Here is a 144,179-nt window from a genome sequence, read left to right on the forward strand (position 1 = left end):
AATCTCAGTTTTCCTTTCCCCGCGAAGCCGTCATCCCCGTACACTCATAACAAAGCAAAGGTTGGCTTTCTTTTGAATGTGCTGGAGATGACGGCTGCGTAGGGGAGTGGAAACAGAGATTACCCAAATTGGCTTCCTTGCTTACTGTGGACTAGATAGGCTCACTTCCAGTCCTGGCTATTAAACCTCCTTGCAGCACCTTGAGTGTATGGCAATGACGGCTGCGTAGGGGAGTGGAAACAGAGCTTAACCAAATTGGCTTCCTTGCTTACTGTGGATTAGATAGGCTCACTTCCAGTCCTGGCTATTAAACCTCCTTGCAGCACCTTGAGTGTATGGCGATGACGGCTGTGTAGGGGAGTGGAAACAAAGCTTAACCAAATTGGCTTCCTTGCTTACTGTGGACTAGATAGGCTCACTTCCAGTCCTGGCTATTAAACCTCCTTGCAGCACCTTGAGTGTACGGCGATGACGGCTGCGTAGGGGAGTGGAAACAGAGCTTAACCAAATTGGCTTCCTTGCTTACTGTGGACTAGATAGGCTCACTTCCATTCCTGGCTATTAAACCTCCTTGCAGTACCTTGAGTGTACGGCGATGACGGCTGCGTAGGGGAGTAGAAACAGAGCTTAACCAAATTGGCTTCCTTGCTTACTGTGGACTAGATAGGCTCACTTCCACTCCTGGCTATTAAACCTCCTTGCAGCACCTTGAGTGTATGGCGATGACGGCTGCGTAGGGGAGTGGAAACAGAGCTTAACCAAATTGGCTTCCTTGCTTACTGTGGACTAGATAGGCTCACTTCCAGTCCTGGCTATTAAACCTCCTTGCAGCACCTTGAGTGTATGGCGATGACGGCTGCGTAGGGGAGTGGAAACAGAGATTACCCAAATTGGCTTCCTTGCTTACTGTGGACTAGATAGGCTCACTTCCAGTCCTGGCTATTAAACCTCCTTGCAGCACCTTGAGTGTATGGCGATGACGGCTGCGTAGGGGAGTGGAAACAGAGCTTAACCAAATTGGCTTCCTTGCTTACTGTGGACTAGATAGGCTCACTTCCAGTCCTGGCTATTAAACCTCCTTGCAGCACCTTGAGTGTATGGCGATGACGGCTGCGTAGGGGAGTGGAAACAGAGCTTAACCAAATTGGCTTCCTTGCTTACTGTGGACTAGATAGGCTCACTTCCACTTTTGGCTATTAAACCTCCTTGCAGCACCTTGAGTGTATGGCGATGACGGCTGCGTAGGGGAGTATAAACAGAGATGAACCAAATTGGCTTCCTTGCTTACTGTGGACTAGATAGGCTCACTTCCACTTTTGGCTATTAAACCTCCTTGCAGCACCTTGAGTGTATGGCGATGACGGCTGCGTAGGGGAGTGGAAACAGAGATGAACCAAATTGGATTCCTTGCTTACTGTGGACTAGATAGGCTCACTTCCACTCCTGGCTATTAAACCTCCTTGCAGCAGCTCATAGGTTTGCTTGCTTTTTTTGTGTATGGTAATGACGTCTGCGAGGGGAAGTGGAAACAGAGATTAACCAAATGTATAATTGTAGCAACAATAAAAGTACTACAGGGAAAGCGTCAGTTTGGTGAATGTATATCTAGGAGACCGAGAGACCTTCCCCCAGCCCCATGAAGGGTTTATTGTAAGCTCTGTGGAGCAGGGACTGTCTCTTCATGTTCAAGTGTAGAGCGCTGCGTACCTCTGGTAGCGCTTGTTCTGTCCTCTGACAGCCTCGCACTAGTTTATAACGTGATCCTAAAATGTGTGTGATGCTTTTACTGTTATTCTCAGTTCTAAGGACTATCATTGCTGCAGTTTCTCACTGCAGAGATACATGAGCAATGCACTGTGGGTAATGTAGTTCACAGGCAGTGCAACCACACTTGCTTGGTTGTGTAAGAACTGTTACCACTGGTTGTGAGGCTGCCCAGACCTCCTCTCTGCCAAGCTTGACTCTTTCGTCTTCCTGCTATCATTTCCTGGTCATTCTCACTATCTCTGTCCTGGGAGGTCAGCCAGGTATGACCTTTCCCTCCAATCAAGAACTGTCCTCTAGGACCACCCCTTGCTACCCGATGGCAGGCTCTGTCCCCATTGGTCTCTATCTGCTCCTCCCTGAACCCACGTGAAGCCTCATCACCTCTTTGTCCCTTGAGCCATGAGGCATTCCCACCACCTAGCCAGAGTGAGACATGGAGCATGTACCATCCTATTCCTGACAGCTCTGCCCTGCTGAAACGCCCTGTAACGAAGCTGGTTTTTTTTATCTTGAAAATATCCTATCTAATGAGATATTGCACATTCCAGTCACCCAGCTATGGACCATTTCTACCTGTTCAACTATCCTTCCCCCCCTGCAATATATCTACTTCTCTTCAGATCTCCACCCCCAACAGCTCTCAGATTAAGGAGTCTCTGTGTCCTGGAGCAGCTCCTCTGAACATCTATCTGTGAGTAAATTATCTGTGATTTAGTCAATAAAAGAGACTTCATAAAAATAATAGAGACTTCGGGTGATTGGTGTGCCAAGTTTATACTCCAAGATATTGGGGCCTCTAGTTATCAAGCCTCAAGGGTCTTGACAACGCTATAGAAATGATAAGTAGTAGTCGTTTTCACCAAGGAGGTTTAATATACAGGAGACAAAGTGATGTCAAAACGTTGAAACCCATTAGGTCAAATCTCAGTTTTCCTTTCCCCGCGCAGCCGTCATCCCCGTACACTCATAACAAAGCAAAGGTTGGCTTTGTTTTGAATGTGCTGGAGATGACGGCTGCGTGAGGGGAGTGGAAACAGAGATTACCCAAATTGGCTTCCTTGCTTACTGTGGACTAGATAGGCTCACTTCCAGTCCTGGCTATTAAACCTCCTTGCAGCACCTTGAGTGTATGGCGATGACGGCTGCGTAGGGGAGTGGAAACAGAGCTTAACCAAATTGGCTTCCTTGCTTACTGTGGACTAGATAGGCTCACTTCCAGTCCTGGCTATTAAACCTCCTTGCAGCACCTTGAGTGTATGGCGATGACGGCTGCGTAGGAGAGTGGAAACAGAGCTTAACCAAATTGGCTTCCTTGCTTACTGTGGACTAGATAGGCTCACTTCCAGTCCTGGCTATTAAACCTCCTTGCAGCACCTTGAGTGTATGGCGATGACGGCTGCGTAGGGAGTGGAAACAGAGATGAACCAAATTGGCTTCCTTGCTTACAGTGGACTAGATATGCTCACTTCCACTCCTGGCTATTAAACCTCCTTGCAGCACCTTGAGTGTATGGTAATGACGTCTGCGAGGGGAAGTGGAAACAGAGATTAACCAAATGTATAATTTGTAGCAACAGTAAAAGTACTACAGGGAAAGCGTCAGTTTGGTGAATGTATATCTAGGAGACCGAGAGACCTTCCCCCAGCCCTGTGAAGGGTTTATTGTAAGCTCTGTGGAGCAGGGACTGTCTCTTCATGTTCAAGTGTACAGCGCTGCGTACGTCTGGTAGCGCTATAGAAATGATAAGTCGTAGTCGTTTTCACCAAGGAGGTTTAATAGACAGGAGCCAAAGTGAAGTCAAAACGTTGAAACCCATTAGGTCAAATCTCAGTTTTCCTTTCCCCGCGCAGCCGTCATCCCCGTACACTCATAACAAAGCAAAGGTTGGCTTTGTTTTGAATGTGCTGGAGATGACGGCTGCGTGAGGGGAGTGGAAACAGAGATTACCCAAATTGGCTGCCTTGCTTACTGTGGACTAGATAGGCTCACTTCCAGTCCTGGCTATTAAACCTCCTTGCAGCACCTTGAGTGTATGGCGATGACGGCTGCGTAGGGGAGTAGAAACAGAGCTTAACCAAATTGGCTTCCTTGCTTACTGTGGACTAGATAGGCTCACTTCCAGTCCTGGCTATTAAACCTCCTTGCAGCACCTTGAGTGTATGGCGATGACGGCTGCGCAGGGGAGTGGAAACAGAGCTTAACCAAATTGGCTTCCTTGCTTACTGTGGACTAGATAGGCTCACTTCCAGTCCTGGCTATTAAACCTCCTTGCCACAGTAAAAGTACTACAGGGAAAGCGTCAGTTTGGTGAATGTATATCTAGGAGACCGAGAGACCTTCCCCCAGCCCTGTGAAGGGTTTATTGTAAGCTCTGTGGAGCAGGGACTGTCTCTTCATGTTCAAGTGTACAGCGCTGCGTACGTCTGGTAGCGCTATAGAAATGATAAGTAGTAGTCGTTTTCACCAAGGAGGTTTAATAGACAGGAGCCAAAGTGAAGTCAAAACGTTGAAACCCATTAAGTCAATCTCAGTTTCCCCTTCCCCATGCAGCCGTCATCCCCATACACTAATAACAAAGCCCCTACCAATCTGGCAACAAAAGTTGGCAATGTTCATCCTTTCCCAAAACCTGAGTCATTCTATCCTGTCCCTGCAATTTACTGGGGATATTTGTGTATACTTTTGAGGCAAGAGCAACCTCACTCTGTTCACAGCCCCATTGCATTGAAGCAAAGGTAGTTATGATCACTGGACAGGACTCTTTGGAGTAGGGAGAAGGGCATCCCCAAACCTCAGGATCATGGCAGTAAGAAGCAATGAAACACAGAAAAAATGAAGGCAGATAAAGATCCTGTGGCCTAACCAGTTACAACGTCTTCCAGATTGCACAGAAGTAGGCTGCTCTCATTGAACAAGGGGATAACCCAGGATAAAGTTGTTTCCTTGAAGAGCAGAGAAATGAATCCTCAGAAACCACTGGAAACACTTTATAGGGAACCTCTAATGCAGAGCTGCCAAGTTACCTAGTTCCAGGAGGGAGACATTTGGCCAATCCTGGGTTTGGAATTTAAACCCTAAAGCATTGTGGGATATATAGTCCATGATTCTACCCATTAAAATCCAGGCTGCAGACCCTGTAATATATTAGCAAGTAATTTAAAAGTAGAAACCAGTTTCATACCCACAGTCAGAGAGAGGAGAAATATTGGGCTTAACCACTGCCCAAAGGGTTTCACCATAAAAGAGAGGGTAAGGATTTTCACAACTATACCCTCTGTGAAGAAGGGTGAAAGATGCTTGAGAATGAGGTGGAGATTGTTTATGTACAGCCTCTGGGGTATTCCTCAGTCCTGTCAGTCTGAGATACTTGCTACAAATATTAACCTCATTGTATATAGACAACAATAAGACAATCACTGAATGATGCTGCAAAGGTTTTATTTACTCTAATAGAAAGTAACCAGAGCTCCAGTAATGTCACCAGGAGTCCCTGGAGGGCTGTGGGAGTAGAGGGTACAGGGGTGGTGTCCTCAGGCTGGAGAAAGACTCTTCTGAATTTCAACAGTGAGGCTGGTCCAAAATCAGGTACAAGTCCGGTTCACTAGAGGAGGAGAGATGAGACAGCATGAGCAGAACCGGGGGAATATCTCGCCCCCCCACCTCACAACATCATATAGAACACAAACACTCCTACCTAGACCCTGAAACTCAGAACAGTGGAAGGAGTTCCTGATATGTTCTCAGCTAAGTAGAGTCACAGAGCTCAAAACAGGAGTTATTAAAACAAACTTGGCTACAGTCCCAGTAAAAAGCCCTCAGAGGAGTCTCAAGTCACAGAAGAGAACATTTTGAAGAGTGACAACCTTATTAATTTTTGAAATATGACCTATTAGATCCCACGACTGCCCCATGAATAAGTCCTGTGACTCTAAAAAGGGCTTCAGTTTATCCTTTATTGAAGGGGAGTGTTCTGGATCTTACTCAGGTTGAGAGCTATCGTCCTATTTCATCTTTGACATCATAAATATTGGTGGCGGAGCCGGTGGTGGGAGGCGGGGCTGGTGGTTGGGAGGCGGGGGATAGTGCTGGCCAGAATTATTATGGTCTGTGCCAGAGCCGGTGGTGGGAGGCGGGGCTGGTGGTTGGGAGGCGGGGATAGTGCTGGTCAGAATTATTATGGTCTGTGCCAGAGCCGGTGGTGGGAGGCGGGGCTGGTGGTTGGGAGGCGGGGATAGTGCTGGGCAGACTTGTACGGTCTGTGCCCTGAAAATGACAGTTACAAATCAAGGTAAGATATACATAAAAAGTAGCACATATGAGTTTGTCTTGTTGGGCAGACTGGATGGACCGTGCAGATCTTTTTCTGCCGTCATCTACTACGTATGTTACTATTTATAAATATTGCTTAACATGTTGTATTCCTTAGGTATTCAGGGTAGTGTGTTGGTTCTGCTCTATTCTATAGAGCCTTTTAAGGATGGTCTGTTATCACAACAGGTGTCTCTCATGGTTCCACCATTTCTGCGATATTTAATATTTAATGCCAATCTGTTGTGTATTGCCATGATCGGAAGTCCATTATCATCTTGTAGCATGATACCAGAGTTGTTTAAATATTTTGTTAGGTCAGATACAAAGATAAAAGGTACTGAAGCAAAGAGATTTCAAGTTCCTCTTCTCCTCCCACCTGGAAGACTGAACAAAAGCTTGGCTGGGTGTGAATCAGCATAATAAAAGCTCAAAGATGGAACAGCAGACACAGAGACTGGGGGTTTGTGAAACCCCCAGACAAAGAAACATATACAGAAAGCCATTTGCCAGCAGGAAGCAAAGTTGCCAGGTGGGCGGTTTTACCGCCCAGTTGGGCGGGTTTTCGCCAGCGGCGGCTGGAAAATTTCACCGGCCACGGGATGTGGTTTTTGGGCGGTTTTCCCGTCGCCACTATGCGAGTTCGGCGTTTTTTTCCGGGGCTTCTGTTGGTCCAGTTCGGTCCAATAGAAGCTTTTCCGGGGCTTCTATTGGTCCCTTTCAGGGCCGGAGTTGACATCAGGGATGACGGGGGCGGGGCTAGTGGTGGGAGGCGGGGTTAGTGATGCGGGGGCGGGGTTGGTGACGCGGGACGTGGTTCGGTGACGCGGGAGACTGGGATTGGCTAGGAACGCCACTGATTGTAAATAAATGGTCTTTTATGTTCTGAGCACATGTTCTTAAACCTTGCAGTGCAGATTAATGTAATTCAACAAATATAATATTTAATTCCCCCTTATTCTTGCAATTGCACTTAGGGAATAGAAATCCACGGGAGATGTATGTGTTAGGCTGTGAGAGTCTGATAGGTACGGACAGGGAGAGGGATCTTGGGGTGATAGTATCTGAGGATTTGAAGGCGACGAAACAGTGTGACAAGGCGTTGGCCATAGCTAGAAGGTTGTTAGGCTGTATAGAGAGAGGTGTGACCAGCAGAAGAAAAGAGGTTTTAATGCCCCTGTATTGGTGGTTGTTGAGGCCCCACCTGGAGTATTGTATTCAGTTTTGGAGGCTGTATCTTGCTAAGGATGTAAAAAGAATTGAAGCGGTGCAAAGAAAAGCTACGAGAATGGTATGGGATTTGTGTTACAAGAAGTGTGAGGAGAGACTTGCGGACCTAAACATGTATACCCTGGAGGAAAAGAGAAACAGGGGTGATATGATACAGACGTTCAAATATCTGAAAGGTGTTAATCCGCAAATGAACCTTTTCCGGAGATGGGAAGGCGGTAGAACTAAAGGACATGAAATGAGATTGAAGGGGGGCAGACTCAAGAAAAATGTCAGGAAGTGTTTTTTCACGGAGAGGGTGGTGGATGCTTGGAATGCCCTTCCGCGGGAGGTGGTGGAGATGAAAACAGTAACGGAATTCAAACATGCGTGGGATAAACATAAAGGAATCCTGCTCGGAAGAAAGGGATCCCCAGAAGCTTAACCAAGATTGGGAGGCAGAGCCGGTGGTGGGAGGCGGGGCTGGTGGTTGGGAGGCGGGGCTAATGATGGGCAGACTTATACGGTCTGTGCCCTGACAATGGCAGATACAAATCAAGGTAAGGTATACAGAAAAAGTAGCACACGTGAAATTATCTTGTTGGGCAGACTGGATGGACCGTGCAGGTCTTTTTCTGCCGTCATCTACTATGTTAATTGGATTTCTCCTTCTACCTATATTTTCAAAATTAAATCTCAGTTCACTTGTGTGGTAACAGGAGTTTCAGAAAAAGTGTGAATTGTCTCTCTCTCTTCCTCAATTTCCTGTATTAAGTTGTTTCCTTCTTCAAGAGATCTCTCCTTTAGAAGTTGTCTTTCATCGATTTGACTACCTACAGCAGGAACCTGGACTGTGCCAAGCTAAAGAAACTTCCTACCCTCTAATTTTCCTGACTCAAATTATTAAACTGAAAATTTATAGCCCTATCTATGTAGATGGAGAGCACTTCTTCCCTTTTGAAGCTCCTAAAATGAATGAAACTCTCTCACTCACACACTCATAGATGCATTCCCCTCTCTACTCAGTAAGTTTACTAATCTGGCTAATTCAAAATGTGAGCAAAGTCTTTTTTGAACTTACAGGATTTAAACACTCTTAAACTGAAATTCTCCCTTTTCTATTTTTCATAAGCTTCAAGTAATCCTGAAATATTCAGATCCTTTTCTCAGAAGAAACCTCAAACTTGTAAATCTCCACCAATCTCTTTTCACACATATAAGGCACTCTTTTATAATTTCAGTCAACTTAGATCAAACAACAATTCTTTCTTTCAATTCTTACACACACGGAGCTCACAGCTGCATGTCTGTCTTGGCCAAATCGTCAGTTGCTCTCCCCTCTCTGTTCCTGGGCAGCAAGGTTGCCAGGTGGAAAATTTTTTCCCCACCCAAACCAGCCCAAAACCAGCCCAAAACCTGCCCAAAGTTAAACCCCGCCCCTGACACCCCCACCCCCACCGTCATCAACCCCGCCCCTGCCGTCATCGGCCCCGCCTCACCATCATCGGCCCCGCCCAAAACGTCACTAACCCCGCCCAAAACGCCACTAGCCCCGCCCCCACGGCCCGAAAAACCGCTGAAAAAACTGCCGAAAGACCCCAAAACAAGCCCAAAAAAACGCAACCCGCCGCGGGCAAAAATTTCCCGCGGCGGGTCGCGGAAAACCGCCCAATTGGGTGGGAAAACCGCCCACCTGGCAACACTGCTGGGCAGATTTCTAACAGGAGCTGATCATCCAATCAGAAAGCTCTATTTGATTGCAGATTAACATACAGACACTCTAATGGGAATTTTTAGTGAAAAACACTAGATAAACCCTTCGTTTTTGTATCAAACTTCACATTTTGGATCAGAGCCATGCCCTAACATTAAGGCTGTAAACATTCCCATCAATGTTTACCCACAAATATGCAAATGGGAACCTCCCAAAAACGGACTAATTTGCATAAGGCTTGAGCCAATTCGAGTACATAGCATACCAATCCCATTTCCTAGCACCTAAATTCTGCAATTAGATTTAATGCAAATATTTTTAAAACTTCTTTTAGCACTTTTAAAATCTCAGGTGTCAGTGCAGGTCTCCTTGGAATGAATTGCTCATGTGCAGGAATTCATCCTAATTAAACATCTCCCTGGCAACCCAGGACACCTCCATCCGACCCCCCCTGCTCTCCCAGCAGTAAGGTAAACAAATTAAACCAATTCCTACAACTATGGAATTTATTAATTTCATTTATCTGAGAGAACTAAGCAGGACTGTGAGATTTTCATGTACATACTACCTAGTTGTATATATGGTAATGGAGTTACACTAATTCACATTCTATTGGTCTGGTGTCCTTTTCCTGCTTCCCTGGGTTTCCATCTCAGTCAGATTTAGCCTCCTTTGGGCTGTGGTGTCAGGAACCTTCATTCAGGTGTTGCTCCCTGAGGTTTAATCCCCCTCACTGGTAACCCCATTTCCATCCCACCCACCCATTTCAGCTCCAAAACTCTGCCTGGGAGGCACAGATGCAGGTCCAGGGATACCCTGAATTATTTTCTTTCTACAGAGCTCAATACTCACATTTTCTCTCATGGTAGACTAGAAGATTCTCCCATATACATTGCACAACAACAATCCAGAGCTTCTATAAATGGTAATTGAGACTCATGTTTAGCTCTGTAAATATAAGACACAGAGATTGAGGTTTGTACACAGAACACACACCAACCCTCGCCGATGACAGAACATGGGGCCAAAATTAGGAATGTTTTGCGCAATAACAATGATGGGCCCTGACGCAGCTTTATGAAACATGTCATGTTGGCTCAAGTCCAAAATATATAATCAACAAGCTTTAAGATATGTGAAGTATGAATTTTAAAATAATTATGACAAGATAAGTTTTGATATTTTGGATTTCTGTGATAAATTTGGGACCGAAGATGAGACAAGTGAGTTGTCGTTATCAAGAATATTTTGCCTGTTCTGGAGTCTATACAGGAGAGAATGTTTCCTCTTACAGCTTACTAAAAAAATTATTCAGATCCTGGTATCACCTCAGTGGCAGCAACACACAGTCCCTCCACTGCCAACTACTTGTCAAGCAAACCACAACCCTGCAAGGAAGGTTATTCCGAGTCTGTAAACCTTCCAAACCAGATTCATACCATCTCCATGTCATGTCCCACTCTTCTACAACTTGTCTCAATTTCCCCAGGCATCTAATCACACTTGCAGATGCGACAGGGGTGGTCACACAAGGCCCCATGCTCCTTGGGGCCTTGCATCTCTGCTACGTCTGTCCTCCTGTCTCGGAACACCTTCCTTCTCCGTACCTTAATGTGCATCTACATTTCCTTTTGATGTCACTTCCTGTTTCTGCAAGGGTAAGATGCAGTAATGAAGAGACTCTGTGCTCATCAGCTGATTGGATATGAAAATCGCTGCTGCTGTATGCCACTCTCTACTGAAATGTGGTGGATGCACATCAAAATATGGGTAGAGGTGGTGATAATAGCTTATGGTGGTGGGCGCTAGCAGGGGTAGGCGCCCCTCTGAAGTGGTCTGCATAGGGCACCCCAATTGCTAAGACCGGTCATGAATGCGTACTTCCTGTTGCCTTGTGAGCAGGACCTGAGAGGAAACTTGCCGTGCACTTAAATGTGAGACCTGGCAGCACAACACTGTACTTTTCACTGCTGAGGGAGTGTTAAGAAAAGGAGATGCTGGGCTGAGGGGGACAGAGAGGGGAGATGCTGAGCCAACAGAGGAAAGATGCTGGATAGAGGGAAGGAGAGAGAAAAGGAAACTGATGATTGCATTTGATAGGGTGGTAGAGGGTCTGATGCTAGGGTTGAGGATGGGAGAAAAGGGCCGATGGTGGCAGATCTAATCTAATGCCAAGTTTATATACCACACAAATCCCAACATGATATTCTAGGCAGTTTACAATACAAGAAGTTGCACAGAAGCAGGAAAGAACAGAACAGTAGGATTAACAAAAGGTCTTCAATTTCTTATACAACTATTCATAGTTACATAACTTTGGTAAAGAATTCCATTCAGTAATAGCATCAACCTGATGTTTAAATCTTATATTTCCAAAAACCGGTACCCCAGTACTAAATTTTCCTGCATTCTGACAGAATTATTTAAAAAAAAGAACTGACTTAACAGTTCATAATTCCCATACAGCACTTGATAGACCAAACAAAGCACTTTAAAAATGATTCGTGCAGGAGTGGAAGTTAGTCGGATCTGATGTGGGGTCTGGGAGAAAGGGGAGATAACTGCAGACCTGAGGATTGGATAAGGGGGCTGAAGTGGGAGATTGCAGAGAGATGAGAGAAGAGGTGAGTAGAGAGGAGAGATAATTGGAAGGAATAAAGGTGCAGAAAAGAAAGGAGAGAAAGGGTGGTGAAGAAACAGAATCAAGAAAGAGGTTAGGGTAGGGACAATAGAAGTGTCTGACAGATGTACTTACTTTCTAACGGTAGATACTCTACATTCATTGTCCAAGATTTCCACGGGAAAGTTACATTTAGGGTTCTCATTTGCAAACTGAAAAAAACTGAAGAGAGATATGATACAAGTCTTTATACTGAGTGGAGTGGAATGGGTAGAGGTGAATCATTTGTTTACTCTTTCCAAAAATACTAGGACTAGGGGGCATGCATTTCTCTGTTATATTTTATTCTATTTCTATTGACTGGCTTTAGAAATGGACTAACAGGCTACCACATCTCTTTCCTAAAAGAAGAATCCATATGCCATTATTAAGATGGACTTGGGAAAATCCAATGCATATTCTAGGATAAGCAGAATAAAATCTGTTTTGATCTTCTGAGATCTTGCCAGGTACTTGTGACCTGGATTGGCCACAGGATACTGGTCTTGATGGACCTTCATTATGTTCTTATGTATTTATATTCTTATATTCTTACCCAGGTATACCACATAAATAGTCCAAATTCTGTAAGTCTACACAAAAAGTCTGTAAAGAATAAAAAGAAGAGTCAAAGGTCATAGGAATCCTCACATAGATGATGCCTGGGAGGGTTTGAGAATGTGGAGTGAGTAATAATTCGAGTGTTGGGGGTGTGAAGATGGGGAGATTTAGTATCAGAGGAGTCCTTAGACGTATGGGGTTATCTAAATTTATATCTACCTCGGGAGTCACTGCACAGACACTCAGACTCTCTAAACCTAGAAAGAAGGAAAGAGGAAAAAGAAAAATATTTAAATATCATAATTTGCTTGAATAACACTGGAAGCTACAACTCTGACAGTCTGTACCTCTCTTCCTAAAGTATTACAACATCCTTCTTGTCTCCTCCTTCTGAGGACCAGGTCTAGTTTAATGCTATATTGGCCCTAGGCAAACATATTTTTCTGAGCCCCAGACCATGTCCCCTGCCATGATCTTTATTTATGATTTCTTCCCCCACCCCAATATTTAATAAATGTCTATATGCAAATACCACATTTAAACGAGTGGTAATGTTGAATAGCTTGCCACAGTTCCAACAGGATTCGTCCAACAGCGAGTTAACATAATTGGAGAGCAGTTTGGAAAGCCGCGTGATAGAGCTGGCAATCGTATACGGACATGGACTGAACCCAGTGTGGACGTGGCATCTCTGACCATATAACGTTAAGTGCCTGGATTTATTATATTATAGAAAACAGTGAAAGAGTATGGTTCATTGCTTAGATTAAGAGTGTTTCGAGGTAGTTGGAGTAAGTGATAGGATTGACCCACTAGTTCTTTAGTTTTGAGGAAGGTGAACATTTATTTCATTTTATTATTTGAAATTAATTAAGAGCACAGGTGTACATTTGCTTATATAAATTGAAAAGATTCAAAGAGAAGTTCTATGATCGAGACGCTTGTCCACCCTAAGAGACGTAAATCACTTCGGTGTAGCCTCGCTTGGGTAAGTTTATACTCTGAGAACTTCCTTATGATTTCCATATATTAACACAAAAATATATTTCAGTACACTTTTGGGCCAATCCTTTCACTGGTATTATCTCCATGATATTATACCCTGGTTTGTATAATTAACTAATAAAAGTACGTCATAAAGAACTCAAGAGGAAATTGGAAAGTCATGGGATAGGAGGTAGTTCCTATTATAGATTAAAAACTGGTTAAAAGATAGAAATAGAGAGTAGAGTTAAATGATCTGTATTCTCAATGTGCTGTGTCCGCTGGTTTTTTAACTGGTAGACTTGCCATCCAAATGGCAGATGACCGATGCATATGTGAAAAAGGAACCCGAACTATAGCAAATAGAATGATAGGTATTATTAGGAAAGGAATGAAAAACAAAAATGAGGATGTTATAATACCTTTGTTTCACTCCACGGTGCAACCGCACCTCGAATATTGTGTGCAATTCTGGTCAACACATCTCAAAAAAGATGGAGGGGCATAATCGAACGCGGGACGTTCCGGCAAAGGGGCGGGGTGAACCGTATTATCAAAAAAGATGGGCGTCCATCTTTTGTTTCGATAATACGGTTTGTGCCTGGCAAATGCATCGGATTTGGGGGAATTTGAGATGGGCTGTATCGGTTTTCAGCCGCCCAGCTCAAAAACAAACAACTCCAAGGCATTTGGTCATGGGAGGGGCCAGGATTCATAGTTCACTGGTCCCCCTCACATGCCAGGACACCAACCAGGCACCCTAGGGGGCACTTTTAAAAATAAAAAAAAATCCATTAAAATACCTCCCAGATGCATAGCTCCTTTACCTTGGGTGCTGAGCCCCCCAAATCCCCCCAAAACCCACTCCCCACAACTCTACACCATTACCATAGCACTTATGTGTGAAGGGGGCACCTACATGTGGGTACAGGGGGTTTGGAGGGCTCCCATTTACCACCACAAGTGTAACAGGTAGGAGGGATGGGCCTGGGTCCACCTGCATGAAGTGCACTGCACCCACTAAACACTGCTCCAGGGACTTGCATACTGCTGTCATAGAGCTGGGTGTGACATGTGGTTTTGGTGGGAGGGGGTTAGTGATCACTGAGGGAGTCAGGAGTCATCCCTGATTCCCTCCAGTGGGCATCTGGACAGTTGGGGCACTTTTTGGGGACTTGGACCTAAAAAAAAAAGGGTCCAGAAAAAACGACAAATTCTCGCTACAGGTGCCCTTCTTTTTTCCATTATGGCCTTAATCCACTTATCTGTTAACCACTCCTATGCTTGCCCCTGTCCCACCTTCGCTTCTGTGCCGACATGCACCCGTGCGCTTTGTTCGTCTCCGCGACAGAGTGCAGTTGAAAGCGCCCAAAATCATCTTTCGATTATACTGATTTAGGCACCCTTGGTAGAAGGACGCCCATCTCCCAAAGATGGATGCCCTTCTCATTTCGAAAATGAGCTGGATAGTGGAATTAGAAAAGGTACAGAGAAGAGCGATGAAAATGATAAAGGTGTTGGAAAGACTTCCCTAATGTCTAAAGTGGCTAGAATTCTTCAAGGTCTATAAAATAATGAGTGGAGTGGAAAGGGTAGATGTGAATCACTTGTTTACTCTTTCCAAAAAATACTGGACTAGGAGGCACACAAAAAAAGCTACAAAGTAGTACATTTAAAATGAATCAGAGAAAAAGTTTCTTCACTCAACGTGTAATTAAACTCTGGAATTCGTTGCGAGAGAATGTAGTAACAGCACTTAGCATGGTTTTACAAAGGTTTGGGTGGCTTCCTAAAAGAAGTTCATAGATCATTATTAAAATGGACTTGGGGAAATCCACTGCTTATTTCTAGGATAAGCAGCATAAAATATATTGTACTGTTTTGGGATCTTGCCAGGTACTTGTGACCTGGATTGGCCACTGTTGGAAACAGAATGCTGGGCTTGATGGACCTTCGGTAAGCCAGTATGGTATCACTTTTGTACTTATGTCTTATTTCATCTCTACAATTTGTCAGTGTGCATTCAGTTTGTTTGGGCTCTTTCACATGTTTTGATGTTTTTTTCTGATTAGTTCATATGTTGTTAATAAAATAAAATACAACACATGCAGCCTTTTAACATACATTAATCAGTTTCCTGTGTAGGAACCCATAGGTAAGTACACATTACACTGATTTAACGCACACTATACAGTACTTTTGAAGAACTGTTAACTAAGCAACTACATAATGATGCATAGGGATAAAATTACTCCTAATTGTAGAATGTAGAAAAAAATGCAAAATATTATATGTGGAAACTGTATATCTTCAGTACTGACTGCATGTCTGATTGTCCCATCTCAGAATTTATCGAAACAGAAAGACTAGATCTGTGATAAAGGACTATAAAACCAATAGTGGATTTGATTGAACTTTGATCTAATCCACATCTTATGAAAGAGAAGAGAAATCGGAATCAACACATTGCTCTGATAACCTTTCCTCTATACAGAGATCCTACATTTCTTGATTTTTTCAGATTTTATCCACTTTTAAGAGGTGACTATACCTGAGAGGCTGGAAAGTGTCAGGGTGATCAGCAGAAAAGTGACAGCTCCCTCCATGATCTAGCTCAGGAAGTCTTTCTCTCTTGTCTCTGAGTCATCAGATTCTGCTCTGGATCTGCGGACTGCGCTCTATATATCCTGGAAGAGTCACTCCACCCAGGGGAAGACAGAGATTGGAAAGTTATGACTACATTATTTTTGGAGATTAAAATATTGCTGAAGAATTACACATGGGTCCAGTCATAGAGATGAAATAGAGTTATCGCCCCATCTTTTGGTATCATGGCAACTTGGAAGTAACCTGAGGTTAGATCTAAGGATGAAAAAAGGCTGCACTTTCCCAGGACATCTTAACAGCCGAATCAAATTGAAAACAGGGGTAAATGTGGACAAATGCGAAGTGATGTACATTGGGAAGAACAATCCAGATCATAGTTACTTAATGCTAGGGTCCATCTTGATCAGAACCAAAGAAAAGATCTAGGTGTCATTGTAGATAGTACACTGATTCTTCTGCCCAGTGTGTGCAGGCGTCCAAAAAAGCAAACAAAATGCTAGGAATTATTAAGAAAGGGATGGTAAAAAAGTCTGAGAGTACTGTAATGCCTCTATATTGCTCCAAGGTGTGACCTTACCTAGAGTTTTGCATTCAGTTCTGATCACTGTATTTTAAAAAATGATATAGCAGGATTAGAAAAGGTTCAATGAAGTACATAAGTATTGCCATACCCAGTTATTGCATGGCCCTTGCATTCATTTCAATTTTGGCGTACATCTGCTACACACGTCTGAAAAATATTTTTTATTTTCTGGCACACGTAGCGGACACACACCAAGTGGCATATGATGCATGTAGGTCATTACCACCCAAATTCTTTACCGCTAGGTCTGTGGCTAGTGGTAAGGTCTCAGACCCAAAATGGACATGCAACAATTTTGATTTTGTCGCACATCCATTTTCGGCAAAAAAAGAGGCATTTTTTGCAGGCGCACTGAAAAATGGATCTGCCTCTGGACAGTGGCGTTCCTAGGGGGCTAACACCCGGGCCAGATTGCCGATGCGCCCCGCCCCCCAGGTGCAGCGCTCCCCTCCCCCGGATGCAGCATGACCCCGCCGGCGAAAGGACCCCCGCGAAAGAACCCCCCCTGGTGCATGCCGCTGGGGGGGGGGGTATGCACGCACCTGTCCTTCGTTTGTTCCATGCTCCCTCTGCCCCGGAACAGGAAGTAACCTGTTCCGGGGCAGAGGGAGCTTGGAATGAACGAAAGACAGGCGCGCACGGCACCCCCCAGCAGCATGCACCCGGGGTGGACCGCACCCACCGCCCCTCCCCCTAGGAACGCCACTGCCTGTGAACAAAACCCATGCCTACACTTCCCCTAAATATTTAGTTATAAGTTTACCTGACAGAAGTGCCTGTATGAATTTGTCCTTGAGAAAGACCACCATTTTTAAAAGGACTCTGTCACCTGCTGTCCAATCAAGGACCTTTAAGAAAATTACCTTATCATAGAGAGACCGGAAGTAGTGGTGCTAAAAAACTGTGTAGAAGAATAGCAAAGATATAGGCAGCCCTTATTTTTAATCCTGGTAAATTATCAAAATACCTTTCAATCTATTCTATTATTTAATCCTTTTGGGAGCAATTTGCGACCCCTGTCCCCTCCTCTAATTCTAGCTGCTACTGGTGCTTCCAATTTTTGATGAAGTAGGTTAATGGATGATGGCTTTGATAGTGTAGAAATGAATTACTACTACTACTACTACTACTTAACATTTCTAGAGCACTACTAGGGTTACGCAGCGCTGTACAATTTAACAAAGAGAGACAGTCCCTGCTCAAAGAGCTTACAATCTAATAGATAAGAGTGAGACAAATATAGGACAATCAAGCCATTGTGACATCACTGATGAGGTTGGCTCTTAGGCATTGGTGGAATGAGGCATTATGACATCACAATCTCAGCTCTGGTTAAATCACTGCTATGAGCCAAGTATAGGACAGTCGAGCCATTGTGACATCACTGATGAGGTTGGCTCTTAGGCATTGGTGGACTGAGGCATTATGACATCACAATGTCAGCTCTGGTTAAATCACTGCTATGAGCCAAGTATAGGACAGTCAAGCCATTGTGACATCACTGATGAGGTTGGCTCTTAGGCATTGGTGGAATGAGGCATTATGACATCACAATCTCAGCTCTGGTTAAATCACTGCTATATGTAATACTACTACTACTACTTAACATTTCTAGAGCACTACTAGGGTTACGCAGCGCTGTACAGATTAACATAAATTGACATAAAGGACAGTCCCTGCTCCAAGGAGCTTACAATCTAAAGGGGGAAAGGTCAAGTAAGGGCAGTCCAGGTTTCCTGAATAGAGGTAGTTTTTGTGAGAAAAACCTCCAAATGCTGCTTTACACCACTTTTTAGACATTTTTCTGTTTAGAAAATGAGCCCAAAAGCCAACATAGATTGAGGGGTCCTTTTACTATGGTGCGCTGAAAAACAGCCTGCGGTAGCGTAGGCGTGGGTTTGGGACACCTGCAGAATCATTTTTCAACGCACCTGCAAAATTATGAATAAAGTATGTTAAATGGACAACAGACATCATTCATTCCTCTCAGTAGAACTTTCCAGGTGGCATCCTGATCGGATTCTATGTAAATACCCAGCATTCATAGCTCCTCTAGAAAAGCCAGAAGATCTAGTCCTGCCAACTCATCTTTAAGTAAACTTGCAAAACCAATTGGAAAAGGACACGAAGAGTCAGTTCATTTCTGTCAAGGTCACTGGCCCAGTGCCGAAATTCTATTGCAGAGTCTATCACTGTTTGTCAGCCCTAACACAAGCCAACCGGGCTCAGTCCAGTTCCCAAAGGGCAGCCGGGATTGTCTGGAGTGTAAATTTTAAGGGGCTTCGACATTTGCTTCAGAACTTTTAGTACAGGAACAGTGCTGGGCAGACTTCTATGGTCTGTGCCGTTAGAAAGGCAAGGACAAATCAAACTCTGGTATACATATAAAGTATCACATACCATGTAAAATGAGTTTATCTTGTTGGGCAGACTGGATGGGACATACATAAGTACATAAGTAATGCCATACTGGGAAAAGACCAAGGGTCCATCAAGCCCAGCATCTTGTCCACGACAGCGGCCAATCCAGACCAAGGGCACCTGGCAAGCTTTCCAAACGTACAAACATTCTATACATGTTATTCCTGGGATTTTGGATTTTTCCAAGTCCGTTTAGTAGCGGTTTATGGACTTGTCCTTTAGAAAACCGTCCAACCCCTTTTTAAACTCTGCTAAGCTAACTGCCTTCACCACATTTTCCGGCAATGAATTCCAGAGTTTAATTACACGTTGGGTGAAGAAAAATTTTCTCCGATTTGTTTTAAATTTACTACACTGTAGTTTCATCGCATGCCCCCTAGTCCTAGTATTTTTGGAAAGCGTGAACAGACGCTTCACATCCACCTGTTCCACTCCACTCATTATTTTATACTAGTAAAAAAGGCCCGTTTCTGACACAAATGAAACGGGCGCTAGCAAGGTTTTCCTCGGAGTGTGTATGTTTGGGAGAGTGTATGTGAGAGTGACTGTGTGAGAGTCAGAGTGAAAGTGTGAGTGTGTGTGTGTGAGAGAGAGAGTGAGAGTGAGTCTGGGTGTGAGTGTGTTTGTGAGAGAGTGTGTGTGTGAGAATGAGAGTGTGTGCAAGTGTGTATGTGAGACACAGTGTGAGAGAGAGAGTGTGTGTGTGTGTGTGTGTGTGTGTGTGTGTGTGTGTGTGTGCGAGAGAGAGTGTGTGTGAGACACAGATTCTCTGTGAGAGTGAGTGTATGAGACCAAGCGAGTGTGTGAGTGACTGTGTGGCACATAGAGAGTGAATGTGATACAGTGTGAGACAGAGTGTGTGAGAGTGAGAGTCAGAAAGACATTGTATATGAGAGAGAGAGTGTGAGCCTTGCCCTCCCAATCCATTCCCATCTGTCCCCTGCCCCCTCCATTCATCCTTTTCCAGCAATTCCCCTCTCTCCCTGAGCCCTGCCATCCCAATCCATGCCCATCCATGCTCCTCTGTCCCCTGCCCCCTCCATTCATCCCTTTCCAGCAATTCCCCTCTCTCCCTGAGCCCTGCCCTGCAATCCATATCCATCCATGCCCATCTGTCCCCTCCATTCATCCTGATCCAGCAATTCCCCTCTCTCCCTGAGCCCTGCCCTCCCAATCCATTCCCATCCATGCTCCTCTGTCCCCTGCCCTCTCCATTCATCCTTTTCCAGCAATTCCCCTCTCTCCCTTCCATGACCCCCCCTCGCATCCATGCTCCTCTCTCCCATGTCCCAGCCTGGCCCGCCCTCTTCTTCCCCCCCCCTTCGCATCCATGCCCCCCCCTTCGCATCCATGCTGTCGTTTCTCCCCTGCCCTCTGCTCCCATTGTTCAACTTTACTGCCCACCCTCTTCTCTCTCCCCAACATCCCTTTTTTTTTTCTTTTTAAATTTACCTCGGTGGCGTCAAGGATGACGTCAGAAGAAGGCGGAACACAGCGAAGGGAAGGCTAGAGACGTCGGGAGCGCCACCTCCTTCCCTGACGCTGCGCTTTGTTTGTTTTTTTTTCCGCCCTTGATGTCATGACGTTTGCCCTCGACGTCATGATGTTTGACGCGAGGGCGGGGCAGAGATGGCTGGCAGCCTGGCTGGCTTCACACCATGAATCCACGAACCCTACAGGGAGTGTTTGAGTGGCTTCAGAACGTTGTCTTCAGAACGTTCACGGTGCGTTTTATTATATTAGATACCTCTATCATGTCTCCCCTCAGCCATCTCTTCTCCAAGCTGAATAGCCCTAGCCTCCTTAGTCTTTCTTCATAGGGAAGTCGTCCCATCCCCGCTATCATTTTAGTCGCCCTTCGCTGCACCTTTTCCAATTCTACTATATCTTTCTTGAGATGCGGCGACCAGAATTGAACACAATACACAAGGTGCGGTATTAAATTTACTACTTTGTAGATTCTTTGCGAGCCCCCAAGTCCTAGTATTTTTGGAAAGAGTGAACAAGCAATTCACGTCTACCCCTTCCACTCCACTCAGTATTTTATATCATAAGTCCCCTTAGGCGTCTTTTCTCCAAGCTGATGAGCCCAAGCCATTTCAACCTTTCCTCATACGGAAGTCATCCCATCCCCTCTATCATTTTCGTCACCCTTCTCTGTACCTTTCCTAATTCCACTATATCTTTTTTGAGATGCGGTGACCAGAATTACACACAGTATTCACTGACTCATCCTTATTAATGTGTTTAATAACATCTCTACTTGCTGGATGTGCCCCATTTATTCACATCTATCTATATGGCCAGTCCTTTTGTTTTTCAGAATATCTTAAGAACATAAGTATAGCAATACTCTATCAGACCAATGGTCAATCTAGTTCAGTATCCTGCTTCCAACAGTGACCAATCCAGGTCACAAGTGTATGAGATGAGTTCCATCCCCTTTATGCATTTAGTAATAGCAGAAGGATCTTGGGTAACATGATGACGAAAAAACATGATAATTGTAAGCAAGCAAATATTGTAAGGCAGTTCTGAATATGTGTACAGAAGTTCATATTTGTTCATCCTTGTTAAAGAGATGGGTTTTCAGTAGAATTCGGAAGTTGGCTAGTTCATACATCGTTTTAAAGTTCCACGGCATCACATTCCAGAGTTGTGTACTCAGATAGGAAAAGGTTGACACATGCGTTAGTTTGTATTTAAGACCTCCAGTCCTGCCTCCCACCACCGGCTCTGGCACAGACCGTATAAGTCTGCCCAGCACTATCCCCGCCTCCCAACCTCCAGCCCCGCCTCCCACTACTGGCTCTGCTATCCAATCTCGGTTAAGCTCCTGAGGATCCATTCCTTCTAAACAGGATTCCTTTATGTTTATCCCACGCATGTTTGAATTCCGTTACCGTTTTCATCTCCACCACCTCCCGGGGGAGGGCATTCCAAGCATCCACCACTCTCTCCGTGAAGAAATACTTCCTGACATTTTTCTTGAGTCTGCCCCCCTTCAATCTCATTTCATCTTGTTTAAATGGGATGTACATCGTTACGTCATCTGCGTATATGTATGGGTTAAGGTTTTGGTTTGATAGTAGTTTCGCCAAAGGTATCATCATTAAGTTGAATAGAGTCGGTGAGAGGGGGGATCCTTGTGGAACTCCACATTCAGGTATCCATGTAGCTGATGTAGTCGAATTAGATGTCACTTGGTATGATCGTGTAGTTAGGAACCCCTTGAACCAATTGAGAACATTTCCTCCAATTCTGAAATACTCGAGGATATTTAATAGTATTCCATGATCAACCATATCGAAGGCGCTAGACATATCAAATTGAAGCAGTAGTATGTTCTTGCCAGTTGCAATCATTTGTTTAAATTTGTTCATGAGAGGAACTAGTACCGTTTCCGTGCTGTGGTTAGACCAAAATCCTGACTGGGAGTCATGTAGTATTGAGAATTTGTTTAAATAGTTTGTGAGTTGTTTGGTTACCATCCCTTCCATTAGTTTGGTTATTAAAGGTATGGATGCTACTGGTCTGTAGTTGGTTAGTTCACTGGCACTCTTTGCGTCTTTGGGTATAGAAGTGAGTAGAATGTTTCCTTTCTCCTTCGGGAAGAGTCCAATTTGTAGCATATAGTTTACGTGATTCGTGAGGTCTGTTATAAATTGATGAGGGGCAAATGTCATAAGGTTGTTTGGGCATATATCTAATTTGCCGTGAGATTTGGAAAATCTTTTGAGCATTTGGGATATAAGATCCTTTGATAATATCTCAAATTTGGTCCAGGTTCTGTCTGCAGGGTATACACCAGGGCCTGGATCTAGACAGTCAAGGAGTTCGGCGTAATCGTTGGTGCTGATTGGTATTTTAGGTCGTAGTTGTACGATTTTCTCATTGAAGTATCTTGCGAGATTGTCTGCTCCTGGTGTGTCTTTGTTGCTGGTTGTGATTGGTGTGGTATCTAGTAGTTTATTCACAAGTTGGAAGAGTTTGTGTGTGTCTTTGTAGTTCGGTACGATTTCATTTTTATAAAATAATCTTTTAGTTTGCCTTATGGTATATTTATATTTTCTTTGAAGTTGTTTCCAGGCGTTAAGTGTTGGGTCGTCTTTCTTTTTTTTTCCACGCACGTTCTAACCTTCTAACTTGTGTTTTGAATTGTTTCAGTTCTTCAGTGAACCATGGTGTTGAGTTCTTCCTGTATGCGGTTCTGGTTTGTGTTGGGGCAATGTTGTCTAATATTGTTCTGCATCTATCGTCCCATTCTAGGAGGAATTGGGTTGTGTCTGCCTTTGTTGTCCATCCGTTATAGTAGATTTGTTGCCAGAATATTACTGGGTCTATTTTTCCTCTCGTGGTGTAGGTTGTTCGTTCTTGTTTTTTAATTGTGGTTTTTGTTTGCCATTGAAGGGAGATGTATGCTTTATAATGGTCTGACCATGGTGCGGGCATCCATCTTGTATCTGTTAGTAGAAGGTTTGAGTCTGGATCGAATTTGTGTGTGATGATATCTAGTGTGTGTCCTTTTATGTGTGTTGGTTGTGTATTTGGTGCATGAAGATCCCATAGTTGTAGGAACTCTTTGCATTCTTGGGTGCTTGTTAAGGTAGGTGTCACGTTTTCAAAGCTGGAAACTGGGTTTGTGAGCCCTTGGGCCGCTGCCGAGGAGAGCAGCAGCAGGCAAAACCACCCCCAAACCAGGGACAGGACAGAACAGGACTGGAACCCCGGACTGGAGTTGCAGCTGAGGCAAGCAGGCTAGATCAGGCAAAGTAGGAACCCTAGTCTTCACCTGCGCTTAGCCGCTGTCCCCCAGAAGTTAAGCCTCTGGGTTCAAGCGACCGGCAGGACTTTGCAGGGCAGGGCAGGGCAGGAGCTGGATACCCACAGGCTGAACAAGGACTAAGGGTCAGAGGGGAAAGGAATCCACAGGGACAGCAAGGCAGAAGCCTGGGCTAGAACTCACAGAAAAACAATACAACACAAGGCAGGGAATAGACAAGCCAGGGGACAGAAACTGGAAGCTGCAAGCAGCCTCTAAACAGGGGGAAAAACACTGACTAACAAGACACAGAACTAAAAGCTGCAGAGCAGCCACTAAGACACAAGCAGACAAAGACTAAACACAAAACTAAAGCCCAGAGACAAGACTAGCAAACTAACAACAACCTAAACTAACTACACACTGATTGGCTAGAACAGACAAGAATCAAGGCAAGGATTCAAACTAGGCAGCAGAGCAACAAGCACTAACATACCAGGGCCTTAGACGCAATGCAAAGGCAAAGCAGCAAGGTTTCAGAATGGCTAATAAGCCCAGCAGCACCTGGAGCTCAGCTGCAACCATCACCGGGAAACTACGGGTGCTGTGTAGGTTCAATCCAAGCAAGCAAGTCTGGCAGCCTGGAAGATCCGGACCGGACTAGGCTGAAATCGTTTCCACCACCTCCTGCGGGAGGGCATTCCAAGCATCCACTACTCTCTCTGTGTGAAAAAATACTTCCTGACATTTTTCTTGAGTCTGCCCCCCTTCAATCTCATTTCATGTCCTCTCGTTCTATCGCCTTCCCATCTCTGGAAAAGGTTTGTCTGTGGATTAATACCTTTCAAATATTTGAACGTCTGTATCATATCACCCCTGTTCCTCCTTTCCTCCAGGGTATACATGTTCAGGTCCACAAGTCTCTCCTCATACGTCTTGTAACGCAAATCCCATACCATCCTCGTAGCTTTTCTTTGCACCGCTTCAATCCTTTTTACATCCTTAGCAAGATACGGCCTCCAAAACTGAACACAATACTTCAAGTGTGGCCTCACCAACGACTTATACAGGGGCATCAACACCTTTAAGGACCTTTAAGAAAATTACCTTATGATTTTATTTATCCCTCTCTAGACCCCTGCAGGACCCTTGCCCACGGAGGTGTACAGCTTCCTTAGCAATGGAACAAAATTATTTTGCTTATGAAGAGAGGATTTTTCAACAAATATCGGGGGGTCGCCATGGGTGCAACCATGGCTCCCTCGATAGCTAATTTATTTATGAGAGAATTTGAAGACCTGCATGTATATGATTGTATGTTTAAAGAGAAGATTAAAATCTGGGTACGTTTTATAGATGACGTGTTTCTAATATGGCAAGGTGATCAAGAACTGCTAGATCAGTTTGTGATTTATTTAAATAATTGTCATTCCAACATTAAATTCACTATGAATGTACATTCTGATCAAATTACATTTTTAGATGTGAAAGTACGGAAGCAATCTGATCATTTTGACACCTCAATATTTAAGAAGAAGACAGATCGGAACACGTTGTTGTATTATACTAGTTGCCACCCAAAGCCTTTGAAGAACAATCTACCATTTGCACAATTTTTGAGATATCGAAGGATTTGCTCAAATAAAAACGATTTTTGCCATCAAGCACGAAAACTACAGGAATGCCTTATGGAAAGGGGGTACCCTAAAAACGTTTGATGGTCACTGTTTCCCAGGTGCCCAGCCACTCGGACATTACATTTGTACCTCGCGCTTTCCCACTCATAGCAGGCTCAATGCGGCGGGCAATGGAGGGTTAAGTGACCAAAGTCCACCACCCTAACCACTAGGCCACTCCTCTATCCCCATTCGTGAGCACCAGATCCAATGTGGCTCCCTCCCTCGTGGGTTCGTTCACCATTTGTCTGAGCATCCACAATCTCTCTACTTCTTTCCGATTTTGCAGACGGAACCTTCCAATCTACATCCGGCAGATTAAAATCTCCCAACAACAGCACCTCTCTTTTCTTCCCCAACTTTTGAATATCAGCGATCAGATCTTTATCTAGTTCTTCCAATTGTGTCGGGGGTCTATAGACAACACCCACGTGGACCAAGGTTCTATCCTCTCTTTTTAAGGTGATCCATATCGCTTCTTCCTTTCCCCAGTTCCCTGTCATTTCAGTCGCTGGGATATCATTTCTCACATACAGAGCTACTCCTCCACCTATACGTCCCTCTCTATCCTTCCTAAAAAGATTATAGCCTGGTATGTTTACATCCCATTCATGGGAACCATTGAGCCATGTCTCTGTGACTGCAACTATGTCCAAGTCAGACTCCAAAATCAGGGCTTGAAGGTCATGAATTTTATTGCTTAGACTGCGAGCATTTGTGGTCATTGCTTTCCATGTACATTTCCTAGTATGTGTTTTGGTTTTAGTGACTTGTGAGGGTGTTTTCTCTTTGGGTACCTTCTCATATTTTTGTTCCCCCTTCCTTGCTTTTTCTTTTTTTTCCGCATCAGTTTTATTTTCAGGAACATCACAGTGCTGTAGTGGAGCAAAAGAATTTTGTAGTGGCAACACTTGTGCGGGCGGATGCTTCTGTGTCACATGATGAAGTCTGCCTGAGCCTACTGTGAGCCATCTGTTCTTATGTGGTTTTATTCTTTGAGGCAGTGGTGAGAAGTTATGATTCTGCACAGTCCTATAAGTTGCTTTAATTGCATCTAATTCTTGCATTACTTTACAGAGCTCTTGTTTTAAAGTAGATAGCTGAAGACAGATAGGACAAGCTTTAAGTCTCCAGATGATTGGCCTTGAAACTAAAGCATCACAATTATTGCAGAGAATAAAAGTCATCCTGATTGGTTGAAATGGGTATGAACAGGTGTACTATGTTGGAGTAACAGCCTGCAAGACTGCCTGTGTATGATTGAGTAAAGTTAATGAGGTTTGCTTTGTCTATAAATGAGTGGACAACCCTGGGGTGGGTGGGTTGTGGGGAGGGTGGTTGGGATTATAAGTCCCAATGGGTCAGCTAAGTGCTGCTATCTATCAAGGGAATTCTTTAACTGAATGGATCAAAATGGTAGTGTCTGATCCAGGACTTTACACTTTATTTTACTTTTTAAAACTGCCCTAGATATTAATAACTTTCCTTTTAAATAAATCTAGATATTGCCAATAATTATAGCAGTGTAGCAGCTATGTAAAAATGCCCCTCCCCTCTATCAGAGTTTGGCAGGAACAGAAAGAAAGAAAGACAGACAGAAAGAGAGGTTTCCCAGATACTGAACTAGATTGACCATCGGTCTGATAGAGTATTGCTATACTTATGTTCTTAAGATATTCTGAGAAACAAAAGGACTGGCCATATAGATAGATGTGAATAAATGGGGCACATCCAGCAAGTAGAGATGTTATTAAACACATTAATAAGGATGAGTCAGTGAATACTGTGTGTAATTCTGGTCACCGCATCTCAAAAAAGATATAGTGGAATTAGGAAAGGTACAGAGAAGGGTGACGAAAATGGTAGAGGGGATGGGATGACTTCCGTATGAGGAAAGGTTGAAATGGCTTGGGCTCATCAGCTTGGAGAAAAGACGCCTAAGGGGACTTATGATATAAAATACTGAGTGGAAGGGGTAGACGTGAATCGCTTGTTCACTCTTTCCAAAAATACTAGGACTTGGGGGCTCGCAATGAATCTACAAAGTAGTAAATTTAATACAAATCAGAGAAAATATTTTTTCACTCTTCAAGTAATTAAACTCTGGAATTAATTGCCAGAGAATGTGGTAAAAAGCATTTAGCGTAGCAGAGTTTAGAAAAGGTTTGGATACCTTCCATAAAGAAACGTCAATAGGCCATTATTAAAATGGACATGGGAAAATCCACTGCTTCTTTCCGGGATAAGCAGCTCAAAATGTATTGTACTGTTTTGGGATCTTGCCAGGTACTTGTGACCTGGATTGGCCACTGTTGGAAACAGGCAAAAGTTTGAGAAACAGAGAGAGGCTTAAAAGTCAATGTTCTCGATGGAGAAATAAAGATAGTGGATTGTCACAGGGTTCTGTACTGGGACTGGTGCCATTTTTAAAAAAGGCTCCAGGGGAGATCCGGGAAGTTATAGACGTCGGTGCCGGGGAAAATGGTAGAGGCTATTATTAAAAACAAAATTACAGAGCACATCCGAGGACATGGATTACTGAGAGCGAGTCAGCACGGCTTTTGTGTGGGGAAATCTTGCCTGACCAATTTACTTCAATTCTTTGAAGGAGTAAACAAACATGTGGACAAAGGGGAGCCGGTTGATATTGTGTATCTGGAGTTTCAAAAGGCGTTTGACAAGGTACCTCATGAAAGGCTACAGAGGAAATTGGAGGGTCATGGGATAGGAGGAAATGTCCTATTGTGGATTAAAAACTGGTTGAAGGATAGGAAACAGAGTGGGGTTAAATGGGCAGTATTCACAATGGAGAAGGGTAGTTAGTGGGGTTCCTCAGGGGTCTGTGCTAGGACCGCTGCTTTTTAACATATTTATAAATGATTTAGAGATGGGAGTAACTAGCGAGGTAATTAAATTTGCTGATGACACAAAGTTATTCAAACTTGTTAAATCGAGACAGGATTGTGAAAAATTACAAGAGGACCTTACGAGACTGGGAGACTGGGCAGCTAAATGGCAGATGACGTTTAATGTGAGCAAGTGCAAGGTGATGCATGTGGGAAAAAAGAACCCGAATTATAGCTACATCATGCAAGGTTCCACGTTAGGAGTTACGGACCAAGAAAGGGATCTGGGTGTCGTCGTCGATAACACACTGAAACCTTCTGCTCAGTGTGCTGCTGCGGCTAGGAAAGCGAATAGAATGTTGGGTATTATTAGGAAATGTATGGAAAACAGGTGTGAGGATGTTATAATGCCGTTGTATCGCTCCATGGTGCGACCGCACCTTGAGTATTGTGTTCAATTCTGGTCGCCGCATCTCAAGAAAGATATAGTAGAATTGGAAAAGGTGCAGCGGAGGGCGACTAAAATGATAGCGGGGATGGGACGACTTCCCTATGAAGAAAGACTAAGGAGGCTAGGGCTATTCAGCTTGGAGAAGAGATGGCTGAGGGGAGACATGATAGAGGTATATAAAATAATGAGTGGAGTGGAACAGGTGGATGTGAAGCGTCTGTTCACGCTTTCCAAAAATACTAGGACTAGGGGGCATGCGATTAAACTACAGTGTAGTAAATTTAAAACAAATCGGAGAAAATTTTTCTTCACCCAACGTGTAATTAAACTCTGGAATTCATTGCCGGAAAATGTGGTGAAGGCGGTTAGCTTAGCAGAGTTTAAAAAGGGGTTGGACGGTTTTCTAAAGGACAAGTCCATAAACCGCTACTAAACGGACTTGGAAAAATCCAAAATCCCAGGAATAACATGTATAGAATGTTTGTACGTTTGGGAAGCTTGCCAGGTGCCCTTGGTCTGGATTGGCCGCTGTCGTGGACAAGATGCTGGGCTCGATGGACCCTTGGTCTTTTCCCAGTATGGCATTACTTATGTACTTATGTATGTCCCATCCAGTCTGCCCAACAAGATAAACTCATTTTACATGGTATGTGATACTTTATATGTATACCAGAGTTTGATTTGTCCTTGCCTTTCTAACGGCACAGACCATAGAAGTCTGCCCAGCACTGTTCCTGTACTAAAAGTTCTGAAGCAAATGTCGAAGCCCCTTAAAATTTACACTCCAGACAATCCCGGCTGCCCTTTGGGAACTGGACTGAGCCCGGTTGGCTTGTGTTAGGGCTGACAAACAGTGATAGACTCTGCAATAGAATTTCGGCACTGGGCCAGTGACCTTGACAGAAATGAACTGACTCTTCGTGTCCTTTTCCAATTGGTTTTGCAAGTTTACTTAAAGATGAGTTGGCAGGACTAGATCTTCTGGCTTTTCTAGAGGAGCTATGAATGCTGGGTATTTACATAGAATCCGATCAGGATGCCACCTGGAAAGTTCTACTGAGAGGAATGAATGATGTCTGTTGTCCATTTAACATACTTTATTCATAATTTTGCAGGTGCGCTGAAAAATGATTCTGCAGGTGTCTCAAACCCACTCCTACGCTACCGCAGGCTGTTTTTCAGCACACCATAGTAAAAGGACCCCTCAATCTATGTTGGCTTTTGGGCTCATTCAAAAACAGAAAAAGTGGTGTAAAGCAGCATTTGGAGGTTTTTCTCACAAAAACTACCTCTATTCAGGAAACCTGGACTGCCCTTACTTGACCTTTCCCCCTTTAGATTGTAAGCTCCTTGGAGCAGGGACTGTCCTTTATGTCAATTTATGTTAATCTGTACAGCGCTGCGTAACCCTAGTAGCGCTCTAGAAATGTTAAGTAGCAGTAGTAGTAGTAAAAACGTCCAAATCAGTATTTTTGAAACCTATTTTTAGATGTTTTTCTATGAAGTCCGTCAGAAGTGCGTCCAGATCTCAAGGGGGTGTGTTCAGGCCAGGACATGGGTGTTCCTAAGACTTAAATGTTTTGCAGCCATAAAGGAACAAAACAACACCCTCCAGGACTAAAACTAAGATGTTTTGAGCTAGACCTGAAGGTGCCCTAACTAACCAGATGACCACTGGAGGGAATCAGGAATAACCTCCCCTGATTCCCCCCCTGGTCACTAACCCCCTCCCACTCCCCAAAAATGTGACAAAAAACATTACTTGCCAGCCTCTATACCAGCCTCAGATGTTATAGTCATGTCCATTAGAACAGCATGCAGGTCACTGTCAGCCCTCCAAAATGCACCAGTAACCCCTTGTACCCACATATAGGTGCCCCCTTAATCCGTAAGGGCTACAGTTGGGAGTAGTGGGTTTTGGGGGGCTCAGCAGCCAAGGTAAGGAAGCAATGGTGAGATGTGTACCTGGGAGCATTTTATGAGGTGCCCTATTGCATTCCTGGGATTTCAGGGGGACCAGTCTACTAAAAATGCTGGCTCCTCCTACATCCCAATGGCTTGATTTTGTGTGTTTTGCACTTGGACCAAAAAATAAAACGTCCAAATCACAAAACCTTGTTCAAGACAGTATTTTCAGAAAAAAAAGATAGACATTTTTCATTTTTGAAAATGACTTTTTTTTCCTATTTACATTTTGGACGTTTTTTTGCAAAACGTCCAAAGTTGGGCTGAGATGTCATATCGAAAATGACCTATTTGTCTCATTATTCCATGCTTTTTAATATGCTGTGTAATTTCTTTCTTTTTTTCTTTATAATAGTCTCTACATTGCTGTATGACACAGACAGACATCAAGCTGTGCTTGACCTACAAACCTTGAGCATATGCGCCAGGCACAGTCTACCCCTAAACGTCCTAATGCTCATTGCTAACAGCCCATCTTTTTAATTTAATATATATACTTGTAGTTTTTTGTGGATTATGATTCTCTTCCTGGTGTTCTAATTACTTAAGTCTCTTCTACACCTTCCTCTAGTTGTTCTTAGTTCTTTCTTTCCTTTTCTTCTCATCTTCGATTTTCTTTTACAGTAGGTTCTTACGTATTGAACTACTTATTCATTATATATTGCAGCCTTTCTGGAAGATGCTTGTATAAATTTGCACCGCTATTTGCTCATTTGTAATATTATTAATTAGCTGGATTCATCTTGTTCTGGTTATAATAATAATAACATTATTTGAAGTTTTTGAGCATATAGCTTTGAACGATTAACTGACAAGCAGGCTTTCTGAGCTTTACGCTGGACTGCTTTGCTTCATAATTCCAACCCTATCCTCAGGGCAGTCAGAAGAAATCACATTTCCTTCCCCTAATCCCAGAGAATGAGTAGAAGTTCTGTAGCAATATTAACAATTCTCAGAAGCAACTGGAACTTTAGATTTTTCAATGCCCAGCTTCATTTTGAAAACCAAATTTAAAAAACATTTTTTACAACCGTCAATGTGAAACATTACCTGCTAATTCTAAATTTAAAAAACTGTGCACTTCTGTGGACATCACACATTTTGCTCACAAAAATCAATACAATTTCTTGATAATGGTATAGAAATGCTGAAAAAATTCTTCTTTATATACTATTACTGATGGATTCACAAAATGCACGTCCTAAAGTCTGTTAGCCTTCTGCATCTGAAATTCTCACTTTATGGTCAAAAATGAATTATTTCCAGGTCCAGACCCCATGGTCCACCTAAGAGAAATCCCTAGAGACGTCATCCACCAAAAATAATTTTCTAAAATTTATCTGTGGAACCCTAACCAAACATAGTCCAAAAATCCCATAGAAAAATAAAAAACCCAAAACATCTCTTACCTGGCTCCCAATATGCTTAAGACGCCATCTCCACTTCCAAATTTGGTGCAGATGACCCTCTTCAATTTCCAAGGAACTCTGGCTTCAACTTGGGTTTACTTCAGCTCCAAAGCCCCACTGAGCATTTTTATTTTTATCTAATTTATTTATTTTATTGCATTTGTATCCCACGTTTTCCCACCTCTTTGCAGGATCAATGTGGCTTACAATACATCATGGATAATGTAACCAGTTGTAGAAATTGGTTGGATGTGTTTACCTTACTGCAGAGAGAGCAGGGGGGGGGGGGGGGTTGCTAGAGGTGTCCTGAGTAGCCATGGAAATATTCAGCCAGGAGGACTTCCTACACATGAGCAGAACATACCATAGAGATTTGCACTGACACCTAAGATTTTTAAAAGTGCTAAAAATAAGTTTTAAAAGTATTTGCATTAAATCTAATTGCAGAATTTAGGTGTTAGGAGATGGGATTGATATGCTATGTACTCAAATTTGTTTAAATCATATGCAAATTAGTACGTTTTTGGCAGGTTCTCATTTGCATATTTATGGATAAAAATTGTTAGAAATGTTTACAGCCTTAATGCTAGGGCATGACTCTGATCAAAAATGTGGAGTTTGATCCAAAAACGAAGGGTTTATCTAGTATTTTTGACTAAAACTTCCCAGTATCTATGTTAATCTGCATTCAAATAGAGCTCTCTGATTGGCTGAGCAGCTCTTGTTAGAATTCTGCCCTGGAATAGAGCAGAGAGAGCAACTGAAGATTTGACTGTCAGGACCTGCATTCTGTGAGCTCTGTGTGTAAGAATTGAAAGAAATAATTGATAAAATTTGACTGATATATTAAAAAGAGTGACTGATTTGGTTGAAGTAAAACAGGAAATTGAGGAGAGGTTTGTACTAGATTTGAAAGTTTTAGTTCTCTCTCCTGAGGAAAGGATTGTGAGTTTCCAAGTTGATTTGGTCCTAATTAAACATTTAAGGAAAAAGATTTATTTCTGAAAGAGATTGGTTGAGATTTACAAGTTTGAGGTTTCTCTGCTGAGAGGGGACCCAGCAGTGGGCTTCAAGATCTCAGCAGCTTGGAAGGAACAAAAAGGGTTGCTCTTTAGAGAGTCAGGGTAAAGTAACCACTCGTAACCACTCGCCTCCACCTACCCTCCTCTCTTCCTTCCCGTCCACATTAATTGATTTGATTTGCTTACTTTATTTATTTTTTGTCTATTAGATTGTAAGCTCTTTGAGCAGGGACTGTCTTTCTTCTATGTTTGTGCAGCGCTGCGTACGCCTTGTAGCGCTATAGAAATGCTAAATAGTAGTAGTAGTAGTAGTAAAGTTATAATAAAGTGTATAATTATGGTACAGCCAGAGACCCCCCCCACTGGAATGGTGGAGGGCCCAGTCATAGAGCTCAGGCCATTACAGACCTTGGCTGAGTCAGAAATCTGATGGCTGACATAACTGGGAGCTTACTGGAAAAGTATGGCCTAGTTTGTAGCCCAGATTGAGGCCTAAAAGTTAAGTTAATAGATATGGAAACAAAATGGAGGATTTCAGCACAAAATGGAAGCCCGTGTCTGTTACAAAGTGGAATTTTCTCTGTAATGTAAGTTAGAAAAACAAGTTGAGAAATGAGTGAGTCATAGCAGGTGCAAAGAAAATAGGGAACTAGCTGTTCAAGAGAGGAGGGAGACTTTCCTGTGAGCAGGATTGTGGTCAGCTGGTGTGAGAAAGGAAAGGCGTAGCAAGATAGAAGCTACTCATTAGCATGAGCCAATCAGTGACAACCATGACATTTGTGAGGATTTCGATGTCATCTTCTCCCTCCGAGAATTTATAGCAACTTTCTTGCGTGTCCCCAACTTCAGCGCTTCTTCCGAATTTGAAAAATATCAGTGAAGGTGCGATATTCAAGGAGCGGGGAACCCCGAGGAACGGAGCTGTGCTCACCCGCGTCTAGCTCCGATCATGACACCACGTGACCTCCTAGTAAGTATATTTTTATGTTTATTTTTTATTATGTACTTTTTCTCTCGCTAGGAGGAAAAGGCTCCTGATGTTCGGTATGCCTAAAGCTTTTGCTTATCGCTATGTCAGCTGCCGAACCAACTTCTTCATTAGGTTTTTAGTTTAATGAAGAAGTTGGTTCGGCAGCTGACATAGCGATAAGCAAAAGCTTTAGGCATACCGAACATCAGAAACCTTTTCCTCCTAGCGAGAGAAAAAATACATAATAAAAAATAAACATAAAAATATACAGTGCAATCCGCTTAAGTGCAAGGGTCTAGGACCAAAGAAATACATGCAGTTAACTGGAGCGTGCACTTAACCGTTGTGACCCAAAGAAGCTTGATATCTGATAGACATATGTACAGTATACAGTCTTCGTTAACTGACGTTAGGCTTACTTGAAGCAATCAGTTATAGTCCTCTGTGCACTATTGGGTCTGTGAGTTCCATAAACTACGTCTGCTAGACGGTAAAAACTGTCATAGCACTGACATCCAGTGGCCTCCAGATAGGGCCGCACGGTGTTGAGACTCTCCAGCTGTCTTGCAAAAGTGACAGTAGGAGGTTGTTGAATTTCATCAGTATGTGCCTCGCTGCTCATTTCTTCATCTGTTTCATCATCAGCCGTAGGCGCATATCTCGACATCAGTGCTGTCATCAGCTGTTTGTAGGTCGTGATCAACAGCTACGTAGCGATGAAACTGCTCTTCAGTAACACCAGCTAGGATGTCAATAACCTGTTCATCTGACACATTTGCAACAGCTGCATCTGTTTCGTCCCTCTCCACGTCCCTTACAAAGCTTGCCCGCTTGTAGCAGTTCACAATGGTTGCCTGTGTAACATGATTCCAGGCTTCTTTCTGCATATGTAGGGAATCCAACAGTGATAGATTACGAGCCAGTTCAACAGCACGTTTATCCTTGCCAGTCTGGTCATCCATAACGCTCATCAGACGACATAGCACAAGAGCCTGATAATGTTGTTTGAAATTGGCTTAGATTATGCCATGATCCATACGTTGGATCAGAGAGGTAGTGTTTGGTGGCAGGAAGACCACCTTGACGTTAGACAGCCTGACATCATCCCTGTGTGCAGCACAATTATCACAAAGCAACAAAACCCACCTGTTCCACTCCATATATAAATAATGAGTGGAGTGGAACAGGTGGATGTGAAGCATCAGTTCACGCTTTCCAAAAATACTAGGACTAGGGGGCATGCGATAAAACAGTGTAGTAAATTTAAAACAAATAGGAGAAAATCTTTCTTCACCCAACGCATAATTAAACTCTGGAGTTCGTTGCCGGAGAACGTGGTGAAGGCGGTTAGCTTGGCAGAGTTTAAAAAGGGGTTGGAAAGTCTCCTAAAAGACAAGTCCATAGACCGCTACTAAATGGACTTGGGAAAAATCCACAATTACGGGAATAGCATGTATAAAATGTTTGTAAGTTTGGGTAGCTTGCCCGGTGCCCTTGACCTGGATTGGCCGCTGTCTGGGACAGGATGCTGGGCTTGATGGCCTTGTAGTGCTATAGAAATGCTAAATAGTAGTAGTAGTAGTAGTTCCCAGTATAGCATTACTTATGTACTTAAAATCTGACGCTTTTGTGCTTGCATTCTAGTGTCTAACTTCTTTAGCCAGTCATTCATGAATTTGCGTTAGCCTCATATGACACAGGAAGTTGCTTAAGTTTCTTGAAGCAACGGGGCTGTTTGCTCTTTCCAATGACAAGGGGTTCCAACTTCTCACTCCCATCCATATTGCAGCAAAGGAGGATCGTCAGTCGGTCCTTCGACGTTTTACCTCCAGTAGTTTCGGCATGTTTGAATGCAAGTGCTCCATCAGGAATCACTTGCCAGTAGAGACCTTTTTCGTCAGCATTGAAAATGTCACAAGGTGCAAACTCGTTCAAGATGGTAGGAAGAACTGAAACAACCCAATTTTCAGCACCAAAGTCATCAGCGTCTTCTTTCTCACTGTGCTGTTTCTTGAATTTTATGTTGTTCCTCTCCTTCCATCTTTCCAGCCATCCAACAGTGGCTTTGAAATCAGTTAGTCCAAGACTTACAGCTAGCTGGTTAGCTTTCTCCATAAGCAGTGAACCACTGACAGGAAACTGTCTGCTTCTGACTCGAGAAAACCACCGAAGAAGAGCATCTTCTACCTCCTCAGCTTTTCCTGCCCGTTTTCGTTTCCGTTGTGAATTTGCATTGTTTTGCCAGTCTTCCAGAAGCTGGTCTTTCTGCTTCAAGACACGTGAAATTTGACTGGGATTGACACCATATACTTTAGCAATAGATGCTTGACTTTCTTTGTTTTCTAATTTTTTATGTTTTAACGAGTTTTATTGATATTTCTGCATGTTATTACTTGAACGCGTCTTGACTTCCTTTCTTCTCAACCTATTCTTGACCCACTCCAGTCTGGTTTCCGCCCTCTTCACTCTACTGAAACTGCACTTACCAAAGTCTCTAATGACCTGCTCCTGGCTAAATCCAGAGGTCTCTATTCTATCCTTATCCTTCTTGACCTATCTGCTGCTTTCGACACTGTTGACCACACCATTCTCCTAGATACACTATCCTCAATTGGATTCCAGGGCGCTGTTCTTTCTTGGTTCTCCTCCTACCTCTCACTTCGCTCTTTCAGTGTTCACTCTGGCAGTTCCTCTTCAACTTCCATCCTGCTTTCATTTGGTGTCCCCCAGGGTTTTGTCCTTGGACCCCTCCTTTTTTCCATCTATACCTCTTCTCTTGGTACCCTGATTTCATCCCATGGCTTTCAATACCATCTTTATGCAGATGACTCTCAGATCTACATCTCCACCCCTGAAATCTCAACTGTAATCCAGGACAAAATTTCATCCTGCTTGTCTGACATTGCTGCTTGGATGTCTCAACGCCATCTGAAACTAAACATGACTAAAACTGAAGTTCTCATTTTTCCCCCTAAACCCACCTCCCCTCTTCCCCCATTCTCTATCTCTGTTAATGGTTCTCACTGTTGGATTATTTGTAGTAAAGAATTAGCAGATTTTTATACACACAGCTTTTGCTTTAGAAATGTTAATTTCTTTTCTTCATCTCTCTCACATACACCCCAGAATAATTCACTGCTGAGTCACTTTAAAGTTGAATTAACAAAACATCTGTTTACTCACAGTTTTAGTTAGATTGATATTCAGGCAGGCTTATATAACATAATACAATACATTTGGATTATCAGCTCTTTCCATGTGCTTAGATGGTAATGGATGCTCACACCATAGATCCTCAGGTTAGGAGGGATCATGAGCTCCATGTGCTGTTCCTAATCACACCCACAGGAAGTTGCATGGGTGTGACCTCTCTAGGCAATTCACATCAGAGGTCACAGAGTAATCACAGAGAAAGAAAAAAAACATTGCTGACAGACAATGCATGTAAAACACAATACATTATTCCAACAAACCCCTTCTCATGCATAACTGTCATGCAATTATTAATTCATACAAAGTCCAAGCTTTATTCGCAGATTCTCAAAACGTTCTCTGGGTAACGGTTTGGTCATGATGTCAGCTGTCATCTCACTGGTGTGACAATAGTGTAGACTGATAACCCCTTCTTTCGCCAGCTCTCGCACGTTGTGATATTTCGTTGCGATGTGCTTGGTGCGTGACTGAACCTTGTCATTCTGTGACAGTCTGATGCAGCTCTGATTATCTTCCATTATCTGGATTGGTCTCTGTTCATCTATTCCAAAATCCAGCAAAAGTTTTTCAATCCACATCAGTTCTCTGCATGCTTCTGATACAGCCACATATTCAGCTTCTGTAGAAGACAGACTCACAATACTTTGTTTATGACTGGCCCAAGAAATTTGTACAATTCCATACATAAACACATATCCACTTGTGGATTTATAATCAGAATGATCCCCTGCCCAATCTGAATCACAGTAACATATTAGTTTTGGATTACTATTGGCTGAAATCTTTAATTTACAATCAATGGTACCTTTTAAATACCTTACCATCCTTTTAACTGCAGTCCAATCTGATTTGGTAGGTGAGCTGACTCTTCTGCTCAAAATTCCTACTGCATTTGCTATATCAGCCCTGTATGTGGTAGTTAGATATAAAAGCTTACCTATGGCTGATCTATATTGGATGTTATCTGGTAAAGGTTCTCTTACTGTTTCATCCTTCAGAAAATCAGTGATCATGGGAGTGCTTACAACTTGGGCATCTTGCATACCTAAACTTTCAATAAGCTCATTTATTTTCTGCTTCTGGCTTAGAAGATAAGAACCATCATTTTGTTTCTCAATTTCTATACCAAGATAGTATGACACATTACCAAGTTCTTTTATCTCAACATTCAGGTTTAAATATTTTACAATGTCCTTGTACTCTTGCTCACTTTCGCTTGCAATGAGCAGATCATCAACAAAAGCTAAAATGTATGCATATTGACCATTTCTGCACCTAGTGTACAAGCATTTATCTGCTTCACCTTGCTTAAATCCTAAATTTGTCAATATTTCATGCAATTTGTCATTCCAACATTTTGCACTTTGCTTTAATCCATAAAGACCTTTGTTTAATTTACACACTAGCTGTCTTTGTTTTGTATTTATGAAACCTGTTGGCTGTTCCATGTACAAGTCTTCAGTTATATCTCCATGAAGAAATGCTGTTTTCACATCAATGTGGTTGACTTGCATGCCTTTTGAGACTGCAATGCTCAGAAGTGTTCTAATTGTCGTGTGTTTCACTACAGGTGCAAACACTTCATCAAAATCTTCTCCATATTTTTGAAGATATCCCTTTGCCATTAATCTGGCTTTATACCTTTCCACTTTTCCTTGTGCATTCCTTTTTAACTTGAATACCCATTTGCATCCTATAGCTTTCTTGCCAGGAGGTAATTTTGTAAGAATCCAAGTATTATTTTTATGCAATGCATCAATTTCTTCTTGTGCAGCTTTACGCCATTCAGCAGCTTCTTCTGCTGGCATTTTCTCAATCTCATCCCATGTTAAGGGCTCTTGAGCTTCTGCTGACTTTGTTAGGTAAGACAGTCTTGGGGGTGGAACACCTTTGTTTTCCCTGGATGAGCGTCTGACAACAGGTTGGTCTGACCTTTCCGCATCCTCTAAATCTGAGAGTCCTTCTCCAATTGATTCCCCTTCTCCAACTGTACTGTCTCCTGCAATGATCCTTTCTGTGTCTGCTTCCTCTGCCTGTTCCTCGTTAGATACAGATGAGTTGCTTTCAGACATCTGCCTTGGTATGGCATTTATATACACTGGCATGTCTATTATGGTTCTAGTTTCATATTCTGGATGATAAGGCTCATCTGGGATAATCCAGCCTTTATCAACCCTTTTGTTTTCATCAAAATATGTAACATGTCTTATGCCAACAATGCCAGTTTTCAGATTCAAAATTCTATATCCTTTGTGTCCTGGAGCATAGCCAACTAAAATACCCCTTTCTGTTGTGGAATCCAGCTTATGCCTTCTTTGCTTTGGTACATGAGCATATGCTGTACTTCCAAATGTTCTTATGTGTGACAGGTTTGGCTTCCTACCATGCCATGTCTCATGTGGTGTGCGCTCAGCGCCTTTAGTTGGCATTCTGTTTTGTAGGTACACTGCTGTGAGAATGGCTTCCCCCCATAGTCTTTTAGGTAGATTGCTATCTGACAGCATACACCTGGTCATTTCCACAAGTGACCTAAATTTTCTCTCTGCAACAGAATTTTGCTCTGGTGTATAAGCTACTGTTGTGATATGCTGAATGCCTTCTTGTTCTAGAAATGTGCGCATGCTTTGTGAAGTGAACTCACCACCATTGTCGGTCTGAAGAACCTTTGGTTTTCTTTCAAATTTATTGCTCACCATGGCTACGTATTTCTTCAGCATATCTGTGACTTGACTTTTTTCTTTCAGCAAATAGGCCACACAATATCTAGAGAAATCATCCAAGAATATTAGCACAAATCTGTTATTTCCCAATGATGGGATATTAAACGGTCCACATAAGTCACTGTGTATTAAGTCCAGTACTTTATTACTCCTATTTCCTGTGTATGCAGGAAATGAGGGTCTCACACCTTTTTGAGTAACACAGTCTATGCATTTCTCCATTTTACCAGCATCTGCACTTATCTGAATGCCAGTGGCTAGTTGCTTACTGTAAAGATCCTGGATCACCTTAAAATCACGATGTCCCAGGCGGCGGTGCCAGATTTCCAGACTACATTTACCATCATTCTTCCTTACTTGCGCCATATGTGAGGCTTCACCTGAAATGCTCAGTTTATAAACATCATTATGCATAAAAGCTTCAGCATACACTTCATCATTTTTAGAGATTGTGCACTTACTGTTTTCAAAATGAATCGCAAATCCCTTCTTATCTAATGTAGATACACTAAGCATATTGCAAACTGCTTGGGGAATATACAAGACATCACTTACAGGAATTTCTTTAACTTCATTAGACACTTTGCATTTTAAGAATCCAATGCCTTTTGCTTGGATCTTAGCAGTCCCTGCGTTTGCAGTATTAAGAATACCTTCTTCTGGACACATTTCCTGAAAGAAATCCTTAGAATTGGTTAAATGGCATGTGCTCCCCGAATCCAAAATCCAAGTACTTTCATTTGAATTATTATTTACCATAGTCAAAGATTTTTCTGCCATTAGAAAGCCCTTATGTTTATCATTGTCTTTCATACATTTCCTGGTTGGAGAATTCTTTTGTTCCATTGGCTTAGGTGAGCTAGAGGGGGTGTTTTGTGTTTCCTTACACCATTTAGATACATGTCCCTCCTTTCCACATGAGTAGCAAATCAGCTTGCCCTTGGGTGGAGTTTTCCGATAGCTCCGCCTTCCTCTGTTCTTTGCCAAGAAATTTGTTTCATTTCTCTCTGACTTGCTTTGAGAACACATCTCCTCAGAATCATTAATTATGCATTCCTGCCTCAGTTTTGATGCTGCCTGTTCAAAAGATTGCCCTTCAATGGCTTCATTTACAGACCTAAAAACATCAAACTTCTTTGATAGTGAGGTAAAAAGAAATGCTCTTTTCAATGCATCACACATGGGAATTCCAGAAAGTTCTAACTTTTGAAATGAAGACATAAGATGCATAATGTGATCATTACATTTACTTTTATCCCTTAATTTGGTTTCATTCAACTCTGCCAACCAAATTGGTTGCTGTTTTGCATATGTAGTTGCGTACATAGTTCTCAGTTTATATAAGATGTCCTTTGGTGTATCTTTTCCCTCCACTAATATGGCTTGTTTCTCTGAGAGAGCTTCCAAAAACATGCACTTCACATAATAGTTTGCATTGTCCCATTCAGCCATATTTTCAGCTGTTCTGTTTTGGTCTAAGCATATATTTAGTTTCTTTGCTTGAAGGAGACATATGAATCTTAGTTCCCACTGCTGATAATTAAATTCAGTTAATTTAGGCACCTTGAGAGAGTAGAAAAATGGTGAATTTCCTCCCTCAGCCATTTTCTTAGCCTTGCCTGCTGTTTGGTGTGTGGGGGGGAGAGAGAGACAGACTGAATCTTTCTTTTAAAACTTAAGAGAAAAATGTGGCTTTTTTACTGCCTGGTAATATTTCTCTTCTTTTTCAATTCCTGGCCCTGGGCCCATAACCCTTTTGTTGGATTATTTGTAGTAAATAATTAGCAGATTTTATACACACAGCTTCAGCTTTAGAAATGTTAATTTCTTTTCTTCATCTCTCTCATACACTCCAGAATAATTCACTGCTGAGTCACTTTAAAGTTGAAGTAACAAAACATCTGTTTACTCACAGTTTGTAGTTAGATTATAATCAGACAGGCTTATATATACATAATACTATACATTTGGATTATCAGCTCTTTCCATGTGCTTAGATGGTAATGGATGCTCACACCACCATAGATCCTCTCAGGGTAGGAGAGATCATGAGCTCCATGTGCTGTGTCTAACCCCCACAGGAAGTTGCATGGGTGTGACCTCTCTAGGAAATTCACATCAGAGGTCACAGAGTAATCACAGAGAAATAATAGGTGACAGGCAATGCATGTAAAATACAATACATTATTCCAACAGGTTTCGAGTGTGAGATTTCGGTCGATGGTAACTCCAAGAATTTTCAGATTGTTTGAGACGGGAAGGGAAAAGTTTGGTGTGGTTATGGTGGTAACTTTAGTTGTATTATGTTGTGAGGTGAGTATAAGACATTGTGTTTTTTCTGCGTTAGTTTTAGCTGGAATGCATCCGCCCAGGAGCGCATGATTTGGAAACTTTGGTTGATCTCGTTGGTTATTTCCTTTAGATCATGTTTGAATGGGATATAGATCATGACATCATCTGCATATATGTAGGGATTGAGGTTATGATTGGATAGTAGCTTCATTAGGTTGAAGAGGGTTGGAGAGAGGGGGGATCCTTGGGGGACTCCAAAATCAGGTGTCCATGGGGCTGATATGTCCGCGTTCGTTATTACTTGGTATGATCTTGTGGTCAGGAATCCTTTAAACCAGTTAAGAACGTTACCTCCAACTCCAAAGTATTCTAGGATATGTAGTAATATTCCATGGTTGACCATGTCGAAGGCACTGGACATGTCGAATTGTAGGAGAAGTATGTTATTGCCAGGTGCAATTGTTTGTTTAAATGTATTCATTACAGTCACTAGTACTGTTTCAGTGCTGTGATTTGACTGAAATCCTGATTGAGATTCGTGAAGAATTGAGTATTTATTTAGGTAGTTAGTGAGTTGTTTCATCACTATGCCTTCCATAAGTTTGGTTATCAGTGGGATAGATGCTACTGGGCGATAGTTGGTTAGGTCATTTGTACTTTTCTTTGCAGTTAAGATCTGGAACTGAACTAGCTCTTGATAGCCTAAGATGGCCGACAGGTGAGGAGCTCCGTCACCGAGCTCCTGAGGTCCGGAAGAGATGACTTACTTGGACCGTACTGAGCCGTCTCCAATCCGATCCGGTACGGACCGGAATTAACCCGCATCCGACGGGAGACCACAACGCCTCGAGGATCTCGCTGCAATTCTGAACAGAAGAGCGAGTGGAGACTGATTGCGGTGGTCTACCTGAGGTCCGGAAGACTGGGCCTACCTGGTCGCGCTGCGCTATCTCCAACCGGACCGGAGTGGTCCGGAGCTGACCCAAAGGTAGCGAGTGGACTGCAGAACCGCGACAGGCTGATTGCGACGGTGATTGCCTGCCTCGTGGCCACGACGCATCCACATCTCGAGCCGGGCTGGAGCCGAGCTGGATCCGGCAAAGAGCAGGCTCGAGGACAAAGCGAGGCTGGTGGGGGGTCACTGAGCGGATCCACTGTGAAGTGGAAGGAGGCAAGTGAGCCTTTCCCCAAACCAACCCGATAGCGTCCATTTGCAAAGAGCTATTGGAGACTGCACAGCTGCAGGGAGAAGCAGACCCGACCTACCAAATCCACCGCACAGACCCAGACGAGGAACTGGCTGGCTGAATTCGCAGTGCTGAGCTTCCTTCACCGCCGAACGCCCAGCAACTGACCGCCACGCGACCAGCCTCCGCCACTGACGAGCAGCGCCAGGCCTCCAGAGCTTACCGGAGAGCCCCTCGTGGATAGCTTCTCACCCCCGAGCTGATGCCCGTCACAACTGACCAGGCGCGGGTGCCGGTCAGCCACCAAGGCACACGTCGCGATCACCATCCGCCACTGCCGACTGGCACCCACCCGCCTGAGCATGCCGGAGGCCACCTCATGGCCGACATCGGGGACTAACATAGTATACAGCTAAGAACCTGCTCGCTCCCACGGTGAACTCCAAAATAACCAAAAATAACAGTTTGCTCTGATTAATCTGCATTTGCTGCTTTTGACTAGATTTAAAGCTTACACCCTGCATTGCTTGCTTGAAGATGGGGCTTGATTGCTCTCAGCACGATCTAAAAGCTATACTTTGCACAGCTTGCTTTAGATAGATGCTTTAGTCTAACTTAATTGTCTTCAACTTGATCTGGTAGCTGATATTCTGCACTGCCTGCTTTGAATAGATGCTTTAATCTAACTTGGCTGTCTTCAACTTGATCTAGTGGCTGATGTTCTGCACTGCTTGCTTTGAATGGAGGGCTTCGTCTGCTCTTAGCCCGATTTAAAAACTTACATTCTGCACTGTTTGCCACACATATAAGGCGTTAATTGCTTTCAGCTCTATCTAAGAGTTCTACTCTGTGTTGCTCGATTCAATAGTTCATACCATGCATTGCTTGCTTAAACAGAAGGCTCTAACTGCTCTCAGCTCGATTAAAAAAAAAAAAAAAAAAAATTTATACCCTGCATTGCTTGCTTTAAATAGAAGGCTGTAATCTAATTGCTTTCAACCCGATCTAAGAACTATACTTTGCACTGCTTGCTTTAAATAGAAGGCTGTATCTATTAATTTGCTCTCAGATCGATTTAAAAGTTTGTACTCTGCATTGCTTGCTTTACATAGAAGGCTTTTATTGTTTCCAGATCGACTCAAAAGCTTATACTCTGCACTGCTTGCTTTAAACAGCAGACTTTAATTGCACGCACTACCCTCAACTTGGACTTAAATGTTTTTTGGGTTTTTTTTACTATGCTTTACCTACTTGAATGCTAACCAGCTGATTATGCTTTACCTACTTGAATGCTAACCAGCTGAATATTGCCACAGGGACCAAGTACAAATATGAATATCAGCAAAACACTCCTAACCATTTATTATCTCACCCTACTCTCACATACAAACACAACCCTTAACCAAGATAACAATAACACCATAAATCACAAATCAAACAACACTCACATACACACTATGCCCACCCTAAAGAACAACTATAATAACTCACCCACAACACACCAATCATACGCACAACCTACCAATAACTCGCCAAAACAACGACACAACAACCAACCAAAAGGAAAAATCTCCGAACAGGAACACCACCAACAAAAAGAGGAAAACAACAACAACAACAAACTCAACCACCGAAGAAACAGGCAACTAATAAATATAAACACATCGAACCCCCCCACAGAACCATATCGCTCAATCCAAATAGGATACATCAATGCAAGATCAGCAGTAAGCAATTCTGTACATATACTAGACTGGATCACCACAGATGACTTAGACCTTCTATTCATTACAGAAACCTGGTTCCACTGCCCTACAGACCCCGCCATCTTAGAAGCATGCCCACCAGAATACAAAATCACCCACTGGACAAGGAGTGGAAAAAGAGGGGGCGGAATAGCCATAATTTACAAACCCGAATTCGCCATCGCAACCACGGGTGAATCTACCTCACCACAACTTGAAATTGCATCGACAAGAATTAATCACCCAAACCTAATAGGACACCTCAATGCAATCCTATTCTACAGACCACCAGGAAAATGGCAAGACTCCCAAACACAACTCATGGACTTCATCTCGAACACATGTGTATCTGCCACAAACATCCTTATATTAGGAGACATCAACCTACACCTTGAAGATGACACCTCAACAGGCACACGAGAATGCAAAGAATTCCTAAAACTCTGGGATCTACATGCACCCTACACGCAACCAACGCATGAAAAAGGACATACACTGGACATCATAACACACAAATTCGACCCGGACTCAACTATCACAATCACCAATACAAGATGGACACCCACACCATGGTCAGACCACTATAAAGCAAATGTCTCTCTCAACTGGCATAAAACACACATAAACACAACCAATAAACATGAGCGAACAACATACACCACGAGAGGAAAAATAGACCCCACAACTTTTTGGCACCAGATCTACCAGAACGAATGGTCAACCAATGCTGACACCATCCAATTCCTCCAAGAATGGGACGATTTATGCACAACAACATTAGACAAAATCGCCCCAATCCAAACCAGAACATCACACAGAAAAAAATCTAACCCATGGTTCACTGAAGAGCTGAAAAAGCTTAAAACACAAGTCAGGAAACTAGGACGTGCATGGAACAAAAAAAGAGATGAACAAACACTAAATGCCTGGAAACTACTCCGGAGGAAATACAAATATACCACAAAACAAACTAAAAGACTACACTACAAGATAATGATAGGACCAAACTACAAAGACACACACAAACTCTTCTACCTCGTGAACAAACTATTAGACACCACGCCAGTCACAAACAACAGCAAAGATACACCAGACGTTGACAACCTTGCAAAATACTTCAAGGAGAAAATAATAAAATTAAGACTCCAAATACCTACCAGCCCTACTGAATACGCCACACTCCTAGATTGTCTAGACCCAGAAGACGGAATATATCCAGCAGACAGAACCTGGACCGAATTTGAACTACTATCAGAAGACCTCATCTCTGAAACACTTAGAAGATATGCCAAATCCCACTGCAAACTAGACATATGCCCAAATAACCTCATGAAATCAGCTCCTCAACAATTCACAATAGACCTAACAAACCACGTAAACTTCATGCTACAAAACGGACTTTTCCCAAAGAAAAAGGAAAGATTTTACTCACCCCCATACCCAAAGACACAAAGAAAAGCGCAAGGGAAATAACCAACTACAGACCAGTAGCATCCATACCACTAATAACCAAAGTAACCGAAGGAATTGTAACTAAACAACTCACTAACTATCTAAACAAATACTCAATACTACATGATGCCCAATCAGGATTCCGATCGAATCACAGCACGGAAACAGTATTAATTACCCTCATGACTAAATTCAAACAAATGATTGCAACCGGCAACAACATACTCCTCCTACAATTTGACATGTCTAGCGCCTTCGACATGGTAGACCACGGAATCCTATTACACATACTTGAATACTTTGGCATAGGAGGAAATGTCCTAAACTGGTTCAAGGGGTTCTTAACCCAACGTTCATACCAAGTCACATCAAATTCAGCCACGTCTGCCACATGGACACCTGAATGTGGGGTACCACAAGGATCACCTCTCTCACCAACCATCTTCAACCTAATGATGACCCCTTTGGCAAAACTCTTATCAAACTATAACCTCAACCCATATATCTACGCCGATGATGTAACAATATACATCCCTTTCAAACAAGACATCAAAGAAATATTCAATGAAATCAACCAAAGTCTACGCATCATGAACACCTGGGCAGATGCATTTCATTTGAAACTAAATGCAGAAAAAACCCAATGCCTGATACTTACCTCCCAATACAACACGAATGAATTCACTGCAATAAATACACCTAACCTAAGCCTTCCAATCTCAGAAACGTTAAAAATCCTTGGAGTTACTATCGACCGACACCTAACACTCGAAACCCATGCAAACAACACAACCAAACAGATGTTTTACTGCATGTGGAAACTGAAAAGAATAAGACCATTCTTCCCAAGATCCGTCTTCCGCAGCCTAGTACAATCCCTCGTACTCAGCCACCTGGATTACTGCAACTCACTGTACGCAGGCTGCAAAGAGCAAATCTTGAGGAAACTTCAAACAGCCCAGAATACAGCAGCCAGACTCATCTTTGGAATACCAAAATATGAAAGTGCAAAACCCTTACGAGAGAAGTTACACTGGCTCCCACTCAAGGAACGAATCACGTTCAAAGTATGCACATTAGTCCACAAAATTATTCACGGCGAAGCCCCAGCCTACATGTCTGAGTTAATCGACTTACCACCCAGAAACGCTAAGAGATCATCCCGAACCTTCCTCAACCTACACTTCCCTAACTGCAAGGGCCTGAAATACAAGACGCTGCACGCATCAACCTTTACCTACATGAGCATGCAGTACTGGAATGAACTACTGCGGAACCTGAAAACGATCTACGAACAAACCAACTTCCGTAAATCACTAAAGACACATCTTTTTGATAAAATCTATGGTAAGAACCACAACACAAAGCTCACACTCACTGTTCAGTTATACATCAATACATCTACTTATGAACTCTTAACCCTAATCTCACTACACCCAAACATTTACTCACAGAAAAATATATACCATTTGCTTCATATAACGCCCCTTAATTTCCCGTTGTCTCCTTCCAATGTCTCAATGTTCTTTCAATTGATTTACTCCTTAACGAATTTGATTTTGACTCGTTTAACTCTTCACAATGTAATTAATAACCTGAATTGTAACAAATTGTATTTCCATGATTCATAATGTATTGTAAGCCACACTGAACCCGCAAAAAGGTGGGAAAATGTGGGATACAAATGCAATAAATAAAATAAAATAAAATCTAAAGGTAAAGGTGTAAGTAGAGTGCTTCCTTTATCCTTTGGGAAGAGGCCATTTTGTAGCACGTAGTTCAGGTGCCTCGTGAGGTCTGTTTTGAGTTGTAGGGGAGCAGATCTTATAAGGTTAGTAGGGCAGATGTCTAGTTTACATTGCGACTTGGCGTATCTTCCAAGCAATTGGGAGATGTTGTCGATCGAGAGTGTGTCAAAGTTGATCCATGATCAGTCTGCTGGATATGCTTAATAACATCTCTAAAAATAATCTAACAAATACATGCTGGATGTGCCCCATTTATTCACATCTATCTATATGGCCAGTCCTTTTGTTTTTCAGAATATCTTAAGAACATAAGTATAGCAATACTCTATCAGACCAATGGTCAATCTAGTTCAGTATCCTGCTTCCAACAGTGACCAATCCAGGTCACAAGTGTATGAGATGAGTTCCATCCCCTTTATCATTTTGGTTGTTCTTTTTTTATCCTTTTCTTATTCAGTAATATATTTTGGGGGGATATTGTGAGCAGAATCGAACGCATTACTCAAGGTGAGTTTGCACCATGGAGTGATACAGAGGCATTATAATATTCTTATTTTGCATCATTTTCCTATTACTTTGTAGTATCCTGTTTGCTTTATGACCACTGCCACACACTGGTCAGAAGACTTCAGCGTATTGTCTACAATGACACCTAGATCTTTTTCTTGAGTGCTGATTGCTAAGGTGAACCCTAGCATCAGGTAACTTTGATTTGGACTATTCTTCCCAATTTCCTAAGGTCTTCCTGTAATCCGCATGTGTTTTGGCAGCTTTGTGTAATTTGTATAATGAAATTAACTCACTCATCGATCTGATTTCCAGATCATTTATAAATATGTTAAATAGCACAGATCCTTGAGGCATGCAAGTATTCACCATCCTCCACGTGAGAAAAATGACCATTTAACCCTATACTCTGTTTTCTGTCAAATAATCAAGAGAAGGACATTTCCTCCTATCCCATGACAGGAGTCTCTCATGAGGAATTTTGTCAATCCAGATCCTTTTTCTAAAAAGACTACATGATCTTGCAGCAGAGAAATGACAATCGGCCTTGAAGCAATTAAGAATTACTTCCTTTTTTAGTGTACAGTAGTGTATATGCAGAATGTACAAGAAATACAGCACTGCACTAAAATAGTACTTTTTGAATAGAAGTACTGCATTTTATACTTTTTTCTGCAAACATATTGATGAAAATAAAACTAATGTTTAATATGTAATGTTGTAATCTTGTTTTCTTTATCCTGATTTATGATTATTCGGACCACCCTCAGCATTCTACTGTACATTCATGCAACAATTATGATATCTAGCAATTAAATACATAAATCAATCTGAATATAGAGCATTTTGTTAGGGTGTATAGCATTTAGAGTCACACAGCTACTAGGGGGGGGCGCTATTAGCTCTTCATGTTGGGCACAATATTTCATAGTAGCCAAGTTAAAACAGCTCTTATGGAAATGATGTCATGGTAGTAAAGAGAAAAGGTGGATGACCCTCTTGGATTCTCCAGACAAAATAACTAACCTATGTAATGATGGCTGGGAGAAAAGCTGGAATACTCCAGTTATTTTCTTAAAGTCCCCCTCAACCGCAGTTGCTACCTCTCTGAGCCCTCCACCCCGACGAAAGCAACAATAAGGCGACATAAGTCCTTCACTTGCAAAGGTAACTGCACTAGATTATGTGGATATTAAATATTTCTATGAATAAACAAGAAAATATCCTGACCAGGGAGACCATAAAGTGCCATTAAGTCCTATGTTTGAATTGTTCCTTTGTTCCATTTCTTGGACTATAGGATTATGCAAAGAGGCAGCTGCCAAAGGGTGATGCAACATCCTGCAATGAAGAAAAACATAATGTGCCTTACGTCCTATGCTTAGATTGTGCCCTTCTCCTGGGACCTAAACGGATGCAGCAATAGACAGCCACTGTCACTGACATCCTTCAACAAAGAAGTCTGCCCTGACAAGTGCTTCAAGAAGGTGCGTCAACTGAAATCCTGAATTTCCATGTGACATCCTTCAATAAATAACCAGAACTCGGAATTATTTCTATAGGTAGGTAGCGTAAAGATGTATACTTTTTTATGATTAACTAACGAATTTAAATTTTACAAGTGTTCTATAACCTTTAACCTTTACATAGAGAGTATAAGGCAACTGTCACGGTTGTGCCCATGTTTCTTAGTAACATAGTAACATAGTAGATGACGGCAGAAAAAGACCTGCATGGTCCATCCAGTCTGCCCAACAAGATAACTCATATTTGCTGCTTTTTGTGTATACCCTACTTTGATTTGTACCTGTGCTCTTCAGGGCACAGACCGTATAAGTCTGCCCCGCACTATCCCCGCCTCCCAACCACCAGCCCCACCTCCCAACCACCGGCTCTGGCACAGGCACAGACCGTATAAGTCTGCCCAGCACTATCCTCACCTCCCCACCACCAGCCCTGCCTCCCAACCACCGGCTCTGGCACAGACCGTACAAGTCTGTCCAGCACTATCCCCGCCTCCCAACCACCAGTCCCGCTTCCCACCACCGGCTCTGGCACAGACCGTATAAGTCTGCCCAGCCCTATCCCCCCAACCACCAGCCCCGCCTCCCGATCTCGACTAAGCTCCTGAGGATCCATTCCTTCGGCACAGGATTCCTTTATGTGTGGAAGAGCTCTCTGGTGAGACAAAGCCTAACACGCCGCAGCCTCCACTTGCATAGAACATCCGTTTGGTGACCGCTCGCACTTGCGGATCCAGGTGCAGGTGAGGGTCCAGCTCAACACCCAGAAGTCTAAGGCTCTGTGAAATAGGGAGGGTCTGGTCTTTAATGACAAGGGAGTTGGTGGAAAATCTGGCATGGACGGACGAGAGCACAAAACACTGAGTTTTGTCTTTGTTGATCTTAAACTGGAATACGTCGGCCCAGCGTTCCAAGATGGAAAAACTCGCTTCGATCAAATCTGTGATTTCATCTAATGAGGTATGGAAGGGGATGGAGATGGTTATGTCATCTGTGTAGATAAATGGTTTCAGACCAAGGTTTGCTAGTGCGGTGGCAAGGGGAAACAGCATGATATTGAATAGCATTGGAGAAAGGCGCGAACCTTGGGGAACCCCACAAGAAGCTTTCCAAGGTGCTGAATGATCTGGAGTGCCTTTGACCTGGTATGTTCTTGTTGACAGAAAACCGTTGAACCAGTGTAACACGCTCCCTCTGATGCCTAGGGTGTCCAGTAGACGTAGTAAGATGTTGTGGTCCACCATATCAAACGCGCTGGACATGTTGAACTGCATCAGTAATATTTTCATACCAAAAGAAATGTCCCTTTTAAAATCCGACAGGGCTGTGACCAGAACCGTTTCAGTGCTAAACTGAGCACGGAAGCCTGACTGAAAGGAGTGCAGAATGTCAAAGGTTTCAAGGAATTCATTTAACTGAGTATTCACCAAGCTGTCCATAACTTTGACAATCAGCTTATCAATTTAAATCTCAGTATCAACGTTACAATTTTCACACTAGACCAGCTAGAGAAAGGCGTTCTCAGAAGCCTGTTCAGACACATCAGCAGCAAAAACCTTCTTTTTGACCTTTCCCAGTGTCAGAGTCCGCTGGGGGCAGAATTCAACACTTTTTCAAGGCTTGGAGATCAATAACAACAGACAAGTGGATTCTGGTTATTGTTCAACATGGTTATACTCTGGTATTTTCACAACCCCCACCTCTTCGATCACATACACATCTCCATGTCCCAAGTTCCCAGATTCCACAGTTACATCAGGAAATTTGCAGGCTTCTTCATCTCAATGCTATAGAGAATGTACCTGCTCACGGCATAAACAAAGATTTCTTTATTCCCTATTTTTTCTCATCCCCAAGAAGGATAGGGGTCTAAGAGCAATATTATATGTAAGACAACTCAACAACTTTCTCCCAAAACAAAGATTTCGAATGTCATCTTTACCAGTAATACTTCCTTTATTATGTCAAGGGGTAAGGTTTTCAACCCTAGATCTACAGGATGCTTACCTACATATTCCTGTTCATCCTTCTTCACGAAGATTGCTTCGGTTTGTCTGAAAAAGGCAACATTACCAGTCTAAAGTTCTACCTTTTGGCTTAACATCAGCTCCCAGGATGTTTCAAATTGTGTCATAGCTCCAATTGCTCAGTTACATCGACAAGGAATAGTCCTGTTTCCATAACTCGACGATTAGTTGATTGTAGCTCAGTCTCCTCAGTCTTCAAGATTTACAGACCACCATTATGCTTCTCGAAAGGTTAGGTTTAGTGATCAATAAAAATCACATTCGATCCCAACACAGAGGTTGACTTTCATCGGAGTGGATCTGGTTTCTTGGGAATTTTTAGAAAAGTTACCACTCCCTCAGCTCCTTTGCTCATACAATTAGTTCATTATCTTCAATCAGTGAAGGTCAGGACTGATCGAGTTCTTCTAATTCTTTTGGGACATATGGCTTCGGCAGTGGCTGTTCTTCCGCTAGCGCGGCTACACATGCAGCCTCTACAGTGGTATTTAAAGAAAAGGTGGATTCAGTTTCGACATCCTCTTGCTTCAAAGATTCTTTTATCCTACCTTCTGAAACTACAAATGTTGTAGTGGACACATCAACAAAATTTCTTGGTGGGAGCTCCGTTCCAATCTCCTTTACCAACCAAGATTCTTACCGCAGATGCATCCAAAGTTGGTTGGGTGGCACATCTAGGACACTTGTCAACACAAGGTCACTGGACACTTCAAGAGAGCTTCTACTCCATAAACCTCCTGGAATTGAGAGTGGTCAGATTGGCTGTTCAAACTTTTCAACATCTACTTCAATCTCAAGTGATACAAGTTCGTATAGACAATCTGGTGGCAATGTTTTATATAAACAAGTGAGGGGGCATGGGCTCTCTTAGTCTGTGTCAAGAAGCTATCAGACTTTCGACCTTAGTTCTATCACTCCATTCTGTGATTCAAGCGATTTATCTACCAGGTCGGGAGAATCACATTGCAGAGGTATTAAGCAGGAAATTTGAACCACATGAGTGAAGACCACAATTATTCACGACCTTTTTCATCTTTGGGGCTGGCCTCAGGTAGATCTTTTTGCATCCCCACAGAACAACAAGTGTCACAAATATTGTTCAAGGTGGTCTTCAACGAACAGGATAGCCGCAGACGCATTTGCTATCTGTTGGACAAATTCTCTGTTTTACGCCTTCCCTCCAATCCCTCTCATTCCAAGAGTGTTACAGAAGATCATCCAGGACATATCGTCTATAATTTTAATAACACCTTATTGGCCGAGGCAAACGTGGTTTCCTGTACTAACGCAATTAGCTGTCTTCCAACCACAGTTTCTTCCTGCAATTCCAGACCTCATCGCGCAGAACAATGGTCAGCTTCTACTTCCAAATCTCAACGAACTCCATCTTACCGCTTGGTATCTTCAAGTAACTCGCTAGGTTCTTCGTTTTTTTTCTCAACCAGTTATTAATGTGTGGTTGGCCTCCAGGAAGCAGTTGACTAGACTGGTTTATGCGTCTAAATGGAAAAGATTTCACTATTGGTGTACAACACATCAGGTTAACCCAATTTCTTGCCCAATTTCTCCATTTTTGGAATATTTCCTCTTTTTATCCAATTCAGGATTGGCTGCTTCTTCAGTTAAGGTCCACATTGCAGCTATCTCTGTTTTTCATGATTTGATTGATGATTACACAGTAATGGCATCCTATCACAAGGAGATTTTTGAAAGGTCTACTGAATCTTAAACCTCCGCTTCAGTTAACCCCAGTACAGTGGCGTTCCTAGGGGTGCTGACACCCGGGGCGGATCGCCGATGCGCCCCGCCTCCCCGGGTGCAGTGCCCCCCGTTCAGCGCCTTCCCCCCGGTGAAAGGACCCCCACCCCGGCGAAAGAACCCCCTCCCCCCGGGTGAACGCCGCTGGGGGGGTTGCCGCGCGCCGGTCAGCGTCGTTTGTTTCCATGCTCCCTCTGCCCCGGAACAGGAAGTAACCTGTTCCAGGGCAGAGGGAGCATGGAAACAAATGACGCTGACCGGCGCATGGCACTCCCCCAGCGGCGTGCACCCAGGGCGGACCGCCCCCCCCCCCCCGCCCCCCTCTTGGTACGCCACTGCCCCAGTAGTATAGGATTTGAATTTGGTTTTAGAAAAACTCATGCAACCTCCATTTGAACCACTTCAATGGGCTACCCTCCTATTTCTTCCTTGGAAAACGTTGTTTTCTTATCATTATTACTTCAGCTCGAAGAATTGAAGAACTACATGCACTCGTATATTACACCCCATATACTCAAGTTTTACATGATAAAGCGATACTACGACCTCATGCAGAAGACCATTGAATTGTTCAGGGGTGTTTGCTGATGATGAAGCAGCCCAGCCCCCGTGAGCTTTTTAGTTATCTAGCCGGGGGCTTCTTGAGGCATCACCTCTTCATTCTATAAATTTAATGTACGGTCAGACTTAATGCCAGTTGAGTCTTCACCTATCTCCTTCATTATTGTATATGGTTGTTTCAGACAGAAGTATTAGGAGGAGATTGCCTTCATAATTTGCTTTAATCATTGGATTATAAACCTCTGTGCAGCAGCTCATAGGTTTGCTTGCTTTGTTTTGTGTATGGTAATGACGGCTGCGAGGGGAAGTGGAAACAGAGATTAACCAAATTGGCTTCCTTGCTTAGAGTGGACTTGATATGCTCACTTCTACTCTACTACTACTATTTATATAGCGCTACCAGACGCATGCAGCGCTGAACATTTGACATGGAGAGACAGTCCCTACTCAAAGAGCTTACAATCAAGGTAAAACAGACAGACAAGACATTACGGGCAAGGGAAATACAGGGTAAAGAGGAACAGGGGAGGAGAAGGGCAAATGAGTAGCGGTTAGGAGCCAAAGGCAGCAGTGAAAAGGTGAGCTTTCACTCAGCATAGATTTAAAAACAGGTAGAGATGGAGCTAGACATATGGGTTTGGGAAGACGGTTCCAGGCATAAGGTGCCGCAGGATGAAAGGAACGAAGTGGAGGAGAAGGGGGACGACAAGAGAGATTTGTTCAGAGAGCGGAGTTCACGGGGAGGAATGTAGGGAGAAATGAGAGAGGAGAGGTAGTGAGTGGTCATAGAGTGGATGCATTTAAAGGTCAGTAAGAGGAGTTTGAACTGTATACGGAAGCGGACAGGGAGCCAGTGAAGTGACGTGAGAACTGGGCTAGTGTGGGCATAATGATTCTGGCGGAAAACAAGTCGAGCTGCAGAATTCTGGACAGATTGGAGAGGAGAAAGGTGATTGAGCGGAAGACCAGTGAGAAGTAAATTGCAATAGTCCAAGCGAGAAGTAACAAGGGTGTGAATAAGGGTTTTGGTGGCGTGTTCAGAATGGAAGGGGCGAATTTTGCTAATGTTGAAGATAAAGAAGCGACAGGTTTTGGCAATTTGTTGAATATGAGCAGAGAAGGAGAGAGAGGACTCGAAGATGACTCCAAGGTTACAAGCCGAGGAGACAGGGAGGATATGAGAGCCATTAACAGAGATAGAGAATGGGAGGGAAATGAGAAGTTCAGTTTTAGCCATGTTTAATTTGAGATGGCGTCGAGACATCCAGACAGCAATGTCAGACAAGCAGGCAGAGATTTTGTCCTGGATTAAGGTTGAGATTTCAGGGGTGGAGATGTAGATCTGAGAGTCATCAGCGTAAAAATGGTAATGAAAACCATGGGATGAGATCAGGGCACCAAGGGAAGAGGTATAGATGGAGAAAAGGAGTGGTCCAAGGACAGAACCCTGAGGCACACCTACTGAAAGTGGGAGGGAAGGTGAAGAGGATCCACCAGAGTGAACACTGAAAGTACGGAGTGAAAGGTAGGAAGAGAACCAGGAAAGAACAGGGCCCTGGAATCCAAGCGAGGACAGCGTATCGAGGAGTAAGGTGTGGTCAACAATGTCAAAAGCAGCAGATAGGTCAAGAAGGATGAGGATGAAATAGAGACCTCTGGATTTAGCCAGAAGCAGATCATAAGAGGCTTTAGTAAGTGCAGTTTCAGTAGAGTGAAGAGGGCGAAATCCAGATTGAAGTGGGTCAAGAATAGGTTGAGAAGAGAGAAAGTCAAGACAACCGTGGTGAATGACGCGTTCAAGTAATTTGGAGAGGAAAGGGAGAAGGGAGATGGGGGGATTGTTGGAGGGACAGGTAGGGTCAAGTGAGGGTTTTTTAAGGAGTGGAATTACAATAGCATGTTTGAAGGTCGTAGGAACAGTTGCAGTGGAGAGTGAAAGATTAAGGATGTGACAGATGTCAGGGATGATAGTAGGAGTGATAGTGTTAAGTAGGTAAGTGGGGATGGGATCAGAGGAACAGGTAGTACATTTAGAGGAGGAAGGAAGAAGGACAGTTTCTTCAGTAGAAACTTCTGAGAAGGAGGAGAAAGAAGGAAGGAGAGGAAGGAGAGTAGGGGGTGTGGACTAAGAGAGAGAGAGAGGTGGGGAGGGTTTGGATGAAAATTCAAGGTTAATCTTACGGATTTTATCATGGAAGTAATTAGCTAGAGTCTGTGGAGAAAGAGAAGGGGGAATAGGAGACTGAGTGAAGTCAGCAAGGGTACGGGATTTAAGCCAAGAACGTTCTGCTGAGCAGGCGCAGGAGCGAAAATAACGGTTTCTAGAGGTTAGCCAAGTTTGGGGCTTGGTACGCCTAGTAGGATTGGGACATGAGAGGGGCAAGAGCGTCAAGAGCAGAGGAGAGAATAGTATCGTAGGAAGAAGTAGCTTCATTCACCGACTTAGATAAAGTGGTGGTAGAGAGAAGGTTAGAGACACAAGAGGATAGAGTAAAGGGGTCGATAGCTTGAAGGTTCCTAGACGTGGGGGATGAGATTGGGTGGGACTGGGGAGGAGGGTGCTTAAGATTGAAGGTTAGTAGGTGATGGTCGGATAGGGGGAGATCAGAGGAATAGAAGCTGGAGGGAAAGCAGTTAGAGGAGAGGATAAGGTCGAGACAGTGACCATTTTGGTGAGTGGGTGCCGAGGAGCACAGTTGAAGATTGAATGAGGACGTTAGGGCAAGGAATTGGGAGGCATAGGAGTTGGATGGATCATCAGCGTGGATGTTAAAGTTCCCAAGGATAATGGAGGGGATGAAGGATTATGAATGAAGGAGAGCCAGGCGTCAAAGTCAGTGAGAAAAGGATGGAAGAGACTTATCAGGGGGGCGATAAATGACTGCTAGACGGAGAGGTAAGGGAGTGAAGAGGCGGATAGAGTGGACTTCAATGGACGAAAAACAGTTAGACTGGGGTGGGAGAAGAGGTTGGAAATTGCAGGAAGGAGAGAGCAGAAATCCAAGAGAGGGCAAGAGAAAAGATAGCCACCATGGCAGAGGGCCGCGACGGAAGTAGAGTCATCAGGGGAGAGCCAAGTTTCAGTTAAGGCAACTCCTGACTCTTAAACCTCATTGCTGCACTTTGAGTGTATGGCAATGACGGCTATGTAGGGGAGTGGAAACAGAGATTAATCAAATTGGCTTCCTTGCTTACTGTGGACTAGATAGGCTCACTTCCAGTCCTGGCTATTAAACCTCCTTGCAGCAGCTCATAGGTTTGCTTGCTTTTTTTGTGTATGGTAATGACGTCTGTTTGGTGAATGTATATCTAGGAGACTGAGAGACCTTCCCCCAGCCCTGTGAAGGGTTTATTGTAAGCTCTGTTGAGCAGGGACTGTCTCTTCATGTTCAAGTGTACAGCGCTGCGTACGTCTGGTAGCGCTATAGAAATGATAAGTAGTAGTCGTTTTCACCAAGGAGGTTTAATAGACAGGAGCCAAAGTGAAGTCAAAACGTTGAAACCCATTAAGTCAATCTCAGTTTCCCCTTCCCCAGTGCAGCCGTCATCCCCATACACTAATAACAAAGCCCCTACCAATCTGGCAACAAAAGTTGGCAATGTTCATCCTTTCCCAAAACCTGAGTCATTCTATCCTGTCCCTGCAATTTACTGGGGATATTTGTGGTATACGTTTGAGGCAAGAGCAACCTTACTCTGTTCACAGCCCCATTGCGTTGAAGCAAAGGTAGTTATGATCACTGGATAGGACTCTTTGGAGTAGGGAGAAGGGCATCCCCAAACCTTAGGATCATGGCAGTAAGAAGCAATGAAACACAGAAAAAATGAAGGCAGATAAAGACCCTGTGGCCTAACCAGTTACAACGTCTTCCAGATTGCACAGAAGTAGGCTGCTCTCATTGAACAAGGGGATAACCCAGGATAAAGTTGTTTCCTTGAAGAGCAGAGAAATGAATCCTCAGAAACCACTGGAAACACTTTATAGGGAACCTCTAATGCAGAGCTTCCAAGTTACCTAGTTCCAGGAGGGAGACATTTGGCCAATCCTGGTTTGGAATTTAAACCCTAAAGCATTGTGGGATATATAGTCCATGATTCTACCCATTAAAATCCTGGCTGCAGACCCTGTAATATATTAGCAAGTAATTTAAAAGTAGAAACCAGTTTCATACCCACAGTCAGAGAGAGGAGAAATATTGGGCTTAACCACTGCCCAAAGGGTTTCACCATAAAAGAGAGGGTAAGGATTTTCACAACTATACCCTCTGTGAAGAAGGGTGGAAGATGCTTGAGAATGAGGTGGAGATTGTTTATGTACAGCCTCTGGGGTATTCCTCAGTCCTGTCAGTCTGAGATACTTGCTACAAATATTAACCTCATTGTATATAGACAACAATAAGACAATCACTGAATGATGCTGCAAAGGTTTTATTTACTCTAATAGAAAGTAACCAGAGCTCCAGTAATGTCACCAGGAGTCCCTGGAGGGCTGTGGGAGTAGAGGGTACAGGGGTGGTGTCCTCAAGCGGGAGAAAGACTCTTCTGAATTTCAACAGTGAGGCTGGTCCAAAATCAAGTACAAGTCCGGTTCACTAGAGGAGGAGAGAGAGGTGAGACAGGACTGTGAGATTTTCATGTACATACTACCTAGTTGTATATATGGTAATGGAATTATACTAATTCACATTCTATTGGTCTGGTGTCCTTTTCCTGCTTCCCTGGGTTTCCATCTCAGTCAGATTTAGCCTCCTTTGGGCTGTGGTGTCAGGAACCTTCATTCAGGTGTTGCTCCCTGAGGTTTAATCCCCCTCACTGGTAACCCCATTTCCATCCCACCCACCCATTTCAGCTCCAAAACTCTGCCTGAGAGGCACAGATGCAGGTCCAGTGATACCCTGAATTATTTTCTTTCTACGGAGCTCAATACTCACATTTTCTCTCATGGTAGAATAGAAGATACTCCCGTACGCATTTCACAACAACAAAACAGAGTTTCTATAAGTGATAATTTCCTCTCATGTTTAGTTCTGTAAATATAAGACAGAGATTGAGGTTTGTACACAGAACACACACCAACCCTCGCCGATGACAGAACATGGGGCCAAAATTAGGAATGTTTTGTGCAATAACAATGATGGGCCCTGACGCAGCTTTGCAAAACATGTCATGTTGGCTCAAGTCTAAAATATATAATCAAGAAGCTTTAAGATATGTGAAGTATGAATTTTAAAATAATTATGACAAGATAAGTTTAGATATTTTGAAAATAAAAATAAGGATTTCTGTGATAAATTTGGGACCGAAGATGAGACAAGTGAGTTGTCGTTATCAAGAATATTTTGCCTGTTCTGGAGTCTATACAGGGGAGAATGTTTCCTCATACAGCTTACTAAAAAAATTATTCAGATCCTGGTATCACCTCAGTGGCAGCAACACACAGTCACTACTTCCACACTGCCAAGTACTTTGTCAAGCAAGGAAGGTTATTCCAAGTCTGTAAACCTTCCAAGCCCTGCCCCACTCTTCTACAACTTGTCTCAATTTCCCCAGGCATCTAATCACACTTGCAGATGCCCCACCAGCTGCCTCTTGCCCTCTCCACTGCATAGTAACCGAATCCCTACTCAGTCTGCCAATGCCTATATCCAGCTTATTCAGTGTCACAAAGTCACACTCATGAGTTCTGCATTTTTCTTTCTGAAGGGGTGCGCACATTTGCATGGTGTGGCAGGTAAGGGGAGCATTACCCCCTCAAGTATTGTAAAACAGAATACCTCTTTGCCATAATCCTCCCCCTCCTCTGCAGTCTGTCTCTCCCATCCCAGTTCCTCCTTGTTGCTCTGAAAGCGTCAGTGCTGAAAAGAACAGTACCATGCCACATGATATCTCATTCAAGTGTACGACAAGTCTCTTCTGAGTCCCGATCCATCTGACTCATACAGGGCCGGTCTTAGTCAGGGGCGACAGGGGTGGTCACACAGGGCCCCATGTTCCTAGGGGCCTTGCATCTCTGCTACGTCTGTCCTCCTGTCTCGGAACACCTTCCTTCTCCGTACCTTAATGTGCATCTACATTTCCTTTTGATGCCACTTCCTGTTTCTGCAAGGGTAGGATGCAGCAATGAAGAGACTCTGGGCTCAGCAGCTGATGGGATATGAAAATCGCTGCTGCTGTATGCCACTTTCTACTGAAATGTGATGGATGTACATCAAAATATGGGTAGAAGTGGGGTTTCGAGAGCTTTGAGCCTCCTTTTACACTCTGATAATAGCTTATGGTGGTGGGCGCTGGTAGGGGTCTGCATAGGGCCCCCCAATTGCTAAGACCGGTCATGGATGCATACTTCCTCTTGCCTTGTGGGCAGGGACTGAGAGGAAACTTGCCGTGCACTTAAAGGTGAGACCTGGCAGCACAACACTGTACTTTTCACTGCTGACCCTATCAGAGACACACAGAGGATCTGCGATGAGAAGGGCAGACAATGAGGGAGTGTTAAGAAAAGGAGATGCTGGACTGAGGGGACAGAGAGGGAAGCTGCTGAGCCAACAGAGGAGAGATGCTGGATAAAGGGAAGGAGAGAGAGGGGGAGAAAAGGAAACTGATGATTGCATTGATAGGGTGGTAGAGGGTCTGATGCTAGGGTTGAGGATGGGAGAAAAGGGCCGATGGTGGCAGATCTAATCTAATCTAATGTCAAGTTTATATACCACAAAAATTCCAACATGAGATTCTAGGCAGTTTACAATGCAAGATGTTGTACAGAAGCAGGATAGAACAGAACAGTAGGATTAACAAAAGGTCTTCAATTTCTTATACAACCATCCATAGTTACCTAACGGTAAAGAATTCCATTCAGTAGTAGCATCAACCGGATGTTTAAATCTTATATTTCCAAAAACCGGGTACCTCAGTACTAAATTTTCCTGCATTCTGACAGATTTATTTAAAGTAAATGTGAAAAGAACTGACTTAACAGTTCATAATTCCCATACAGCACTTGATAGACTAAACAAATAATTTTAAAAATGATTCAGGCAGGAGTGGGAGTTAGTTGGATCCGATGTGGAGTCTGGGAGAAGGAGAAGATAACTGCAGACCTGAGGATTGGATAAGGGGGCTGAAGTGGGGGACTGCAGGTGATGAGGTGAGTAGAGAGGAGAGGCAATTGGAAGGGATAAAGGTGCAGAGAAGAAAGGAGAGAAAGGGTGGTGAAGAAACAGAATCAAGAAAGAGGTTAGGGTACTACTACTTGAACATGAAGAGACAATACAAGTGTCTGACAGATGTACTTACTTGGAAGGGAAACATGTTATACATGAATTGTCCAAGATTTCCTGGAGAAAGTCACATTTAGGGTTCTTTATTAAGCCATCAGATCTGAGGGGAGATATGATACAAGTTTATAAAATACTGAGTGGAGTGGAATGGGTAGAGGTGAATTGCTCGTTTACTCTTTCCAAAAATATTAGGACTAGGGGGCATGCAATATAGCTACTAAGTAGTAAATTTAAAAAGAATCATAGAAGATATTTCTTCACTCAATGTGTAATTAAACTCTGGAATTTGTTTCTAGGGTAAAAGCAGTTAGCTTAGCAGGGTTTATAAATGTTTTGGATAGTTTCCTAAAAAAGAATCAATAAGCTAATATTAAGATGGACTTGGGAAAATCCAAAGCATATTCTAGGATAAGCAGAATAAAATTTGTTTTGCTCTTCTGGGATCTTGCCAGGTACTAGTGACTTGGATTGGCCACTGTTGGAAATAGGATACTGGGCTTAATGGACCTTTGGTCTTTCCCAGTACAGCAATGCTTATGTTCTTACGTTCAAAATATTCTTATAATCTTACCTAGGTACACATAAATTGGCCAATATAAAGTCTGTACAAATCATCTGTAAAGAATAAAAAAGAAGAGTCAAAGGTCATAGGAATCCTCACATGGATGGTGCCTGGGAGGGTTTGAGAATGTGGAGTGAGTAATAATTCGAGTGTTGGGGGTGTGAAGATGGGGAGATTTAGTATCAGAGGAGTCCTTAGACGTATGGAGTTATCTAAATTTATATCTACCTCGAGAGGCACTGCACGGACAATCAGACTCTCCAATCCTAAAAAGAAGGAAAGAGTAAAAATAATTAAAAATATTTAAATATCAATATCTGCTTGAATAACATTGGAAGGTAGAACTTTGACAGTCTCCACCTCTCTTCCTAAAGTATTACAACATCCTACTTGTCCCCTCCTTCTGCTGGACTGAGGACCAGGTCTGGTTTAATGCTATATTGGACCTAGGGAAACATATATTTCTGAGCCCCACCCCATGACCCCTGCATTGATCTTTATTTATGATTTCTTCCCCACCCCAATATTTGATTAATATCTATATGCAATTGCCAGAACCCTAAGAAATCAAGATGGGAGAGTTAGAACAGATTGCACTAAATTAGATATAATTGTCATCTCTAAGACCTGGTAGAAGGAGAATAACAGTTCCTGTTCTTGAGTTTTTGTGTATTTCTGGAATGCCAACTCTTTAGCCTTTATTTTCTCAGCCACTTGCTAGGAGAACGATTTCGGTTTCCTTTTTCTCTTGCTTTTATTTACTTTCCTTACATAAAGGTTCGTGGCCCTATTTATAGCTTCTTTCAGTCTGGACCACTGTCCTTCCACTTCTTGTATTTCCTGCCATCCCATCAGCTCCTTCCTCAGGTATTCCCCCATTTTACTAAAGTCAGCTTAAGACCTATGGAATGTGTTTGCTGTAACCTATCTCTAGAACAGCATTGAAATGCCCAGAGCCACAAGTGTAAGGTGGGGGGAATCAGAAAATTATCTTATCTGAGAAGATCCGTCCAGCTTCTGTTCTGTGTAGAGACAAAAACCACTTGGAGAGAAACAGCTCTACCTTTGCTATGCAATTACCTTACAACAAAAGCAGATGGGGGAGGGGAGGAGTTTCACACAAAATGGAAGCAGAGGGGAGAGAAACTACTACCGATTTTAAATCACTTGTTAAATCCAGTTCCTAGATTATCAACTATCAAATAAGCAGTTTTAAAATCAGTTACATAGAGTACAGATATCAATTAGAAATAGCCTCTAAGCAGTTAGTTAGGAAACATAAATTATGAGATCACAAGTTTAGCTGATAAAGATGAGCCAGTTGAAATTGTGTATCTGAATTTTGAAAAGTAGTTTGCCCAGCACCAACGTCAGGCTCACCAGTCTATAATTTCACGGATCTCCTCTGGGACCTTTTTTTAAAAAATCAGCGTTACTTAGGGCACCCTCCAATCTTCGTGTACCTCACTCGATTTTAAAGATAAATGACATGTTACTAATAAAAGTACCTCATGAAAGACTCAAGAGGAAAGTCATGGGATAGGAGGTAGCTCCTATTATGGATTAAAAACTGGTTAAAAGATAGAAACAGAGAGTAGAATTAACTGATCAGTATTCTCAATGTGCTGTGTCCGCTGGTTTTTTAACTGGTAGATCTGCCATCCAAATGGCAGATGACAAGTGCAAAGTGATGCATATGTGAAAAGGAAGCCGAACTATAGCAAATAGAATGATAGGTATTATTAGGAAAGGAATGAAAGCCAAAAATGAGGATGTTATAATGCCTTTGTTTCACTCCACAGTGCAAACCGCACCTCGAATATTGTGTGCAATTCTGGTCACCACATCTCAAAAAAGATATAGTGGAATTAGAAAAGGTATAGAGAAGGGCAATGAAAATGATAAAGGGGTTGGAATGACTTCCCTAAGAGGAAAGGCTAAAGTGGCTAGAACTCTTCGAGGTCTATAAAATAATGGGTAGATGTGAATCACTTCTTTCCAAAAAATACTGGACTTGGGGGCACACAATAAAGATACAAAGTAGTAAATTGAAAATGATTCAGAGAAAAAGTTTCTTCACTCAACGTGTAATTAAACTCTGGAATTCGTTGCGAGTGAATGTAGTAACAGCACTTAGCTTAGTATGGTTTTACAAAGGTTTGGATGGCTTCCTAAAAGAAGTCCATAGATCATTATTAAAATGGACTTGGGGAAATCCACTGCTTATTTCTAGGATAAGCAGCATAAAATATATTGTACTGTTTTGGGATCTTGCCAGGTACTTGATTTTTTCAGATTTTATACACTTTTAAGAGGTGACTATACCTGGGAGGCTGGAAAGTGTCAGGGTGATCAGCAGAAAAGTGACAGCTCCCTCCATGATCTAGCTCAGGAAGTCTTTCTCTCTTGTCTCTGAGTCTTCAGATTCTGCTCTGGATCTGCGAACTGTGATCTATATATACTGGAAGAGTCATTCCACCGTCACTGGGGGAAGAAACCAGAGGAAGGCGGAGATTGGTTCGCGTCTAGAATCCTCCCTCTCTCAATTCAAATTATTTGAAAGAGCCGATCGAGGGGCTCATGTGGGAATTTAAACGGAGCATTGTGTCTTGACGTCACACGCTCTGAATTGAGAGAGGGAGGATTCTAGATGCGAACCCGCCCGGGGTTTGTGTCCACTATTGGAGTTTCAAGTTGAAATTTGTTTTGTAAGTAATGAAGTTTTGAATATGAAAGGTTTCTAAGAAACATTGAAATACTAGTAAGAAAGGCTCGTTTCTGAGACCAATGAAACGGGCGCTAGCAAGGTTTTAATCATAGTGTGTATGTTTGAGAGAGTGTGTGTGAGAGTGACTGTGTGAGAGAGAGAGACAGAGTGAATGTGCAAGTGTGTGTGTGACATAGAGTGAGAGTGTGTGTGAGAATGGTTGAGCACAGTCCATTTTAATAATAGGCTATGGATTTTTCGTTTAGGAAGTCATGAAAACCTTTTTTAAAGCCTGCTAAGTTGAGCACAGTCCATTTTAATTTTAGGCTGTGGACTTTTCCTTTCGGAAGCTATCCAAACATTTTTTAAACCCTGCTAAGTTATTTCCAGTTGTTAGTTACGCGTGACCTGATTAATTAGGAAATTGATGTTTCATTAAGTGATTGTCTTTTTTGGACATCCAAATTTGGTTGATCTATATAGAATGCAGAGGTATGTGTATGTCATGACTTTCACCCACACTCCAAACCGTAGAGGCATGCTGTATGTACTTGAACATAGGGCAGGGTAATTTTATAAGTAGTAAATATGCACCAAAACCCCGTTTTTAAATTCCCCTTCCCCCATGTATGCACATACAGCAAGGACGAATCTAGCACAGACTCAGCTCATGTCCGTTTCCTTGGCTTCCGGCCAGCACAGATGCTCCTTTACAGAAAGTTAACGGGCCATCTCTGCCCTGCTACCCCCTTCCCCAGTCTCTAGTGGTGTGACTTCAGAACTTTTGTCTTCAGAACGTTGAGGGTGCGTTTTATTATAGTAGATACCCTAGTACGTGGGGAAACTATAGTATTGTTGATCAGTACTTTATGTTTTCCGTTCCCTTTCTGATGAAGTCATTCAAAACTCGACCAGAGTTAAAGGGAGTTCTGTCTGAGCTGGCGAGAATGAAGAGTATTTGTGGATTAAGTCCCATGCATGGGCACGTTTATGTCCCCAAGGGAAGTGACCATAATATCTTAGATTATAGTATTGATATATTTCATCTGGGTCATGACTGCCTTATACATTGTTATTTATCAGCTGTGTTTACATTTATGTGAATATGTGGTATCGTTGATTTAGATCAGAAGGGTGAATAATAATATTTGTGTACACCTATATAAAGGGTAGTCTGTATCTATGCCACATTTTGTTTAATGTATTGAGTCTTAGACATTTGAAATACTCAGCTGTTTTAGTTGTATGTACATACACTACAAGGAGGCAGAACATTTAATGTGCTATGATGGTTCCATCTGTGACAATACCACATATTCCTCTGGGCATATAATGGTTGTAATGGGTACGGACTGAGCACATTTATAACACATTTAAAGAGATAGGTAAGAAAAGGAGAATAGGTAATGGTGACAAGTTGCACAGATTATTGAATTTGACCTAAGGAATATTAGTTGTAGTTAAAATTTAATGCCAAGAAGTGAAGAGTGATTCATTTGGGGTGTAGAAACCCAAAAGAAAGATACCGAATAGGAGGGGAGAGACTCAGGAGAGAGACCTTGGGGTGTTGGTGTTGAGACGATATAAAGATGAAGAAACAATGTGACAAGGCGACGGCCATGGCTAGAAAGATGCTAGGCTGCATAGAGAGGGGTATAACCAACAGAAGAAAGGAGGTGTTGATGCCCCTCTACAAGTCGTTGGTGAGGCCCCACTTGGAGTATTGTGTTCAGTTTTGGAGGCCGAATCTGGTTAAAGATGTAAAAAGCCTGGAAGCGGTGCAAAGAAAAGCTACAAAAATGGTACGGGATTTGCATTGCAAACCATACGAGGAGAGACTTGCCAACCTGAACATGTATACCTTAGAGGAAAGGAGAAACAGGGATGACATGATACAGACAAACAAATTTTGAAAGGTTTAAATCTGCATATGAACCTTTTCCTGAGACGGAAAGGTAATAGAACTAGAGGACATGAATTGAGGTTGCAGGGGGGCAGACTCAGAAGTAATGTCAGAAAGTACTTTTTCACAGAGAGGGTGGTGGATATGTGCGGGAGGTGGTGGAGATGAAAACAGTAATGGAATTCAAACATGCGTGGGATAAACACAAAGGAATCCTGTTTAGAAGGAATGGATGTATGGAATCTTAGTGGACGCCGGTATTTGGAGAATAAAACCGGTGCAGGGTGGACTTCTACGGTCTGTGCCCTGAGGAAGGCAGGGACAAATCGAACTCGGATATACATATAAAGTATTACATACCATGTAAAATGATTTTATCTTGTTGGGCAGACTGGATGGGCCATTCAGGTCTTTATCTGCCGTCATTTACTATGTTACTATATGTTGACATTGTAAGTATTATACTATGCCTTACTTTGTATTGCTATTTGAACATTTTTACTGCTGTAATTGCCTATTGCTCATGTTCGATCTATTCTTACTGTACACAGCCTAGAGTGAATTCCTTCAAAAAGGCAGTAAAAAAATCATAATAAATAAATAAAAATAATAGTAACTAAACAATAAGAAATATAAATAAAATAGAATACCAAACAAAAATCTATTGACTATGCTAGGTCACAATGCATATAAAAAATCAATTGTGGAAGACAAAAATGGCACCAAATGTAACTGTCAATCATATTACCAGTATATTTATACACGAGTACTTTCAACGTGTTATGATCAGAATAAATTAAAAACATGTGAATATCTAGTGGACACCAGTAACATATAAAAGATCACATATAAAATACAGAAAGGGGACACACACCTAATAAAAAGCAAAAGAGTGTTTCCCCTTAATTAGCAAATCTACATACAAGACAGTCTAAAAAGTTAAAAACAAAATAAAAATTCTAAAATGACTGCTAACCATATTAAATAAAAAAAAAGAGCAGACAGCGCATACAAGTAGCAGCTCTTGAACACGGAAAAACAGCATGAATGCTGATCAGCAGTTCTCTCTTTCTCACTATGGCTGAGCAGGGTCTGCCATCTTGAATTAGGCTGGTGCTGTCACGTATTTCAAAGCAGGAACTAGATTTGTGAGCCCTTGGGCCATTGCCGAGGAGCGGCAGCGGCAGGCAAAACCACCCCCATACCAGGGACAGGGCAGAACAGGACTGGAACCCCGGACTGGAGTTGCAGCTAAGGCAAGCAGACTGGAACAGGCAGAACAGGAACTGCTTCACCTGCGCTTGACCATCGTTCCCCAGGAGTTGAGCCCCTGGGTGCAGGCGGCCGGCAGGACTTACTGGACAAGGCAGGACTAAAAGCTGCAAACGCAGCCCCTAAACAGAAACACAAACACTGACAAACAAAAGACAGAACTGAAAGCTGCCAGGCAGCCACTAAACAAGAAACACAGAGAACCCAGAACTAGACACAGAAATACAAACAAGAATCAAGACTAGGACAGTACAATCTAAGCTACACAAAGACTAAACTAGAATCAGGCAGGGAACTAGAACAAGAAACTAAACTAGGCAGAAGTGCAACAAGCACCAACATACCAGGGCCTTAGGTGATGCAAAGGCAAAGCAGAGAGTTTCCAAATGGCTAATAAGCCCATCAACAGTTGAGGCTCAGCTGCAGCAATCACCAGGCAGCTACGGGTGCTGTGCAGGCTCAAACAAAACAAGCAAGCCTGGCCGCCCGGAAGATCCTGGACCGGACTGGGCTGAAATCTGGAACGGGTGACAGTAACCAGACAGTCCATTGCGGCCACCAGGTCTGGCCACCAGGTGGCCAGAAGAAGGAGAGCAAGAAACATGGGCACAACCGTGACAGTTGCCTTATACTCTCTATGTAAAGGTTAAAGGTTATAGAACACTTGTAAAATTTAAATTCGTTAGTTAATCATAAAAAAGTATACATCTTTACGCTACCTACCTATAGAAATAATTCCGAGTTCTGGTTATTTATTGAAGGATGTCACATGGAAATTCAGGATTTCAGTTGACGCACCTTCTTGAAGCACTTGTCAGGGCAGACTTCTTTGTTGAAGGATGTCAGTGACAGTGGCTGTCTATTGCTGCATCCGTTTAGGTCCCAGGAGAAGGGCACAATCTAAGCATAGGACGTAAGGCACATTATGTTTTTCTTCATTGCAGGATGTTGCATCACCCTTTGGCGACTGCCTATTTGCATAATCCTATAGTCCAAGAAATGGAACAAAGGAACAATTCAAACATAGGACTTAATGGCACTTTATGGTCTCCCTGGTCGGGATATTTTCTTGTTTATTCATAGAAATATTTAATATCCACATAATCTAGTGCAGTTACCTTTGCAAGTGAAGGACTTATGTCGCCTTATTGTTGCTTTCGTCGGGGTGGAGGGCTCAGAGAGGTAGCAACTGCGGTTGAGGGGGACTTTAAGAAAATAACTGGAGTATTCCAGCTTTTCTCCCAGCCATCATTACTTAGGTTAGTTATTTTGTCTGGAGAATCCAAGAGGGTCATCCACCTTTTCTCTTTACTACCATGACATCATTTCCATAAGAGCTGTTTTAACTTGGCTACTATGAAATATTGTGCCCAACATGAAGAGCTAATAGCGCCCCCCTAGGAGCTGTGTGACTCTAAATGCTATACACCCTAACAAAATGCTCTATATTCAGATTGATTTATGTATTTAATTGCTAGATATCATAATTGTTGCATGAATGTACAGTAGAATGCTGAGGGTGGTCCAGATAATCATAAATCAGGATAAAGAAAACAAGATTACAACATTACATATTAAACATTAGTTTTATTTTCATCAATATGTTTGCAGAAAAAAGTATAAAATGCAGTACTTCTATTCAAAAAGTACTATTTTAGTGCAGTGCTGTATTTCTTGTACATTCTGCATATACACTACTGTACACTAAAAAAGGAAGTAATTCTTAATTGCTTCAAGGCCGATTGTCATTTCTCTGCTGCAAGATCATGTAGTCTTTTTAGAAAAAGGATCTGGATTGACAAAATTCCTCATGAGAGACTCCTGTCATGGGATAGGAGGAAATGTCCTTCTCTTGATTATTTGACAGAAAACAGAGTATAGGGTTAAATGGTCATTTTTCTCACGTGGAGGATGGTGAATACTTGCATGCCTCAAGGATCTGTGCTACTTAACATATTTATAAATGATCTGGAAATCAGATCGATGAGTGAGTTAATTACATTTACAAATGACACAAAGCTGCCCAAACACATGCGGATTACAGGAAGACCTTAGGAAATTGGGAAGAATAGTCCAAATCAAAGTTACCTGATGCTAGGGTTCACCTTAGCAATCAGCACTCAAGAAAAAGATCTAGGTGTCATTGTAGACAATACACTGAAGTCTTCTGACCAGTGTGTGGCAGTGGTCATAAAGCACACAGGATACTACAAAGTAATAGGAAAATGATGCAAAATAAGAATATTATAATGCCTCTGTATCACTCCATGGTGCAAACTCACCTTGAGTAATGCGTTCGATTCTGCTCACAATATCCCCCCAAAATATATTACTGAATAAGAAAAGGATAAAAAAAGAACAACCAAAATGATAAAGGGGATGGAACTCATCTTATACACTTGTGACCTGGATTGGTCACTGTTGGAAGCAGGATACTGAACTAGATTGACCATTGGTCTGATAGAGTATTGCTATACTTATGCTCTTAAGATATTCTGAAAAACAAAAGGACTGGCCATATAGATAGATGTGAATAAATGGGGCACATCCAGCACGTATTTGTTAGATTATTTTTATAGATGTTATTAAGCATATCCAGCAGACTGATCATGGATCAACTTTGACACACTCTTGATCGACAACATCTCCCAATTGCTTGGAAGATACGCCAAGTCGCAATGCAAACTAGACATCTGCCCTACTAACCTTATAAGATCTGCCCCCCTACAACTCAAAACAGACCTCACGAGGCACCTGAACTACGTGCTACAAAATGGCCTCTTCCCAAAGGATAAAGGAAGCATTCTACTTACACCTTTACCTTTAGATGCAAAGAAAAGTACAAATGACCTAACCAACTATCGCCCAGTAGCATCTATCCCACTGATAACCAAACTTATGGAAGGCGTACTGATGAAACAACTCACTTACTACCTAAATAAATACTCAATTCTTCACGAATCTCAATCAGGATTTCAGTCAAATCACAGCACTGAAACAGTAGTAGTGACTGTAATGAATACATTTAAACAAACAATTGCAACTGGCAATAACATACTTCTCCTACAATTCGACATGTCCAGTGCCTTCGACATGGTCAACCATGGAATATTACTACATATCCTAGAATACTTTGGAGTTGGAGGTAACGTTCTTAACTGGTTTAAAAGATTCCTGACCACAAGATCATACCAAGTAATAACGAACGCGGACATATCAGCCCCATGGACACCTGACTTTGGAGTCCCCCAAGGATCCCCCCTCTCTCCAACCCTCTTCAACCTAATGAAGCTACTATCCAATCAAAACCTCAATCCCTACATATATGCAGATGATGTCACGATCTATATCCCATTCAAACATGATCTAAAGGAAATCACCAACGAGATCAACCAAAGTTTCCAAATCATGCGCTCCTGGGCGGATGCATTCCAGCTAAAACTAACGCAGAAAAAACACAATGTCTTATACTCACCTCACAACATAATACAACTAAATTTACCACCATAACCACACCAAACTTTTCCCTTCCCGTCTCAAACAATCTGAAAATTCTTGGAGTTACCATCGACCGAAATCTCACACTCGAAACCCATGTGAAGAATACAACTAAGAAGATGTTCCACTCCATGTGGAAACTTAAAAGAGTAAAACCTTTCTTCCCAAGATCCATTTTTCGCAACCTGCTACAGTCAATGGTGCTAAGTCACTTGGACTATTGCAACGCACTCTACGCTGGCTGCAAAGAACAGACTATCAAGAAACTTCAAACAGCCCAGAACACCGCAGCCAGACTCATATTTGGAAAAACAAAATATGAAAGTGCAAAACCCCTAAGAGAGAAACTTCACTGGCTCCCACTTAAAGAACGTACCGCGTTCAAGATCTGCACGATTGTTCATAAAATCATTCACGGCGATGCCCCGACCTACATGCTAGACCTCGTGGACCTCCCTCTCAGAAATGCTAAAAGATCAGCTCGCATATTTCTTAATTTACACTTCCCCAGCTGCAAAGGATTAAAATACAAACTAACACATGCAACCAGCTTTTCCTACCAACTAACTTGAAAACAATTAATGAAATAACTAACTTTCACAAATCTCTGAAAACCTATCTATTCAACAAGGTTCTGTACTGGGACTGGTGCATTTTATTACAGTAATTAGTAACATAGTAAACGTCCATTTTTTCGAAAATACAGTTCGGCCTGCCCCTTCACGGACCCGTTCTCGGAGATAAATGCCCATGGAGATAGGCGTTTCCGTTCGATTATGCCCCTCGTGCACGTGTCCTTCTGTGTGTCCTACCCTTATCCTTATTGGTCCTGTCTGTCTGTCCTGATTTAGATTGTAAGCTCTTTTGAGCAGGGACTGTCTTTTCTTCATGTTCAATTGTAAAGCGCTGAGTATGACTGGTAGCGCTATAGAAATGATTTATAGTAGTAGTAGCATAAGAATATCTAGCTCAAAGCTATAATTTGTGGGCTTCGTGAATTAGATAAGTGTCCCTTTACATTATTTACCAATCCCCCACATTTAATATTTCTTGGGATGATTACCTCTGCATATGGGACAGATAGCACTTAGTCCTATGCCCAAATCAAAAGGTTTAGATGTATCATCTTTGTACAACTTAGACCAATAGCTGGCATTCCTTTAGTCACTAAACTGCTTGAAATGCTTGTAAGTAAGCAACTGCAGGTTTATTCATCAGTGCATGCTTTTGCCATCTGCACATGATCCTGTCTGACTCAATTTATTCTAATTAAGTCTTATGCTTGACTTACTTAATTTACAGATGAAGATAATGGATATACCATGCAGATCTTTATCTGCCGTGATCTACCACGTTACTCAGAAAGAAAGCCCTGGCATGGACCACTCTAGTACAGGAACAGAAAATTACTGTCCTGAACAACCTGTAACACTTCCCGGCTGCCCTTTCCCATGACTTTGGGAACGGGACTGAGCCCAGTTGGCTGAGGATAACATGATGACCTTGTGTTAGGTTTTGTAGTTTGATTTTGCAAGTATGTATGTTTATATGATTGATATTATCATTGTACAACATTAGGCCACGAGTTGGCATTCCTTTATTCACTGCAGGTTTATTCATCAGTGCATGCTTTTGCCATCTGCACATGATCCTGTCTGACTCAATTTATTCTAATTAAGTCTTATGCTTGACTTACTTAATTTACAGATGAAGATAATGGATATACCGTGCAGATCTTTATCTGCCTTGATCTACTACTACTACTACTTAACATTTCTAAAGCGCTACCAGGGTTACGCAGCACTGTACAATTTAACACAGAGGACAGTCCCTGCTTGAAGGAGCTTACAATCTAAAGGACAAAAAGTGCAGTCAAACAAGATTGGGGCAGTCTAGATTTCCTGAATAGATGTATAATGGTTAGGTGCCGAAAGCCACATTGAAGAGGTGGGCTTTGAGCAAGGATTTGAAGATGGGCAGGGAGGGGGCTTTTCTAATTCCACTATAACATTTTTGAGATGTGGTGACCAGAATTACACACAATATTCGAGGTGCGGTTGCACCGTGGAGTAAAACAAAGGCATTATAACATCCTCATTTTTGTTTTCCATTCCTCTCCTAATAATACCTATCATTCTATTTGCTATAGTTCGGGTTCCTTTTTCACATATGCATCACTTTGCACTTGTCATCTGCCATTTGGATGGCAAGTCTACCAGTTAAAAAACCAGCGGACACAGCACATTGAGAATACAGATCATTTAACTCTACTCTCTGTTTTCTATCTTTTAACCAGTTTTTAATCCACAATAGGAACTACCTCCTATACCATGACTTTCCAATTTCCTCTTGAGTCTTTCATGACGCACTTTTATTAGTTAATTATACAAATCAGGGCATAATATCATGGAGATAATACCAGTGAAAGGATTGGCCCAAAAGTGTACTGAAATATATTTTTGTGTTAAATTATGGAAATCATAAGGAAGTTCTCAGAATATAAACTTACCCAAGCGAGGCTACACCAAAGTGATTTACGTCTCTAAGGGTGGACAAGCTTCTCGATCATAGAACTTCTCTTTGAATCTTTTCAATTTATATAAGCAAATGTACACCTGTGCTCTTAATTAATTTCAAATAATAAAGTGAAATAAATGTTCACCTTCCTCAAAACTAAAGAACTAGTGGGTCAATCCTATCACTTACTCCAACTACCCCGAAACTCTCTTAATCTAAACAATGAACCAAACTCTTTCACTGTTTTCTATAATATAATAAATCCAGGCACTTAACGTTATATGGTCAGAGATGCCACGTCCACACTGGGTTCAGTCCATGTCCGTATACGATTGCCAGCTCTATCACGCGGCTTTCCAAACTGCTCTCCAATTATGTTAACTCGCTGTTGGACGAATCCTGTTGGAACTGTGGCAAGCTATTCAACATTACCACTCGTTTAAATGTGGTATTTGCATATAGACATTTATTAAATATTGGGGTGGGGGAAGAAATCATAAATAAAGATCATGGCAGGGGACATGGTCTGGGGCTCAGAAAAATATGTTTGCCTAGGGCCAATATAGCATGAAACTAGACCTGGTCCTCAGAAGGAGGTGACAAGAAGGATGTTGTAATACTTTAGGAAGAGAGGTGCAGACTGTCAGAGTTGTAGCTTCCAGTGTTATTCAAGCAAATTATGATATTTAAATATTTTTATTTTTCCTCTTTCTAGGTTTAGAGAGTCTGAGTGTCCGTGCAGTGACTCCCGAGGTAGATATAAATTTAGATAACCCCATACGTCTAAGGACTCCTCGGATACTAAATCTCCCCATCTTCACACCCCCAACACTCGAATTATTACTCACTCCACATTCTCAAACCCTCCCAGGCACCATCTATGTGAAGATTCCTATGACCTTTGACTCTTCTTTTTATTCTTTACAGATTATTTGTATAGACTTGATGTTGGACAATTTATGTGTACCTAGGTAAGATTATAAGAATATTTTGAACATAAGAACATAAGCATTGCTGTACTGGGACAGACTGAAGGTCCATCAAGACCGGTATCCTGTTTCCAACAGTGGCCAATCCAGGTCACAAGTACCTGTCAAGATCTCAGAAGAGCAAAACAGATTTTATTCTGCTTATCCTAGAATATGCATTGAATGAAGAAATATTTTCTCTGATTCTTTGTAAATTTACTACTTAGTAGCTATATTGCATGCCCCCTAGTCCTAGTATTTTTGGAAATGGTAAACAAGCAATTCACCTCTACCCATTCCACTCCACTCAGTATTTTATAAACTTGTATCATATCTCCCCTCAGATTTGATGGCTTCACAAAGAACCCTAAATGTGACTTTCTCCCGGAAATCTTGGACAATAAATGTAGAATATCCAGCTTATAATCGAAAGTAATCGCCGGCTATTTCCCGACACAAATCGGGATATGGCCGGCGATTTCGCAAAAGCGGCGAAAAGCATATATTCAAAAGCTACATTTGTGATAGCTTTGCCGCTTTCCCTTCGCCTCGCCGGCGAAAGTTCAAAGGGGCGTGTTGGCGGCGAAGCGAAGGCGGGACATGGGCAGGCTTGGGCGTGGCTACCAGATGGCCGGCTTTCGCGGATAATGGAAAAATAAAACCCGGCGATAAGCAGTATTTCGCCGGGTTTACTTGGTCCTTTTATTTTCATGACCAAGCCTCAAAAAGGTGCCCCAACTGACCAGATGACCACCGGAGGGAATGGGGGATTACCTCCCCTTATTCCCCTAGTGGTCGCCAAACCCCTCCCACACTAAAATTATTAAAATACAAACCTTTTTTGCCAGCCTGCATGCCAGCCTCAAATGTCATACCCAGCACCCAGACAGCAGTATGCAGGTCCCTGGAACAGTTGTTGTTAGTTCCAGTGGACTGCAGAAAGGCAGAGCCAGGCCCATCCCCCCCCCTACCTGTTCCACTTGTGGTGGGTAATGTTGAGCCCTCCCAAACCCCCCAAAACCCACTGTACCCACATGTAGGTGCCCCCCTTCAGCCCTTAGGGCTAGGGTAATGGTGCACACTTGTGGGCAGTGGGTTTTGGGGGGGATTTGGGGGACTCAGCACACAAGGGAAGGGTGCTATGCACCTGGAAGCTAATTTGGTTGTTTATAAAAGATGTTTGAAGTGCCCCCTAGGGTGCCTGGTTGGTGTCCTGGCATGTGAGGGGGACCATTGCACTACAAATGCTGACTCCTCCCACGGCCAAATGCCTTGGATTTCGCCGGGTTTGAGATTGCCGGCAGTTTTTTCCATTATTGCGGAAAAACAAAAGTGGCGATCTCAAACCCGGCGAAATCCAAGGCATTTCGCCGGCCCACACCGTATTATCGAAAAAAAAGATGATTCGATTATTCCCCTCTATGTGTCCCTATAAAGTAAGTACATCTGTCAGACACTTCTATTGTCCCTACCCTAACCTCTTTCTTGCTTCTGTTTCTTCACCACCCTTTCTCTCCTTTCTTCTCTGCATCTTTATCCCTTCCAATTATCTCTCCTTTCTACTCACCTCTTCTCTCATCTATCTGCAATCCCCCACTTCAGCCCCCTTATCCAATCCTCAGGTCTGCAGTTATCTTCTCCTTCTCCCAGACCCCACATCAGATCCGACTAACTCCCACTCCTGCACGAATCATGGCAATTATGAACTGTTAAGTCAGTTCTTTTCACATTTACTTTAAATAATTCTGTCAGAATGCAGGAAAATTTAGTACTGAGGTACCGGTTTTTGGAACTATAAGATTTAAACATCAGGTTGATGCTATTACTGAATGGAATTCTTTACCGTTAGGTAACTATGGATGGTTGTATAAGAAACTGAAGACCTTTTGTTAATCTTACTATCCTGTTCTATCCTGCTTCAGTGCAGCTTCTTGCATTGTAAACTACCTAGAATCTCATGTTGGGATTTGTGTGGTATATAGACTTGGCATTAGATTATATTAGATCTGCCACCATCGGCCCTTTTCTCCCATCCTCAACCCTAGCATCAGACCCTCTACCACCCTATCAAATGCAATCATCAGTTTCCTTTTCTCTCTCTCCTTCCCTCTATCCAGCATCTCTCCTTTGTTGGCTCAGCAGCTCCCCTCTCTGTCCCCCTCAGTCCAGCATCTCCTTTTCTTAACACTCCCTCAGCAGTAAAAAGAACAGTGTTGTGCTGCCAGGTCTCACATCTAAGTGCATGGCAAGTTTCCTCTCAGGTCCTGCCCACAAGGCAACAGGAAGCATGCATCCATGGCCGGTCTTAGCAATTGGGGGGCCCTATGCAGACCCCTACCAGCGCCCACCACCATAAGCTATTATCAGAGTGTAAAAGGAGGTTCAAAGCTCACGGAACCCCACCTCTACCCATATTTTGATGTGCATCCACCACATTTCAGTAGAGAGTGGCATACAGCAGCAGCGATTTTCATATCCCATCAGCTGCTGAGCCCAGAGTCTCTTCATTGCTGCATCCTACCCTTGCAGAAACAGGATATGGCATCAAAAGGAAATGTAGGTGCACATTAAGGTATGGAGTAGGAAGGTGTTCCGATACAGGAGGACAGACTTTCAGAGATGCAAGGCCCCTAGGAGCATGGGGCCCTGTGTGACCACCCCTGTCACCCCTGACTAAGACTGGCCCTGTATGAGTCAGATGGATCGGGACTTAGAAGAGACTTGTCGTACACTTGAATGAGATATCATGTGGCATGGTACTGTTCTTTTCAGCACTGATGCTTTCAGAGCAACAAGGAGGAACTGGGATGGGAGAGACAGACTGCAGAGGAGGGGGAGGGGAGATAAAGGGGGGATGATTGACCACTGAGAGTTAGGGGAGGAGAATGACAGAGAGGCTTCTGTTTTACAATGACTGAGGGGGCAATGGTCCCCTTACCTGCCACACCATGCAAATGTGCCCACCCCTTCAGAAAAAAAAAATGCAGAACTCAGGGATGTGAATTTGTGACTTAATGAGGAAGGCAGATATGGGCATTGGCAGACTGAGTAGGGATTCGGCTACTAGGCAGCTGGTGGGGCATCTGCAAGTGTGGTTAGATGCCTGGGGAAATTGAGACAAGTTGTAGAAGAGTGGGGTAGGGCTTGGAAGGTTTACAGACTCAGAATAACCTTCCTTGCTTGACAAAGTAGTTGACAGTGGAGCAACTGTGTGTTGCTGCCACTGAGGTGATACCAGGATCTGAATAATTTTTTTTTAGTAAGCTGTAAGAGGAAATATTCTCCCCTGTATAGACTCCAGAACAGGCAAAATTTTCTTGATAACAACAACTCACTTGTCTCATCTTCGGTCCCAAATTTATCACAGAAATCCTACTTATTTTTATTTTCAAATATCAAAATTTATCGTGTCATAATTATTTTAAAATTCATACTTCACATATCTTAAGGCTTCTTGATTATATATTTTGGACTTGAGCCAACATGACATGTTTTGCAAAGCTGTGTCAGGGTCCATCATTGTTATTGCACAAAGCATTCCTAATTTTGGCCCCATGTTCTGTCATCGGTGAGGGTTGGTGTGTGTTCTGTGTACAAACCTCAATCTCTGTGTCTTATATTTACAGAACTAAACATGGGAAAGAATTGACAGTTGCACAAGCTCTGCAGCATAAAATCTTTGCATAAATTTTATAGTCAGTATTTAAAAGCGAAATTGGTCTGTAATTCTGTACGAGGGTGCTGTCTCTGTTCGGCTTGGGCAGCACTATTATGTTAGCATCCAGAAAGCATCCTGAAGAAGTAGACTCTAGCAGACGAATTGATATAGTGGAAGAGAAGGCCTTACAAAATTCCGCAGGTATGCCATCTGGGCCTGGCGCTTTACCTAAAGGTAGTTTATTAATTGCAGAAATTATTTCATCAAGGGAGATAGGTTTGCTAAGTTGCCTGATGTGATTGTCCGAGACACGTGATAATTGTAGTGTGGGTAGAAAACGAGTTTGAGCTACTCTGAACCCAGATGGATGCCAGCAATATCAACTGATTTTCGGATTGCCACTAGGAGAGGTTCGAGAGCCATATTGAATAGCAAAGGGTTGATGGGACAACTTGTCTGGTGCCTCTATGCAGAACGAATGAGTTAGAGATTTCACCATTAGCTACTATACGGGCTGAAGGATGGGAGTATAGCAGCTGCACCATATGAATATACGGATCAGGGAAACCAAATTGCTTAAGAACAATAAACAAATATTTCCATTCTACTCGGTCAAAGGCCTTTTCCACATCAAGGGAAACAGACAGTATGGGATAGTCTCTCGTCCACGCTCTCATTACCTCTCGCCTTGACTACTGCAACCTACTCCTCACTGGCCTCCCACTTAGCCATCTATCCCCCCTTCAATCCGTTCAGAACTCTGCTGCACGTCTTATATTCCACCTGAACCGATATACTCATATCACCCCTCTCCTCTGGTCACTTCACTGGCTTCCAATCAGATACCACATACAGTTCAAGCTTCTCCTTCTTACCTACAAATGCACTCAGTCTGCAGCCCCTCATTACCTCTCTACCCTCATTTCCCCTTACGTTCCCTCAACAGTCCTCCGTCCTCGCCTTCCTGCCACCCAGAATTTAAAATTCATCTTACCTCGGTCCCAGCAGCATGAAAGGCGAGCAGGCTTGGCTTCAGCCTTCCCTTCTCACTCAGTTCTGGTCCCGTCCTCATTTCCTGTTTCCACGACAGCGGGACCAGAGCTGAGAGAGAAGGGAAGGCTGAAGCCGAGCCTGCTCGCCTTTCCCTGCTGCCAGGACTGAGGTAAGTTTTAAATTCTGGGCATCAGGAAGGCGAGGACAGCGGACTGTTGTGGGAGAAGAGGTCAGGCTGGGGTTGGGACTGGAACTCGTAGGAGGGTGCTGAAAAGGGGCAGGTGGTGTTTGGGGCAAGTTACTGGAAATGGAGGGGAGAGAGGAGAAATCGCTGGACATGGAGGGGCGGGGATAGACGATAAATTGCTGGTCAGGGGAGAGATGAGACTTGTTGGACATTGATGGAGGGCAGGGGAGAGAGGAGAATCCGCTGGACATGGAGGAGAGGGGAGGGGAGGGGAGAGAGGAGAATTGCTGGATATGAATGGAGGAGAGGGCAGGGGAGAGAGGAGAATTGCTGGATATGAATGGAGGGTGGAGAGGGGGAAATGCACCACCTGTAAAAAAAAAAGGGAATTTCAGCACCTCCATTCATTTTGAAAAAGTTGGCTCCTATGATGGCAGCGTGATCGGAAACTGAGATTTCATGTATTTTGGCAGCTGTCAGCATAGGAATCAGATCCTTAGATCCCAGTAGGTAGTCTATTCTGGAGTATGTGCAAAAAAGGAAAGGTTTAATTCTGACCTCTAAATCCCCACACTTCTCAACTAGCTGGTTTTTTAGGTGAGCTACCTGATAATCTCTTTTAATAATTTTAATTAGCACTGTGAAACCTCTCTCTCTTTCTTTCTGGCTTTCTTTCTGTTCCTGCCAAACTCTGATAGAGAGGAACTGCTATAATTATTGGGAATATTTAGACTTAGTGAAAAGGAAAGTTAGCAATATCAGTTTTAAAAGTTAAATCAAGTGAAAATTCTTGCTCAGACTGGACCATTTGGGTCCATTCAACTAGAGCATTCCCTTGATAACAGCAGCATTTAGCTGACACTTTGGGACTTATAATCCCACCCTCCCACCCCAGGGTTTTCCACTCATTTATAGACAAACCAGTCCTCATTAACTTTACTCAATCATACACAGGCAGTCTTGCAGGCTGTTACTCCAACATAGTACACCTGTTCATACCCATTTCAACCAATCAGGATGACTTTTATTCTCTGCAATAATTGTGATGCTTTAGTTTCAAGGCCAATCATCTGGAGACTTAAAGCTTGTCCTATCTGTCTTCAGCTATCTACTTTAAAACAAGAGCTCTGTAAAGTAATGCAAGAATTAGATGCAATTAAAGCAACTTATAGGACTGTGCAGAATCATAACTTCTCACCACTGCCTCAAAGAATAAAACCACATAAGAACAGATGGTTCACAGTAGGCTCAGGCAGACTTCATCATGTGACACAGAAGCATCCGCCCGCACAAGTGTTGCCACTACAAAATTCTTTTGCTCCACTACAGCACTGTGATGTTCCTGAAAATAAAACTGAAGCGGAAAAAAAAAGAAAAAGCAAGGAAGGGGGAACAAAAATATGAGAAGGTACCCAAAGAGAAAACACCCTCACAACTCACTAAAACCAAAACACGTACTAGGAAATGTACATGGAAAGCAATGACCACAAATGCTCGCAGTCTAAGCAATAAAATTCATGACCTTCAAGCCCTGATTTTGGAGTCTGACTTGGACATAGTTGCAGTCACAGAGACATGGCTCAATGGTTCCCATGAATGGGATGTAAACATACCAGGCTATAATCTTTTTTAGGAAGGATAGAGAGGGACGTATAGGTGGAGGAGTAGCTCTGTATGTGAGAAATGATATCCCAGCGACTGAAATGACAGGGAACTGGGGAAAGGAAGAAGCGATATGGATCACCTTAAAAAGAGAGGATAGAACCTTGGTCCACGTGGGTGTTGTCTATAGACCCCCGACACAATTGGAAGAACTAGATAAAGATCTGATCGCTGATATTCAAAAGTTGGGGAAGAAAAGAGAGGTGCTGTTGTTGGGAGATTTTAATCTGCCGGATGTAGATTGGAAGGTTCCGTCTGCAAAATCGGAAAGAAGTAGAGAGATTGTGGATGCTCAGACAAATGGTGAACGAACCCACGAGGGAGGGAGCCACATTGGATCTGGTGCTCACGAATGGGGATAGAGGAGTGGCCTAGTGGTTAGGGTGGTGGACTTTGGTCACTTAACCCTCCATTGCCCGCCGCATTGAGCCTGCTATGAGTGGGAAAGCGCGGGGTACAAATGTAATGTCCGAGTGGCTGCGCACCTGGGAAACAGTGACCATCAAACGTTTTTAGGGTACCCCCTTTCCATAAGGCATTCCTGTAGTTTTCGTGCTTGATGGCAAAAATCGTTTTTATTTGAGCAAATCCTTCGATATCTCAAAAATTGTGCAAATGGTAGATTGTTCTTCAAAGGCTTTGGGTGGCAACTAGTATAATACAACAACGTGTTCCGATCTGTCTTCTTCTTAAATATTGAGGTGTCAAAATGATCAGATTGCTTCCGTACTTTCACATCTAAAAATGTAATTTGATCAGAATGTACATTCATAGTGAATTTAATGTTGGAATGACAATTATTTAAATAAATCACAAACTGATCTAGCAGTTCTTGATCACCTTGCCATATTAGAAACACGTCATCTATAAAACGTACCCAGATTTTAATCTTCTCTTTAAACATACAATCATATACATGCAGGTCTTCAAATTCTCTCATAAATAAATTAGCTATCGAGGGAGCCATGGTTGCACCCATGGCGACCCCCGATATTTGTTGAAAAATCCTCTCTTCATAAGCAAAATAATTTTGTTCCATTGCTAAGGAAGCTGTACACCTCCGTGGGCAAGGGTCCTGCGGGGGTCTAGAGAGGGATAAATAAAATCATAAGGTAATTTTCTTAAAGGTCCTTAAAGGTGTTGATGCCCCTGTATAAGTCGTTGGTGAGGCCCCACTTGAAGTATTGTGTTCAGTTTTGGAGGCCGTATCTTGCTAAGGATGTAAAAAGGATTGAAGCGGTGCAAAGCTACGAGGATGGTATGGGATTTGCGTTACAAGACGTATGAGGAGAGACTTGCGGACCTGAACATGTATACCCTGGAGGAAAGGAGGAACAGGGGTGATATGATACAGACGTTCAAATATTTGAAAGGTATTAATCCACAGACAAACCTTTTCCGGAGATGGGAAGGCGATAGAACGAGAGGACATGAAATGAGATTGAAGCGGGGCAGACTCAAGAAAAATGTCAGGAAGTATTTTTTCACACAGAGAGAGTAGTGGATGCTTGGAATGCCCTCCCGCAGGAGGTGGTGGAAACGATTTCAGCCTAGTCCGGTCCGGATCTTCCAGGCTGCCAGACTTGCTTGCTTGGATTGAACCTACACAGCACCCGTAGTTTCCCGGTGATGGTTGCAGCTGAGCTCCAGGTGCTGCTGGGCTTATTAGCCATTCTGAAACCTTGCTGCTTTGCCTTTGCATTGCGTCTAAGGCCCTGGTATGTTAGTGCTTGTTGCTCTGCTGCCTAGTTTGAATCCTTGCCTTGATTCTTGTCTGTTCTAGCCAATCTGTTCCCTTCTCCACTACTGCCAACTCCAGACTTCACGCCTTCTGTCTCGCTGCACCCTACGCCTGGAATAAACTTCCTGAGCCCCTACGTCTTGCCCCATCCTTGGCCACCTTTAAATCTAGACTGAAAGCCCACCTCTTTAACATTGCTTTTGACTCGTAACCACCTGTAACCACTCGCCTCCACCTACCCTCCTCTCTTCCTTCCCGTTCACATTAATTGATTGTCTATTAGATTGTAAGCTCTTTGAGCAGGGAATGTCTTTCTTCTATGTTTGTGCAGCGCTGCGTATGCCTTGTAGCGCTTTAGAAATGCTAAATAGTAGTAGTAGTAGTAGTAGTAATCAGTGTGTAGCTAGTTTAGGTTGTTGTTAGTTTGCTAGTCTTGTCTCTGGGCTTTAGTTTTGTGTTTAGTCTTTGTCTGCTTGTGTCTTAGTGGCTGCTCTGCAGCTTTTAGTTCTGTGTCTTGTTAGTCAGTGTTTTTCCCCCTGTTTAGAGGCTGCTTGCAGCTTCCAGTTTCTGTCCCCTGGCTTGTCTATTCCCTGCCTTGTGTTGTATTGTTTTTCTGTGAGTTCTAGCCCAGGCTTCTGCCTTGCTGTCCCTGTGGATTCCTTTCCCCTCTGACCCTTAGTCCTTGTTCAGCCTGTGGGTATCCAGCTCCTGCCCTGCCCTGCCCTGCAAAGTCCTGCCGGTCGCTTGAACCCAGAGGCTTAACTTCTGGGGGACAGCGGCTAAGCGCAGGTGAAGACTAGGGTTCCTACTTTGCCTGATCTAGCCTGCTTGCCTCAGCTGCAACTCCAGTCCGGGGTTCCAGTCCTGTTCTGTCCTGTCCCTGGTTTGGGGGTGGTTTTGCCTGCTGCTGCTCTCCTCGGCTCACAAACCCAGTTTCCAGCTTTGAAACGTGACACCTACCTTAACAAGCACCCAAGAATGCAAAGAGTTCCTACAACTATGGGATCTTCATGCACCAAATACACAACCAACACACATAAAAGGACACACACTAGATATCATCACACACAAATTCGATCCAGACTCAAACCTTCTACTAACAGATACAAGATGGATGCCCGCACCATGGTCAGACCATTATAAAGCATACATCTCCCTTCAATGACAAACGAAAACCACAATTAAAAAACAAGAACGAACAACCTACACCACGAGAGGAAAAATAGACCCAGTAATATTCTGGCAACAAATCTACTATAACGGATGGACAACAAAGGCAGACACAACCCAATTCCTCCTAGAATGGGACGATAGATGCAGAACAATATTAGACAACATTGCCCCAACACAAACCAGAACCGCATACAGGAAGAACTCAACACCATGGTTCACTGAAGAACTGAAACAATTCAAAACACAAGTTAGAAGGTTAGAACGTGCGTGGAAAAAAAAGAAAGACGACCCAACACTTAACGCCTGGAAACAACTTCAAAGAAAATATAAATATACCATAAGGCAAACTAAAAGATTATTTTATAAAAATGAAATCGTACCGAACTACAAAGACACACACAAACTCTTCCAACTTGTGAATAAACTACTAGATACCACACCAATCACAACCAGCAACAAAGACACACCAGGAGCAGACAATCTCGCAAGATACTTCAATGAGAAAATCGTACAACTACGACCTAAAATACCAATCAGCACCACCGATTATGCCGAACTCCTTGACTGTCTAGATCCAGGCCCTGGTGTATACCCTGCAGACAGAACCTGGACCAAATTCGAGATATTATCAAAGGATCTTATATCCCAAATGCTCAAAAGATTTGCCAAATCTCACGGCAAATTAGATATATGCCCAAAGAACCTTATGACATTTGCCCCTCATCAATTTATAACAGACCTCACGAATCACGTAAACTATATGCTACAAATTGGACTCTTCCCGAAGGAGAAAGGAAACATTCTACTCACTTCTATACCCAAAGACGCAAAGAGTGCCAGTGAACTAACCAACTACAGACCAGTAGCATCCATACCTTTAATAACCAAACTAATGGAAGGGATGGTAACCAAACAACTCACAAACTATTTAAACAAATTCTCAATACTACATGTCTCCCAGTCAGGATTTTGGTCTAACCACAGCACGGAAACGGTACTAGTTCCTCTCATGAACAAATTTAAACAAATGATTGCAACTGGCAAGAACATACTACTGCTACAATTTGATATGTCTAGCGCCTTCGATATGGTTGATCATGGAATACTATTAAATATCCTCGAGTATTTCGGAATTGGAAGAAATGTTCTCAATTGGTTCAAGGGGTTCCTAACTACACGATCATACCAAGTGACATCTAATTCGACTACATCAGCTACATGGATACCTGAATGTGGAGTTCCACAAGGATCCCCCCCTCTCACCGACTCTATTCAACTTAATGATGATACCTTTGGCGAAACTACTATCAAACCAAAACCTTAACCCATACATATACGCAGATGACGTAACGATGTACATCCCATTTAAACAAGATGAAATGAGATTGAAGGGGGGCAGACTCAAGAAAAATGTCAGGAAGTATTTCTTCACGGAGAGAGTGGTGGATGCTTGGAATGCCCTCCCCCGGGAGGTGGTGGAGATGAAAACGGTAACGGAATTCAAACATGCGTGGGATAAACATAAAGGAATCCTGTTTAGAAGGAATGGATCCTCAGGAGCTTAACCGAGATTGAATAGCAGAGCCAGTAGTGGGAGGCAGGGCTGGAGGTTGGGAGGCGGGGATAGTGCTGGGCAGACTTATACGGTCTGTGCCAGAGCCGGTGGTGGGAGGCAGGACTGGAGGTCTTAAATACAAACTAACGCATGTGTCAACCTTTTCCTATCTGAGTACACAACTGTGGAATGTGATGCCGCGCAACTTTAAAACGATGTATGAACTAGCCAACTTCCGAATTCTACTGAAAACCCATCTCTTTAACAAGGATGAACAAATATGAACTTCTGTACACATATTCAGAACTGCCTTACAATATTTGCTTGCTTACAATTATCATGTTTTTTCGTCATCATGTTACCCAAGATCCTTCTGCTATTACTAAATGCATAAAGGGGATGGAACTCATCTCATACACTTGTGACCTGGATTGTGAATAAATGGGGCACATCCAGCAAGTAGAGATGTTATTAAACACATTAATAAGGATGAGTCAGTGAATACTGTGTGTAATTCTGGTCACCGCATCTCAAAAAAGATATAGTGGAATTAGGAAAGGTACAGAGAAGGGTGACGAAAATGGTAGAGGGGATGGGATGACTTCCGTATGAGGAAAGGTTGAAATGGCTTGGGCTCATCAGCTTGGAGAAAAGACGCCTAAGGGGACTTATGATATAAAATACTGAGTGGAGTGGAAGGGGTAGACGTGAATCGCTTGTTCACTCTTTCCAAAAATACTAGGACTTGGGGGCTCGCAATGAATCTACAAAGTAGTAAATTTAATACAAATCAGAGAAAATATTTTTTCACTCTTCAAGTAATTAAACTCTGGAATTAATTGCCAGAGAATGTGGTAAAAAGCATTTAGCGTAGCAGAGTTTAGAAAAGGTTTGGATACCTTCCATAAAGAAACGTCAATAGGCCATTATTAAAATGGACATGGGAAAATCCACTGCTTCTTTCCGGGATAAGCAGCTCAAAATGTATTGTACTGTTTTGGGATCTTGCCAGGTACTTGTGACCTGGATTGGCCACTGTTGCAAACAGGCAAAAGTTTGAGAAACAGAGAGAGGCTTAAAAGTCAATGTTCTCGATGGAGAAATAAAGATAGTGGGTTGTCACAGGGTTCTGTACTGGGACTGGTGCCATTTTTAAAAAAGGCTCCAGGGGAGATCCGGGAAGTTATAGACGTCGGTGCCGGGGAAAATGGTAGAGGCTATTATTAAAAACAAAATTACAGAGCACATCCGAGGACATGGATTACTGAGACCAAGTCAGCACGGCTTTTGTGTGGGGAAATCTTGCCTGACCAATTTACTTCAATTCTTTGAAGCAGTAAACAAACATGTGGACAAAGGGGAACCGGTTGATATTGTGTATCTGGATTTTCAAAAGGCGTTTGACAAGGTACCTCATGAAAGGCTACAGAGGAAATTGGAGGGTCATGGGATAGGAGGAAATGTCCTATTGTGGATTAAAAACTGCTCATCTTGTTCTGGTTATAATAATAATAACATTATTTGAAGATGTGTACCTGGGATGTGACTTTTTGTGTGTTTTTCTGTTTAGATTTTTTTTCTACATTTGCCACATCAGTAGCATGTTTATAGATGACCCATTTTGAACAAACACGGGTCGATGAAAATCATTGGTCATCTTACATTTACTCATGGTATCGATATATCGATGACATATTTGTATGATGGAAATGTGATGAACAGAGCCTCCATGAGTTCTATCAATGGTTGAACCACCAGGATGTACATATAAATTCACCATGCAATAGTCACAGCAACATATTGCTTTTTGAAATGTATTGGTGCGACTAGACAAAGAAACATATTCTACAGAAGTCCATATTAAGAAGACAGATCGCAATTCATTTCTACCCTATCAAAGCCATCAAATGACATTTACCCTCCTCACAATATTTAAGGTATCAGAGAATATGTACCGAAGTACTCAAGAAAAATGTCAGGAAGTATTTTTTCACAGAGAGAGTGGTGGATGCTTGGAATGCCCTCCCGCGGGAGGTGGTGGAGATGAAAACGGTAACGGAATTCAAGTGGAGGAGTGGGCTAGTGGTTAGGGTGGTGGACTTTGGTCCTGGGGAACTGAGGAACTGAGTTCGATTCCCACTTCAGGCACAGGCAGCTCCTTGTGACTCTGGGCAAGTCACTTAACCCTCCATTGCCCCATGTAAGCCGCATTGAGCCTGCCATGAGTGGGAAAGCGCGGGGTACAAATGTAACAAAAATAAAAATAAAATAAACATGCATGGGATAGACATAAAGGAATCCTGTTCAGAAGGAATGGATCCTCAGGAGCTTAGCGGAGATGGCATAGCAGAGCTGGTGGGGAGAGGCGGGGCTAGTGTTGGGCCCTGAAAAAGACAGATACAAATCAAGATAAGGTATTGTTTGCGCCTGTTCCTGTGGCCAGCGGAGTCCAATCAGGCCAGCAGTACTATGCAGACAACTCCTCTCAACTGTTATCTTTTTAGAAACTGGACAGCTGGATTAAAGACCATTTGCACTACAACAAATAAAAACAAAAGGATGTTTATTCTTTATCCAAAAGATAGAAAACAGAGAGTAGGGTTAAATGGTCAGTATTCTCAATAGAGAAGGGAAGATAGAGGGGTTCCCCAGGGGTAATTGTAAATGATCTAGAGATGGGAGTAATTGGTGAGTTAGTTACATTTGCTGACAACACAAAGTTATTCAAAGTTGTTAAATTGTGAAAGGATTGTGAAAACTTACAAGAGGACCTTACGAGACTGGGAAACTGGGCGTCTAAATGGCAGATGACATTTAATATGAGCAAGTCCAAAGTGATGCATGTGGGACAGAGGAACCTGAATTATAGCTACATAATACAAGATTCCACGTTAGGAGTCACCGACAGGGAACGGGATCTAGGTGTCGGCATTGATGATACGTTGAAACCCTCTGCTCAGTGTGCAGCGGTGGGTAAGAAAGCAAATAGAATGTTAGGTATTATTAGAAAAGGAATGGAAAACAAAAATGAGGATGTTAAATGCCTTTATATCGCTTCATGGCATGACGGCACCTCGAATATTGTGTTAAAAATCCACTGCTTATTTCTCAGGTAAGCAGCATAATATGTATTGTGCTTTTTTGGGATCTTGCCAGGTACTTATGACCTGGATTGGCCACTGTTAGAAACAGGATGCTGGGCTTGATGGACCTTCGGTCTGTCCCAGTAAGGTAACACTTATATACTTATGTAAGAATGCGCCCCAGCCAGCGCAGAAAAGATGTCACCCTTGGCTATGGTGAGAAGCTTCTATTCAGAGAACAGAGAGAGTGAGAGAGAGAGACACCGTTGACTCCCAGATCTACCTCTCCACGCCAGAAATCTCAGCCGAAATCCAGGCCAAAGTATCAGCCATCTGAAACTAAACATGAGCAAGACTGAGCTTCTTATCTTTCCCCCTAAACCAACCTCTCCTCCTCCCCCATTCTCTGTTTCTGTGGATAACACTCTCATCCTTCCTGTCTCATCAGCTCCTAACCTTGGGGTCATCTTCGACTCCTTCCTCTCCTTCTCTGCACATATTCAGCAGACTGCTAAAACCTGTCGTTTCTTTCTCTATAATATCACCAAAATTTGCCCTTTCCTTTCTGAGCACACTACCAGAACCCTCATCCACACTCTTATCACCTCTCGCTTAGACTATTGCAACTTGCTTCTCACAGGTCTCCCACTTAGCCATCTCTCTCCTCTTCAATCTGTTCAAAATTCTGCTGCACGACTAATATTCCGCCAGTGTCGTTATGCTCATATTAGCCCTCTCCTCAAGTCACTTCACTGGCTTCCTCTCCGTTTCTGCATACAGTTCAAACTCCTCTTATTGACCTATAAGTGCATTCACTCTGCAGCTCCTCAGTACCTCTCCACTCTCATCTCTCCCTACATTACTACTACTACTACTACTATTTAGCATTTCTATAGCGCTACAAGGCATACGCAGCGCTGCACAAACATAGAAGAAAGACAGTCCCTGCTCAAAGAGCTTACAATCTAATTCACTGGGTAAATCTCTCTTATCTGCACCCTTCTCCTCCACCGCTAACTCCAGACTCCGTTCCTTTTATCTTGCTGCACCATATGCCTGGAATAGACTTCCTGAGCCGGTACGTCAAGCTCCATCTCTGGCCGTCTTCAAATCTAAGCTAAAAACCCACCTTTTTGATGCTGCTTTTAATGCCTAACCCTTATTCACTTTGTTCAGAACCCTTATTTTATCATCCTCACTTTAATATTTCCTTATCTCTTGTTTGTCCTGTTTGTCTGGCCTAATTAGATTGTAAGCTCTGTGGAGCAGGGACTGTCTCTTCATGTTCAAGTGTACAGCGCTGTGTATGTCTAGTAGTGCTATAGAAATGATAAGTAGTAGTAGTAGTCATTGGGATTCCGGAATCTTGCTACTCTGGGATTCTGCACAGAATCTTACTATTATTTGGGATTCCAGAATCTTTGCTACTCTTTGGGATTCCGGAATCTTGCTACTCTTTGTCTTTATCTCTTATTTGTCCTATTTGTCTGTCCTAATTAGATTGTAAGCTCTGTGGAGCAGGGACTGTCTCTTCATGTTCAAGTGTACAGCGCTGTGTACGTCTAGTAGCGCTATAGAAATGATAAATAGTAGTAGTAGTCTTTGGGATTCCAGAATCTTGCTACTCTTTGAGATTCCGGAATCTTGCTACTCTTTGGGATTCTGGAATCTTGCTTCTCTTTGGAATTCCAGAATCTTGCTACTCTTTGGGATTCCGGAATCTTGCTTCTCTTTGTTCTTATCCCTTATTTGTCCTGTTTGTCTGTCCTAATTAGATTGTAAGCTCTGTCGAGCAGGGACTGTCTCTTCATGTTCACGTGTACAGCGCTGTGTACGTCTAGTAGCGCTATAGAAATGATAAGTAGTGGTAGTAGTTTATTGGGAAAATAAAAGTAATGGTATGCATGGGTTAAACTGGATCCTTTATTGTTTTGAAGTTTAACATTATTTCAATTAATATCTAGACAGGGCTGTTTATCATTTTCTGAAATAATGAGAAATGTGTTTATTTATTCCACGTATATACGAGTCATTCATCCATGTGACTCAATGTTTTCCTACGTTATTTGTTTTAATATTAGTATTTGTACAGAATGCAAAACCAGCATCTACTGTTTACTTTTCCTCTCTTAAATCTTCCTCAGATCCATCTTTCTCCGTAAGTAAGCAAGGCAAATCAAACACACCTGGGTGATGTCACCACCGCATTGGTGCCAGACTGTCACACTCTTACAGTTTTAAGATTTTTTTCTATGCAGTTCATCTGCAATGCGTCTGTTCTGCTCTCTCTCCTGACAGTCTCTGTCTACTCAGGACAAATCAAACTCGGGTATACATATGAAGTATCACATACCATGTAAAATGAGTTTATATTGTCAGGTCTTTATCTGCTGTCTTTTACTACGTTACCATGAGGGGCATTTTCAAAAGGGGCATCCACGTTTTCATGAAGATGTCCTCACACAACGTCCCCATCCAGGGGCGGGAAAACCCGTATTTCGAAACAAGATGGACGTACATCTTTTGTTTCGAAAATACCGTCAGGGACGTCCAAATCCTTAAATTTGGTCGTCCCTAGACTTGGCCGTTTCTGATTTTTGGCGATAATGGAAACCAAGGACATCCATCTCAGAAACGACCAAATCCAAGCCATTTGGTCAAGGGAGGAGCCAGCATTTCTAGTGCACTGGTCCCCCTGACATGCTAGGACACCAACCGGGCACCCTAGGGGGCACTGCAGTGGACTTCATAAAATGCTCCCAGGTACATAGCTCCCTTACCATGTGTGCTGAGACCCCCAAAACCCACTACCCACAACTGTACACCACTACAATAACCCTTACAGGTGAAGGGGGCACCTAGATATGGGTACAGAGAGTTTGCGGTGGGTTTTGGAGGGTTTGTCTGTCCTAACTAGATTGTAAGCTCTGTGGAGCAGGGACTGTCTCTTCATGTTCAAGTGTACAGCGCTGCGTACGTCTAGTAGCGCTATAGAAATGATAAATAGTAGTAGTAGTCTTTGGGATTCCAGAATCTTGCTACTCTTTGAGATTCCGGAATCTTGCTACTCTTTGGGATTCTGGAATCTTGCTTCTCTTTGGAATTCCAGAATCTTGCTACTCTTTGGGATTCCGGAATCTTGCTTCTCTTTGTTCTTATCCCTTATTTGTCCTGTTTGTCTGTCCTAATTAGATTGTAAGCTCTGTGGAGCAGGGACTGTCTCTTCATGTTCAAGTGTACAGCGCTGCGTACGTCTAGTAGCGCTATAGAAATGATAAGTAGTGGTAGTAGTTTATTGGGAAAATAAAAGTAATGGTATGCATGGGTTAAACTGGATCCTTTATTGTTTTGAAGTTTAACATTATTTCAATTAATATCTAGACAGGGCTGTTTATCATTCTGTGACATGTGTTTATTTATTCCACGTATATACGAGTCATTCATCCATGTGACTCAATGTTTTCCTACTTTATTTGTTTTAATATTAGTATTTGTACAGAATGCAAAACCAACATCTACTGTTTACTTTTCCTCTCTTAAATCTTCCTCAGATCCATCTTTTTCCATAAGTAAGCAAGGCAAATCAAACACACCTGGGTGATGTCACCACCGCATTGGTGCCAGACTGAACACACTCTTACAGTGGTCACCCCCCATCTGTGTGTCCCTTGCTCCACTTCCTCAGTCTGATTAATTTATTCAGCAAACCTCAACTGATTCTTTCTCCTCTTTGGACTAACCCCCCCCCCCCCCACCAATAATAAAAACAGCCTTTTCCACCCTTGGTAACTTTTGTAGAGTATGTTTTCTATTGTGAGAAAAAAGGGATCTAGTCCCTGAAAGAAGTCACAGTAAGGGACTAATTTTCAAAAGATGAAAAATGTCCAACAGAGGCACAACATGGCAGACGGATTTTTTTGATTTGCCAAAATTTCCAAATCGTTAATTTTGAAACACAGTTTTAAGATTTTTTTTCTATGCAGTTCATCTGCAACGCGTTTGTTCTGCTCTCTCTCCTGACAGTCTCTGTCTACTAAGGACAAATCAAACTCGGGTATACATATGAAGTATCACATACCATGTAAAATGAGTTTATATTGTCAGGTCTTTATCTGCTGTCTTTTACTACGTTACCATGAGGGGCATTTTCAAAAGGGGCATCCACGTTTTCATGAAGACGTCCTCACACAACGTCCCCATCCAAGGGCAGGAAAACCCGTATTTTCGAAACAAGATGGACGTACATCTTTCGTTTCGAAAATACTGTCAGGGACGTCCAAATCCTTAAATTTGGTCGTCCCTAGACTTGGCCGTTTCTGATTTTTGGCGATAATGGAAACCAAGGACATCCATCTCAGAAACGACCAAATCCAAGCCATTTGGTCATGGGAGGAGCCAGCATTTCTAGTGCACTGGTCCCTCTGACATGCCAGGACACCAACCGGGCATCCTAGGGGGCACTGCAGTGGACTTCATAAAATGCTCCCAGGTACATAGCTCCCTTACCATGTGTGCTGAGACCCCCAAAACCCACTACCCACAACTGTACACCACTACAATAGCCCTTACAGGTGAAGGGGGCACCTAGATATGGGTACAGAGAGTTTGCGGTGGGTTTTGGAGGGTTTGTCTGTCCTAATTAGATTGTAAGCTCTGTCGAGCAGAGACTGTCTCTTCATGTTCAGGTGTACAGCGGTGCGTACGTCTAGTAGTGCTATAGAAATGATGAGTAGTAGTTGGCTCACTGTTTCCTCCACAAACGTAACAGGTGGGTGGGGGGATGGGGCTGGGTCCGCCTGTCTGAAGTGCACTCACCCATTAAAACTGATCCAAGAACCTGCATACTGCTATGATGGACCTATGACATCTAAGGCTGGCACAAAATATTTTTACAGATGTTTTTTGAGGGTGGGAGGGGGTTAGTCACACAACCTTCTAACAAGTCATCCTATGTATTGCATTTTGTAGAATTCTGCAGGCCTAAGACAAGATGCATGCACTAGCGGTAATTCCGAGTTTCGCCTGCACCCAATCCTGTGGAAGAAAATATTTTTCTATTTTCTACCCCGGGGGCATTCTCTGCATTAATCGGCACTGCGGCCACTTTTGGTTACCGCAGGGGGAACATGTGAGCCCTTACCGCTAAGTCCCAATTTCAGACCCTTCAAAAATGTTGTTTTTCCCAGCCAAGGTAAAAGGTGGCACAGCGTGTGCACAAAAGACACGCCCACACTACTGCAGGCCACTTTTTATCTCATCTTTGTAAAAGGACCCCTTAATCCTCTGTTGCCTGAGCCATCAACTTAGGCTCCTGGCTACCAAGTCAAAGTGTTGTGGTATTTTAGCAAATAAAAATTTACTTCAGGATTTGATACGCTGCAGTAGGGGCTCTGGTGCTGGCAGTTTGGGAGAAGCAACCAGGCATCATCATGGTATTATTGTTATAAAGCAACCAGGCATCACCCCCAGTCCCCACTAGACCCTCAGCCAAACAGCTGCATGCAGGAGGAAAGATGTGTAATGTTCAGGGGATAAATGGAGGTCCGGGAGAAGTCCAGCCTGGAAGGGTTCTACAGTTCTGGTTAAAATATTATTCTGTAAGTTCTGGGCACAGTCATCTCCTGTCCTGTCCAAAAACCAGTAGCACACGTGATGTCCTAGAGAGAGCGAGCAATTTATTCCTGATATTCTTTCCTCAAGAATATTTTCATGTCCTCTGATAATGAGGTCATAATCTTATTACGTCTATCAATCTTCCGGTTTCTTCCCCCAATGAGGGTGGAGTGACTTCCAGTATATATAGAGCATGGATTGTAGATCTAGAGATCAGAGCGAGAGAGAGAGAGAGAGAGAGAGAGAGAGCGAGAGCGAGACTTCAACAGCAAGATCATGGATGGAGCTGTCACTTTTCTGCTGATCACTCTGGTACTTTCCAGCATTCCAGGTACAGTCACCTCTTAAAAGGGGACAAACTCTGATATAGCTTCTGGGCCACTGCCTCCTCCTCCATCCTACCCCCCTTCCCCTATAAGCATAACCAGCCAAATTAATGAATAAATCAAACTAAATTACCTATAAAGATATTATAAAGCACTGGTCCCGGTATAGACTCCTGTGGTACTCCACTTTTTACTCTCCTCCATTGAAAGGATGATTTAACCCTACTCTCTGCTTTCTATCTTTTGCCAATTTCCAATCCTCTTACCCACGAAGTTTTCATTTCCTCTGTAGCTGCTCATGAGAAACTTTGTCAGATCTTTCCTATGTAAGCATTTAGCTCACACTGTTTTCTAAGATGAGTTATATTCAGATGGAGCAAGTATTCCCCTGTGCCTGAGGGGCTCACAATCTAACCCCCCCCCCCCCCCCTGTTTACAAAGCCCAGGAGGCCATTCCATGCTTCCACCACTCTTTCCATGAAAGACTATTTTCTTAGATTCCTCCTAAGCATATTTCCTCTTAACTTTATCCTATTCCCTCTCATTCCAGAGGTTTCCTTCAATTGAAAAAGACTCACCTCCTGTATGTTAAGATCACTGAGGTATTTAAACGTCTCTAACATATCCCCTCTCTCCCACCACTAACTTTCAGAAGAAACACAACCTAGGAACACTCAACAACGTAAATATTGCAGTTGGCAGTAGAACATCAATCCATCTAGCTGGATTAGAACAGATCAATCCTACCCAGACATTGAATGCTAACAGAATACACAAACTCAGGTAGACTCTCAAGTACAGAATAAGTAACCACAAACTACCCCCCCCCCCTCCTGTTTACTGAGCCACGTGGCAATTCCGATACAACCCATTCAAAGGCAATGGACTGTGTCATCATTAGCGTACGGCAGCTGCTAGCATGGCTTAGTAAACAAGGGGGGTGGGGTAAAATTAGAAATATGTAGAGAAACATTAAACTGGACCCCCAAGAAACAAGAGTTTTCATACAGTGCAACACCAGAGAAAAAAAGGCAATCCACCCAATGCAGAGGAATGGCTACATTTGGAGGGGATCTTGCAAAGAGTAGAGTGAGAGTGAGGAATTCAGGTACTAGCATGGGGCGGGGGGAGAGAGGGTGGGACGGAGGGTAGAACGGGTTTGGGGAGGGGGAGGAAGAGGGAGTAGGAGGGGATGGTGGAATAAAAGGAAGGGGAAAAATGATTGTTGGCAAGGCTTGAGTGTTGTTGTCTTTGAATTATATAGGAGAATTGATCTCCATGGTTTTGTACTGTTGATGATTTAATAAAAAGTTTTGCAAATTTAAAAAAAAGGCAATCCAAGTGGGGGGGGGGGGGGGGATCCAGGAGTTATACAGCCACCCGCCATCCAGCATCTTCTCCCTCTCTGTCTCTCTCTCTCTCTCTCCACCTGCCTTCCAGCATCCCCTTTCTCTCTCCCCTACCCCACCATCCAGTCTTTCCTCTGTCTTTCTCCCCTGTCCCATCATCCAGCATTGCCTCTGTCTTTGTCTAAACCCGTAATACAGCATTTCCCCCATCTCTCTTTCTTCCCACCTCCCCCTGTACCACTGAGCATTGTCCTTATCGCTTTCTCTCTCTCCTCATATCCAGCATTGCTCTCTGTCTGTCTCTCTCTCTCTTTCCCTCTCTGCCCTTCCACACAGTATTGCCTCTCTCTCCCGTTCAGCATCTCCTCTGTCTCTCCTAATCCCCCTTCCAGCATTGCGTGTCTTTCATTCTCCCCCTAGCATGCAGCACTATCCTGACTCTCTACTCCCTCCGCCATTTAGCTTTTCCCTTGCCTTTCTCTCTTCCATCCAGCCTTGCTCCTATTTCTCTCTCTCTCCCCCCACCCACCCACCATGCAGTAGTACTTAAGAACATAAGAGTACCAATACTGGGTCAAACCAATGGTCCATCTAGTCCAGTATCGAGTTTCGAACAGTCACAAGTACCTGGCAGAAACCCAAACAATGGCAACATTCCATGCTACCAATCCCATGACAAGCTGTTGCTTCCCCATATCTGTCTCTATAGCAGACTATGGACTTTTCCTCCAGGAACTAGTTCAAACCTTTTTTAAACCCAGGTATGCTAACCACCGTTGCTACATCCTCCGACAAAGAGTTCCCAGAGCTTAACTATTTGTTGAGTGAAAAAATATTTCCTCCTATTTGTTTTAAAAGTATTTCCATGTAACTTCATTGAGTGTCCCCTAGTCTTTGTACTTTTGGAACGACCAACAAATCGATTCAGTTCTACTCATTCTACGCCACTCAGAATTTTACAGACCTCAATCAAAAGTCCCCTCATCCACCTCTTTTCCAAGCTGAAGAACCCTACCCTCTTTAGCCTTTCCTCATATGAGAACAGTTCCATCCCCTTTATCATTTTGGTCGCTCTTCTCGGAACCTTCTCTAATTCCACTTTATCTTTTATGAGATACGGTGACTAGAACTAAACGCAATACTCAAGGTGCGGTCACAACATGGAGCGATACAAAGGCATTATAGTATTTTTCGGTCTTATTCACCATCTCTTTCCTAATAATTCCTAGCATCCACTTTGCTTTTTTGGCCGCCGACACATACTGAGAGAAGATTTTAGCAAATTATCTCTCCCCCCATTTAGTATTGCCTCTGTGGTCTCTCTGTCTCTCTCCTTTTCCCCCCCTCCCATGTAGTCTTACCCAGTTTCTCTCTCCCTCACCATGCATCCCCTATTACCCATTTTCTTTCTCTGTTCCCTTCCATGTACTGACGTCAAGCAGCATAATTTTCCTTCCTCCTTCCTCTTGCAGCTCTGCCAGGCCGCACTAATAACCCAAAAAGAAATGCAGGATCGCAGGTTTCTGCTTGCTGCTAATGACTGTTTCCTGTGCCAACCCCCGGGTAATATGGGATGGGTGGAGAGGGAGGGAGAGAGAAATGGGTAAAAATGAATGGGAGGAGAGAGAGGCAGTGGATGCATGGATGCTGGGAGAGTGGGGGGGCTGAGCCAAGATTGGGGGGCCTGTGTCCCCAAGACCCCCCCCCCCATGGCTATGCTCCTGACACACACATACTGTATCTATCTATCTATAAGTCAGGAGCATATACTGTTTTATAGAATTGTTTTGGGTGATTTCTCTTTGGGGTCATAGATAGCCTGCCCCAATTTGATTGACTGCATATTTTGTCCTTTAGATTGTAAGCTCCTTTGAGCAAGGACTGTCCTTCTTTGTTAAATTGTACAGCGCTGTGTAACCCTAGTAGCTCTTTAGAAATGTTAAGTAGTAGTAGTAGTAGGGTGATTTCTCTTTGGGGTCACAGATAGCCAACAGGTAGTGGGCAACTTCTCTCGGGTGTGTAGGGAATGGACTAGTAGTTAGTGTAGCAGCCTCAGAACCTGGGTGATGGGATTCAATTCCCACTGCAGCTCCTTGTGACTCTGGGCAAGTTACATAGCCCTCATCGCCCCAGATGCACAATAAGTACCTGTATATAATACGTAAACTTCTTTAATTGTAACCACAGAAAGGCAGTATATCAAGTCCCCTCCCCTTTCCCATTCTTGAAGGTCACTACAAGATCAGTGATTTTTCTGAAAGATGAATCGATATTGAGTGAGTTCTCTATGAGGTCAGTAGATAGTCGGTGATTTCTCTTGAAGACCACTAACTTGTGGGTGATTTCTCTTGAAGGTCACTACATCATCAGTGATCTCTTTCGAAGATGAGTCAGTACTGGGTGATTTGTCTGGAAGGTCAGATATTTATCTTTAGTACTGTGGAAGGAAGGAAAGGATGGATGAAACAATATTTTAGCAAGAGAGGTGGAGACTGCCAGTGCTGAATATTCCATTCTTATTCAAACAGATGGTGATATGTTAAATATCCATCATTCTTACCCATGTTTTCTTCTTTTTCAGGTTTTGACATTCCAAGTGTCTCTGCTAAAAAACCCTTGGTAAATATAAATTTAGTTACTTCTCCCCGACAACATTCCTGACACCAAATCTCCACAACCTGAACTCAAATCATTATCCGATCCACACCCCCATATTTTCCTGGTGGATTGTCAGAGGACGGGGTAGTAACCGCAATCCCCAATTTTTACACTTTTGGTCATACGTTTGATGGCTGTAAAGCAAGAACAAGCTCCACCTATCTAATCTGTTCGACCATAGTGGCAGAATCATTTCAAAATACCCCCTACCTCCACTAGAACCAGTCTGAGGAACAATCCTCTTGAAATTTGTCACATACTTTTCCCATTATCATCTCACTTTTACAGTATTCAAAAAGCTGAGTCTCTGAATTTAGATTTTTAAGGGTTTTTTTAAAAAGCGTCAGTAAGCCCAACACGGGCTTACCACATGCTAAATCTGAACTACTGTTAGTCCAACGTGACTGGCGGCGTTAGTTCCAAGTCTAGTGAGCGCCATTTCCCGCGTTCTGGAAAATTTTAAATTTTTTTCTAGTGTGGTGGAAACACAGTGGTAATCAGGCATTGCTATTTTCTGCTAAATTTACTGTTTATAGATTTCTGAGTGAAATTTATTCATTTATTTGTTACATTTGTATCCCACATTTTCCCCCCTATTTGCAGGCTCAATGTGGCTTACACAGTACCGTAATGGCGTTCGCCAGTTCCGGTATGAACAAATACAAGGTGTTATTGTGGTAGAATAAGGTTCATGTATGGTAGGTATATAGGGGAACTTGGGGTGTGTCCATTACGATCTTTGGTTTTGTTGTGTTGCAGGTACTCAGGCTTTTATGTTGGGTTAGTGGGATATGCCTTCCTGAATAGGTTTGTTTTTAGTGGTCGTACATTGTTTTTACTATTTTTGGCAATGCGTTCCATACTTGTGCGCTTAAATAAGAAAAGCTGGATGCGTATGTTGATTTGTATTTGAGTCCTTTGCTGCTTGGGTAGTGAAGATTTAAATATGTTCGTGCTGATCTTGTTGTGTTTCTGGTTGGCAGGTCTATGAGGTCTGTCATGTATCCAGGGGCTTCGCCGTAGATGATTTTGTGAACCAGGGTGCAGATTTTGAAAGCAATACGTTCTTTGATTGGGAGCCATTGCAGTTTTTCCAAATATAAGCCTGGCTGCTATGTTTTGAGCGGTCTGAAGTTTCTTTATAATTTGTTCTTTGCAACCCGCATAGATTCCGTTGCATGGCTTAGTACCATTGATTGGATCAAGTTGCAGAATGTTTCCCTCGGGAAGAATGGTTTCACCCGTTTAAGTTTCCACATTGAGTGAAACATTTTCTTTATGGTAGATTTTACTTAGTTCTCTAGTGAGAGATTCCGGTCGATTGTTACTCCGAGAATTTTCAGGCTGTCTGCGATAGGAAGGGTATAACCTGGGGTGTTTATGTTTGTGAGTTTATATGTGTTGTATTGGCATGAGATGATGAGACCTAGAGATGAAAAATCAGTGCCAAGCTCATAACTTCTTTCCCTAAATCCTTCCTGGTTGACACTCACTTTTTTTTAATCCTAAATGTAAGGGGGGGGGGGGGGGGGAGGAAAAGGGAATAGGACTTGATATACTGCCTTTCTGTGGTTTTTGCAACTACATTGAAAATGGTTTACACAGTATATACAGGTATTATTTGTATCTGGGGCAATGGAGGGTTAAGTGACTTAGCCAGAGTCACAAGGAGCTGCAGAGGGAATTGAACCCAGTTCCCCAGGATCAAAGTCCACTGCACTAACCACTAGGGTACTCCTCCACTAGCAGCAATTCATGTAGAATCTCAAATAGCAGCAACAGAATCTCAAATAGTAGCAACATTCCCTGCAGAATCTCTAATAGTAGCAACATTCCATGGAGAATCTCAAATAGTAGCAACGTTTCATGGAGAATCTTAAATAGTAGCAACAGAATCTCAAATAGCAGCAACATTCCATGTAGAAACTCAAATAGTAGCAACATTCCATGGAGAATCTCAAATAGTAGCAACATTCCTGTAGAATCTCAAATAGTAGAAACAGAATCTCAAATAGCAGCAACAGAATCTCAAATAGCAGCAACATTCCTGTAGAATCTCAAATAGTAGAAACAGAATCTCAAATAGTAGCAACAGAATCTCAAATAGTAGCAACATTCCCTGTAGAATCTCAAATAGTACCAACATTCCATGGAGAATCTGAAATAGTACCAACATTCCCTGTAGAATCTCAAATAGCAGCAACAGAATCTTAAATAGCAGCAACATTCCATGGAGAATCTCAAATAGTAGCAACAGAATCTCAAATAGCAGCAACATTCCCTGTAGAATCTCAAATAGTAGCAAAAGAATCTAAAATAGTAGCAACGGAATCTCAAATAGTAGCAACAGAATCTCAAATAGTAGCAACAGAATCTCAAATAGCAGCAACATTCCCTGTAGAATCTCAAATAGTAGCAAAAGAATCTAAAATAGTAGCAACGGAATCTCAAATAGTAGCAACAGAATCTCAAATAGTAACAACATTCCCTGTAGAATCTCAAATAGTAGCAACAGAATCTCAAATAGTAACAAAATTCCTTGTAGAATCTCAAATAGTAGCAACAGAATCTGAAATAGCAGCAACATTCCATGGAGAGTCTCAAATAGTAGCAACAGAATCCGAAATAGTAACAAAATTCCTTGTAGAATCTCAAATAGTAGCAACAGAATCTCAAATAGTAACAACATTCCCTGTAGAATCTCAAATAGTAGCAACAGAATCTCAAATAGCAGCAACATTCCCTGTAGAATCTCAAATAGTAGCAACAGAATCTAAAATAGTAGCAACAGAATCTCAAATAGTAGCAACAGAATCTCAAATAGTAACAACATTCCCTGTAGAATCTCAAATAGTAGCAACAGAATCTCAAATAGTAACAACATTCCCTGTAGAATCTCAAATAGTAGCAACAGAATCTCAAATAGTAACAACATTCCCTGTAGAATCTCAAATAGTAGCAACAGAATCTCAAATAGTAACAAAATTCCTTGTAGAATCTCAAATAGTAGCAACAGAATCTCTAATAGTAACAACATTCCCTGTAGAATCTCAAATAGTAGTAACAGAATCTCAAATAGCAGCAACATTCCCTGTAGAATCTCAAATAGTAGCAAAAGAATCTAAAATAGTAGCAACGGAATCTCAAATAGTAGCAACAGAATCTCAAATAGTAACAAAATTCCTTGTAGAATCTCAAATAGTAGCAACAGAATCTGAAATAGCAGCAACATTCCATGGAGAGTCTCAAATAGTAGCAACAGAATCCGAAATAGTAACAAAATTCCTTGTAGAATCTCAAATAGTAGCAACAGAATCTCAAATAGTAACAACATTCCCTGTAGAATCTCAAATAGTAGCAACAGAATCTCAAATAGCAGCAACATTCCCTGTAGAATCTCAAATAGTAGCAAAAGAATCTAAAATAGTAGCAACAGAATCTCAAATAGTAGCAACAGAATCTCAAATAGTAACAACATTCCCTGTAGAATCTCAAATAGTAGCAACAGAATCTCAAATAGTAACAAAATTCCTTGTAGAATCTCAAATAGTAGCAACAGAATCTGAAATAGCAGCAACATTCCATGGAGAGTCTCAAATAGTAGCAACAGAATCCGAAATAGTAACAAAATTCCTTGTAGAATCTCAAATAGTAGCAACAGAATCTCAAATAGTAACAACATTCCCTGTAGAATCTCAAATAGTAGCAACAGAATCTCAAATAGTAACAACATTCCCTGTAGAATCTCAAATAGTAGCAACATAATCTCAAATAGCAGCAACATTCCCTGTAGAATCTCAAATAGTAGCAACAGAATCTCAAATAGTAACAAAATTCCCTGTAGAATCTCAAATAGTAGCAACAGAATCTCAAATAGTAACAACATTCCCTGTAGAATCTCAAATAGTAGCAAAAGAATCTAAAATAGTAGCAACGGAATCTCAAATAGAAGCAACAGAATCTCAAATAGTAACAACATTCCCTGTAGAATCTCAAATAGTAGTAACAGAATCTCAAATAGCAGCAACATTCCCTGTAGAATCTCTAATAGTAGCAACAGAATCTCAAATAGTAACAACATTCCCTGTAGAATCTCAAATAGTAGCAACAGAATCTCAAATAGTAACAACATTCCTTGTAGAATCTCAAATAGTAGCAACAGAATGTTAAATAGCAGCAACATTCCATGGAGAGTCTCAAATAGTAGCAACAGAATCCGAAATAGTAACAACATTCCTTGTAGAATCTCAAATAGTAGCAACAGAATCTCAAATAGTAACAACATTCCCTGTAGAATCTCAAATAGTAGCAACAGAATCTCAAATAGCAGCAACATTCCCTGTAGAATCTCAAATAGTAGCAACAGAATCTCAAATAGTAACAAAATTCCTTGTAGAATCTCAAATAGTAGCAACAGAATCTGAAATAGCAGCAACATTCCATGGAGAGTCTCAAATAGTAGCAACAGAATCCGAAATAGTAACAAAATTCCTTGTAGAATCTCAAATAGTAGCAACAGAATCTCAAATAGCAACAACATTCCCTGTAGAATCTCAAATAGTAGCAACATAATCTCAAATAGCAGCAACATTCCCTGTAGAATCTTAAATAGTAGCAACAGAATCTCAAATAGTAACAACATTCCCTGTAGAATCTCAAATAGTAGCAAAAGAATCTAAAATAGTAGCAACGGAATCTCAAATAGTAGCAACAGAATGTTAAATAGCAGCAACATTCCATGGAGAATCTCAAATAGTAGCAACAGAATCTGAAACAGTAGCAACATTCCCTGAGTCACCAGGAGCTGCAGTGGGAATAGAATCCAGTTCCCCAGGATCAAAGTCTGCTACTCCTCCACTCAACTGTAAGAGTTTAGTGAAATTATGAGCATAGATTTTGGCACTCAGCCCTAGTAAATTTTCAGTGAGGCCAATTATGGAGCAAAGCTCTGAAAGTTAGAAGGAGAAATCCTTTCAGTGTTTAGACCTTTGATTTTTAGTTTGTTTTATGATGATTTTATTGTTTGTTGATGTTTTCTGAGTTTGATATTATGTTTCATACTGTTGTTTTATGATCGTACTAGTAAAAAAGGCCCGTTTCTCAAACAAATGAAATGGGCGCTAGCAAGGCTATCTTGTAATGGTGATTATGTTTTTAAGGCTGTCATCAAAGCAATTTTTCCTCTCTCCCCTGCCCTCCCCTCCATGTCCAGCGATTCTTCCATCCCCTCCCATCCCCTCCGTATCCCGCGATTCTGACCACCCCTCCATGTGCAGTGATTCTCTTCTGCCCTGCCGTCCCCTCCGTGTACTGCGATTCTGGCCTCCCCTTCATTTCCAGCAATCTTCCTGTGCCCTGCCGTGCCCTCTGTGTCCTGTGATTTTGGCCTCCCCTCTATGCCCAGCGATTCTCCTCTGCACTGCCCTCCCCTCGGTGTCCCGCGATTCTGGCCTCTCCTCCATGTCCAGCGATTCTCCTCTGCCCTGCCTTCCCCTCCATATCCCATGGTTCTGGCCTCCCCTCCATGTCCAGTGATTGTCCTCTGCACTGCCCTGCCCTTGATGTCCCGCAATTCTGGTGTCCCCTCCATGTCAAGCGATTATCGTCTGCCCTTCCCTCCCCTCCGTGTCCTGTGATTCTCTCCTCTCCTCCTATCCCCTCCATGTCCAGCGATTGTCCTGTACCCTGCCCTCTCCTCGATGTCCCATGATCTCTCCTCCCATCACCTCCATGTCCAGTGATTCTCTTGTACCCTGCCCTCCCATCCGTGTTGCACGATTCTCTCCTTCCATCCCATCCATGTCCATCAATTCTCCTCTGCCCTGGCCTCCCCTCCATGTCCAGTGATTGTCCTCTGCCCTTGTCCTCCCTTCCTTGTCCCGTGATTCTCACCTCACCTCCCATCACCTCCATGTCCAGCAATTCTCCTGTACCCTGCCCTCCTATCCATGTTGCGCAATTCTATCCTCTCCTCCCATCCCATCCATGTCCATTGATTCTCCTCTGCCCTGGCCTCCCCTCCATGTCTAGCGATTGTCCTCTCCCTTGCCTCCACTCCATGTCCAGCGATTCTCCTCTGCCCTGCCCTCTCTTCCGTGTCCCGCGATTCTCACCTCGCCTCCCATCCCCTCCATGTCAAGCGATTCTCATGTGCCCTGCCCTCCCATCCGTGTCCTGCATTTCTCTCCTCTTCTCCCATCCCATCCATGTCGATTCTCTGCTGCCCTGCCCTCCCCTCGATGTCCCTCGATTCTATCCTCCCATCCATGTCCAGCGTTCTGTTGCCTTCACTTCTCTTGCTTGTATTCGTAACCTCCTGTCATCAGCTCACCTCCTGCGTTCCCTTCCCTCTCACTGTTCCTCCCTCTGACGTCATTACGTCTTGACGCAAGGGTGGGACAGTGAGAGTAAATGGAACGCTGGAGGCTGGCTGACATCAGGATGTTATGAACCCAGACAACCAACCATTGGAACATTGGAGGTACAAATTATTATATTAGATTTCCATCAAATTGGTTAAAACCTCCTTCTTTGGGACTGTTCCCACTTCTTAACACTATGGTAATAAACAGTCTATCTTTGGGCACTGTTCCTCTTCCTCTAAAAATAGTTCTTCTTAGGCCACTGTTAAAGAAAACTAACCTGGACCCCCATCAGCCCAGTAAATATCACCCTCATATCTAACCTTCCATTTCTAGCAAAGCTAATAGAAACAGTGTGTTTTAACAAGCCTGTAAAATGCCTAAATTAATTCTGATGTGTATTTCTCTAGTTTGGCCAGCAGGTGGTGCTTGTTTATATTTAAAGCTGTTACAGATAAGTGAATGATTCCTTCCTTAGTTAACACAGATAATAGGAAGTGTCTCGCAGTGATGTAACCACTTTCTATTTAAAACTAGGCTCTGATTATCTTTGAATATCGGCTGGTATCTTGATTCTCGGGGTTCTTCAAGTTTACCTCAGGAGAGCTGTGTGTGCTTTCATTTGTATGAAAAGGTTAAAAATACGTCTGACTGCACCAGCCTCCTTCTATTAAAGAGTGCATAAAAATACCCGAACTCCAGATGCGCAAAGGTGAAAAATTCCCACCCCTTCCTCCGTAAAGGAGTGTACCATACTCTATCCACTTCCACATGTGCGCAAGTGAAAACATCTGCACCTGCCTCCTTCTACTGCAAAGTTCACAAAATACCCCAACTCCAGATGTGTACGAGTGAAAATGTTTCACCCCTTCCTCTTTAAAGAAGTGTACCAAATTCCCTCCACTTAAATGTACACAAGGGAAAACATCTGCATCTGCCTCCCTCTATTAAAAAGTGCACAAAAATACCCCAACTCATAGGCGCCCGGTATAAGAGACTTGGGGAGGCTAAGCTTCCCCAGCCGCAAGCCCCAAGCGTCTCTCTTTCTCTCTCTCTCTCTCTAGCTCATCCCCTCACCCCCCCGATGCAGCATCTATCCCTCTCACTCCCTCCCTGTGGTCGGTCCCTTTAATTTGATTTAGATCGCCCATCGCTGCCGGTAGCCGCACGGGCACGCCAACATCGTACTACAGCTTGCTTCGGGGCTTCGGCCTGATGCTGATGATATGACGTGCCCCGCCTCCTCTGACCAGCCTTCCTTATGATGCATCCAGCCCTTGCGGAAGCAGGAGGCTGGTCAGAGGAGGTGGGGCACGTCATGCCGTCAGCGTCAGGCCAAAGCCCCGAAGCAAACTAGTACGATGTTGGCGTGCCCGTGCCGCTACCGGCAGCGATGGGTGATCTAAATCAAATTAGAGGGACTGCAGGGAGGGAGCAAGAGGGAGGGATAAATGCTGCATTTGGGGGGGGGGCGAACGAGGGAGAGGGATTTACACTGCATTCCAGAGGGAAAAGGGAGAGGGATAGATACTGCAATGGGGGGGGGGGCAGAAGAAACAAGGGAGAATTGCTGGACATGGATAGATGGAGGGAAGGACAGGAGAGAGAGGAGAATTGCTGGAGATGGATGGAGGAGAGAGAAGGGGAGAATGGAGAGTTGCTGGACATGGATGGATGGATGGAGGGGAGGTCAGGGAAGAGAGGAGAATTGCTGGACATGGGTAGATGGAGGGGAGGGCAGGAAAGAGAGAGGAGAATTGCTGGACATGGGTAGATGGAGGGGAGGGCAGGAAAGAGAGAGGAGAATTGCTGGACATGGATGGATGGAGGGTCAGGGAAGAGAGGAAATTTGCTGGATATGTATGTATGTATGTATGGATGGATGGAGGAGAGGGCAGGGGAGAATTGAGAGTTGCTGGACATAGATGAATAGATGGAGGGGAGGTCAGGGAAGAGAGGAGAATTGCTGGACATGGATAGATGAATGGGGGTAGGAGAGAGAGGAAATTTGCTGGATATGGGTGGATGGAGGAGAGGGCAGGGGAGAATGGACAGTTCATGGACATGGATGGAGGGGAGGAGAGGGCAGGGGAGAATTGAGAGTTGCTGGACATAGATGAATAGATGGAGGGGAGGTCAGGGAAGAGAGGAGAATTGCTGGACATGGATAGATGAATGGGGGTAGGAGAGAGAGGAAATTTGCTGGATATGGGTGGATGGAGGAGAGGGCAGGGGAGAATGGACAGTTCATGGACATGGATGGAGGGGAGGGGAGGGCAGGGGAGAGAGGACAATTGCTGGACATGGATGGATGGAGGGGGCAGGGAAGAGAGGAAATTTGCTGGATATGTATATATGTATGGATGGAGGAGAGGGCAGGGGAGAATGAAGAGTTGCTGGACATGGATGGATGGAGGGGAGGGCAGAGGAGAGGAGAATTGCTGGACATGGATGGATGAATGGGGGCAGGGGAGAGAGGAAATTTGCTGGATATGGATGGATGGAGGAGAGGGCAGGGGAGAATGGAGAGTTGTTGGACATGTATGGAATGGAGGGCAGGGAAGAAAGGAGAAATGTTGGACAAGGATGGAGGGAAGGAAAGACAAAGGAAAAATGCACATGGATGGAGTGGAAGGGAGAGAGGAGAAATTCTGGACATGGATGGAGGGGAGGGAAGACAGAGGAAGGAGATGCACATGGATGGAGGGGAGTGGAGTGAGGAGAAATGCTGGATATGGATGGAGGGTAAATTGCTCAATTTAAGGGCTGGATTGGAACACTTTGAGGGCAGATGTTGAAACTGGAGAAAGGATAGGGACAGGGCTACAGATGGTAGACAGGACGCATAAGGAGACAGAAGAATGGTGGAAAGGGTGAGAGAAAAAATATCAAATGGAAAGAAGACACTGCATAAAACAGAAGACACTGGGACTAAAGCTAATAGAAAAACTAAATGATCAGACAACAAAGGTAGAAAAAAGTATTTTATTCAGAATTTATTAATTGGAATATGTCAGCTTTTGGAAATGTGCATCTGTGATATTTTGCATGCAAGTTTCAGTTTTTCTAATATTGCTGCATGCTGAGTCTGACTTCTTCAGGTAACTTTCCAGTTCAGTATTTTGCCTTCATATCTGTTGTGTCATGTGTTTTTCATGTGTGATCAAGGTGCAGTATTCTGCTAGCGTGTAGTATTTGCAGCCCTTTTTGTTTTGTTTTTGTTTCACTATTTTGTGTACTGGTGTTTTAGAGCCCGGTGTAATTATAGTGCTAGCTCGTCCTGTCCTTGGAATTAGTGCTGTTATGGTTTGGTAAGGTTATGAGTTTGTTTTTGCACAAGTTTGTATATAGTGTTTTGCAGTGGAGAGATTGTGTGTTGGCTTTACTGAGGTTGCACTAAAACATCAGAAAGGGTTTTAGAGCCTAAATCATGACACACTACCTCTTGAAGGATATGGTCGTTAATAAAAGGAGCTCATTGTGAACACTATCCACCCTAAAAGGGTGTTTTTTTGTGGCTGTACATGAGAATTGTGATATTATGATCCCGTGTTTCAAATTGTTGATGGTCTGCATTTTCCATGTGGGTGGTATATTGGTGTATTAGGGTTTGCCCAGTGTAATATTTATGGTACAGTAAGGTTCTGAGTGTGTTTTTGCACAAAGTTGTGCATAGTGTTTTGCAGTTGAGCGATTGTGGTTAGTACATGCTTTGAGCAACCCCTTTATTCTTTGACTTATGATACATATCTAATATCTAAATTTAATAAAAGGTATTAATTGTGATTATTTTATTTTTTTCTGTGTATTGTCAGACAATTATGGATGTAAGCCCCGCCCCTGGCCCCACCCTTGGCCACGCCCCCTTTAGCCTCCCCAAACAGTTAGGCCACCGACCGTCTATGCCCCAACTCCAGATGTGCTGGCGTGAAAATTTTCCATCCCTTCCTCTGTAAAAGAGTGTTCCCAACTCCCTCCACTTCCAGAAGTGAACAAATGAAAATTTGACACCCTTTCTCTGTTCCTCCTCACTCACTCTCTGACACTCCACAGATGTGGTGCTTCTTGTGAGTCAGGAGATCTTTGACTCTTGCTTGTTTCCTTTGCAGGATATTTGCCAGAGACGACTTCAACGCATCCTTAAAAATAGGTGTAAAGTTGACCTTCCTCCCTGCATGTTACCTCCTCCACTGAAGCATCATAACAATCCTAAGGGCGTATGTGATTCTTGTTTACTGGGACTGTAAGTACAACTGACAGCTATTTTCCCGTTCACCCCACCACAGGTTTTAAGGGGACATCTATAGCCTCAAACGTGCGTGGGATAAACATAAAGGAATCCTGTTCAGAAGGAATGGATCCTCAGGAGCTTAACCGAGATTGGATAGCAGAGCTGGTAGTGGGAGGCAGGGATAGTGCTGGGCAGACTTATACGGTCTGTGCCAGAGCCGGTGGTTGGGAGGCGGGGCTGGTGGTTGGGAGGCGGGGATAGTGCTGGGCAGACTTGTACGGTCTGTGCCAGAGCCGGTGGTTGGGAGGCGGGGCTGGTGGTTGGGAGGCGGGGATAGTGCTGGGCAGACTTGTACGGTCTGTGCCAGAGCCGGTGGTTGGGAGGCGGGGCTGGTGGTTGGGAGGCGGGGATAGTGCTGGGCAGACTTATACGGTCTGTGCCCTGAAGCGGACAGGTACAAATCAAAGTAGGGTATATACAAAAAGTAGCACATGAGTTATCTTGTTGGGCAGACTGGATGGACCGTGCAGGTCTTTTTCTGCCGTCATCTACTATGTTACTATCCACCTTATAATCGAAAGAGAAAAACGCCTAGATTTCGACCCAAATCGGGAGATAGACGTTTATCTCACAAAAACGAATAAATTGGTATAATCGAAAGCCGATTTTGGACGTTTTCAACTGCACTCCGTTGCGGATGCGGACAAAGTTGATGGGGGCGTGTCAGAGGTGTGGTGAAGGTGGAACTGGGGCGTGGTTATCGGCCGAGGAGAGATGTACGCGTTAGGGCGATAATCAAAAAAATAAAGGTGTTTTTAGCAAACATTTAGGACACTTTTGTTGGACCCTTTTTTCACACGAACAGGTCCCAAAAAAGTGCTCTAAATGACCAGATGACCATCGGAGGGAATCGGGGATGACCTCCCCTGACTCCCCCAGTGGTCACTAACCCCCTCCCACCACAAAAAATGATTTTTCACAACTTTTTATTTTCACCCTCAAATGTCATACCCACCTCCCTGGCAGCAGTATGCAGGTCCCTGGAGCAGTTGTTAGGGGGTGCAGTGGACTTCAGGCAGGTGGACCCAGGCCCATCCCCCCCTACCTGTTACAATTGTGCTGCTTAATGCTTAGTCGTTCAACCCCCCCAAACCCACTGTACCCACATGTAGGTGCCCCCCCTCACCCCTTAGGGCTATAGTAATGGTGTAGACTTGTGGGCAGTGGGTTTTGAGGGGGATTTGGGGGGCTCAACACACATGGGAAGGGTGCTATGCACCTGGGAGCTCTTTTACCTTTTTTTTTGTTTTTGTAAAAGTGCCCCCTAGGGTGCCCAGTTGGTGTCCTGGCATGTGAGGGGGACCAGTGCACTACGAATCCTGGACCCTCCCACAAACAAATGCCTTGGATTTATTCGTTTTTGAGCTAGGCGCTTTCATTTTCCATTATCGCTGAAAAACAAAAACGCCCAGCTCACAAATTGTCGAATAAAACATGGACGTCTATTTTTTTTCGAAAATACGGTTCGGTCCGCCCCTTCACGGACCCGTTCTCGGAGATAAACGCCCATGGAGATAGACGTTTTCGTTCAATTATGCCCCTCCACGTTACTCTGTTGACTACTACAATGGAACATGGCAGCAGGTTCTATAATGGTAGGGGCCCCCTCCCTCCGTCCCTCCGAGCTGCTTGCCTGCCTCCGTGTGACCGTCGCTCTGTGTGGGGAGGTTTTTTGTGTGCTGCGCCTCCGTGCCTGTGCCGTTTTCGTTTCGGCTCTCGAGTGTCATTGCTCCGCCCTCGACGTCATCACGTTTTGACGCAAGGGCGGTGCAGACACTCAGGGGCACACCGGATATCTCGGGCGCCTCAACTTCCGTGGAGGCTTCATTAGAACATTGGGGTTGCCTTTTATATAGAGAGATAGCTAGGTTGCGTATAACTCCCCTAGATCACATGTCCCTGATTTCAATGCCAAAACTTTTTGTTAGGTCTGCTTGGTTACATCAGGATAAATCCACACTTTAGCTCCTCCAAAACAAGTCTCATAATATTATTTAAGTCTTGTTCAAATACAAAGGACACAATAAGGGTAGACCTTTCTGTTGTAACATCTAAAGATTGTTCCAATATGGCTGAAATATTATTTGAATCCAAATTTATTCCTGCGCCTTCCATTTTTACTTCCTCCCCCTTAGGATTAGGAATATAATATATTTTATTTATAAGTACATAAGTAGTGCCATACTGGGAAAGACCAAAGGTCCATCTAGCCCAGCATCCTGTCACCAACAGTGGCCAATCCAGGTCAAGGGCACCTGGCACGCTCCCCAAACGTAAAAACATTCCAGACAAGTTATACCTAAAAATGCGGAATTTTTCCAAGTCCATTTAATAGCGGTCTATCTTAACCCCCTTTTTAAACTCCGTCAAGCTAACCGCCCGTACCACGTTCTCCGGCAACGAATTCCAGAGTCTAATTACACGTTGGGTGAAGAAAAATTTTCTCCGATTCGTTTTAAATTTACCACACTGTAGCTTCAACTCATGCCCTCTAGGCCTAGGTATTTTTGGATAGCGTGAACAGTCGCTTCACATCCACCCGATCCATTCCACTCATTATTTTATACACTTCTATCATATCTCCCCTCAGCCGTCTCTTCTCCAAGCTGAAAAGCCCTAGCCTTCTCAGCCTCTCTTCATAGGAAAGTCGTCCCATCCCCACTATCATTTTTGTCGCCCTTCGCTGTACCTTTTCCAATTCTACTATATCTTTTTTGAGATACGGAGACCAGTACTGAACACAATACTCCAGGTGCGGTCGCACCATGGAGCGATACAACAGGCATTATAACATCCGCACACCTGGACTCCATACCCTTCCTAATAACACCCAACATTCTATTCGCTTTCCTAGCCGCAGCAGCACACTGAGCAGAAGGTTTCAGCGTATCATCGACGAAGACACCCAGATCCCTTTCTTGATCCGTAACTCCTAACGTGGAACCTTGCAAGACGTAGCTATAATTCGGGTTCCTCTTACCCACATGCATCACTTTGCACTTGTCAACATTGAACTTCATCTGCCACTTGCACGCCCATTCTCCCAGTCTCGCAAGGTCCTCCTGTAATCGTTCACATTCCTCCTGCGACTTGACGACCCTGAATAATTTTGTGTCATCGGCGAATTTAATTACCTCACTAGTTATTCCCGTCTCTAGGTCATTTATAAATACATTAAAAAGCAACAGGACCCAGCACAGACCCCTGCGGGACCCCACTAACTACCCTCCTCCACTGAGAATACTGGCCACGCAATCCTACTCTCTGCTTCCTATCTTTCAACCAGTTCTTAATCCATAATAGTACCCTACCTCCGATTCCATGACTCTGCAATTTCTTCAGGAGTCTTTCGTGCGGCACTTTGTCAAACGCCTTCTGAAAATCCAGATATACAATATCAACCGGCTCCCTATTGTCCACATGTTTGCTTACCCCCTCAAAAAAATGCATTAGATTGGTGAGGCAAGACTTCCCTTCACTAAATCCGTGCTGACTTTGTCTCATCAGTCCATGTTTTTGTATATGCTCTGCAATTTTATTCTTAATAATAGCCTCCACCATCTTGCCCGGCACCGACGTCAGACTCACCGGTCTATAATTTCCCGGATCTCCTCTGGAACCCTTCTTAAAAATCGGAGTAACATTGGCTACCCTCCAGTCTTCCGGTACTACACTCGATTTTAGGGACAGTTTGCATATTTCTAACAGTAGCTCCGCAAGTTCATTTTTTAGTTCTATTAATACTCTGGGATGAATACCATCAGGTCCCGGTGATTTACTACTCTTCAGCTTGCTGAACTGACCCATTACATCCTCCAAGGTTACAGAGAATTTGTTTAGTTTCTCCGACTCCCCCGCTTCAAATATTCTTTCCGGCACCGGTGTCCCCCCCAAATCCTCCTCGGTGAAGACCGAAGCAAAGAATTCATTTAATTTCTCCGCTACGGCTTTGTCCTCCTTGACCGCCCCTTTAACACCATTTTCGTCCAGCGGCCCAACCGACTCTTTGGCCGGTTTCCTGCTTTTAATGTATCTAAAAAAATTTTTACTATGTATTTTTGCTTCCAACGCTAATTTCTTCTCAAAGTCCTTTTTTGCCCTCCTTATCTCCGCTTTGCATTTGGCTTGGCATTCCTTATGATCTATCCTGTTACTTTCAGTTGGTTCTCTTCTCCACTTTCTGAAGGATTGTTTTTTGGCTCTAATGATTTCCTTTATCTTACTGTTTAGCCACGCCGGCTGACGTTTAGTCTTTTTTCCCTTTTTTCTAATACGTGGAATATATTTGTCCTGAACCTCCAGGATGGTGTTTTTAAACAGCATCCACGCCTGATGCAAGTTTTTTACTCTGCGAGCTGCTCCTTTCAGTCTTTTTTTCACCATTTTTCTCATTTTGTCGTAATCACCTTTTCTATAGTTAAACGCTAGCGTACTTGATTTCCTAGTTTCACTTCCTTCAATGCCATTTATTGGAGGAATGGCTTCACTGGGTATTTTCAACACCTCGTTTAAATACCTTCTGAATAATTCGATCGGGTTATTCCCAGGGAGTTTGGGGAAATTCAAAAGGTGTAAGTTCAGACGCCTACTAAAATTCTCAATCTGGACTGGTCGGATCCAAGATGGCGCTGTGAATGGACGCACCTGTGTTAGCTCCTGGAAGTTGCTCTGTTTGTAGTCAGAATGATTGAATATTTTAACACCCAACAGAAAGGACTTAACAAGGATCTGGGGTTCCTAGCCCATTATAAACCATAAAGCTGTATGTCTCTGTTGATCACCCTCCCCTCACCTATCCACACCCATCCTGTTAGAATATCAATGATATGCTTTGATGTCCCCATGCATAACTCCGACCCACCCCCATCCTCCCACCCTGTCATATACACTGTCAGCTAGCACATTTGCTTATTTCCGATCTGAGGAAGAAGGGCAACCTTCGAAAGCTAATCAAGAAATGTATTAAGTTATGTCCATGTTTTATTTGTTTGATTTCTATTGATAACCTGAGACACTTAGAAAATCTCAAGGCCTACACAGATGAGACAGGAGGGCCTTTTTGGAACTCCACCCTAGGGTGGCAGCACTGGGAGCAACTTTTATATTACGTTTCCTTGTTATTGTAATGTAATGCTTGAGGGTAAACAGTTTCAATTTGTAGACCCAAACAGTTAAAAGAATTTCTAGATGCTAGAGTGGAATTGAATGTTGTGTGCCCTCCCTAAATGCAGGCTGGGGTCTGAACCAGAGGTTGCAACCACTAGTGCGTAATTATTGCTAAATTCTTGGATTCCAAATTTCCTAAACTTGTGGACAGAAAGGCTGTTAATGATATTTCCTTTTATGTTTTTTTTTGCCTCTTGTATAATGCCGATTGCATATTCACTATTGTGACGATATATTGAAATATATGAATAAAGAAATCATTTTTTGTTTTAATTCTCAATCTGTTCGATTTTCCTTCGGATGTCAGTATTATTACAGCTATTTCATGCTTAACTGAGTCTACCCTTGATTTTAATTCTTGAAACTTAGCATTAAGTGCGTTAATTTCACCTGATGTTTGCTGAAGAGTTGAATCCATTTTATTCAGCATCAGCCAAATCATTTCCAAATTTATCTCCGGTACTTTCTCTGAGGTTCCTGCCTCAGGTTCTCTGCAGCAGCGGCTAGTCCCTCGCTGGGAGACACACCCGCAACACTTCCGGTAGGGTGCTGGTTTCCCTCTAGGGCCGCTGTCGACGCTGGGCACAGAGGTAACAACGATGTTGGCGGTGGAGAGAGGGAGGTTTCATCTCCCAGCAGGGTTTCCACTTCCCCGGATAGCCCTGCTATGGGATCCGTTCCCTTCGCAATTTGGGAGGTAGCAGTAAAGAAACGTTCCAAGCTCAGCTGAATTGGAGAAGAGGTCGAGGTAGGAGGGTGCACCAATCTCACCGACCCCTTGCGTTTAGAATGAAGTATATTTGAGGAATAATCATTATTTTCACCGAGTTTACAGGAGCGTTTCTCAAGCCATCTGATTACGCCGCCATCTTGACACGCCCCTCCCTGCAAGGCTGATTTTCATCACTTCAATATGAACTATGAAGATAAAGATAATCCCCATAAGTGACAGAGGTAACCAAATGAAGAGTGTCCAATCTGATCATAAAAGTCTTTAAGAAATAAATAAACACTACCAAATATATTCCGCATATTAAAAAAGGAGGACGGAAGACCAACGACTGCCGGCAGTGGTTAAAAGTGAGGTGAAGCAAGCTATTAGAGCTAAAAGAAAATCCTTCAAAAAATGGAAGAAGGAACCGACTGAAATAATAAGAAACAGCATAAGGAATGTCAAGTCAAATGCAAAGCGCTGATAAGGAAGGCAAAGAGGGACTTCGAAAAAAAGATTGCGTAGGAGGCAAAAACACATGGAGGGGCATAATCGAACAGAAACGCCTATCTCCATGGGCGTTTATCTCCGAGAACGGGTCCGTGAAGGGGCGGACCGAACCGTATTTTCGCAAAAAAATAGACGCCCATGTTTTATTCGACAATGTGTGAGCTGGGCGTTTTTGCTTTTCAGCGATAATGGAAAATGAAAGCGCCCAGCTCAAAAACGAATAAATCCAAGGGCATTTGTTCGTAGGGAGGGGCCAGGATTCGTAGTGCACTGGTCCCCCTCACATGCCAGGACACCAACCGGGCACCCTAGGGGGCACTTTTACAAAAACAAAAAAAAAAGGTAAAAGAGCTCCCAGGTGCATAGCACCCTTCCCTTGTGTGTTGAGCCCCCCAAATCCCCCTCAAACCCACTGCCCACAAGTCTACACCATTACTATAGCCCTAAGGGTGAAGGGGGGCACCTACATGTGGGTACAGTGGGTTTGGGGGGGTTGGACGACTAAGCATTAAGCAGCACAATTGTAACAGGTAGGGGGGGGATGGGCCTGGGTCCACCTGCCTGACGTCCACTGCACCCCCTAACAACTGCTCCAGGGACCTGCATACTGCTGCCTGGGAGGAGGGTATGACATTTGAGGGTCAAAATAAAAAGTGGTGAAACATCATTTTTTTGTGGTGGGAGGGGGTTAGTGTCCACTGGGGGAGTCAGGGGAGGTCATCCCCGACTCCCTCTGGTGGTAATCTTGTCATTTAGGGCACTTTTGGGGGCCTTATTCGGGAAAAAACAGGGTCCAGGAAAAGTGCCCTAAATTCTAGCTACAAACGCATATTTTCCATTATCGGCGAAAGGCGCCCATCTCTGTTCGGGTGATAACCACGCCCCAGTTCCGCCTTCACCATGCCTCCAACACGCCCCCGTCAACTTTGTCCGCATCTGCGACGGAGTGCAGTTGAAAGCGTCCAAGTTCGGCTTTCGATTATACCGCTTTATTCGTTTTTGTGAGAAAAACGTCCATCTCCCGATTTAGGTCGGAACTTGGGCGTTTTTCTCGTTCGATTATAAGCTGGATAGTACATTTTTTTAGGTATATTAAAAGCAGGAAGCCGGCAAAACACATTTCACAAAAAGTTAAATTCTAATAGTCAAATTTAAACCTCTGAATGCTTCTTAGACAAACCTATACATGTTTCTAAGTGCCTAAATGCTTCTATGCACCTTCTTAATATTAACACTGCTTGATGTTCACACAAAAATTAATTCACTAACACCACCAGGCACTAACAACCATTACCAACCACAGCCAACATAAAGATCAACAAATCGCTCATGATAATCTACTTCCTCCCCCTAATCTACCACGCATGGACCACTCCCAATATAGTAAAATATAGTAACATAGTAGATGACGGCAGAAAAAGACCTCCACGGTCCATCCAGTCTGCCCAACAAGATAACTCATATGTGCTAATTGTTGTGTATACCCTACTTTGATTTGTACCTGTGTTCTTCAGGGCACAGACCGTATAAGTCTGCCCAGCACTATCCCCGCCTCCCAACCACCAGCCCCGCCTCCCACCACCGGCTCTGGCACAGACCGTATAAGTCTGCCCAGCACTATCCCCGCCCCCCAACCACCAGCCCCGCCTCCCGATCTTGACTAAGCTCCTGAGGATCCATTCCTTCTGCACAGGATTCCTTTATGCTTATCCCACGCATGTTTGAATTCCGTTACTGTTTTCATTTCCACCACCTCCCGCGGGAGAGCATTCCAAGCATCCACTACTCTCCATGAAAAAATACTTCCTAACATTTTTCTTGAGTCTATGCCCTTCAATCTCATTTCATGTCCTCTCGTTCTACCACCTTCCCATCTCCGGAAAAGGATCGTTTGCAGATTAATACCTTTCAAATATTTGAACGTCTGTATCATATCACCCCTGCTTCTCCTTTCCTCCAGAGTATACATGTTTAGTTCAGAAAGTCTCTCCTCATACGTCTTGTAACGCAAATCCCATACCATTCTCGTAGTTTTTCTTTGCACCGCTTCAATTCTTTTTACATCCTTAACAAGATACGGCCTCCAAAACTGAACACAATACTCCAGGTGGGGCCTCACCAACGACTTATACAGGGGCATCAACACCCCCCTTTCTTCTGCTGGTCACACCTCTCTCTATACAGCCTAACAACCTTCTAGCTATGGCCACCGCCTTGTCACACTGTTTCGTTGCCTTCAAATCCTCAGATACTATCACCCCAAGACCCTCTCTCCGTCCGTACCTATCAGTCTCTCCCCGCCTAACACATATGTCTCCCGTGGGATTTCTATTCCCTAAGTGCATCACCCCACAGCACACAAACCCCACAAATCTACCCACAGCACAAAAAGAAAGGCGGAAAGAAATAAATGGAAAGGAAGCCCTGGAAATGGAGTTAAGAGGACAGATAGCAGCAGAATCAGATACTGGGCCAGCATGATCAGAGAAACAAAGTCACCAGACAACAAAGGTAGAAAAGAAAATTTTATTTTCATTATAGTGTTTGGAATATGTCCACTTTGAGAATCAGGTTCTCAACATTAAAAGTTTATATTTCTTTACTTATTTATGGCATTTTATCCCACATTAAACATGAATTAGATTGGAACCTGGGATCATTTAAATTTTTTTTCCTGGAGAGAGTAATGCATTGCCTCCCCCCCGCCCCCCAGGCTCTCTCCCCGGCTATAGCCAGCTCTGCAATTTGGAGGGGGTGGACGGGGGGAAGTGCAGAGGTGAACCAGGGAGAGAGCCTGTTGTTAAACATTTACCAGCACATCACTGGGAGTGGAGCTGCCTGTGAGAATGAATGGCAGGGGGTAGGAAGGAATGGCAGGGGGGTAGGAAGGAATTGCAAGTGAGGAGGGCTGTCGGAGAGCTGAGGGAGGGCAGGGAGAATCGCTGGACAATGGATGGGAGGGCAGGGGTGAGGAAATCGCTGGATGAGGAGGGCAGGGGGAGAGAGAAGAGATCGCTGAACATGGAGATGAGGAGAGGAGGGGAGGGCAGGGGGAGAGAGATCGCTGGACAGGGAGGAGGGCAGAGCAGGGGGGAGAGAAGTGATCGCTGGACAGGAGGGGAGGGCAGGGCAGGGGGGAGAGAAGAGATTGCTGGACAGGAGAGGAGGGGAGGGCAGGGGGAGAGAGAAGAGATCACTGGACAGGAGGGGAGGGCAGGGCAGGGGAGAAGAGATCGCTGGACAGGAGAGGAAGCGAGGGCAGGGGAGAGAGGAGAATTGCTGAACATGGATGGATGAATGGAGGGGGCAGGGGAGAGAGGAAATTTACTGGATATGAGTGATGGAGGAGAGGCCAGTTGCTGGACATGGATGAATGGAGGGGAGGGAAGAGAGGAGAAATGCTGCACATGGATGGAGGGGAGGGAAGACAGGAACCCTCCATTGCCCCATGTAAGCCGCATTGAGCCTGCCATGAGTGGGAAAGCGCGGGGTACAAATGTAATTAAAAAAAAAAAAAGTACATGCACATGGATGAAGGGAAGGGGAGTGAGGAGAAATGCTGGTCATGGATGGAGGGGAAATTGCTGAATTTAAGGGCTAGATCAGAACACTTTGAGGGCAGATGTTGAAACTGGAGAAAGGATAGGGACAGGGCTACAGATGGTAGACTACTAGTACTACTTAACACTTCTAAAGCGCTACTAGGGTTACGCAGCGCTGTACAGTTTAACAAAGAAGGACAGTCCCTGCTCGATGGAGCTTACAATCTAAAGGATAAAATGTGCAGTCAATCAAATTGGGGCAGTCTAGATTTCCTGAATAGAGGTATAATGGTATAATGGTTAGGACGCATAAGGACACAGGAGGATGGTGGACATGGTGAGAGAAAAAATATCAAATGGAAAGAAAACACTGGGACCAAAGCAAATAAAAAAACTAAATGATCAGACAGCAAAGGTAGGAAAAGGTATTTTATTCAGAATTTATTAATTGGAATATGTCAGCTTTTGGAAATGTGCATCTGTGATATTTTGCATGTAAGTTTCAGTTTTTCTAATATTGCTGCATGCTGAGTCTGACTTCTTCAAGTAAATTTCCAGTTCAGTATTTTGCCTTCATATCTGTTGTGTCATGTGTTTTTCATGTGTGATCAAGGTGCAGTATTCTGCTAGCGTGTAGTATTTGCAGCCCTTTTTGTTTTGTACTGGTGTTTTAGAGCCCGGTGTAATTAGAGTTCTGCCTTTCGACGCATAAGGTTGTAGCTCGTCCTGTCCTTGGAATTAGTGCTGTTATGGTTTGCTAAGGTTATGAGTGTGTTTTTGCACAAGTTTGTGTATAGTGTTTTGCAGTGGAGAGATTGTGTATTGGCCTTACTGAGGTGGCACCAAAACATCAGAAAGGGTTTAGAGCCTAAATCATGACACACTACATCTTGAAGGATCTACATATAGTGCAGGGGCCTGGCCCGGTGGCGGACGGAGGGGAGCGGGTGGAGGGGGGAGCGGCAGTGACCTCGGGGGGGGGGGGGGGGGGGCCCAGGGGCGGCCTTGTCCTGGGCCCAGCCCAGTCTCTCGGCGGCCCTGGCTCAGTGTGCTGCTGCAGCTAAGAAAGCAAATAGAATGTTAGATATTATTAGGAAAGGAATGGAAAACAAAATGAGGATGTTATAATGCCTTTGTATCGCTCCATGATGCGACTGCACCTCGAATATTGTGTTCAATTCTGGTCGCTGTATCTCAAAAAGATATAGTGGAATTAGAAAAGGTGCAGAGAAGGGTGACGAAAATGATAAATAGGATGGGACGACTTCCCTATGAGGAAAGGCTAAAGCGGCTAGGGCTCTTCAGCTTGGAGAAAAGGCGGCTGAGGGAGATATGGTAGAGGTCTATAAAATAATGAGTGGAGTTGAACGGGTAGATGTGAAGCATCTGTTCACGCTTTCCAAAAATGCTAGGACTAGGGGGCATGCGATGAAGGTACAATGTAGTAAATTTAAAACGAATTGGAGAAACGTTTTCTTCACTCAACATGTAATTAAACTCTGGAATTCGTTGCCAGAGAATGTGGTAAAGGCGGTTAGCTTAGCGGAGTTTAAAAAAAGGTTTGGACGGCTTCCTAAAGGAAAAGTCCATAGACCGTTATTAATGAACTTGGGGAAAATCCACTATTTCTGGGATAAGCAGTATAGAATGTTTTGTACTTTTTTAGGATCTTGCCTAAAAGCAATTTATGAACTGACCAACTTCCAAAAACAACTGAAGACCCATCTCTTTGACAAGATATACCACAGAGATCAACACATGTGAAACTCCGCACATATATCCAGAAATGTTTAATAATGCCTTCTGTTATATTACTTTCATGTATTCCATTACCATGTAACCCAAAATCCTTCTGTAATACCAAATATCTAGTCTCTTCTTATTCCCATTATCCATGATGTATTGTAAGCCACATTGAACCTGCAAAGAGGTGGGAAAATGTGGGATACAAATGCAATAAATAAATAAATATATTTTATTTATCGGATTATTCTTTCCAGTGTGCATCACCTTGCATTTGTCCACATTAAATTTTATCTGCCATTTGAATGCCCAGTCTTCCAATTTCCTAAGGTCTTCCTGCAATATTTCACAGACTGCACGTGTTTTAACCTTGAATAGTTTTGTTTCATCTGCAAATTTAATCACCTCACTCATCGTTCCAATTTCCATATCATTTATAAATACGTTAAATAGCACCGGTTCCAATACTGATCCCTGCGGCACTCCACTGTTCACCCTCCTGCACCATATGTCTGGAATAGACTTCCTGAGCTGTGTTTATAGTGGAGCCTTAGGGAAGGCCATAATATGGTCCTCCCCTGACAACTACCCAGTCCCAGAGAAGGCCGTAATATTCTTTCCTCTTATCCTTCCACTTATCATAAGGAAATCAGGAGCAGCGATCTTCGCGTCCTTTCAAATCGCCATCTTGGATCTTCTAGGTTGCTCTTTCTTCCCTCTCCCCCCTGGCCTTGTGGGTAAGGTAGTTCTATACCCCCTGGATCAGCAGAGTGTCTACATTGTCTTCCCTAAATAAGTACATAAGTATTGCAATACTGGGACAGACCAAAGGTCCATCGAGCCCAGCATCCTGTTTCCAACAGTGGCCAATCCAGGTCACAAATACCTGGCAGAAACCTAAACAATAGCAACATTCCATGTAGAACCCCAAAGAGTAGCAACATTCCATTCAGATTCTCAAATAGTAGCAACATTCCATGTAGAACCCCAAAGAGGAGCAAGATTCCATTCAGAATCTCAAATAGTAGCATAAGTACATAAGTATTGCCATACTGGGAAAGACCAAAGGTCCATCGAGCCCAGCATCCTGTTTCCAACAGTGGCCAATCCAGGTCAGAAATACCCGGCAAGATCCCAAAAAAGTACAAAACATTTTATACTGCTTATCCCAGAAATAGTGGATTTTCCCAAATCCATTTAATAACAGTCTATGGACTTTTCCTTTAGGAAGTCGTCCAAACCTTTCTAAAACTCACTACAATATACAGTGAATTGAGCATCAATCCCCCTCCCAACTTGCAATTTCAGCTAATTTCTGTGTCACTTTATTGTTTACTTAGACTGGTACATACTATCTCAATGTTTACAGAACACAGAACAATGTTTATGAAACTCAGCATCATAAAATAAGTCCAAGTTTTCTTTTACAGAGGATTATAGACGCCATGCCCTTATATACAAGGAGGGGCATAATCGAACAGAAACGCCTATCTCCATGGGCGTTTATCTCCGAGAACGGGTCCGTGAAGGGGCGGAGTGAACCGTATTTTCAAAAAAAAATAGACGCCCATGTTTTATTCGCCAAGGTGTGAGCTGGGCGTTTTTGCTTTTCAGCGATAATGGAAAATGAAATCGCCCAGCTCAAAAACGAATAAATCCAGGCATTTGTTCGTGGGAGGGGCCAGGATTCATAGTGCACTGGTCCCCCTCACATGCCAGGACACCAACCGGGCACCCTAGGGGGCACTTTTACAAAAACAAAAAAAAAGGTAAAAGAGCTCCCAGGTGCATAGCACCCTTCCCTTGGGTGTTGAGCCCCCCAAATCCCCCTCAAAACCCACTGCCCACAAGTCTACACCATTACTATAGCCCTAAGAGGTGAAGGGGGGCACCTACATGTGGGTACAGTGGGTTTGGGGGGTTGGACGACTAAGCATTAAGCAGCACAATTGTAACAGGTAGGGGGGGGATGGGCCTGGGTCCACCTGCCTGACGTCCACTGCACCCCCTAACAACTGTTCCAGGGACCTGCATACTGCTGCTTGGGAGGAGGGTATGACATTTGAGGGTGAAAGTAAAAAGTTGTGAAACATCATTTTTTTGTGGTGGGAGGGGGTTAGTGACCACTGGGGGAGTCAGGGGAGGTCATCCCCGACTCCCTCTGGGGGTCATCTGGTCATTTAGGGCACTTTAGGGGCCTTATTCGTGAAAAAACAGGGTCCAGGAAAAGTGCCCTAAATTCTAGCTACAAACGCATCCATTATCGGCGAAAGGCGCCCATCTCTGTTCGGGTGATAACCACGCCCCAGTTCCGCCTTCACCACGCCTCCGACACGCCCCCGTCAACTTTGTCCGCATCCGCGACGGAGTGCAGTTGAAAGCGTCCAAAGTTCGGCTTTCGATTATACCGCTTTATTTGTTTTTGTGAGAAAAACGCCCATCTCCCGATTTAGGTCGGAACTTGGGCGTTTTTCTCGTTCGATTATAAGCTGGATAGTAACATAGTAGATGACGGCAGAAAAAGACCTGCATGGTCCATCCAGTCTGCCCAACAAGATAACTCATATGTGCTACTTTTTGTGTATACCCTACTTTGATTTGTACCTGTGCTCTTCAGGGCACAGACCATATAAGTCTGCCCAGCACTATCCCCACCTCCCAACCACCAGCCCTGCCTCCTGATCTTGACTAAGCTCCTGAGGATCCATTCCTTCGGAACAGGATTCCTTTATGTTTATCCCACGCATGTTTGAATTCCATTACCGTTTTCATTTCCACCACCTCCCGCAGGAGGGCATTCCAAGCATCCACTACTCTCTCCGTGAAAAAATACTTCCTGACATTTTTCTTGAGTCTGCCCCCCTTCAATCTCATTTCGTCCTGGATTTCCCCAGCACCCAGGTCTTATCAGAGTACTATCTAACCCTCAAAACTCTTCATTCTCAAACTGTATGTTCGGTAGGACTAGTGGCACCGGCTCTGCCAGGGTGGGGGAAGAGTGCTCTTTGCTGGGTCAGCAGAAAGTCAGCTTTTCAGAAAATACAGTTCTCAGGCATTTTGAGTCTTTTTAGCCATGCAGTTCATAGGTCATAAATGACCTGTCAGTGGTCAGAAAAGTGCTCATCAATTCAGCCGGTACGTCAAGCTGCATCTCTGGCTGTCTTCAAATCTAGGCTAAAAGCCCACTTTATGCTGCTTTTAACTCCTAACCATTATTCACTTGTTCAGTACCCATATTTTATCATTCCCACCTTAGTAATTTCCTTATCTCTTCTTTGTCCTGTTTGTCCTAATTATATTGTAAGCTCTGTCGAGCAGGGACCGTCTCTTCAAGTTCAAGCGTACAGCGCTGCGTATGTCTAGTAGCGCTATAGAACCAGTAGTAAGTTCTGACATTAGGGTGCTTTTTGTGCCTCCCAACGTCACATCATTGTGTCAACCAATGGACCAGGGTATACTGGAAACCTTAGCAAAAACAAATATTGCCATAAGCTTCCTATAACGCTTGTTTGTGCACTGGATGAAGGGAAAGGAATGACCAAACTTTGAAAGAAAGTAAACATCAAAGATGTTATCCACTGGATCGTTCAGTCATGAGATGAAATTGAGCCTCTAACCCTGGAAAAATCATGGAGAAAGTTAACTTCTGAGAATGAAAGGGACAAGAGACATGACACTGAATGTGGAGCAGCCAAGGAAGATCTCCTTCCTGTTTAATAGGAAATACCGGGCTGTGCAAATGCTTGTGACGATGACATACAAGGATGGATGCAGTCAAACGATGTGATTTCTCTGGTGAATGGCAATGGAGATGATGGTTATGAAGACACCTTGAGTGAGGCTGAACCTAGAATTGGAAAAGTCATTCATCGGGCTGTGCAAATGCTTGTGAGGATGACATAGAAGAATGGATGCAGGCAAACGATGTGATTTCTCTGGTGAATGGCAATGGAGATGATGGTTATGAAGACACCTTGAGTGAGGCTGAACCTAGAATTGGAAAAGTCATTCATACTGAAGTCGTCAATGTAATTGAAGTTGCAGTGGCATATGTGGAACAACCAGGGGAAATGACAGCTACTGACGTAATGCTATTGAGACGCTGGCATGACCTTGCAGTGAAGAAGGGAAAACAATTATTAATCACAAAATATACAAAACAGTTTTATAATTCAACTGAACAAGTGAATACCTTCCTTTCAGGAAATTATTGAAAACCCACTTATTTAACTCAATAGTTCACTACTTTAAACATTCACTCACTTAATAGTCATATAATACTTTAAATTAAGATGGCTGCCGTCTAGTAAATCATTGTTATCTTCATGATTTTGTGATTTGTTACTATGTAAGCAGCATTGAGCTTGCGATGAGTGGGAATTGTGCGGGATACAAATGTAATAATAAATAAATACATAAATAATTTATGTTGTGATAAAGTCACATCCAGGATAGTTGGGTTAAGGCAGTTTCAGTCTGAACTACAAGTCCCAGAAGGCACTGCAGGAAAGGAGCCAGGGGGCGAGATGGAAAACCCGGACTGGACTCCTAGCTGCAATAAGGGAGGACATGGGTGTAAGCTAATAGGATGTGTAGATTGGCTGCCCTAGGGGGAAAGAGAGCTAGGAAACCCTGTGTGCAGGAGCTCCTCATTAGGCTCATGCTCAACTTAGCTGGTATGGGTGTGTAGAGAAGCTAATGAGTGGAGAATGATTGGTTGTGAAGGCAGAAGCCAGGGATTGATTAGGCAGGTGGGAAGGAGTCTCAGGAGTTCAGTTCAGGGAGAGCAGCAAGGAAGGCGAGAAGCAGTTGCATGCTGAAAACCCTTGGGCAGGGAGGTCCCTAAAGTACTGAAGTCTGAGAAGTATTTGCAGGCTGAAAACCCTTGGGCAGGGAGGTCCCTAAAGTACTGAAGTCTGAGAGGCAGTTGCAGGCTGAAAACCCTTGGGCAGGGAGGTCCCTAAAGCAGTGGCGTAGCCAGAAGTCAATTTTTGGGTGGGCCAACAGGTTGGATGGGGGGGCACTAGACAGTGGTGTGCTGGTAAATGTTTAACAACAGGTTCTCTCCCTGGTCCACCTCTGCACCCCTCCCCCCGTCCACCTCCACCTCAAATTGCAGAGCTGGCTATAGCCGGGGAGAGAGCCTGGGGGGGGGGGGGAGGCAATGCATTACTCTCTCCAGGAAAAAAAAATTTAAATGATCCCAGGTTCCAATCTAATTCATGTTTAATGTGGGATAAATGCCCTAAATAAGTAAATAAATATAAACTTTTAATGTTGAGCACCTGATTCTCAAAGTGGGCATATTCCAAACACTATAATGAAAATAAAATGAGCTTTCTACCTTTGTTGTCTGGTGACTTTGTTTTTCTGATCGTGCTGGCCCAGTATCTGATTCTGCTGCTATCTGTCCTCTTAACTCCGTTTCCAGGGCTTCCTTTCCATTTATTTGTTTACTTTCCGACTTTCTTCTTCATTTCTTGTCCTACATCCGTAAGTAAAAGCTGGGTCCTCCGCAGACTTGATTGTCCAGTGGATCCAGCTTCTGCCTATTTTCTTCATCCATGTGTAGTTTTTCTCCTCTCTTCCTTTTCCCTCATCTCCTTCCTCACTCTTCCATTCCCTCCATCCATGTCCAGCATTTCGTCTCTCACCCTTCCCTCTCCTCCATCCATGTCCAGCAACCCTCCTCTCCCCTGCCCTTCCCTCCATCCATCCATGTCCAGCAACCCTCCTCTCCCCTTCCCTCCCCTCCATCCACCCATGTCCAGCAACCTTCCTATCTCCTCTTTCCTCCTCTCCATCCACCCATGTCCAGCAACTCTCATCTCCCCTCCATCCATCCCTAGCAATTCTCTTTTCTCCCCTGCCCCCCTCTATCCATCCATACCCAGCAATTCTCTTCTCTCCCCTGTCCCCTCCATCTATCCATACCCAGCAATTCTCTTCTCTGCCCTGCCCCTATCCATCCAAGGGAAGAAGTGTAGATAGAAAAGAGGAGGGGACCAAGAACAGAACCCTGAGGTATGCCGACAGGCAGCGGGATAGAAGTAGAAGAGGATCCACCAGAGTGAACACTGAAGGTGCGGAGGGAGAGGTAGGAAGAGAACCAGGAAAGGACAGAGCCCTGGAATCCAAATGAGGACAGGGTATCGAGGAGTATGCTGTGATCGACAGTGTCAAAAGCAGCGGAAAGATCAAGAAGAATGAGGATGGAATAGAGACCTCTGGATTTAGCCAGTAATAGGTCATTGAAGACTTTAGTAAGCGCAGTTTCGGTTGAGTGGAGAAGGCGAAAACCAGATTGTAGTAGGTCAAGAATAGCATGTGGGAGAGAAAATCAAGGCAGCGGTGGTGAACAGCACGCTCAAGTAATTTGGAGAGAAAAGGGAGGAGGGAGATGGGTCGGTAATTAGAGGGACAAGTAGGGTCGAGTGAAGGCTTCTTAAGGAGAGGTGTGACCACAGCATGTTTAAAGGCAGTAGGGACAGTTGCAGTGGAAAGTGAGAGGTTGAGAATGTGACAGATAAAAGGAATAAGAGCAGGTGAGATGGCATCAAGAAGGTGGTGGGTATGGGATCAGAGGAACAGGTGGTACATTTTGAGGAAGAAAGGAGAAGTGTAGTTTCCTCTATAGTACATAAGTACATAAGTAATGCCATACTGGGAAAAGACCAAGGGTCCATCGAGCCCATCATCTTGTCCATGACAGCGGCCAATCCAGGCCAAGGGGCACCTGGCAAGCTTCCCAAACGTACAAAGATTCTATACATGTTATTCCTGGGATTTTGGATTTTTCCAAGTCCGTTTAGTAGCGGTTTATGGACTTGTCCTTTAGGAAACCGTCCAACCCCTTTTTAAACTCTGCTAAGCTAACCGCCTTCACCACATTTTCCGGTAATGAATTACAGAGTTTAATTACACGTTGGGTGAAGAAAAATTTTCTCCGATTTGTTTTAAATTTACTATACTGTAGTTTCATCGCATGCCCCCTAGTCCTAGTATTTTGGAAAGCGTGAACAGACGCTTCACATCCACCTGTTCCACTCCACTCATTATTTTATATACCTCTATCATGTCTCCCCTCAGCCGTCTCTTCTCCAAGCTGAATAGCCCTAGCCTCCTTAGTCTTTCTTCATAGGGAAGTCGTCCCATCCCCGCTATCATTTTAGTCGCCCGTCGCTGCACCTTTTCCAATTCTACTATATCTTTCTTGAGATGCGGCGACCAGAATTGAACACAATACTCAAGGTGCGGTCGCACAATGGAGCGATACAACGGCATTATAACATCCTCACACCTGTTTTCCATACCTTTCCTAATAATACCCAACATTCTATTCGCTTTCCTAGCCGCAGCAGCACACTGAGCAGAAGGTTTCAGTGTGTTATCGACGACGACACCCAGATCCCTTTCTTGGTCCGTAACTCCTAACGTGGAACCTTGCATGCCGTAGCTATAATTCGGGTTCTTTTTCCCACATGCATCACCTTGCACTTGCTCACATTAAACGTCATCTGCCATTTAGCCGTCCAGTCTCCCAGTCTCGTAAGGTCCTCTTGTAATTTTGCACAATCCTGTAGCGAGTTAACGACTTTGAATAACTTTGTGTCATCAGCAAATTTAATTACCTCGCTAGTTACTCCCATCTCTAAATTGTTTATAATATATTAAAAAGCTGCGGTCCTAGCACAGACCCCTGAGGAACCCCACTAACTACCCTTCTCCATTGTGAATACTGCCCATTAACCCCACTCTCTGTTTCCTATCCTTCAACCAGTTTTTAATCCACAATAGGACATTTCCTCCTATCCCATGACCCTCCAATTTCCTCTGTAGCCCCTCATGAGGTACCTTGTCAAACGTCTCTTGAAATCCAGATACACAACATCAACTGGCTCCCCTTTGTCCACATGCTTGTTCACATCCTTCAAAGAATTGAAGTAAATTGGTCAGGCAAGATTTCCCCACACAAAAGCTGTGCTGACTCGGTCTCAGCAATCCATGTCCTCGGATGTGCTCTGTAATTTTGTCTTTAATAATAGCCTCTACCATTTTCCCTGGCACCAACGTCAGACTCACCGGTCTATAACTTCCCGGATCTCCCCTGGAGCCTTTTTAAAAATGGGCGTCACATTGGCCACCCTCCAATCTTCCAGTACCACGCTCGACCTCAAGGACAAGTTGCATATGACTAGCAGTAGCTCCGCAAGCTCATTTTTCAGTTCTATCAGTACTCTAGGATGAATACCATCCGGTCCAGGAGATTTGCTACTCTTCAGTTTGCCGACTACTGCCCCATTACGTCCTCCAGGTTTACCGTGAAGTCAGTAAGTTTCTCCGACTCGTCCGCTTGAAATACCATTTCCGACACCGGTATCCCACCCAAATCTTCCTCGGTGAAGACCGAAGCAAAGAATTCATTCAGTCTCTCCGCTACGTCTTTGTCTTCCTTGATCGCCCCTTTTACCCCTCGGTCATCCAGCGGCCCAACCGATTCTTTTGCCGGCTTCCTGCTTTTTAATATACTGAAAAAAATTTTTACTGTGTTTTTTTGCCTCTAATGCTATCTTTTTTTCATAATCCCTCTTGGCCTTCTTTATCTGCACCTTGCATTTGCTTTGACACTCCTTATGCTGCTTCTTGTTATTTTCAGACGGTTCCTTCTTCCATTTTCTGAAGGCGTTTCTTTTAGCCCTAATAGCTTCCTTCACCTCACTTTTCAACCAGGCCGGCTGTCTTTTGGAGTTCCGTCTTTCTTTTCTAATTCGCAGAATATGTATGGCCTGGGCCTCCAGGATGGTATTTTGAACAGCGTCCACGCCTGTTGTACAGTTTTTACTCTCTCAGTTGCCCCCCTAAGTTTTTTTTTACTGTTCTTCTCATGTTATCATAGTCTCCTTTTTTAAAGTTAAACGCTAATGTATTTGACTTTCTGTGTACAGTTACTTCAAGGTCGATATCAAAACTGATCATATTATGGTCACTGTTATCAAGCGGCCCCAGTACCATAACGTCGCTCACCAGATCATGCGCTCCACTAAGGACCAAGTCTAGAATTTTTCCTTCTCTCATCGGCTCCTGCACCAGTTGCTCCATAAAGCTGTCCTTGATTTCATCAAGGAATTGTATCTCTGTAGTGTGTCCCGATGTTACATTTACCCAGTCTATATTTGGATAATTGAAGTCACCCATTATTATCACATTGCCCATTTTGTTCACGTCTCTGATTTCTTTTATCATTTCTGCGTCTACCTGCTCATCCTGGCGAGGCGGACGGTAGTACACTCCTATCACCGTTTTTTTCCCTTTTATACATGGAATTTCAACCCACAATGATTCAAAGGTGTGATTTGTGTCCTGCTGAATTTGTAATCTATCTGAGTCAAGGCTCTCGTTAATATACAATGCTACCCCTCCACCAGTCCGGTCCACCCTATCCCTATGATACACTTTGTACCCCGGTATGACAGTGTCCCACTGATTATCCTCCTTCCACCAGGTCTTAGTAATGCCTATTATATCCAATTTTTCATATAGTGCAATATATTCCAACTCTCCCATCTTATTTCTTAGACTCCTAGCATTTGCATATAGACATTTCAGAGTATGTTTGTTGTTCTTATTTGCATGATGCTTAGTACCTGACACTATTGATTTGCCATCTTTTGTCTGATCTTTAGTTGTATTTAAGGGCACCTGGTCTACCACGGTCTGTTGTGCAACCTCACTATCCAGAAACCCTATCTTCCCTGTTTGTGAGGTATCTTTGCAAGATACCTTTTCCCGAACCATGCGTAACTTCAGGAAAGGAGGAAAAGGAATGAGGGGAAGGAGAGAGAGGGGAACGAACCAGTGGAGGGAGATTATATGTGTAAACCTAAAAATTTCCATGCCAGTTTTTATACCTGTCCCGAAGAATGCATAAATGCTAGGTTGAAGGAACAGGTGCACAGACCAACAGAAGCCCCCATCTCTGTATCTTCCCAAACTAGGCAGCTCTCCCTCCCCCAATGAAGATTCCCACCTCACAACCTTCTCCTGGGTCTTAATGGGTGTCTCCCTGATGTCTGACTACTGCTAGGGGCCGACCAGTGCTATTTTGAACTGAGTGCCAGAAAGAGCAGGCGTGTGGGGGTATGGAGATTGGGGGGGGGGGGATTATGTTTTCTTTGAGTGCATCTGAGTACATCTGTTTATGACCATGCGCACGCTTCTTGATGAGTTTTATTTGGACTCCTATTATTATTATTATTATTATTATTTGGACCTCTGTATATTAATAAATTGTTTTCATTTTTATCCTCTGGAGTTCTCGTTCTTTCCGTTGGACCAGAAGACCATTGGTCCATCCCTATTCTCTTTATATAATCACACTCAATCAAAGAACATGGATCTTATCTTTATTCAACTTTAACCTATAAGCTGTGGCCCAGGATTCTACCTGATCAGCACAGTTATTAATTGTAGCCAATATATCAGTTAAACTTGCTAAAATAGGAACTATGTAAATAAGGTAACACCAAAGTTGACAAGGATTTCCCTAAGGTGGACATCAATAGGTTAAATAAGATAGGAGAGAGTTGAGATCCAACCAAGGAGCAGGCATAGAGTTTGACAATTTGACCTTGTAGGTTCTATTGTTCAAAAATCTCTTAAATCAAATTTTCACCCTACTATAATACCTATTTCACTTAGCAGCTGTATTGAAATGATATAATCCACCAGATCAAACACTGATAAAGGGTCAAATTGCAGCAATAAAGCTGATCACCCTTTATATAATAAGAATTTTATTTTCATGGTCAAGACGCCTAGAAGAGCCTCAGTACTAAATCTCTGTCTAAATCCAGATTGGGAGTCTAGTAAAATACCACAAAGTTCCAGGTATTCCAAGAGCTGTTTAGCCACGAAGCCTTCAGCTAGATTCCCAAAATGTGGTATGTTTGCAATTGGCCTATAATTTCATAATGATCTATCAACTGAGGGATCTTTAGGAATAGAAGTCAGTAAAATGCCTCCAAATTCATCTGGGAAACATCACTGCCTAAACATTCTATCTAATAAAGTTACAAGCCATAGAATAAGAGTAGGTGGGACATGTCTTAATAAATACAAAGGGCAAAGATCCAGACTACAATGAGACATAGAAAACTTAGCTAGGAACAACAGAACTTCTAAGGTTCCCAATACCAGTCAGCCTCAATCTCCCACCATCTTCAATTGAGAATTCCTCCAAATTGAACAACCTGTGACTTTAACAACCTGATTTTATTCTGAAAAAGTTGGCTGAGTTACTAGCAGGAGATGTGTTTTGGGAACAAAGAGTGTCTACTAATTAAATAGCTTTTTGGGTCTGCTATACAAGTGCCTCGCCTAACTCCCCCACGCCTCTGTTGGCTGCCCTTGCTGCACATTGCCTGAGCCTCACAACCTCTCCAGGAAGTTCTGGTAATGGGGGCGGGACGCGGCAGAGACGCTTCCGGGTTAGAAGGAGGCAGCATCGCTACCCGCTGCTGCTGAGACTGGAGGGAGGTAGGTAGATCCTCGATCGTGGCAGCGTCTGGGAAGCGCTGCCCTGAGAGAGAGGGAAGCAGATGCAGCATCGGAGCTCAGCCTTCTCCCTCCGCTCCGCTGCCTCCACTGCTGGGTGGGCCTAGGCCCACCCGTGGCAACGCCCCTGCCCTAAAGTACTGAAGTCTTGGAAGTATTTGCAGGCTGAAATCCTTGGGGTAAGAAGAAGTCCCTAAAGTATTGACCTTATTAGTGAAGCTGTTGCAGGGGGAATCCCTTGGGTGTGAGAAGTCCTAAAATATGGAGTTCATTATGAGGGTGAAGAGAATAGAAAGTATAACTGCTGCTTTGTGAGTTAACTATGATGATGAATTGAATGGACTGCTGCTGTTTGGAATTGAACTAATGTTTATGGTATGTGACGGCGAATTAAGACTTGAATGGTCCATCCAGTCTGCCCAACAGTCACACTCATTAGTGGAGGAGTGGCCTAGTGGTTAGGGTGGTGGACTTTGGTCCTGGGGAACTGAGTTCGATTCCCACTTCAGGCACAGGCAGCTCCTTGTGACTTTGGGCAAGTCACTTAACCCTCAATTGCCCATGTAAGCCGCATTGAGCCTGCCATGAGTGGGAAAGTGCGGGGTACAAATGTAACAAAAATAAATAAAATAAAATTATCAATTCTATCATTCTACATGGAATGTTGCTACTATTGGAGATTCTACATGGAATGTTGCTATTCCACTAGCAACATTCCATGTAGAAGCCTGTGCAGCCACATTGGTGATCTGCAAGGGCCGACTTCTAGTGGAATAGCAACATTCCATGTAGAATCTCAAATAGTAGCAACAGTGGAGGACTGGCCTAGTGGTTAGGGTGGACTGAGGAACTGAGCTGGATTCCCACTTCAGGCACAGGCAGCTCCTTGTGACTCTGGGCAAGTCACTTAACCCTCAATTGCCCCATGTAAGCCGCATTGAGCCTGCCATGAGTGGGAAAGCGCGGGGTACAAACGTAACAAAAATAAATAAAATTATCAATTCATGATTAAATCAACAATGAATGTGATATTATACACTTGATCACAAGTCTTTCTTTGGACCATAGAACTCCACCCGGCTCTGTCCTTATGTTCCACCTACTGGAGTTGCCTTCAAAGCCTATCTGAATGTTCTTTATCCCATTCTTTGGTTAGCCAGTCAAAGAAGTCAGTTTTTAATGCTTTTCCCAGATGAGAGGTTAAGTTTGTTTGTTTGAACTGATGGGATGGATAACATGGTTATATTACTGGAATCCTATTCAGAAGGAATGGATCCTAAGGAGCTTAGCCAAGATTGGGTGGCAGAGCCAGCCGGTGGTGGGAGGCGAGGATAGTACTGGGCAGACTTATATGGTCTGTGCCAGAGCCAGTGGTGGGAGGCGGGGCTGGTGGTTGGGAGGTGGGGATAGTGCTGGACCGACTTATACGGTCTGTGCCCTGAAGAGGACAGGTACAAATCAAAGTAGGGTATACACAAAAAGTAGCACATATGAGTTTGTCTTGTTGGGCAGACTGGATGGACCATGCAGGTCTTTTTCTGCCGTCATTTACTATGTTACTATGTTACTGAATACTGACCCCCTCCAGGTTTAATATACTCCAGTGGAGCAAGGAAATGCTTCCAGCTCCTGCACCTCAATGTCTCTGTTTCTTACTTTTGCAGAGTTACTGGCGGACATAAGAATCTGTCTCCACCTTTTCTGGCCTGCTGCTGTGATGCTGTTGCCTGATCTCTGAGAATATCTTCTGTTCCGGCAAGAGAGACAAATGTGAGTATGGACCTGTGGGTAGAGTCAAAGAAATGATTCGGGGCATCAAGGTCCAATTCTTTTGCCATCTCTGCTCCACCTCTGGGTGATTGATGGCTGTGGGTGGTGTAAGGAGATCACAGTGACCCCCAGTGGCTGGATAAGAGCACATGAGAGCAGTTCATGAGGGAGCTGCAGCCCGTGCCTCTCAGCCAGAGGATTGTTACCACTGAGGGAGCTTCAGCTCTAGGTAGCACTGTCTGAATGAATGAAGGCTCCTGACAGCATAGTCCAAAGGAAACTGCATCTGACAGAGCTGGAAACCCAGAAGAGCAGGAGGAGAAGACATGGGCAAAGTTTGACCGTTTCATTTGGGGGGCAAAGGGTGTGGCTTGGCACATTAGCATATTCATATGTTATTTTAAAAAACAACAGCACACACTCACTGGACTAACATAGACAAACCCTCACAGGATACAAAATAGGGGCTCACAAAAACTAAAATAGAGATTCCCTCAAGAAAGTCAGATTCTTCAAGCAGTACAACTACTGGTAAAAGGGAAACAGAAATGTATTTTTCCTGCACGCTACAAAATATAATAAAACGAGTGGAACCAAGGCCATTTCATAAAAAAATGAAACAGGCCCTACGAAGGCTCTCATCAAGCGATTTTTCCTCTCTCCCCTGCCCTCCCCTCCATGTCCTGCGATTCTGCCCTCCCTCCCCATGTCCATCAATTCTCCTCTGCCCTGCCCTCCCTCCCCTCGAAGAAGTCCCACGATTCTGTCCTCCCCTCCATGTCCAGCGAATGTCCTGTGCCCTGCCCTCCCATCCGTTGTCCCATGATTCTCTTCTCTCCTCCCATCCCATCCATGTCCATCGATTCTACTACTACTACTACTATTTAACATTTCTAAAGCGCTACCAGGGTTGTACAGCGCTGTACAATTATCAAAGAAGGACAGTCCCAGCTCAAAGGAGCTTACAATCTAAAAGACAAAAAGTGCAGTCAATCAAGATTGAGGCAGTCTAGATTTCCTGGATAGAGGTACAATGGTTAGGTGTCGAAAGCGACATTGAAGAGGTGGGCTTTGAGCAAGGATTTGAAGAAGGGTAGGGAGGGGGCTTGGCGTATGGGCTCAGGCAGTTTATTCCACGCATAAGGTGAGGCAAGGCAGAAAGGGCAGAGTCTGGAGTTGGCGGTGGTGGAGAAGGTACTGAGAGGAGGGATTTGTCATGTGAACGGAGGTTACGGGTAGGAGCGTAAGGGGAGATGAGGGTAGAGAGGTAGTGAGGGGCTGCAGATTGAGTGCATTTGTACGTTAGTAGGAGAAGCTTGAACGGTATGCGATACCTGATCGGAAGCCAGTGAAGTGACTTGAGGAGAGGGGTGATATGAGCATATCGGTCTAGGTGGAAGATAAGATACGCAGCAGAGTTCTGAACGGATTGAAGGGGTGATAGATGGTTAAGTGGGAGGCCAGTGAGGAGTAGGTTGCAGTAGTCAAGGCAAGAGGTAATGAGAGAGTGGATGAGAGTTCGGGTGGTGTGCTCAGAGAGGAAAGAGCAAATTTTGCTGATGTTATAGAGAAAGAAGCAACAGGTCTTGGCTGTCTGCTGGATATGGGCAGAGAAGGAGAGGGAGGAGTCGAAGATGACTCCGAGGTTGCGGGCAGATGAGACGGGGGGGATGAGGGTGTTATCGACCTGAAATAGAGAGTGGAGGGAGAGGAGAAGTGGGTTTGGGTGGAAAGACAATGAGCTCGGTCTTGGCCATGTTCAGTTTCAGGGGGGGTTGGACATCCAGGCAGCAATGTCAGATAAGCAGGCCGATACTTTGGCCTGGGTTTCCGCAGTGATGTCTGTGTGGGAGAGAGAAAGCTGGGTGTCATCAGCATAAAGATGATATTGGAAACCATGAGATGAGATCAGCGAGCCCAGGGAAGAGGTGTAGATGAAAAAGAAGGGGTCCAAGGACAGATCCCTGAGGAACTCCAACAGAGAGCGGGATGGGGGTGGAGGAAGATCCATCAGAATGTACTCTGAAGTACAGTGGGAGAGATAAGAGGAGAACCAGGAGAGGACAGAGCCCTGGAACCCAAATGAGGATAGTATAGCAAGAAGTAAATTATGAGTGACAGTGTCAAAAGCGGCGGATAGGTCGAGGAGGATGAGGATGGAGTAGTGACCTTTGGATTTGGCAAGGAACAGGTCATTACAGACTTTAGTGAGTGCGTTTCTGTCGCGTGTAGAGGGCAAAAACCGGATTGGAGCGGATCAAGGATGGCATGAGAGGAGAGAAAATCAGGCAGCGGCTGTGAACGGCGCGTTCAAGTATCTTGGAGAGGAAGGGTAGGAGGGAGGATAGGGCGGTTAGTTGGAAGGGCAGGTAGGGTCTAGTGATGGTTTTTTGAGGAGTGGTGTGACTACAGCATGCGGCGGAGGTGGTCCCTCTTCACAAAAGTGGTGATAGGGAAGAAGCTGGAAACTACAGGCCGGTAAGCCTCACTTCGGTTATTGGAAAAGTAATGGAAGCCATGCTGAAGGAAAGGATAGTGAATTTTCTGGAAGCCAATTAAGTTGGCAAGATCCGAGACAACATGGTTTTACCAAAGGGAAATCGTGCCAAACGAATCTCATTGAGTTCTTTGATTGGGTGACAGGAGAATTGAATCAGGGACGAGCTATAGACGTAATCTACTTAGATTTCAGCAAAGCTTTGACACGGTTCCCCACAGGAGCTCTTAAATAAACTGGAGGGGCTGAAGATAGGACCCGAAGTGGTGAACTGGATTAAGAACTCGTTGACGGACAGATGCCAGAGGGTGGTGGTGAATGGAATTCGCTCGGAGGAAGGAAGGTGAGTAGTGGAGTGCCTCAGGGATCGTGCTGGGGCCGATTCTGTTCAATATATTGTGAGTGACATTGCCGAAGGGTTAGAAGGTAAAGTTTGCCTATTTGCGGATAAATATGAAAGGGCAAAACCACTACGAGAGAAAACTACATTGGCTTCCACTCAAGGACCGCGTTACTTTTAAAACTTGCACACTAGTCCATAAAATCATTTACGGTGAAGCCCCAGCTTACATGTCTGATTTAATAGACCTACCACCTAGAAACGCCAAAAGATTATCCCGAACTCACCTCAACCTTCACTACCCAACCTGCAAGGGGCTTGAAGTACAAGACGATACACACGTCAACCTTTTCCTACAAGAGCACGAAGTCTTGGAATACATTACCACCGCAACCTAAGAATGATTAACGAACAAGCCTCCTTCCGTAACTACTGAAGACACACCTGTTTGAACAAACCTAAGGAAAGAGCCAAAACACATAGAAACTACTCACTGCTCACAATGCAATACACATCCACATCTGATCCATCATCCCTTTATCCAGTCAATCATACATTCATCCATGGAACTATGTACACTACATGTCTAGGTGCCTAATAATGCCCTTCTTTTCTCATTGTCTCCTTCTAATGTCTCTATGTTGTTGTCCCACTGCTATACTACCAAGGATATTCGAATGTCTCGCACAACTCTGTTCAATTAATCCATAACCTAGTCGTAACAAATGTATTTCTATTATTCAAGTCTTATTGTAAGCCACAATGAGCCCGCAAATAGGTGGGAAAATGTGGGATACAAATGCAATAAATAAATAAATAAATAAATGATACTAAGATCTGTAACAGAGTGGACACCCGGGAGGGAGTGGAAAACATGAAAAAGGATCTGAGGAAGCTAGAAGAATGGTCTAAGGTTTGGCAAATAAAATTCAATGCGAAGAAATGCAAAGTGATGCACTTAGGGAATAGAAATCCAAGGGAGACGTATGTGTTAGGCGGGGAGAGTCTGATAGGTACGGGCGGAGAGAGGGATCTTGGGGTGATAGTATCTGAGGATTTGAAGGCAACAAAACAGTGTGACAAGGCGGTGACCGTAGCTAGAAGGTTGTTAGGCTGTATAGAGAGAGGTGTGACCAGCAGAAGAAAGGGGGTGTTGATGCCCCTGTATAAGTCGTTGTTGAGGCCTCACCTAGTGTACTGTGTTCAGTTTTGGAGGCCGTATCTTGTTAAGGATGTAAAAAGAATTGAAGCGGTGCAAAGAAAAGCTACGAGAATGGTATGGGATTTGTGTTACAAGACGTATGAGGAGAGACTTGCTGAACTAAACATGTATACTCTGGGGGAAAGGAGAAACAGGGGTGATATGATACAGACGTTCAAATATTTGAAAGGTATTCATCCGCAAACGAACCTTTTCCGGAGATGGGAAGGTGGTAGAATGAGAGGACATGAAATGAGATTGAAGGGGGGCAGACTCAAGAAAAATGTCAGGGAGTATTTTTTCACGGAGAGAGTAGTGGATGCTTGGAATGCCCTCCCGCAGGAGGTGGTGGAAATGAAAACGGTAACGGAATTCAAACATGCGTGGGATTAGCATAAAGGAATCCTGTGCCGAAGGAATGGATCCTCAGGAGCTTAGTCAAGATTGGGAGCGGGGCTGGTGGTTGGGAGGCGGGGATAGTGCTGGACAGACTTGTACGGTCTGTGCCAGAGCCGGTGGTTGGGAGGCAGGGCTGGTGGTTGGGAGGTGAGGATAGTGTTGGGCAGACTTATACGGTCTGTGCCAGAGCCAGTGGTTGGGAGGAGGGGCTGGTGGTTGGGAGGCGGGGATAGTGGTGGGCAGACTTATACGGTCTGTGGCCTGAAGAGCACAGGTACAAATCAAAGTAGGATATACACAAAAAGCAGCAAATATGAGTTATCTTGTTGGGCAGACTGGATGGACCGTGCAGGTCTTTTTCTGCCGTCATCTACTATGTTACTATGTTACTATGCTTGAAGGAGTCAGGGACAGTTGCAGTGGAGAGAGAGAGGTTGAGGATATGACAGATGGGGGGTGACAGTAGGAGAGATGGTGTTTAGTAAGTTAGTGGGGATGGGATCAGAGGGACAGGTGGTGCATTTCGAGGAGGAAAGAAGGTGGGCGGTTTCCTCCTCAGTGATATCAGGAAAAGAGGAGAAGGAGGCCTGGGTTAGTTGGTTGAGGGAGAGGGTTAAAGGGTGAAGAGGAAGAGGTGCCTTGATAGTGAATTTGAGGTTCATCTTCTGCACCTTGTCGCGGAAGTAGTCAGCCAGTGATTGAGGGAGAGTGGGGTGGGGGGTGTGGGAGCGGAGGGCACTTTGAGGAGGGAGTTAAGGGTGGCGAAGAGACGACGAGGGTTGGAGCCAAGAGAATTAGTCAATTGGGTGTAATAGTCCTGTTTGGCAAGGAATAGGGAGGACTGGAAGGAGGATAGCATGAATTTGTAATGAATGAAGTCGCTATGGGTGCGAGATTTCCTCCAGAGGCGTTCAGCAGATCGGGCGCAGGAGCGAAGGTATCAGATGCAAGGGGTCAGCCAGGGCTGGGGATTAGTACGCCTTGTGGGACGGGAGATGGATGGTGCTAGGGTGTCCAGAGCAGAGGAGAGAGTGGCATTGTAAGTAGAGACAGCCTTGTTGACAGACTTGGAGGACATGATGGACGGGAGGAGATTAGAGATACTAGAGGATAAGGTGGGAGGGTCGACAGCCTGGAGATTCCTGAAAGTAGTGGTTAGTGTTGGGCGGGACTGAGGGGGAGGGTGATGAAGTGTGAAGGTGATCAGGCGATGATCTGAGAGAGGAAGAACAGAGGCGCAGAGATTGGAGGGTGTGCAGGTAGAGGAGAGGACGAGGTCAAGACAATGGCCAATTTGGTGAGTAGGGGTGGTGGAGCTCAGCTGGAGATTGAAGAAGGATGTCAGAGTGAGGAACTGAGAAGCGTAAGAGTCGGATGGGTCATCAGCATGTATGTTAAAGTCTCCAAGAATGAGGGACGGAGATGAGGGTTCTAGAAAAATGGAGAGCCAGGCATCGAAGTCAGTAAGGAAGGAAGGAAGGGAGGGACTTATCAGGGGGGCGGTAAATGACTGCAACTCTGAGTGGCAGTGGGTAGACTAGACGGATGGAGTGAACTTCAAAGGATGAGAAGCAGTGAGACTGCGGTAGGAGGAGGGGTTGAAAACTACAGGAGGGCGAAAGTAGAAACCCGACGCCTCCTCCGCGGCCAACTGGGTGGAGAGTGTGGGAGAAAAGATAACCTCCATGGCATAGGGCCGCGACTGAGGCAGAGTCGTCAGGGGTGAGCCAGGTTTCAGTTAGGGTGAGCAGTTGAAGGGAACGGGAGATGAAGAGATCATGGGTGAAGGGAAGTTTGTTGCAGACTGAGCGGGCATTCCACAGGGCACATGAGAAGGGGAGGGAAGAGGGGGGAGGAGGGGAATAGAGATGAGATTGGAGACATCCCGGAATCGTTTGCATGGATAGGACGAGGACAGGTGTTTGCATGGATAGGACGAGAGCTGATGTGGAGGACCAGGACTGGGATTAATGTCCCCAGTGGAGAGCAGGGAGTAAGAGAGTACGGAGAAGAGTAGGAGAGGTACGACGACAGCGATGAAGGCGAAGAAGGCGAGTTGTACTCAGATAGAAAGGAGATGAATAGAAGGAAGGAAATGTTTGAGGTTGAGAGCTGAGAAAAAGGAAGAGGAAAAAAGAGATGGTGAGATGATGAATACAGATGGTGGACAATGTGTTCCTGCAGTGTACAGTGGTTTAAGATGGAGAAACAAATTAGGAAGGGACAGTGCCAAGAAGAAAAAGTGTACTGGAGCCATAAGTAGTAACTGAGAGAAAAGTAGATGTAAGGAGAAAAATGCCTCACCTAGAGCGGAGGCCCTGAGTGGATCGGATTGGACCTGGGAGTCACTCCGAAGAAGGCTGTAAATGATATGTAGATGAGCTGCAAGTCCTCCACAGCACCTGAAAGGCAGCCGGTGGTAGAGCTGGGCACCTCTCAGCTGAGGAAAAGGCTTACCAGGGGTTAGATTCTCCTCTGCCCTGCCCTCCCCTCCCTTCGATATCCCGTGATTCTGTCCTCCCCTCTAGCGCAGTGTTCCGTTGCCTACTTGTCTTCAGTTGCTTTCATTCGAAACATCGACATCAGTAAGCCTCCAGCATTCCCTTCCCTCTCACTGTTCCACCCTCTAACATCATTTCATCTTTATGCAGAGCGGGACAGTGAGAGGGAAGAGAACGCTGGAGGCTTGCTGATGTCAGGATGTTACGAACCCAGCCAGCCAGAGAACGTTGGAGGTACAAATTATATATAGATCTACATTTCACAAAGCAAGCTTAGTCCTTAAAAAGCATTAAATAAAAATGTTTTCTTTTCTTCCTTTGTTGTCTGAGTATTTTACTTTTCTAATTAGGCTGGTTCCAGTCTCTTTTCCACTTTCCATGTGTCAGTCGTCTCCTAAATTCTTTTCCAGGTTGGGTTTTCTATTTCTTCTCTCCTCTTCTTCTTCCTTTCCTTCTCTACATTTTTTTCATTTAATGTTTTTTTCACACTTTTCTTTCACCCTTTAGTCCTTAGTCTCTGTTTCACTTCTCATCTACCTCATCCCCTTCTCCCATTCCCCTTCCCCAGTACCCCATCCCTTTCAATGCCTCTCATCCTCTCTCCAGTCTTCCAGATCATTGATATTAGGTCTCAACCTTTCCTCACGTCAACCCCTTCTCTTGTCCCTCTTCTCTTATCCCTCATTTCACATCCTCACTCATCCCCAACCCATCAATATACTCCCACATATCTAAGCCTGCCAAGTATTCACTAGCCCCTCAAATTCCCACTCCATCTCTCTGATCCATAATTGCTCTGTTCCTCTTCCTCTCCCTCCATCCACACCTCCTACCCCCTCCATATTCTGATCTGTTCTCCTCCCCTCTACCCTTACCCCCAGTCCCATCCACCTCCTGCTTCTCCCTCCTACACCCTAGCCTCATCCATTTCTTGCTTCCTCCACCCCACTCAGTATGGGTCAGTGTTCCCCTCCCCCTCTTCTCCTCTCTCTCCCAGTACAATCCAGTGTCACTCTCCCATCCTCTCCTCTCTCCTATCCCTCCTCTGGCCGACAGTCTTCAAGGTGTCCAGACCATTGTTGTCAGGGTTGCGGTCTTCCTGCAACACTGGGTGGGTTTTCTGCGAGCAGCTGTGGAAAATTTTCGGCGGCTGCGGGGTGCGGGTTTGGGCTTTTTTTCCTGTGGCCGCTGTGTGCTTTTTTCCGGGGCTTCTATTGGTCCAATTTGGTCCAATAGAAGCTTTCCCGGGGCTTCTATTGGTCCGATGTGGTCCAATAGAAGCTTTTCAGGGGCGTGGTTGATGTCAGGGGCGGGGTTAATGATGTCGGGGGTGACGTCAGGGGGCGGGGTTAATGACGTGGGAGGCGGGGTCTGTGACATTGGAGGCGGGGTTGGTGACGTGGGAGGCGGGGTTTGACTTTGGGCGTTTTTTGGGCGGGTTTAGGGCTGATTTGGGGCTGGGAAAATTTTTCCCATCTGGCAACCCTGATCCAGACAGTTTCAGGGCCACCGGCAGCGTTAGAGATGCAAGCATTCTACCTTCAGCCTGCCTAGAAGCTTTATTTCTTCAGCAACTTCCTGTTCCTGTGTAGGTGGGATGCTGCAGAGAGAAGGTTTCCGGGGCAGCTGGAAGGCAGCATGCTTACATCACTAATGCTATCGACGGCCCTGAACCGGTCCGGACAGCTTGAAGACTGCAGACCGGAGGAGGGGTAGAGGAAAGAAGGTGAGGAGATGACGGGAGAGGAAGTGCTATTACCGGAACCTGCAAGGAAGGGGGTGGAAGGAGAGAGGGGATTGTGCACTATGTCCATGGGAGAAGGACACCAGATCAAAAATAAAAGAATGTGAATTAGTATAAATCTACTACTACTTATCATTTCTATAGCGCTACAAGACATACGCAGCGCTGTACACCATACACAAAAGACAGTCCCTGCTCAAAGAGCTTACAATCTAGATAAGACAGGTAAACAGACAGAACAATTATGGGTAAGAGAATACAGACAGAACAATTAAGGGAAGAAAGAGGTGAGGATAAAGGACAGGGCAAGTGAGTTAGAAGTCAAAAGCAGTGGTAAAGAGGTGGGTTTTGAGTTTGGACTTGAAAACGACTAAAGACGGGGCTAGACGTACAGGCTCGGGAAGTCTATTCCAGGCGTGAGGTGCAGCGAGATAAAAGGAACGGAGTCTTGAATTAGCAGTAGAGGAGAAAGGGACAGATAGGAGAGATTTATCTACAG

The 144,179-nt window shown here is 43.7% G+C and overlaps 1 long non-coding RNA gene across 1 annotated transcript; it reads left to right on the forward strand.

Moving 5' to 3' along the window:
* Window positions 1-13,009: 13,009 nt before the first annotated feature.
* LOC115458588 lies at window positions 13,010-75,130 on the forward strand. The gene is made up of 3 exons (XR_003940094.1): window positions 13,010-13,206; window positions 50,079-50,340; window positions 75,099-75,130. It is a non-coding gene; the product is annotated as an uncharacterized LOC115458588 (long non-coding RNA).
* The last annotated feature ends 69,049 nt before the right edge of the window (window positions 75,131-144,179 follow it).

The sequence above is a fragment of the Microcaecilia unicolor genome, unplaced genomic scaffold (genome assembly GCF_901765095.1).
Source record: "Microcaecilia unicolor unplaced genomic scaffold, aMicUni1.1, whole genome shotgun sequence".
NCBI lineage: Eukaryota > Metazoa > Chordata > Amphibia > Gymnophiona > Siphonopidae > Microcaecilia > Microcaecilia unicolor.